General features: G+C 40.0%; 1 protein-coding gene across 1 annotated transcript; it reads left to right on the top strand.

The window, feature by feature from the left end:
* The first annotated feature begins 30,633 nt into the window (after window positions 1–30,633).
* LOC134674227 (uncharacterized) lies at window positions 30,634–131,440 on the top strand. Its single transcript, XM_063532286.1, has 18 exons — window positions 30,634–30,666; window positions 33,119–33,326; window positions 60,465–60,652; window positions 62,546–62,694; window positions 68,375–68,894; window positions 77,819–77,956; window positions 97,877–98,192; window positions 98,652–98,781; window positions 100,928–101,038; window positions 101,548–101,769; window positions 102,391–102,494; window positions 102,984–103,102; window positions 104,008–104,096; window positions 104,759–104,876; window positions 105,968–106,065; window positions 107,939–108,080; window positions 108,792–108,900; window positions 131,250–131,440. The coding sequence occupies exons 1-18, from the start codon at window positions 30,634–30,636 to the stop codon at window positions 131,438–131,440; spliced, it is 2,985 nt and encodes a 994-aa protein (XP_063388356.1).
* Window positions 131,441–144,179: the final 12,739 nt, after the last annotated feature.

Genomic DNA, 144,179 nt, shown 5'->3' with positions numbered 1-144,179 from the left:
AATTGTTTTTAAGTTCCTGTGTTTGAGCCGGCGTGGGGGATCTTATTTTTACAAGCTTTTATTTAGTTTCACCTGACCGTTGTCTGTCTGTCTGTCTGTAATCAAATCTTGCAAGTTAAATTTGATCCACTTCCCGGTTTCCAATTAAGCTGAAATTTTGCATACATACATAAGTCGGGTGACAATGCAATATTATGGTGTCATCGAGCTGATCTGATGATGGAGACCGGAGGTGGCCATAGGAACTCTGTGATAAAACAACGAAACCTAATTGTGTTTGGGGTTTTTAGAACTGTCTCGATGAGTATTAGTTGCCTGTGGAAAGAAAAGTACAGTCAGCGATAAAAGCCTGTACCAAAAATGAAATTTTTGCCAAAAACTTTTCCTCGGTCGTGGTAAGCCTGTCCTATGCTTGTATCAGAAGCATGTGATTCTCTGTACAAACGTATAAGCTCCCATTAAAAAGTCGTTATTACGTTTTGATAAAGTTTAAGAATTGTCAGTGTCGTTAATTTTTTTTTTTATTTATTTAGAAATTTAATTCAGGCAACAAGGCCCATATTACAAATACCTTACAGACTAACATACATAATGTATTTTATAAACTTAAAACTAAACACTATTTAGTCGACAAAACGGCGTGGCTCCGTTGCATCGGCTGCTCTTGTGTCGGATTCGGCAGTTTGCCCCGGAACCTCCGAAACACGACACCTTTCGGCCAGAAGTCGGCGCACTCGATGGTCCCCTGCAGTGGTCGGTTAATGGCACGACGTCTTTACCTTACTTTTAACTTCAGTCTTTAAGTCTCCTCTGCGGTTTTATTCCATTTTCCAAAGCATTTCCCTGCCAATTCTTAGGTTTTCCTAGACGTTTCACCAAATTGTAGACTTTCCTCTTGTAATCTGTCAGTAATACCAAAATTTAGTACTAAAGTTAGGTATTCTTAGACAACAGCCTATAAATCTTGAGTCGCGGCCCCATTCCGCATCGTAACGGCGAATCAATTTCATTATTCAGTGAAGCCGATATGGGCAGGGTCAATTTGAGTCGATGGATGCTGGCCAGCCCGTTTGTTTTTGAAATATACTCGACAAGCTCCTGGGCTATAACAGCTAAAATTGAAGTTCGCAAATTGCGGGGATTTTTCTGTCACTCTAATTACGCCTTCGTTAGAGTAAAAGAGAAAGATCCCCGCAATTTGCGAATTTCGGTTTTCGCGGTAGCCGCTCAGCCTGCAACTTTCACGAGTTTGTGGCGCGTATGGCCACACTGACGATTGCCACCTGACAATTTTTTGTACATTTCTGGCTCAATAAGTAGCTGTACCATCGCCCACACTGTTAACTGTACATCTGTGGACCTTATGCGTTTTGTAATAAGGTCCACCGATGGTTACAGTTATGGTAACATTCCATTTCTAACCGCAGCTGCACTACCGGTACTGAACGCGTCGCTGTCATTGTCAAGTTCCATTGTAAAATTGACAGTAGTGCAGCTGTCGTTGGAAATGGAATGTTACCTAAGGAGTGTTGCTGTTTGTACCTAGCGACAATATTAACCGTGTAATACGTTATCCGTGAAATTATCACCGTGGTGAAACAGGGGTCATCAACCGCATTCATCAAATATGTAGAAGCCAAAAAAAACATACAGCTGCCCCGTAATGTCAAATCATATCAACATAGTAGCGACAAACATGGTCTTTTGACTTAAGTACAGACAGACAGGGCAACACAAATAATCAATGAATGATGAACGAGCCTCATTACGCATTCGGATCGACGGGCTTTACATGATAAAGGTGAGGACATACTTGCGCTTTGCATTATTTTTATACCATGTTGATATTTGGTCCCAACGGGCATAACAAATCAGTTTGAACTTGGGCTTAAGCCTGATACAGACGGCCTGCATCCCGTCTGCAATTTGCATGGGAACTGCACGCCAACTGCAACGCCCCATTCATCTTTCAGTCGGGTTTAAGTCCGTCTGTCCGCCCGCCCGCCCGCCCGCCCTTATTGCGCGAGAATGAGGAAAAACATTACGGTATGCACTTTTGCAACATACCTTATGCTGAGATTGTATGCGGATGCATGTCAGTATTGTCAGTCATGTCACTTTGGTGTGCGAGTCCTGCTGTACTTCGCTATATACATACAACTCGTACAAGGTACTTACAAGGCGCTTTCTCTTTCAAATACTGGAGCACATCAGTGTGAATAGTGTGATAACCGCGTATACAGGACATTTAAGAGCGAACAGGAGTGGTCATTTCTAAAGATGCAACGGATAGTTGTTTGGCCGGATATTCGGCCTGACCATCAGCCGAATATCCGGTATCCGGCCGCCGGATATTCGGCCAGCGGAACTATACCTACATTTCGGTTTTTCAAGTGCGCATTCTGCAGGTTTGACCTGTTTCCTAGTGAACGTTCGCGCGGACTCATTTCTAGGTTCGAAATGAGTGCGCGCGTGTGCAAGTCAATGGAATTATTAAATTGTTTTAAAATAATAAACAAGTACGATTATGACCGTGTCTGTTTCTTAAATCCAATTTTGTTTACTCCGACATCAAGCAATGTTACTATCCGGTATCCGGCCGGATAGTAGGTCACTATCCGGTATCCGGCCGGATAGTAAAATAAGGGCCGGATACCGGATAGTAACCGGATATCCGGTGCATCTCTAGTCATTTCTCCATACAAACGTAGGTACTCTACTGTTTCCTCCGTGGGTTTTGATCCTAGAGCAATGATTTTGTCAATATCTGTGTCGGACCGTTTTGCTTATTAGGGTTCCGTACCCAAAGGGTAAAACGGGACCCTATTATTAGTAATAGGACGGACGCAAAGCCTTAGGGCTTTGCTGTCCGTCCGTCCGTCCGTCTGTCACCAGGCTGTATCTCACGAACCGTGATAGCTAGACAGTTGAAATTTTCACAGATGATGTATTTCTATTGCCGCTATAACAACAAATACTAAAAACAGAATAAAATAAAGATTTAAGTGGGGCTCCCATACAACAAACGTGATTTTTGACCGAAGTTAAGCAACGTCGGGCGGGGTCAGTACTTGGATGGGTGACCGTTTTATTTTTTGCCTTTTGTAGCGATGCTACGTATTTGCCTAGGATAAATACATGTTTTTCCATACAAGATAACCGGTACAACATGACTGTCGCATTTCCAACAAAATAACATACACCAGAGTATGACACTTAGGTAAAACTATAATGTACCTTATCAGCTGTAGGTTGGTTGGCATATCCTGCCTCCTGGTTAGCTGGTTTCGAAGAAACAAGTCTAAAGAGTATGCCACTTGAACGGAACTTGTCACCTAAATTGCGCGGAGGTTATTGAACCAAACCTGGCTTCATGCATATCAAAATGATCCTCCTAGTCTACCCCAACTGCTCAAATAGGTCACTTCCTAATTTAATTAGTATTTTAGAATCATTTTCGGAATTTTTATGAAACATAAATAGTGAATATGAAGGTGTGAAAAGGTTGAAATTTTGACAGGAGAACTGTCAGAGAGTAGACTATGCGTTTAGTTACCGCATCGGAAAGAAGGTATTCTGAATGAAACAAGGTAGAAAACGTACGATAAAAATATAATTATTAGTAATTATTATTAACCACTTAAAATATTACAAGTATTATTGAGCATTGATATTTTTTCGAGAGTCATATGATTTGGAAAAGGTTTAAGTTGGTTTGACGTTTGATGCGTCGATATGGATCGAAACGGAGGGCTGTGGATTTTGCTAGAATCGACAATGGATGGGAGTTGGTACTGGGGCACGCTAGCATTTATACAGTTCCTATTTGAATATCGAAATAAACCGCCTCGCCCCCTTCCGCCGCCTGCCCTGGCCGGTGGAAGATTGGGATATATGTAAAGTGCGCCGTGTGTGTGTGTGTTGTGCGCGAAAAGGGCGTAGCCCACCGAGTGCTTTCCGTGCCGCCGGCGAGCGCAAGCATGGCCGACGGTCGTGTTGCTCCGAGCGCCGTTGCGCGCTCCCTGATGTGCTGAGCGTCGTGGGGACGCTGGTTTTCACCGCAGGGCGCAGTTTCCAAGGCCTGTGTGAAGCACCTCGGGATCGCCAGGCGGCACGCAGTCCACAGGCCTTGGAAACTGCGCCCTGCGGTGAAAACCAGCGTCCCCACGACGCTCAGCACATCAGGGAGCGCGCAACGGCGCTCGGAGCAACACGACCGTCGGCCATGCTTGCGCTCGCCGGCGGCACGGAAAGCACTCGGTGGGCTACGCCCTTTTCGCGCACAACACACACACACACGGCGCACTTTACATATATCCCAATCTTCCACCGGCCAGGGCAGGCGGCGGAAGGGGGCGAGGCGGTTTATTTCGATATTCAAATAGGAACTGTATAAATGCTAGCGTGCCCCAGTACCAACTCCCATCCATTGTCGATTCTAGCAAAATCCACAGCCCTCCGTTTCGATCCATATCGACGCATCAAACGTCAAACCAACTTAAACCTTTTCCAAATCATATGACTCTCGAAAAAATATCAATGCTCAATAATACTTGTAATATTTTAAGTGGTTAATAATAATTACTAATAATTATATTTTTATCGTACGTTTTCTACCTTGTTTCATTCAGAATACCTTCTTTCCGATGCGGTAACTAAACGCATAGTCTACTCTCTGACAGTTCTCCTGTCAAAATTTCAACCTTTTCACACCTTCATATTCACTATTTATGTTTCATAAAAATTCCGAAAATGATTCTAAAATACTAATTAAATTAGGAAGTGACCTATTTGAGCAGTTGGGGTAGACTAGGAGGATCATTTTGATATGCATGAAGCCAGGTTTGGTTCAATAACCTCCGCGCAATTTAGGTGACAAGTTCCGTTCAAGTGGCATACTCTTTAGACTTGTTTCTTCGAAACCAGCTAACCAGGAGGCAGGATATGCCAACCAACCTACAGCTGATAAGGTACATTATAGTTTTACCTAAGTGTCATACTCTGGTGTATGTTATTTTGTTGGAAATGCGACAGTCATGTTGTACCGGTTATCTTGTATGGAAAAACATGTATTTATCCTAGGCAAATACGTAGCATCGCTACACTTTTTCTGCATTATGGTACGGAACCCTTCGTGCGCGAGTCCGACTCGCACTTGCCCGGTTTTTTTGATATTTTTGTTTTTTAAGGCGCTAGAGCCATACAAAAATGGCCAAAATGGCCTCATTGACTATGCCGCAATGAGAGGCGTAGTATTCAAAACAGATAATTTCATAATCATTAAGATTTCCAAATTTCGTTACAATTGCTTAAGTTTTGGAGGAGAAAACAGTCGAGTACGAAACCTCGATTTTTGAGATTTTTACGCAGGATTTTTCGCCTTGTCCTTATCGCACTAGTTTTAGGAGCCGCTTCCGTTAGCGAGACGGGTATATTTACCTAAAATATTTAAAACTCAGCTCCTGTTTCGTCTTAATCAATTCTGTATGCGGCTAATGTATACCTGGCCTAAGAAGTGCCCGCACGGTCGGAATAGTGTGTCAAAGGACAATTACCATTAAATATCCACTATTACGCGGTTGGCGCGGTGTTGTACGTAATTACACCGCTGTAACACGAGCTTACGATCGACGATCGCTATTCAGAGGGTCTACCGCGAACCACGTTCGAAGTGTTGCCTCTCTGTCGCACATGTAAATTCGTAAACAGTCTTCCAGAAAATATCAGGCTCGAGCCCAATAAAACTAAATTTAAAACAGCAATAAAGCAGCACCTATTAAAAATGCTTGGGTGACAATTGTATGCCTGTGCCTGCAAATGACACCCAAGTAAAGTAAGGTATATCTGATTATATTAGTTAAGTGTATGATGTTAGTTTTTATATTTTACATTGATTACGTATGTAAGTAATTATATCAGAGACTCGCACCTGCTGACAAACTGTGTAAACAGTTTTGCAGGGAACTGAATCAGATTGTAAGGTTATTTCTTGTATTAATAATAGTAATAAATAAATAATAAAAAGTACGTAAGTGTGACTGGGAGGCAACACGTCGAACGTGGTTCGCGGTAGGGTATCAGGCATGCTTTACCAAATACGGGAGTAGCAATACTAACAATAACGTTTGGCTGCGGGTATACAACTAGTACACTACACTGTACTAATGAGGTTCAATCCACAGATTAAAAAAAAGTTCCAAGTGTCAGGAACAACATTAAAAATTGGCCAAGTGTGAGTCGGACTCGCGCACGAAGGGTTCCGTAGCATTGCGCAAAAAACCACGTTTTTTGTATGGGACCCCACTTAAATATTGATTATATTGTTTTTAGTATTTGCTGTTATAGCGGCAACAGAAATAATTATCTGTGAAAATTTCAACTGTCTAGCTATCACGGTTCAAGAGATACAGCCTGGTGAGAGACAGACAGACTAAAAAGTACGTAACCCCGATGGGCGAGTCCGACTCACACTTGTCCGGTTTTACCACGCAGCTTAACGTCAATATTTTTCTGTAATATCAAAAAACAAACATTTTCCACAATAGTTTTCACACAAAGCACATAACCGTCACAATATAGGATGCGTGTTATCGCATCGGGCAGTAATTGCAAGCCAGGCTGTTTGTTCACGATGAATCAATATTTTCGGCTGGCTGTATGCCGTTCGTATCTACTGGCCGGCGTCCGCAATTTTAACGATGTAGTTACCGTAGGTTTTCAATATTTGTTTTTACACATGTTCGAATGGAGACTAATAATACCAAAAAAATGCAAATGTGTCTGAAAAAATATGACAGATTATTTTCCGCTCCTGTATTTGGTTTTAATTTCATCTCGTAACCTCCACGCGTTCCTGAGATAAAGGATCTTCACAGACAGACGGACCAAAGAGATCCTATAAGGGTTCCGTTTTTTCCTTTGAAGGGACGGAATTCTACAAATGGAAATAGATGAAAACCGGATAGAGGTGCACATTACACATAGGTACCTATGTGTAAAAAGATAAAGATAAAAGATAAAAAATAGTTTATTCAAGTAGGCATATTACAATGCGCTTATGAACGTCAAATAAACCTTTACCGGCTCCAACCGTACACCTCTGCCCCGAGAAGATTTAAATCCCCCCTCAATTGGAGGAGGGTATCCCAATATGGGACCGGCAACAAACTCGGCGGGACACATCTTTTCAAAACATTATTACATCTTATAATTAACATGCATTACGAGTAATTAAGAAAAATACAATTTAAATTACTATAGAATTCATGCAATTATGCTCAGTGAGTACATAACTTTATAGAATTTGATATAAAAAATAAACATATATGTACATGAAATCACAAATACGTAGCTCTTTCAGAAAACATATCAAATCTTACAAAAGGAAAAGAAATTAAAATCAATAAAAGAAATGAGAATACATATTATATGAATCTGACTGATTGTTATGAGATGCTTTCATACAATTTGATGTGCTTTCTTACCTGAGCTGAGTCACCTTTAACTCTACACATAATAAAAGTAAATTATGCTTATCACGTTTTATTTGGATAAAAGCGGACACGTAGCCATGATATCATAGTCACGTTTCAAATATACAAGTCCCTGGTCTATTAGCAACACCACGCCTTCTACTTACTTTACAATTTATACCACTATCATAAATGTCATAATCATGTCCAGTGTCATTACGCCGAAGTATTTTCTTCACGCTAAACGTTTGTACAGGTCACGTTAAAGGTCTGTAAACTTTATTACAATGTAATAAGATTCAAAATTGTAAAGAAGTAAATATCCGTGACGGCCGACGTACACGTAATGTGCCAAAGTCATGCCCATTCGCCATTTCGGAAGGTGTGTCTAATCTGTAACGTCAATTCGTGCTTTTAGTTGTACCTACTTGCGTAATGAGAGACGAATACTAAACAGTACAGTTTGGCGTACAATCTTAAGCCTAATACCAGGCGTGGCTCACTCCGCGATTTCGTCGCTTTGCTACAGGTAGCTAAAAGTCCATGCGTTCGACCCCAATTTTGGGGTTTGCCATAAGCCGCGCGTGGCGCTGTCGCCACCTAGCGGTCATATCTGTGCTGATCGTGACAGACGCGTTTTGTTAGAGAGTGAGTCTTCTGTACCTAGTACTATTATTTCTTCTGTGCTAATACATAGATCACGGTTCCAGCTCTCTGCTTACACACGCCGTTTGTAATGTATGGAATTTTATAGCGACTGTCACATAGCTTGCGTTGCGTGCCCTGCAAATAATGACTATTGGCCTTTATTCGCAGAGTGCGTCTCTTATGGTTATCTTCGATATCAACGTCGTGACTTAAGCGCTCATTATTGGTAATCTTTGCGGACGAGATAACCGGTATCTTACATACTTTATATATTCATTTTTGCATTTTAATGAGCTTAATCATTAATCGATTTAATAGTTAGTACGTACACCGCATTCATTATTTCATGTACATAGTATCATCAACAGCGATTACGAGTTTAATCCTAGGTACAGAATCCAAAGATCGCACATTTATCAGTATTTTTTTAGCTTTCGTGCTATCTTACTTCTGCTTCGTCCTTAAAATTAGGGGAATCTTGGTTTATTTTTGTAAGTAGACAATACAAGTATGTGTCGTGTTGTGACCAATTTTTAAGCTAAACATTCTATGAGAAGACACTAATTTTAATTTTGAAATAGAGCATTCACTTGTATGAGCATTCTCGCGAACAGAAGAATGTAACTAGCGTTCGTCGAACAATTTGTCGAATCTTAAGAACTGCGAATGCTCGATGATCTTCTCGAGTGAATGCTCAAGTCTATCAGCACTTGCGTAGACGAACAAAATTCCCATTTGTGTTTTGTTTTTACAAACTTCTATGGAAAAATGTTATCTCGTAATAAACACATGTAATGTAATTACTGACAATTGACGCACCAATTTCAATTTGCACGCTCGCTATCGCCTTTGCCGCGTTTACTACCACGAGTAAATATATGTACGCAAGATTGGCACCAATACATTTAGCAAATATTTGCCGACCCCAATCATATTAGGGAGCAATGCCGAATTTGTAAAGGCTAATTATGTTGTAAATCAAAATCAAAATATACTTTATTCATGTAGGCCTAGCAACAAGCTCTTATGAATCGTAATTAATCTTAGGGTCGGTTGCACCGAACTGTTCGTATCGTTAAAGAGTTCGCTAAATTTTTATGTATGGAAAGTTTCATAGGAAAGCGCCGGGGCGCGCCGGCTGACGTTGATCAGTCTGTCAAATGTGGTTGGTGCAACTGGCCCTTAATCTAATTATCAGAGCAATTTATTGATGTTAATATTATTCCATAATAAAATTGGATTATTATACATGTCAAATTTAACACTAAGAATTTCACAAAAGGATCATCAAACATTAAAAAAAAATTGTATAAAAAAAATACCAGTCTAGAATTTCTAGAATAAAATCTAAATGTCAAAAAAAAGCATAAGTAACAAACAAGTAGATAATATTACATCGGAATATCCATTTCCTCATCAACAATCAAATATACCTAATAAATAAATAATCATTTCGAATAACAATTAATCCCACGTTGTATTATCATTCATGTAGTCCTGTGTGGTATAATAAGCTTTGGAAATAAGTTTACGCTTTACATAATTCTTAAATTTATTAATAGATAATTCAGTAATATGGTTTGGAAGTTTATTATAAAATCTTACACAATTACCCATGAATGATTTTTTAATTTTATGGAGCCGAGTGAAGGGCACTGCGAGCTTATGTTTATTTCTAGTATTAATATTATGGATTTCACAATTTTTCCTAAAATTTACAATATTTTTATGTACATACAGAATATTCTCATAAATGTATTGACAGTGCACAGTCATTATGTCAATTTCCTTAAATTTATCTCTAAGTGAGTCTCTATGGTTCATTTTGTATATTGCTCGAATAGCCCTCTTCTGCAGAACAAAAATGGTATTTATCTCTGAAGCACCGCCCCACAGTAAAATACCATATGCCATAATGCTATGGAAGTAACTAAAATATACTAATCGAGCTGTAATAGTACAGTATAGCCATCAGATATATCGGAGCGGCCAAGGTGTTCACAATATCTGAACACGCACTCTAACGCCCTGACAATAGAGGCGTCTTCAGATATTTGTGAGCGCCTTAGCCACTCCGATATATCTGATGGCGAATGGCGATTGTACAACATGCACAATAGTATTAGCGGATGAAATAAAACGTATCTGCCACCCTGAGTCACTTTTTCAAATAGAGGTAATATCATATCTTCATATTTCTACAGTTGGTGTTCAAAAGTAAGTCTTGACCTAAATGATCTACATAGTATAGACATAGACACATACCTGTTTGAGAGAATGGTAGATACTTTTGACGCGTAGTCTGATCCGCTACTTTTGATGCTACTCATGTTACTCGTATTATGATGTTAGTATAAATGCCATCGTTGTTTCTACTTTCGCTAATGTTGCCTCAAGGCGTGATGAACGATAATATTTGTGCGTTTGTTTGAGAAAACGTTTTCGGGAATATGAACAAATATTGTGTTTATGTCTGCGATAACATACGCTAATCGCGATAAATAGGCGCCGGCAATGTATTATCATAGAACAATACTGGCCTAGATCTTCTAATGAATGCTTGTAGCCGAACTAGCAGAGGTATGCGGCTAGAGAATGGTCTGTATGGCGACACTGAGTTTGTATGGCAACACTCACAGAAAAATCATCACCAGGAATTAAAAAACAGTTCTGTACGGGGGAAAAAAAATTAAGTTTAGTAATAATTATGGATGTTTCACTATTTCTGTAAAGTTTATTTATTTCTACAAACAGCTCAGTAATCCTAAATCTAATTTCAACAAAAAGATTATAGAAATTGCAAGAACTAATTGAAATTGCAAAAGTCAATTTGTTCCTATTAGTTGACTCTCGTTGTCCCCGGATTAAGTTTATTTTTGTAATTCTAAGTGTGTTTTTGTTGTAAGAGCCGGGAATTCCCGGTTCCGGTACTGTATTTGTACAGAAAACCAGTACCGGGAGCACTCCCTATGTGCGGCGTGCGACTGCCAAACACGAGCTCATGAGTTCTATACCAGAGTCATACCAACGAGGGAAACGTTTAGTTAAGGCTTATACCTATAATACGGTAATATGCAGATGAAATAACAGCAAAACTTTGACCGGCAAAGACGTCAACTGACGCGCACGGTTACATTGTAATATAGACCTTCACGCATTTTTCACGCACCTTTACGATGGCCCGTTATTTTTAAAGACAGATCTAGACACGCGGCAGCGTGTCAAGCCAAGTTCAAGCAAAGGAACTGGCTAGCCAGCGCCAAGTGTAATATTACACGAACCACTTGGTGCCACTTTTGACCCTTCTATAACTCAAAACATCTTTAACGTAAACACATAAAACTACGTGTGTTTAATTATATCCATAAGGACATCTAGAAGCCCAAATTTCATGAAGCTAGCTCAAACGGTTATAAAGATATGAAGGTCAAAAAGTCGTAAATTTTAAGACTGACTGACATACCTATAGTACCTAAACCTAACCTACTTCCAGATGACCTAGAAGGATGAAATTTGGAATCCAGCTCAGTTATTGTGTGAAAGCGTAGGAAAAAATCTAAAAATTAAAAAAAGTTATAAAATAGGGGGGGTCCCCATACAAAAAAACCATTTTTTATTGTGACTGACATATAAGTACCTAAACCTAACCTACTTCCAGATGACCTAGAAGGATGAAATTTGGAATCCAGCTCGGTTATTGTGTGTAAGCGTAGGAAAAAATCTAAAAACAAAAAAAAGTTAATAAATAGGGGGGGTTCCCATACAAATTTCTTTTTTATTGTGACTGGCATATAGTACCTAAACCTAACCTACTTCCAAATGATCTAGAAGGATGAAATTTGGAATCCAGCTCGGTAATTGTGTGTAAGCGTAGGAAAAAATCTAAAAATAAAAAAAGTTAATAATAGGGGGGGGTCCCCATACAAAAAACCTGTAATACGCGCTAAACAACCGGCCAACGGTGTGTCGTTGGCGGCGCGCGGCACCACATAATTAATACAAAGAACAGAAGTAAAAAACATGCAGCGGAAACACAAGAAAAAACATTAAATCTCAATACCTGCCTAGTTTTCTTTACAAAAAGTATTGATATCCCATCAAAAACATAAATGTAAAAAAGGAGAGCCAAGTTCAATACAAAAATTATGCTTGGCTGTGGGGTTCGCCGCAAAAAGAATGGAGATTTAAATGAGTACCAAGTTCTATGCAAAATCCAAATATGTATTTATAGGAACAAAATAACATTATATACAAGTATTAAACTCTATTTATTTGCTTTATTGGATACCTATAACAATTGCTGTTATTTAAAAAAAATGTGAGATCTTAAAGTAGGTTAGATTTGGCTTGGCCAGTTTTTATCAGAATTACAAAATATATATGTTGAATAACTTTATAAAATGATTGATGTAATGAAAACTGGCCAAGTCAAATCTAACCTGCTTTAAGATCTCGCATTTTTTTTAAATAACAGCAATTGTTATAGGTATCCAATAAAGCAAAGAAATAGAGTTTAATACTTGTTTATAATGTTATTTTGTTCCTATAAATACATATTTGGATTTTGCATAGAACTTGGTACTCATTTAAATCTCCATTCTTTTTGCGGCGAACCCCACAGCCAAGCATAATTTTTGTATTGAACTTGGCTCTCCTTTTTTACATTTATGTTTTTGATGGGATTACCAGTTCGTTGGACGACGCAAAAGGTGACAGTTCTCAGCAACTGACAGGCAGATATCGTCCGGCGAACTGGTAACCGGTGGGACGGCGTAGCGTTCAAAGGAACCATTGGTAGAAATGGTGGATCCTATGCCTTTGAAATAAGCTGTACGCAGGCTTTAGCGCTTTCACTAGCTGGCGGGGGTGCTATTGTAGGTAAAATCCGTCGCACGCTAGCGTTGCCACAGAATAAATAATAGTACTAAGTACAGAAGACTCACTCTCTAACAAAACGCGTCTGTTACGATCAGCGCAGATATGGCCGCTAGGTGGCGACAGCGCCACGCGCGGCTTATGGCAAACCCCAAAATTGGGGCCGAACGGATGTACTTTTAGCTAGCAAAGCGACGAAATCGCGGAGTGAGACACGCCTGGCGTTGCTCATTCTATTTTTCGTTAATCCGGGCCTACTGTGAACCACGTTCGACATGTTGCCTTTCTGTCGCACTTGTAAATTCGTACGTAAGTGTGACAGGGAGGCAACACGTTGAACGTGATTCGCAGTAGGCCCTCTGTTCACCCGCTCCGTGCAACCGCGCCCCTATTAATAGTGGACGCTCATATATACGAATCGTCAGCTAAAGGCTCCGTCACACAGGCGCTTTTACAGGCTTACATATAAAACGCTCACGCCCCGACCGGAAAACGCGCCTGTGTGACGGAACCTTAACACTGTCGACGATGGAACTTGTATCCCGTTTGCTATCGTCTGAATGAACGGCCTTTTGAGTGAAGATGCATCGTTAACTATGCACTATTATCGTTAACATTTAACCTGTGCAGCGATTGCATATCTCTCGTCTTGACCTTAATGAGACCAATGCACTCCTCGCGCGACCCTCTTATCGTGCTATTGTTAACAAGTATAGTTAAAAGAAACTTTAAAAAAATTGCCTGTTAATTAAACTTGACTATTATCATTGTTTGGTTGATTACATATATGTTGTGTAAAGTCTTACGCCCTTATTCATAAACACGGTACAAGCCCCAATTAGCTAATAATCGTTTGTCTTAATCTGTCATTTAAACTTATACATAATGTAAGAAAGGGATTAAACATAAATTAACTAATTGAATTAACGAATTCAAACAAGGGGCACTATTAATAAATAACTGCTACGGTATAATTATGTCACTTTCATGACTGAGACTTCTAGTCAAATAAAAAGTCAAGTATTATGCTACATGTTTATATAGTTATTTGTTTTACAAGGGGGCAAAGTTGTTGTTTAACCGCTCGTGCTAATATTGATAGCCGAGCAAGCGAAAGATTCCAATTGAACCACGAGCGTAGCGAGTCTAGGAATCTTGAGCGTTGCGAGGGTTTCAAAGCACGAGGGTTAAACAAAATTTGCCCCCGAGTGAAACACAAAATTTTTCACCACACCAACCCGAAACAAATATTAAATGTAAAATATCAAACAAAATCAAACCGAATCAAATCCAAATGAATGTTATTAAATATTTATCATCCAAAATCATCAATTAAAAGTCAATTCTAGCAGCAAACATGAGAAAACAACTCAAAATTTGCATTTGATTACTTTGCCTCACATGTGAATAAAATGCAACTTTGCTATCGGTTTTTGAAGTGCAAAGTAAGCCTTTCCGAGCTGGTGTGGTGAAAAATGCTTTGTTTATTGGCTTTTGTTTTCATTAAACATGAAGTTAATATTGCAAGAACCTTTCTGTAAACACACAGGAGGAGCAACAATAACAAGAACTTAATTATATGTACATAAAATTATCTCGACCGAGCGCTAGTAAACAAAAAAAAAACAATTTTACGATCGTGACATTTTTATTGGTCGATCAAATTTATCGCGACCGAGTTTGCTCTTTATTTATGTCCTTCGTACATAACATAAATTTATGAACGTGTCTTCCACGTGTATTATGTATCACACGGTGTGACATTAATTTGTCGTTTTTTAAGAACTTTATTTTAGTTTGCGCTGTAATTTAGTGGGGTATGGTTGTAAATGCTCTGTTGAGTAATTTGCATCTTACTTTCATATAAAGGCTCATCTCGAAAACGCTGTATTCAAAAGCAATCTTAAGTTTATATCAACAAGGTTGAGAATACTGTAGTTATTTTAAGATACGATACTGGATTATTAAGAGGTACGACGATTTTAAAAGCGACTCTATGCGGGAAGTGCTTTAGATTTAGATCTTCATCGTTAAACCTGGAACAAATATTTGTAAACAGTATGCTGTTGACCTCTCTCTTAATATCCCATTGGCTTTACATCAAGTATTTTGTTTACACACATCTTTCATATAAAGCTTCTGTTATTCATCACCGTTTGATACGTTGGAGAAGTGTTCTCTCACCTTTATCCCGATTTCATCCTTGATCTATTGCTTTAGAATCTGAGGCCCGCTTTCAGGCAATTATTTCTCGCTTCGCACGATCTTCGGTAACCTGTGCTCTGTTGTAAAACCATGTGTGAGAGCACGAAAGAATGGTTGGGCTAGACTTAACTATTATTATTTGTCAATGGCCTTTGATACCGATTCCACAGGTTGTAAACTGGTTTATGAGGCCTAGCCAGAAAAATTAGGTGCTTATATTCAAGAGACTATCGTAAAATCGTCTAGTTTAGTAGTCCTTATTAGGATTTGTTAATTATTATTAGCGATGAATTTTGGGTTAGAAATTGATAGATTATTAGAAGTGCAAGTGTGTTGATCAAAACAATTGTTTGGCTCTGATTCACGCAAATCAAATAACTCCAATATTAATTATTCGCTGTATTTAAACTGGATGTGTAATAAAATGTAAATCCATACACAGTATTGCAAAAGGATTTACCCAAAACCCATATTGATCATATTGACCGTCCAGTTTCGCGGAAACCTTTTAATTATGCAAATATTTTAATTAAGTCCTGCATTAAATTAAAATAACGGAACGTTAAAATTTTGTACGTCGACCCAAATTTAAACGAAAACTACGCAGGCCTGCGCTGTGATTGGGTATTGATTTATTTTAGACAATGTTTTAACATTCTGTATATATTGAATGAAGCAATATTTGCTCTGTCGGATTGATTCTATGTTGTAGTTCGGTTATTTGAGATTTGATTGGAACCGGCATGTTTGTTGGAATGTATTTCGACTATTCAGCGCTTAGGGCTGTATAAGCTGAAGTTTATATTGGAAAACCTGTCTGAAGTTTGAATGCTCGTGATTGCATATTTATACAAAATAGTGCCTAAGTTTTTAGACTGAGGACGCGTAGATTGGAAGTCTGCTCCGTATATGTATTTCGTTCTTTTAAGAAAAACTCCATGGCACTTATGATCCCGGCTCATTCTCAGACATTGCCACGTTTTCTTCCCACAGACATTTTTTTCTTATAACTAATATAATTAGTTGGGTTTGCCAGAACATGTTTCAGATCTGTAACAATATATGAACTTACACCCTCGTTTGTTTTTGATTAAAACCATATCACTATAGATTAGTTTATACAAAACTTGCGTCACCTAATAACCTTAAAATTAAATGCATGTGTAATAATCAATGCTAACTACGTAGTTTAACTACACGTTTATGCACCTGCATAGCTGCGATACTCCACATATTAGAACGTGCATGCCACCCGCACATGTGGCCTGTTCGTCGCATGACACATGACATTGTTTTTAAATGGTAGGCATAATCCAATACCTACATTTTACAAATGAATGAATGTAAGATAAATTGAGGATATGAGGAGTGATTTTAACGTGACTTATTACTTATCACTGTAGAAATATCACTTGCAATTCGTTCGTTGTTCAATTGTTGACAATTGGTTTAAAATACAATACCTAAGATTGATAGATATATTCATCAAAAGCTCCGTCACACAGGCGCGTTTTGCGGGCGGCGCGTGAGCGGGGCGCGCCACTTTCACATATTAAATCGCTCACGCCAGTCACGCCCCGCCCGAAAAACGCGCCTGTGTGACGGACCCTTAACGCCACATATTCGTCCATGTTCCACTGTGATTGATAATCGATACTTGGAAATTCTAAAACAGGATCATTAATAAAGTACACCCAGCTGCAAAAGTGCATACCCACTTTACGAGCTCGCTGTACGTCCGTTTGACAATCGCTATTGATTATCTCGGGGAAGTCTTATGTTATTCTGTCAAAGTAAGTTAAAACGCTTTAATTTAAAGGGCGGAGACCGGCGTGGCTCTTACAACCCCTATCTTCTTCTTTCTCTTTGCCTTATTCCCATTTTATGGGGTCAGTTCGATTACTATATCATAATTTTTCTTTGTTTAAGGCTGACGATATAATCACAGCGTATAAACCTATCTAATGCGGAGTCATCCAAGACTCGTCAAACTTACCAGTGCAATATTGCAGCGACTGTCGCGTACAAGAAGTCTAAAGCACATTTCTCCGAAGTTTAAACCGTCGTAAAGCACAAATGCCGCAGCTTACCGAGAAAATCAATTCCAGGAGCAAGCTCGGGAATAGGTCGCCACTGAAAATACAGTAAAACCGCACTAACAGTTTTATATGGCTCTTTTAATAGTTACTCTCGTGCACACTGTCGACTTATTTAATGGTACTTTAGAGTTCACACTATTAGCGCGTCACGCTTGTGACGAAAGGATTTCACCAATATTCTTTCAGAAGAAAAACACAACGGGACTTCGGTGGATTTCGGGTGCTAGGTAACTTTAAAATTTTCGTTGCTAATATAATATTGTTACAAGATTCTACGTTCTCTAATTGTTTGAGCGTGTACCTGGCTTCTGTCCGCTCTCCTGCCAAGATATGTTACGGTGTTCTTAACGTAGACGGTCTACAGACCAGATGACATTTGAAATTAATATTTACGTCGACTACTCTCAACAGCAACGAAAACGTGTAACTTTGTTCGATAAATACTAATTAAAGTGGCATATTTTATTGTTCCTGAGAATACTGAGTATAACTTTTTGCCGTGTAGGTAGCGATTTGTTTGAGAGAATTGAACTTACGACTTACGTGGAAAATTGGTCCTAAGTTCTATGAGGCATAAAAGTAGTGTCGTACCTAAAATTGTACTTAGTTTGGCACTTAACATATTATCTGTTGACACTAAATAATACTAGTTTCTTGTTATAAATGCCTTTTAGAGCCTAACTTGACATTTTCTTAGGTATTATGTGTTTAGGTAATTGGCAGCCGGAAAGCCATCCAAGTGAAACTCTGCCTTTGCGTAGGCTCACGGGTTTATGATTTCGGCACTCCCCTTTCAAAAAATTATTTAGCAATATTATGGCTTTACTCCAAAAATTTCAACAGAACATGAGGAAATTACTCGTTTCGAGTGGGAAGACTGAATGGCTTTCCCCCGGCATTGCAACGGTTTCGCTACGGTTGCCAAATAACTTTGTTCTGGGCTAGAGGATTTCGCAAAATTCCGACCAACAGGGGGTAAAAAACGTTTCTGTGCACGCGGCCAACTTTACAGGGTTGTGCTTCCGATCGCTTGCCGATTTAATCGTGCAAGATCACCGTTTAAAAAGCTACGTATAGTATTGCTGATCTTGAGGTCTCGTTAGAGTGGAGCTTGAAAACTCTATGTTTACGCAAGCAATGGGAATACGTTGCCAGGTAACGGTGAAATATGGGATTGTTTTCCAAATTTTGCGTGGTAGTTTATGGATTTAGTTTGTGTGGCGTACATGCATACAGTAAAAACAACCGATTTAGGGTTAACGTAGTCTTTTGTATAAAATATAAAAAAAAGTTTGAGTAGGTATTGAAATTCTGTACACGTCACGTTACAATCAATTATAAAAAAATGAATAGAAGCAAGCTGACTGAAAATCCATTGACTCGTGGATATCTATCGATAACATGAAACGATATAATAGGTCAGGCAACGAATGCTCAAAAAAAGTTGTAGAGTGAAATGCTTTATTTAATTTAAATTCATTTTGTGTATGTGGCCATGTCGCTAAGATGCATAGTTTCTGAGATAAAATCGTCAAACCGAAAAATGGGACATCAAACCCCCGGCTTATGAGCGCTTGGACTAATAAATAAATATGAAAGTATCTAAAAGCCTTCAGTTCGCTCTCTTCTAGATAAAAGAAATGTGAAATTATACAAAGCTTTCAGTTCCGCAATAACTGTAGCACAAAGTCGTTTAATTGTTTAATTTACAAGCACGAATTACCTCAAAGGAACGTTTCAATTTGCAGGCACCATTCAACTTTCCGTTACAGACACAAAATGAATGCCAAGATCTAATGAAATGCACCGTTTACATGACGGGACATCAAATACTGCACCTTATGCCGCCATAAACGAATCGAAAATCAACTGGAAATGTTACCTTCGCTAACAGAAAAAGGAAAATAAACATTCATTGGACATTAATAACTCAAACCGTTCCGAATCGACATCCCCCGTCAAATAATACACAAGCACTCCCCCGCCGGGTGGCCCCTCCTAAACCCCCCTTTTATCCAAAACGACGAGAGGCTTCGTCCAATATTATTTCTGTCAATACCCATTTAATGCTGTAGAGTGTAGGTTATAATGTATGTTGTTTTTAGCCTACTTGGGTAGGAAACGAAATATTAACAACGTATGCAGAATTGTTTTTGCTGCTTGTCTTTTTTCTGCGGATACCTGAAATTATTTCACTGCATTGCGCTGTTTAAAATGTTCGTAAACGAGATTGCGAGCTTCAAATAAAGTGAGATTTCATTACAATTTTAGGTACTGAGAAATGTGTACAATTTTTCAAGAAAAAACTCCAGGAATTCTTATTTTTTGTGTCTGTCAGTTGACGGTCCTTGTAAACTGGAACTTGGGTTACTTAATCTCTTTGAAATGGCGGCCAAGGTCCAACTAGCGGCCCGTTAAGTTGTGGGTTGACCAAGACTTATGTAAGTATTTGTTTTAACACCCACACATATGACAGGCTTCCAGGACCCTTTACGAACGACTCTCTTTTATGTTTAGAATTGAATGTTACGTAATATAAAAATAAAGAGTCGATAGGTAGTGTGATTCTTTGATGGTAACTCCCTACAGACCTTCCCTCCCTGCGGACATTCTACTAACAAACGAGTTTTAGGATAGAAGGAACGAGAAAAATTAAGGATTTCAGAAACATTGAAAGGCCTGATAACTCAATTCAAAAACTTCGATTCTTAGAATAGGTACTAGTCTACACGAACAGATAGAGGGAGCGAAAGATACCGGTGTTGACACGCTATCAGTTTATCACTATGCAAATTGACCGTGTTCTGAATGCTCCAATACAATAGATCACGTGGGCGACTCATTAAAATCTCGTAAACACGAACTAGACCCGACCGGTTTCGCTTTCGACGGCCGTCTGTCACACCGCGCCGACATCGACACCTAGTCTCGAGACCTCGATAATGAGAGCACATGGGTGCGAACGGAAAAGCACGATATTTAATTCTGGTTTTAACTCCGAGACTACCGGTTTCGTATTTGTCGGGCGCAGAGTACGCAAGGCTTTATCTCTGTTCGTGACGATTTATGTGACGGAGCGCATCGACGCAGACGAGAAATGCAAGACGCTTTGGTCTAGTTTAGAGTCTCGGAAACTTGACGAACTAAATACGGGGCCGGTTTCGTTTTCGATAGATGCCACAGACACATAATCGCCTATGCAGAATATCTCACCGAGCGTCGATCTTTAGTAGATTTTGATTTTACTTAGGAGATGGCGATATTTGGAATCGTGGTTTGTGCATTACCTATAGACGCATGAAACGTTTTTGACAAGTTTTGTTGTTTTATTGTGTCTTTAGTGTGACTTCGTTGTGTAATTATTTAATGTTTATTAATAGAATATATGCCTGTATTTTTGCATTTGACACGCAATTTCAATTCGGTGTTATAAAATCCATACAAGCTGTAAAATATGCGTTGAATGCGATAAAACTTGTATAATTGATTTATTCTGTAATTGGATAAGGCTGGTTTACTGCTTTGTAATGTTAAGTATTCTTATATCTTTACAACCGATCCGTTTCTTTGATTTATTTGACATATATTGTCTTATTTGTTCTCTTAGTTTTGATACCATCTCGCTATTGGCATTTACGAAGCATGTGTGTCAATTTTTTTACTAATCAGTAAGTAAATTAAGATTCGTTACACAACAAGTACCTTTTTGGTTGACCGTACGTATTATTAATTCTTGTTTAAGACTGCGGATGATTGTATTCGAAAGTTAATGACCTATAAATTACCTAGCGTCGCTTTGAAATATAACCAACCCACATAACAATTACCAGTACATACATCTCGTTTCTATTTGCCTTAACAAGTCAACATGACATACAGAAATCACGCAACAAACGAGGTTAATTTAGGGGCTTGAACCATTAGATGCTCTTAACAATAACTAACCATACATGTCCCGTACATGTACATGTATCTGACATAGGGCACAAAGGCTGAGCAATTAGTGCCCGCACGACACGTTGCGTAACTTGTGCCGCCAGCGTCAAATATATGTATACAAGTTTCGCCTTATTGCAAGCGGATATGGTGCAGAACTGTAAACATATCTTTGACGGCCGACAGTGCGTATGCGTATTATGACTATGTACACAGTGTTTGGTGTAAGTGGCCGGGTGTTGTGGGGTAACAGGGGAATTGATTTTGGCTAAGTCTGGTTTCGATCTTTGAAAAGCGAAATATTTTGGATAGTGTCATAATGGCTGTATTGCTATCTCTTGCTGCCCAGAGGCCTATAAATTCTCCCTTTCCAATTCTTATCTGAATCAGTATTTTGGCAAATCAAAATTGGATTGCATTAGCAAGTTTTGATGTCTGAGCGGCTAGAGGCTATGACATGTTAAGAACGCAAGAGCAGTCGTAGGGGTTTAAATAATCGCATAATGCAAGATTATTTGGGGTATTTATGACTAAAATCTTTTTCGTTGTCAATGTCAGTATGCTAGAAGCTCAATGTCACTCTTCATCTTACTCAAACATACGACGATATTAGAGACGTCACTCGACTCCCATCCGGGATTTCACTAATTTCCACACGTGCACCGCAACACGCATATTGATTGGTCTGCCTGTCCGTCGTGTCATATATATCTCTTGTATACAATATACTATAGTATACGCACCCCGGATTTGCATGAGGGAGGCTTTGTGCGTTGCATGACTTGTATGTATGTGTGTATGATGCTATTAGGCCGTACAAAGGAATAATGCGGGATTAAGCGGCGCAGACGGCATTGTCGGACGCAGTGCCGGCTAGTTGTTTTGATTCTAAATCCTTGTATAGACACGTGTATACGATTCATTGTTTTTAAGACAGAAATAAAAATGTGTAGGTTGAATCCTGGCGTCTGAAGATATACCCCTAAGTTTCCATTCTAATCTTGATTAGTCCTTTGGTGAAATCCGGTCTTAATGCCGGCTTCTTAAAAGCCTCTCGGTCGTCCTAATAAGGCTTTTTATAGTTCGTACAATTTTGCGAGCCGTGTGGTTATATAAAATTTACTTGTTCTTTTCTGTTTATTACTCTAACATCTGATATAAATGAAGCTTGACAGTTTTCTATCAACCGTCAACTACACTCTAAAAAAAATTTGGTTGGCCCTATCAATATCTTGATGGCCGTAATCAAGCATCTTGATTCCATACGAGCCTAACAAGAACTTAAACACATCAAACAAGGTAATTCTGATTGCTATTACTATTGTTAGGTAACTGAACCAATTGAGATCTTGTTCAATATTTACACGAAAAATAATTATGCTAACTAATTGATCCTAGTAAGATCAACTAAGGGCTTGATAATGAAAACAAACAAGTTAGTTTAACTAAGATGTAAATCAATGTTAACATGAAGAATTACTGTATTAACTATTTGACCCAAATAAGTTCAACTAAGAACATGATTACACCGACTTATGGCGTATTAGCCTGAACTAAGATATTGGTCAATTTGAATCTCAATTGTTTAATCATTTCAACTAAGATGTAAATCAATGTTAACATGAAGAATTACTGTATTAACTATTTGACCTAAATAAGTTCAACTAAGAACATGATTACATCGACTTATGCATCTTATTAGCCTGAACTAAGATATTGTTCAATTTGAATCTTAATTGTTTAATCATTTCAACTATGAAGCTTGTTTAGTACAATACCATTCTTGTTCAATTGTACTATGACTTACTTTGTCGCATTTACTAAAACATTTCATTCAGATCTCTAGTTTTTATACGCGCCGTGCTGAATAATGCTGGTGGTCCTCGTTATTATTCTCAAGGAATTAGTCTTAAATACTAAAATATACATTATACATTTATTTCAGATCTTTTTGGCGATCGGCTTAGACCGGTTTAGCTTTACAAACACGGGAGGAGGCGTGCTTGTGAAATGTGAAGCCATATCGGCCTAGGCCGATCCTCAAAAAGATCTGAAATAAATCTGTAATCTGTATTACCTACTTAGTATTTAAGACTAATGCCTTGAGTATAATGCGAGTACGAGGACCAGCATTTATTCAGCACGGCGCGTATAAAAACTAGCACAAAGAAAATGTATAAAATTTAAACGAATAAGTAGTAAATAAAATATAACAACAAAGAAAGGGATAAAACATAATTAAACTAAATCAAGCCCGTAGAGTTTTATAAAAAGGGGGTAAATGAATAAAACAAAAAAATATTATAATAAGATGTTATTTATTCATTTAATCATTTTGAAAGTAAACGTTTTGCATTTAAATTCACGCGCACGGATCCGTGTCTAAGCATACAAGGGGTTAACACTCGTTGGTCCAATCACGTTCACACTTGTTGGTCTATCCAAGCACACTACACTCACAGTGTCACTACGCGAGTTTGATTCGGATGTCACTGGTTGTTTTTTAGTCAAACAAATCACAAGATTCCACACATTTGACAGTTTAAAAACCCATCTTCACGATTGTATTTGTGAATTAAGGCTTCTCTTACCAATCTTGGTATATAGTCGCGTGCTGTCGAAATGACCTTGGGACTATGCAGCTCGATCCAGTGACTTATACTCGACTCAAGGTGACACTGAGCAATAGCTGACTTGTGAGCGTCGTTGTTCTTGACCGCAGCGATGTGGTCTTTAATTCTGCAGGCAATAGTGCGTTTGGTATGCCCACTGTACGAACTACCACAACTGCAATCAACTTTGTACACACCAGGTTTTTCCAGAGGAATAAGTAATTGAATGAGCTTAACGCAACTGCGTGCTACAGAGACTGACTGCTCGGTCGCACGCGCCACGAGAGGGGCGCGGGCGGGGCGGAGAGCGGGTGTACAGGCGATCCCCCTACTTATCTCTTGATTGATCGGATTAACCGATTATTTAATTTAATTATTAAGAAAATCGATTTAACAAATAATTCTTAGTAGAATGGAATATTAGTTTCGTAATCAATACAATAACTTGATCATAATGGGATTGAGTGTTTTATCTTCGTTGTTCTAAATAAATTATATGTTTAGTTGATTCAACTAGCAAATCTTATGTAAATCAACAAAGACAAAATAATCAAAAAAACTATTAAAATGTTCATACCTATTAACATATTTATCTGTTTTAATTAAATTGTTAAGGATTGAATTAACCTACGTTACATAATTATGCCAACAAGTTAATAATAGATGCAAAGTATACAATTGTTAGGATTAATAACATACCTACTTTATTAGTTCAATCACAGATACACTTATTGTTTTAAGTAATCAGCTTTCTTTGATTTATATAAGATCGTTATTGTTGTAATTAACTTAACGTCAACGAAGAGAAAACTGCTCTTAGTTGGTCTTCATTTTTTAGAGTGTACGTTATCCGGGCTTTTATTAATTATATGTAGAATATTGAGGCCTACCCCGTCCTGTCCACCACAATTTCAAGTTTATATACAATCTATAAAATAAATTCTAGTTAAAATATAATAAAATTTATAATCTCTCCACACGAGTGCTTTCATTGCTATCGTAATATGCCAAAAAGATACAGCCCGCGGACATTTCTGGCACGTACAGTCAAGTTCATAAATATGTGTACATTTTTTACCGTATTGCAATGGATTAAGGCGAAGAAATGTTCTCATATTTATGCACTCGACCGTACCAGCCAATATAGTCTAGTCTAGCGCTCTGACGTACATATAGATAGATAGTATATGTACTACTGTGTTTATAAATTCAACATTTCCAATACCTATTCTGTATATACGCTTTCAGTACTGGTATGACACATTGATTTTGTGACAAATACCGAGAAAATCAATATATCATGTACATTCTTATCGGATGTAGGTGTCTCATCTCATTGTGTTCTGATTTTAGTTGACATCGCGGATACGGATTTCGGAAAAACGAAATGTAATTAGATTACATTTGTGTGATGTGTGTTATCTAATTGTTACCGTCATCATCTTTCTTTAAGCATTCAATTATTGCATCATTCTTATACGTTACTATTCTAATGCGATCTTATTCTCAGGCAATTCTAATAGACTGATTTTTAGGGTTCCGTACCCAAAGGGTAAAACGGGACCCTATTACTAAGACTTCGCTGTCTGTCCGTCCGTCCGTCCGTCCGTCCGTCTGTCACCAGGCTGTATCTCACGAACCGTGATAGCTAGACAGTTGAAATTTTCACAGATGATGTATTTCTGTTGCCGCTATAACAACAAATACTAAAAACAGAATAAAATAAAGATTTAAATGGGGCTCCCATACAACAAACGTGATTTTTGACCAAAGTTAAGCAACGTCGGGAGTGGTCAGTACTTGGATGGGTGACTGTTTTTTTTTTTGCTTTATTTTTGTTTTTATTTTTTGCATTATGGTACAGAACCCTTCGTGCGCGAGTCCGACTCGCACTTGCCCGGTTTTTTATTTAGTTCGAAATAGTAAATTTAGTTACAAGTTTATTCAACTCCCTTAAATAAGGAATGACGTGGCGCTGACCCAGTAATATTTAATATCTTTCTAATCTGGCCCAGGCTAAGCCAATAATAACTGGAATCGATAAATTGTCACGCTAAGCCGACATTATTAGTGGTCTCGATTGCGACTGTAATCTAGGCGTAGGTGTTAAATAATGTGCTTTGTTTAAGTTAATTCAGGATATTATAATTCTTTTGACATTTAGAATATCGCGAACCGCGTACCTACGCTGTAGGTAACAATTCCCCCAATGGTTTGTAGTACGATATACATTGGGGAGATCATCATCATCATCATCATCATCATCTCAGCCATAAGACGTCCACTGCTGAACATAGGCCTCCCCCTTTGGGGGGTGAATGCCATAATCGCCACGCTTGGCAGGCGGGTTGGCGATCGCAGTCGAGTACACCGAATTTGAGGGACGCTGCTGCCCGTCTACCGGTGGTCTTGGACGTAGTTTAAGGACATACCCGGGTCCACACTCCGGGACATTGGGGAGATAGTGGACGTCTTTTAGACGGATAGGACGAGAGTGGTTTAACATAGCTACGGGCATCTTTTGGCTTTTAACTAAATGATTGGTAGCGTCAAGGGTGGTCGCTTAACTCGTGTATTAGTCTCTCGCATAACGATGTTTTGTCCTTCGTAAATTGCAGCCTAAAAGGTTCTAAACCCATTTGCTACGAACACCACTCTGGCACCTCTCCATTCCCCAATAAGGCCCGACATGGCAACAGCCAACTAACTAACCTCCCCACGCTCGTATGTGATACTTTCATTCCCAATTTTCAACCTTAACTTGTAACCATTAGAGTCGCATTTGGAAAATATTGAAGAGTTAGGATTATAGTGCGACAAGGCCGCTCATGTCCATGGTATTTCTCTAGTGGACTACGACATTATTCTACCAGTCAGTAACGTCCATCAGGGGAGTTACAGTAGCTCGAAGATACATTCGACATCTTCTAGTATAATTTCGCGTATAGTTGCCAGATCTAAGGGTCAAGTTAACACTGGTAGATATGGTTTTATTCGCTTATGCTCAGTAAGCAGTGGGAACACACTAGACACGCGATAACTGGTGCATTAGCCTAATCGCGCCGTCGCTTCGGATCTCAATTAAATATTCATTAAACGCATCGCCTCAGGGGGTTCTAGGCTACACGGGCTGATGTTTCGGTTCTAGAAAATTATGCGATAGAATAATGTGTACCTAAATAAAGATTTAACAAACGTCGCATTGAGACATTTTAAGGTGGGCATTAGTATAAGACATGAGTATTGAGGACGTTGATTTATTTAATCCCGATGCAACTAACTTCCATATCCCCAGTATGGCAATATTTTCCTGACACTTGAACTTAATATGGTTATCTCTTGTTCCAGCACCGAGGATGGAGAAGGCGAAAGCGTACATAAAGAGCTCGCTAAGCGCGTCGCGGCCGGCGTCCCCGCGCGACAAGCCCGCGGCGCCCGCTGAGGACGCCCGCGTGTGCTTCGTGTGCGGCGGCGCCGGCTTCAACGACCAGTACACCGTCCGAGTGAAGCCCGACCCTCAGGTGAGTCACGTACAGAGACTACAGAGCTTGCGGCCGGCGTCCCCGCGCGACAAGCTCGCTGCGGCCGCCGAGGACGCCCGCGTGTGCTTCGTGTGCGGCGGCGCCGGCTTCAACGACCAGTACACCGTCCGAGTGAAGCCCGACCCTCAGGTGAGTCACGTACATAGACTACGGAGCTTGCGGCCGGCGTCCCCGCGCGACAAGCTCGCTGCGCCCGCCGAGGACGCCCGCGTGTGCTTCGTGTGCGGCGGCGCCGGCTTCAACGACCAGTACACCGTCCGAGTGAAGCCCGACCCTCAGGTGAGTCACGTACAGAGACTACAGAGCTTGCGGCCGGCGTCCCCGCGCGACAAGCTCGCTGCGCCCGCCGAGGACGCCCGCGTGTGCTTCGTGTGCGGCGGCGCCGGCTTCTACGACCAGTAGACCCTCACACGAATCCCCAATATTCGTGACATATGGATCATCAACTCATGACATCAGTGAATATTACGAAACATAAACTATCAAAATAACTACGATTCGCCTTAAAAATAGTTTACTTTTCATTGGATACAAGTATACAAGAAAACTGCATACCTAACGTACTGTATGTCGAGTGTCAAGCCGACTATTTAATTAGGTTAACAGATAAAAAACAGTATAAAAGTAGTTCGTCTCATTCTGGACGTCAACCATCATAAAACAACACATCCATCAAATCTCCACCCAAACATTTTTATAAATCACTCAATCAAACCACTTGACCATTCAATGTCATCATTCCGTCGATGCAAATTACCGCCTATCGCGCAACCGGTTAAAGGCGGTTGGCTATTAGCGAGACAAGTAAAACGATTGACTTTAGACACGAGTCAATTGACACCGACGCGCGACGTGAGTTGACGACCGAGCCAAGTGTTCGGAGAAACTCGCATGCGAGTTCTCGCATCGTCTAATTCAGCCCTTTGGCTCGCTGTTATTACAGAAGAAATCCTTATAGAGACTAGGTATGTGGGAACAAAACGGAGCTTTGGCTTTTAGAACGGATTGATCAAAGAAAACAACCAAAAAGTCAAATGAATTGAAGATTGGCTGATTATATTGTCGCGGACATAATAATTAGGACGTATTTAACGCTACCTCAACATCTATCTACCCGAGCAATTGGTAATCAGACTGTTCAAACCAAGAGAACATTACAGGGTGACTGATTGTACATGTAGAAATAGCAACACTTTTAACTGTCCATCGGTGGACCGTATGCCATTTGTGATAAGGTTTATGAACTGTCAGTTAATAGTATCATCATTCTGTAGCGTCTGACCGTGCCGGAGCAAGTCGAATGTTAAAATTGGAAAAACAATTTGAAATATATCTTGTATGTAAAACAGTGAATATTTAGGTAGCGATATACTAAAACAAAACACTATCGACAAAGAGCCATCAATCGCCGTATGATTCGCAGAACACACGATCCTAACTAAACAAGAGTTCGTTATCGGCGTGTAAAAACATCGCAGGTAAACCTTCGCTACGAGGGTTGACCTTTACCGAGGTACTGACCTAAACTAACTTGGCTAAAACAATAGGTTGAACATGCTCTCGGAAGAATACAATGTTGACAGTGTTAGGATGATAAGTTTCCATTTTTGACCGAGGGAAGCGAGCCGTTTCAGTTTGGGCAAAATAAAATTGCTTTCGTATGTCCGGACGTTCTCTTCTACATGTTGTATTTCTCAACCGATTGTCATGTTTTTTTGAGCTGGTTGGATAATTATAGTTTTGGGAGATGTTGAAAAATGACGGTGCTATAGGGGTCTTAGAAGTCTACAGCTCGCTGGCCCAATATTCGGGTTCTATGTTTCACTTTTATTGAACGGAAATTTGAACATTCTCTTAGTGACATTAAGTCGAATTTCAACTATCTTGAAAATGCAACATAGAACTTTTAATATTGAGCCAGCGAGCTCGGAGTCACACTGAGAGAAAAATCATCACCAGGAATTAAAAAACAGTTCTGTACTGGGGGAGAAAATGAAGTTTTAGTAATAATTATGGACGTTTCACTATTTCTGTAAAGTTTATTTATTTCTACAAACAGCTCAGTAATCCCAAATATAATTTCAACAAACAGATAATAGAAATTGCAAGAACTAATAGAAATTACAAAAGTCAATTTGTTCCTATTAGTTAACTCTCCTTGTCCCCGGATTAAGTTTATTTTTGTAATTCTAAGTGTATTTTTGTTGTACTTTTCTCTCAGTGCACTAATCATAGAAGTAAAGGATTAGAACAAAATGTCGACGATGGTCCTTTAATATAGGTGCTTGTGTTTTCTCATTCAGAGTTTAGGCTAAATTTTAAATCTGCTTTCAAAAAGGAGGAGAATGTAATAGAAAAACATCCGCTGTGGGCTAATACTTTTCCAAACGTTTTAGGTAAAGCGTATTAAATAAAATGATAACTAAATGACGCCTGACTTTAATGAGTAACCGGCAGCGTCATGTTCACGACGTGATACGAGTCACGTAAATTGAACTCCTATAAATTCCGTGAATTTATTAATCGGGACATGCTGGCATGCATTCGACACGAGTGAAATGACATGGCGTTTACGTTTTACGCTAAACTGTGCCAGTTTGTTAAACTTTCAAGCTTAATAGGTTGAAATCAGAAGCATGTGCATGAGAGTCATGAGTCGAAATGTGATACTCGTACTGTACTAAAATTATGTATAACTACTCTGTCCCTCTCAAATTCGATAACGTTCGATTAGGGAGCATCTAGTTTGACCAATGGCCAATCCACCTTACAGAACATTTTTGGGTAACAATTTTTGAGTGTAGATATGCTTACCCCCATTTGAATGTCTGTGTATATTTCCACGGCATGCCCTGAAGTGGTATTACTGGTATTTTAAGCAGAGATTTTCCATTTTCGCCTGTTAGTGTTCGTTTACTCCGTTTGTTTAGGTACCCGATTACTATTAGGCGAGATGAAGGATTTCTTAGGTTAGTTCTCTACCATATCAACTATGTATTACGATCATATCTCCCAAGTTGTCGTTCCCATGGCAGTAGTTTAGCCTATCAGTTGTCAGTCAATAACTCAAACGCTCACGGAACTGTTCTATATGTAAAGATAATTGTGCACCGTGGGATCAATGCATCAGCGACGCCGGTTCCCAGACGAAAAACGCCATAACGTCACCTCTTCGTAGAAAGCCATTAAATTAACGCGAGGAATTTTCCCATAAAGTTTTCTCATGGCCCCTTGGATTATGATAATGGAACAGGACTTCAGGTTATCAGTGTTCCTGGTACTGTCGGTGTATTAAATACCTGCACTTATTTTGATTATCTTGGCCCTTTAGCATCTACACGGTGTAACATGAGTAAACCGAATAATTTTAACAGCGTATTCCTGATCATATTTAGAGACAAAAATGTCCTATAAACTTTTTTTATAAAACGCCTAGTTTCAGAGATAATATTAGTTTAAAAATAAACAAGTTTTTGTTGTTACATAATGTAAAAGGCCTTTTTGATGGTAATGTTGCTACTATGGGACGTAGTCTAAATATTCTTATTGATAGATGTCAAAAAGTGACAGTAACACTTTGCAAAAAGAAAGTTTTACGATAAAATAATGTAAAAATCAATTTTAAGTAACAAGTTTACCAATAACATTTATTTTATATGTACAAATACATTAAAAAAATTGAAAAAAAATACAAAAAAAAAAATTTTTTTTTGGCGAAATTGACCTAAACTCATATTAAATTTTTTCCTTCTTTTGACCTCAGAAATGCGTGGTTAAAATTATTCGGTTTCCTCATGTTACACCGTGTATAGTTGAAACGACCTAGTGGAACGCGTCAGACAGGTGTCATTGTCATATGGCGATACGTTCGACATGTCAGGTTGTTGATTTCCAATGGTTAAGTGAATTGCGTAATTAAACACGGAGAACTACACTGTGTCTTCTACTGTATCTATATTGATATTAGCTTCTTCTTATCTCATAGAAATTCACAAATTAACAAGTGCCGTTGTTTTCTTGAGAACCCTAGATTCACGCCTGTAAACGTGCAAATTTTTGCGAAACAAAGTTAAAAAATGTTTCAGTTTTCCTGCTTTGCCTCTGATGGAAAGTTTACAAATGATTCATAATTCGGCACGTTATGAGATAGCCCCGCTGTAGATGTAAAACAAGAATTCGCCATTTCGAATCCCAAATTGGACTGTGCCATTTATATGGCTGCTCGCGTAATGCTGGGTGTAGACGTGCGAGCGGATCGTGTTTCGTGTTATTTTATTTTAGCCTGCTGGGCCAATGGTTTCTTCTTTTTCCAATTGTCTCGGCTGAGTGGAGAAATGTATTGAGTACCTGTCAGTCGATAATTGCGAGTGTTTCTTATACGAATTGTAGAATTGTGAGCACATTTACTAATATGTGTAATAACGTATGCGGAGTGAAATTTGGACAAAGTTTGTATATATAAAATATAAAAACACAAAAATCTAAATAAAAAATATGTGTTGTCAATGTAAAGTCAATATATCTGTCAATCAGTTTGGTAAGTCTCATAAAGATTGGGTGTTTAATTTTGTAATTATGGTAAATCAACAAGAACGCCGTCGTCAAACAGTATGTAATTTCTATAGTAGCCATCCCCTATGGCCGAAATCAAAGGTGGTGGAACATTTTGTGCAAATGGGTGAGAGTCGAAGCACTATTTACAATATTCTGGCGTCCTTTGCCTTGAAGAAAACCACTGCTAGAAAGCCTGGTTCTGGAAACTATTCCAGCTTGAGCAAGGTTTCTGAAAGAGCTCGATTAAAGAAAATGGCGAGTCAGTATAAATGGATTAACGAAAGCTAACACGGATTTTATGTGACAATTTTGACAGTTCAATAAAAAAATCACTCGCCAGCTCTTATGAATCAGTCTATGAAGTAATTTTTAAAGCAGAAGGCATGGCCGCTCTCTTAGTATATGACAGTTAATTATTTAACACACTACTCTTCGATTTTATATACCTACTTAATTAGAACTGCTTGGTTCATCTGATAGGATTAGCATAAGATAAGGAGAAACGCAACCTCGTCATATACATTGCAAATTAGTTGCACACAGACTAATTGCCGCGTGTGACCAGTTTCTGCCCATCACATTACTGACCCGTCCGATAAAGCCGTCCGACGATTTTATGGACATAGCTTATATGACAACGGCTTCGTTTATTGGTGTACAAACCTGTCGCATGAGTCACACGGGCCGTTAGTCAACTTTTACCGCTACTGCCCTTAGTTTGACTGATACCAGCTAATGAGCTGCGTTGGGTGGTTAATTCCCCGCGAAGCGGTTTCAGCGAGATATTCAACAATTTACAGTAATTGTCGCAATTTATGCTTCAGAGTCTCAAAAGTAATTGGGTTTTTCGTAATCGTTCAGTTCTTTTGTGTAACAATCCACATAATTTTATGTTAATGCATTAATGAAGTAAAAGCGAGGTTTTTAGAGAACTAAATTTCCACCGGCTTTTCTAATTTAAGACAATGAACACCCAATTTTACGGGTCTGCAAATAATATCAACACAATACAGTTTAGATTTTTCTCTTGTGCCAGTGGAAGAACATAATTAGCGCGCATATTAACAGCAAGACAGTAGATCCGCTAGTACAAATATTCAGATAAGTGTATTGGGGTCGGTTAAAGCCTCAAACATGATTGTCCCTAACAATCTCAATCTCCACCTTTGTTACAGAGTACCGAGCCATACTTCCCATTCCTCGGCGCCCACGCGCCTCCAACCGGCTATCGGAGCGAGAGCACCGACGAGGATGGCACCGTGCGCTGCTGCTGCGTTTGCTACACCTTTCTGCGTCAGCAGTGGGAGCAGTACGACCGTGAGAACAAGCCTCATAGCCAGCGCTTCTACTGGATGAAGAGGCTCGATGGGAAACCGTTCATCGGTGAGTTATACTGTAGTACCGTCACTGGCCCGAGGAGGCACCGTCTGCTACACCTTTCTGCGCCAGCAGTGGGAGCATATGACCCCGAGAACAAACCGCATAGCCAGCGCTTCTAATGGATGAAGAGGCTCGATGGGAAACCGTTCATCGGTGAGTTATTATGTAGCACAATCAGTTGGGAGTGGAGGAGGTGGGCTAAACTTCGAGCGGAGCGGGAGAGGCCTTGGTCCAACTGTGGACCGGTACAGTACAGGCTGACAAATGATTAATTAAACTTCAGTTTCTGTTCTTGGTCTTCGACAATTCGCTGTCTTGTAACACACACTCAGATCTCTTGACTGAACTATATAATAAATTCAAGACTTTCAGGTGTTTGTTACCTTCACCGTTCTTTTGACAAATATCTTATTAGTAAAATTCCCTACCCACACAGTGCAAACACTAGGTTTTAGTGACTAGGAATTTATCGCTGCCCCAGTTCGGTCTGCCACCATAACTTGGCACGTTGTTTCATCGACGTACATATACGACTAATGTACCGGCACAGAATTTAGTACCCTACAAGCAGTCATGTGATTGTGGGCTCTGTCTAAAGCTCTCAGAGTCGTTATTTACTTACGCCGTTTTTTGACGGAAATGGGTCTTAAGATTTTTGCGGCATTAAATGTTTCGCATTGCTTAGAGCTTGCGGATTTACTTCCTAATGCCATTTTCATGAGCAACCTCGTTTGTTAAATTTAATGTTCTTATTGTGCCTATCGTTGTGCCAGTCTGTGAAGCTTTGCCAAATGTGCTGATTATGAAATGATAACATTAAACTATATTTTAAATTAGAAATGACATTACTCACATTACACACGCTGTTTGAATAGCCCTGCTTGTATGTGCGTTGAGACATAGAATTTTGAATAGTGTTTAATATATCCTAGGTATATAATATGTCACCGCTATAGTTTAAACTTTCGCACGCGATTGCCTTTTTTAGCGCATGACACGGACTTCCACAAAAAGGCACCATGTACGCATGTACCCCTATTGTCTTATTACGTTTTAGTCGGCATAATGCACGTCATCAAGCATTATGGTGGCACAATACATGTGTGTCACGGCACGAAAAACTCCTGTGTTTGATTGCGACCCATTGTTCCGGCCGCCATTGTCTGATACTAACTGTTATTTAGGCTTATTTCCTTGGCCTATAATCTTTTCTGAACTGTCGCTAAGCTATACTATAATTTTCTATGAGGTTATTTATTCTATCAATTACTTATTGTTAACTTTCTATTAGTTGTGAGGTTGTAATTTCCGTTTTCTTTTGGGAAATTACACTTTACGTCAGAACTGTTCTAGCTCCCTTACAGGCAGAGGCAAAGTGAAACAAGGTGGATGTATTTTCAATCATAGCACAAGCTTTTTCGCACCAGGCTGCTAGGATCACTGCCCTCCTTTTAGCATTCCAGTCGTGTTTCGCCCCAGCGCAACATCACTTCACCAGTTGGGCTAGGTTCTAAGTACCATCCCCCATACTGTTAACTGTCCATCAGAGGACCTTATTACAAAAGGCATAAGGTCCATCGATGGACAGTTAAGAGTGTTGCTGACTAAGGGCCAGTTGCACCAACCACATTTGACAGACTGATCAACGTCAGCCGGCGCGCCCCGCCACTTTACTATGAAACTTTTCATGCATAAAAATTTAGCGAACTCTTTAACGATACGAACAGTTTGGTGCAACCGACCCTAATTGGCAATATGAATGTTTGGTTAGCTACTTTTATGTGACTTAGAAAGTTCAAACAGCCAAACGGTTCCAAGTAGTCCCACGCAACGTTACTTTGTCATGTACCCTTAAATACTATCCTGTCATCTCAACCGTTGTTGTCATAATGATATATTTGAACTGGAATCAATGTATCCAGCGACAATAAATTCGAACGGCCGGACGCAGCGTGGGCCGAGATTGCGCGGCCCGTACAATGTTGCTGAAATATACTCGGTGATATGGCCCGCTGTATTGCCATGTGAGATGTTGATTACAAATGTTGGAGTTTTCTTCTAGGTTTGCAAAATTATATTCTATGAAAAGTTATAGAAAGTCAACAAAAAGGCGTAGTTAATTTACGGGCCTGTATATACAGATGGATGTGATACATCACATCACATCCATCGGTACGGAAATCCGCAAAATTAAAGTTAAATGTGAAGGCACACTTGGAAGACTATATAAATTGTTACAAGTGTGTAACAAGCACGGTACTACTCTAGATAAAGTACTTCATCGACAAATTAACATGACGTAGTATAAGTGTAAGAGTCCTCAGAATGCCCTTAGGATATGAGAACTGCTTATATCGCATGTACTCGTATAGTATAATTTACCTTCATCGCAATCGAAAAGAGACAACTTGTCTAAAGGTGATAGTCCATTTCCAACGACAGCTGCACGCACTACTGTTCATTTTACTATGGAAATTGACAATGACAGCGACGCGTTCAGTACCGGTAGTGCAGCTGCGGTTAGAAATGGAATGTTACCATAACCCTACATGGAATTTGGTTGGTATATCGCTGCACCTTTATCTGTCGTTGTGTTCTGCTTACAAATCTAGTTATGCCCAAAGAAAAACTCATCCTGACCTAAACTTCAGGGTTAATTTTATTACTCCCAAGTTGGGATCCGTTGCGTGTATCTATATCTCATCCCCAGCGATTGTGGGATCGAAGCTGGATTTACGATCGTCTCTATAAAACGGTTGCAACGATGTTGCTATTCCAATGGTAGTGTACACTTGTACAGTTAGCACTAGAGGTAACTAAATTGTCGATCTTTGAAAACGCTGTTCGAAAAAAAACTTTCAGACGGCGGTAGAAATTGGAAATTAACATTGGTTGCATAGATCGTCCATTTACCACCTGATCTGATGTTATACTAAGTCTATGAAGCTGTATCAAGTTTTTAGGGTTCCGTACCCAAAGGGTAAAACGGGACCCTATTACTAAGACTTCGCTGTCCGTCCGTCCGTCCGTCCGTCCGTCCGTCTGTCACCAGGCTGTATCTCACAGACAGTTGAAATTTTCACAGATTATGTATTTCTGTTGCCGCTATAACAACAAATACTAAAAACAATAAAATAAAGATTTAAATGGGGCTCCCATACAACAAACGTGATTTTTGACCAAAGTTAAGCAACGTCGGGCGGGGTCAGTACTTGGATGGGTGACCGTTTTTTTTTTTGCTTTTTTTTGTTTTTTTTTTTTGCATTGTGGTGCGGAACCCTTCGTGCGCGAGTCCGACTCGCACTTGCCCGGTTTTTTTATATTACAAAAGTTAATACCACCTCCGACAAAATATCCACTACAATCCACTAGAATCACCTAAGTGGAACTTCTAGGTTATGTACGATTATCTTATTCGATCCCCTGGGTGATCTCAGTGGACGTAAATATCCAGCACATCCCCTGGGTGATTATATCGCCTGTTTGTATCGCCGTACTACGGCTAATTCCGAACATTTCGATCATGGTACTGCTCGATTTCTGCTGACTGTACAGCTACAGACGCGAATGTACACTGTCGTGCCAATAATGTAAAACTTACTGAGATGCACTGCGTTTTTGCGAGCAACCCCCGCTGATGGAAACAGATGGCTCCGCGGACCTGATACCACTGTGCAAACGCAGTTGCGCCATACAGAGGAAGCACTGTCTGTCATGAATGGGGTGAATCTAATAAACTTTACGAGTCGAAATATAGGTGTACTCTACGTTTTACGACACAGAAAAAGTTTGACTGCTACTTACGAGTGTTTTTCATCGAAGGACATGTTTAAGTTTTATTTTATAATGATGATTGCTTCTGGTATATCCATACTCAACTTTCGCTCAACAAGAGCTTCATGAATTAAGCTCGTAGAAAGGAAGGTCGTCGTTCCACCAACGCTAGTTTTATGTCACATGTAAATGGACAAGTTTCCGAGCAATTCGGCTAAGTATAACCGAATCCAATAAGGGCGGATAATCGTATCGTTTCCGAGTCGCCTACACAACACCCTGAGCAAACTCGCCTGTGTTTAAATACGGAACAATTACGTACGCCTTTTCATTTGTAAAAGGAAATATTACGCATTTGTTGCTACAAGGTTTATTTGGGTACAGTCAAGGATAAAATTATATATCATTATGATTTTATCCTTGACTCTACCCAAATAAAATATGTATGGTAATTAGGCGTTATGTATTATCTTTTCACTCGGTTTCGGGGTACCTGAGAGAACGAAAAAGGCCTTGTAAATTTGAACTTAGTATTATACGAATTTGAGGCCAATTTAATCTTAAATTGTGACATCAAAGTAATATCTAAAGGCTCCGTCACACAGGCGCGTTTTGCGGGAGGCGCGTGAGCGCAGCGTGCCACTTTTACATATAAAATGCTCACGCCCCGCCCGGTATACCCGCCTGTGTGACGGAACCTTAAATGATGTGAGCACGTGTATTTCGCTCGCTTGTCCGTAAATGTTTTGGCGCCAGCGAGACGCACGGCGATTGGCGTCATTTATATATCGTTTTGATAACACAATATAAGTTTGAATTGGCCTCTTATCCTTATACTGAATAGCCTTCCATAGATTCACTAGTTTTTTCGATTCAACGCATTAGGCTCGCCGGCCAACAACTTCGACAAGCCTTTTTTCCTGGTTGCGCACAACGAACGATAGGACAGAAATAGAATACACGATCCCGTAATCCTACACGTCCCTGGTCTTGTCCAACATTTTCCGATATAATCCCTTCCCTTTGTGTCACTCGAGATTTAGTTCGAAGTAAGAAGCTTCGGCCCTCGAGCATCGCTGCTTTTGTCGAATAGAGTCATTTGGATTGTTCACAGGGCTCATGTGAGTTGACCGCTTTGGCCATCCAGTGTGTTTTTAAGTAAGTCTCGAGATACGATACGTACGATTGACTTTTGGCGTAGTCAGATTTCAAACTTCCAAACAGCAGTAACTTTCCATAACCGAATTGCAGCGCCAACTTCGAGCAGTTACCATGTAAATATGAAGTTTAACCACCGATATCGCGGTTTTCCTAGTACCTATGTACGGTGCGATGACAGCTAGTAAATCGCAAACTCATGCGACGAGCTCGAATCGCTCGGTCATCGAACAGAAAGAAACGAGCTGCTCGGAAGCTGATCGCCCCCTAGATTAACGCAACGTAATACACCCCTCACCCCAGGCCTGAGGGCTGTTTGACGAACATAACCTTTTTACTCCATTTTAGGGGGGAGAATTTGATCGACATGACATGAGGCTTAATAAATGAAAGAGTTAAAATAGAAAAACCAACTCTCGTATCCACTTTGCTCAGAAACAGAACTCGTTGTTTGTTTTATTTACAATTTGATCCAGTTGACCGGCCGACACACGGAGAATAAAAAAATAGAGAGTACTGTAGAGTGTGCGAAATAATTGTACTTCACTGCTCTTATATTGAAAACGCATGATTTTATTATGGATGGTTTTAAGTCCATATTGTCGAAAAGACAACCCTTTGAGCCGCACGAAACCCTTACTAACTAATCAACCGCCGGCACCAAACCTAAAAGTTGTTGACCCACCGTTTACCTACACATAAAGTTATTAAGGACTGTTCAGTTTACTAAGCGGACACTCTTACACCTCTTTTAATCGGCGAATTTAAAATCAATTGACGTACAGCTCATAACAATATAATTAACAATCCCTCATTTATCAATTGCTACATATTTGTTCCCATAATAGTCAAATATTTTTCCCGAAGGACCGAACAAATTTGGAACATAGCAAGTTAGTTCTGCAATAAGGATGCACAGGCTAGTATTCACTGCGAAAAATCGTAAATATGTACAAATTTTCCAAGTTAAACGTGAATAAAATAATTAAAACATTTGCAGAGCATCATATGCTTGAAGATTTTACAAAATCCCGGCACAGAAGCGGCCCGGCCAATCCAGAAACAAAAGTATTGTCATGCGGCTGTTAAAATCAATAAATTACTTATCGGTTCGCGAAATTTCTAAGACAGCAGGCGTTAGAGTAGGCACAGATTAAAATATAAGAAGTATGTACAATAAATGGACCCATAGAAAGAAAAAAATGGACAAAAGAATTACAGAGCAGCGAAAGCAATCGAAAAAAAGAAGCGTCAAACTGTACTACATTTTACATTAAGATAAATTTCGTAGCATTTTAATGGACAACGGAAAATGCGTAAAATGTTGCTTTAGTACGTTACCAATGGCCCTGATGCTACCATGCCGTTGTAGAAGATCATATATTCGACGAGGAGAGTAACATCAAAATTGACCAATTCATGAAGAAAGTCCTTGTCTGGCAGGCAATTGGTTCCTGTGGCCTTAAAAAGTTTGTTCTATTTTGCGACATGAACTTTGGTTGCGACATTTACAGAAAATAATGCATCTAATAACGAGTACTTTCCGTCTATCAGACGCATAATGTCACCTCTTCATTTCGGCCTGATTTGGCAAGTGCCCACTATGCTGGTCAGAAAGTGAAGCTACTGAATTTGAAAAACATTTATTTCGTTCAAAAACAAGTCAACTCATCTAATTGCCCGGAGCTCCACTCCATCGAGTGGCACTAGACCAATGTGAAGATGCACTTAAAAAAGGGTAGATGAGAAGCTAAAACATTGAAAGAATTCAAACGAATGTTGTTTACAACTTGTCAAAAAGTGTCAAAAATTGATGTGCAGGCACTTGAACGGCGCAACCGTGTAAAAGTACGAAAATCTTACCGATGTTATTATATTATACTATATTTACATTAAAATGTTTTGCGTTGGTTTCCGTTTTTATTATATTTATCTAAATAAAGCGATTCCAGAATTAAAAAAATGTAATTTATACTTTTTTGTGTGTCCGCTTAATAAAATGAACAGTCCTTACATGACGAAACTGTTTGGCCACTTCACTCTTTATTTCACTAACTAAGCGTACAGAATCCCAGGGCCGCTCTACCCTCCAAGGAACGCACAGGGCTTGTAGGTATTCCCCACAGATGTTTGATTCCCTCGCCAAATATTATTGCTAACAAAGACATAACGTTTCCAAAGAACGCTCAAAGGGATCCGCCTCAACAAAGCTTTGTCTTTTAAAACTCTCCGCTACGAATCCCAGGTGAATTTATCATTTTATTCGATGCTCTCTCATTTCTAACGCTGGTTTTATTTTTCGCGCAGTTATCGTCGGGAACTGGATTCCTGTAAGCTTTTATTGGTCGTATTTATCGTGTACATATGTTACCGATCTTAGTACTCGCTTGGACATTTTGTGTGGACAATGAATAAAACTCAGGTTCGCCTGGCAGTTTAGATATTTCATGCAATACACATAAGCTTCCATAATCGAAGAGAAATTCCAGAGACTATCTCATGATTCGTAACACAATGGTGACATAGATTCACCCATTGTATTGAGCTTCAATGTCACTAATCTCGTCAAAGTCGTAACCGTATATCCGTGGCTCTGTAGTACCATTCTGATTCTGGTAGCATTATCGGTACAATGTTATACAGCCTCGATTATCAGCACTCGAATCGTTGATAATTACGATTTGTATCTACTGTAACTACTGTAAGACGAACGTTATCTATCAAGGAATTAAAACTTATGAAATAACACGTAGTTATGTTATGTCGATATTCATATATTGTCAGGAAGTAAACAAGATGTTTTGTAGTAAACAAAGTTCTAGACTAATAGTGTTGAGCTCGACGTTGTGCAGTATTGCAGCTAGGGAATGCAAATCGGTTATTTTCGGTTATTTTTTGTATGGACATAATCGGTTATTAACCGAAACCGCGGTTATTACCATACAAAAAATAACCGATTTGCATTCCCTAATTGCAGCACGCTTCATTGCCTTAGACGATGAAGACACTTGCCAAGTTACGTTAAAATGTAACAGTAAAACATTTCTATACTTCCGTAATACTTCACCTCAGTGGTAACGCAGACGGAGCGGCGCTTAGCGAAAGACGAATCGGTCTCGTTCGTCATCCGACGCGGCACGGACGAGCGCATTTATCTTTTAAACCCCGTGATTGCCGGATTAAGACTAATATATTCGATTTGGTTTAAGTTATACGTTTTTAATCCCAGTAGGGGCGCGCGTTATCAGTACCTATTAGTCTCGTATACACGGTGTAACATAAGTAAACCGAATAATTTTAACAGCGTATTCCTGATCATATTTAGAGACAAAAATATCCTATAAACTTTTTTGAAATTCGCCTAGTTTCAGAGATATTATTAATTTAAAAAAAAAAACAAGTTTTTATTGTTACATAGTGTAAAAGGCCTTTTTGATGGTGATGTTGCTGCTATAGGACGTAGTCTAAATATCCTTATTGATAGATGTCAAAAAGTGACAAGTAACACTTTGCAAAAAGTAGGTTCTATGAAAAAAAAAAGTAAAAATCAATTTTAAGTGACAAGTTTACCAATAACATTTATTTTTTATGTACAAATACATTCAAACAAATGAAAAAACAAAACAAAAAAAATATTTTTTTGGCGAAATTCACCTTAACTCATATTACATTTTTTACTTCTTGACCTCAGAAATGCGTGGTTAAAATTATTCGGTTTCCTCATGTTACACCGTGTATTATTTAAAGACCACAGATGATTTATCAGGAACATAGTCTAGCCAACGTCGTGGTTTACGAAACTCTTTCATACTTCCTTAGTTATGGTATTCGGGAGCTTTATTTATATACAATTCTATTTTAAACTGGCCTCAGTGTTCTGCGTCGAACGGCCATTATAAATCGGACGTCGATTTGACACGGGCATCCTCTCCGCGTTTCAAATGCCCCCTCAACGTCTGTCATTCGCGAGGTTAGGTCGTTCACACATTGTATGCGTTTTCATATGAATTTTAAGGACAAATACAAAACGAGGCAAGTGAATTATAAACTGAAGGTACAGGGGTGGCAAATCATAAGCATCCTTTCCTTGGTTTCCAAAAATGCTGATTTCTTTGCCCGAAGATGAATCCAATTTACCTACCTAGTTTTCTTAATCGTTTTCAACGTGGGTTTGAGTTTGAAGTAAATTTCTTTGCCGCGATACAAAACGAACTACGATTACCTACTACGAATCTGTGACGACGTACGTACCATCGCACTTGACGTACGCAACATTATTACTGAACTGTCTGTTTAATGTAATTATGCAGTTTGCTTACTCTGTGTGAACGACGTGTAATTGTTGGCGGCCGGTCGTAATATCCGCCCGATGGTAAAGTTCCTGTGCAATGTAGTCACATTAAACTAATATATATGCAGGATAGGTTCGTTAGGTTGCTTCAGATGCCCGAAGGGCAAACTGTCCTGAAATAAAAGCCCCGACTCTGTCGACTCAGGGAACGAGACAATGGTTTTCCTTATCATTTCATCATCTGACGGATATTACGATCGGCCGCCGGTATTCTCGTAATCATATAGAAAGATTACGCTGGACGGACCAAGTATGTAAACGACACAAAATCATATCCATTGTGCGACCGGCCTTAGAATTTTTCAGCACCTCAATGTTTAGGAAAACGTACGCGGAACACGCACGGAACAATAGGCCTTGTTATGTGTTTGATAACGTTTAAAATGCAGTATCACGTTACCGATTGGTTTGTGGCACTGTTATGACAGGCGAGCGCTTGAGTTTGCATTTTTTCTCCTTGTAAATATTTATGATGTTGTATTTTTGAGAATTCAGGATTATGGATCGGTTATTTAATACAAGCGTACATACCAACTCGGTATATTTCCACGCCCTCCCTGTTTTCATTAAATTCGTATGCGTTGATGCCAACATTACCGGACATAACTTGGACATAATTAATCAATCGAATGCTTAACCACGCCCTTTGGTCTGAAATAACCGCAAAAATTTTAATTTTGTGCAGAACGTGTTAGTTCATTGACTTCCTTAAAGGTTCTTAAGCCGATATAATGTTATTTTCGCGGTTAACCCAATGCTTTCTAATCATATGAATAATTAATACTTAAAGTTGTTTTGGGTCTCTTTATAATCTTGACTGCCGTAAAATTAGTTAACAATGCATTTAAAAAGTAACAAGTCATTTAAAATTCCTAATCTCAATGCCGCGAATTTTCACGCGTCTAGTTTGCATGTGCTTGACTTTAGTTTCAAACAATGAGAGGGTCGAGGATCACGACATTCGCGACATAAGAGGTGACTTTTCAATTTACGTGTGGTGTGTAGGTAGCTAAAGTCAAGGGTGAGATTCCGGAAGTGTAGGTATATTTTATTGATGAACATCTGTAATGATTTTTATGAAGAGTCATCAGCATCACTGGCCACGTGAAAATTTTGGGATTGCAGTTGATACGCCTAATGCAGTGCATTTCAGAGGCTTTTAGTCCAATTGGACTTATAGTTGCGCAAAATAGTATGTGGCGCTCCGATCTTAAGATATGCTATGTAGGTGATAGATAGAATACTCATTATTGGCACACCTCAGTAAAAAGATACAAAAGAAAAGCATAGTGATGTAGGTATATTGTCGAAAATTCTATTTTTGATACGAGATTTTATCGCTGACTGTATTTTTCTTTCAACATGCAACATAATACTCATCGAGACAATTCTAACGAACCCAAACAAAATTAGGTTGCGTTGTTTTATGACAGGGTTTCTATGGCCACCTCCTGTGTCCATCATCAGCATCAGATAAGCTCGATGGTACCGTAATATTGCAATGTCACTTAACTTACATATGTATGTGAAGTTTCAGCTCAATAATGAAAAGTGGGTCTAATTTAGCTTGCAGGATTTGACCCGAACGTACTTACATACACTTTACAAGTTAAATAAAAGCTTATAAAGTGGAATTTCTATATTATACTTCTTGAAATAGTCCTAATACTACTCCTAATATCATTTTCAGAGAATCCCGCGAAGTGACTACTTGACTAGACGTCTTTCTTTACCCAATAAAGCCTGCAAAGAGATTTCCATATTTCATTAAAACTAGACAGGTTTCCTGTGACCTTATTTTCACATTCAAATCACCTTTATTATTTAGACTTCCAAGTAAATATTTATATCTCCACGTAAGAATAAGCTAAGATGACATACATGTGTGTGTTTTTACTGAAACCGTTGACAAAGCGACCTATTGATGTTAGAATTTAGTAAAACATTTATTTGTGTGATTCTCATTCAAAAATTGAACAATAGATCACAGTTCTTTGTCGACTATAGGTACTCGCCAGACTAGCATGTTATGCTTTAAATTTGTTATAATACAAATGTGACGTCCCACGGTCAAAGGTACCTTATGGCGGGTATGGAGTTATGCATACCCCAGTAATCTACAATAAATAAGCTATCGATAACACAAAAGATCAACCTCCTAAGTTGCGTAGTTACAGAGATATGATTTTTTGAAAATAATGTTGTGAATTGAGCAACTTTACGATAGAGAAGTTTTAAGTTTAGCCGCCTAAAATAGTACATTTCGATGCTAGTGCGGAAGGTATGTCATTACTTCACGAGTAACGAGATATCTTGCCACGAGCCGCAGGCGAGTGGCAAGACTCGGGACGAGTGAAGAATGACATTTCCGCACGTGTATCGAACGACGTTTTTTAATACAGTTGCGAAAAAATAAGAAAAACATTGTTAATCGTACACTAAACAAAAGTGGTAACAGTGACAGCTCGGTTAGACGTCGTCTTTAAGTATATTATATCTATGGGCGTTTGGCAGCTATTCCGTTCCATTCAGTCAACTTATTAAGAACGGAATTTTCAATATTGAATATTAAAAAATAAACGTGTTATAATGATGAAGAGGTAAGTAATTAAATATGAAATATGTAATATTTTTCGTATTCTTACATTAACGGTAGGTTTTTATGCTGATTACGACGTTTAAAGGAAACTAATATTAACACTCATCAATAAGTAGTCGTGAATTGGAACAAGTATAAATTTAAAAAAATTGGAAAAGTAAAAAGCACTAGTTCGAGATAACCAACTTTCCGCACGCTAAACAGCTACGTAAAGTAGCACTTTTTGAGCAACTGTATTAAAAAACTATGTTCCTGAAGTAAGTTACATAGGTGACTACAAATAATAATACCTTATATATCTGAGATTAAAAAAATGTTGCGACTTGTTCTGTAATGCAAATAGAAACCTTTGATATCGACTGATTTATATGTATACTAACCAATCTCTTGAAAATAAAGTTTTATTTCATTTTCACGATTGATTGCAATGAGCTCTCAAGATTTAAATTTTATCTATTAGAAAACGGCACTGAGAGACAGTTTAAGCAAAAAACAATACCGATTTAGAGGTAAAAATTTATTTTTTAACTTTTTCATATAAAATCAGAAAATTTAATATTTTTACTTTTAATGTAACACACAATCAATTTTTCTGAGCACATAGGAAAGAAATTCTGTCATTCAAATGAAATAAATCCTAAAACCCCAACTAAATACTATATTTAACCCCTTATGCCACTTTAAACTTACATAACAATAACAGTATTTGCTCCATACATTTACGAAAAGGTACCTTATGGAAATAAATCTCATAATACATCACTACAAAACATCAATCACATTGAAGTTTATCTTTTATGAATAGAAAATATTAATTTACATTAAACTGCCACAAATTTAATTAGTTCTTCGTCATAATAATCTTAAAAAAGACCAATAATTTGTATGTAATGAAAAGGTACCTTGTGGTTAAGTTACATGATGAGGCATGATGATGATGGAACAGTTAGGATAAACTAATAATATTTTGGGGTAAAGATGGTATAAATCGTCTATTTCTTATCAATAATATATTTTGTTTGCCATTGAAGACAAGCGGCATTGAGGTTCAATGACCTCAGATATTCCATAAGGTAATGCGTCGGGTATTGGCATTTTTCAGCAAACCAATGGCTGATTTATTGCATGCGACCAAACCAAATGAAGATTATTCTAGTTAAGAAAGACTTAACGAGAGTAACTTTGGTATAATAGCAGGCTACTTGGATTTGTAATGTCGGTCGATGTACGGTTATAATATATGCTAGGCGCCCCAACCAGAACTGAAATTATCAAATTAGTTTTGCGGAATGCTAATACAGTTCTCTACCAAACTTCTTTTCCCGTATTGACTAGTTATTTTGGGAATTTTCAACCTTTTTTCCATAAGGTACCTTTTGTACTAAACTCTGAGACGACATTACTAGGCTTATAACTAACTTATAACAAAAATAAAAACAGGTAAACAAACGTTACGCATTAAGGTTTCAGATCACACAATAAAAAAAATTTGAGCATTTTTTCACCTCTTTACAAAACATTTCATATCTCCGAAACTAGAAACCCTCATAAGGTACCTTTTCCCGTGGAACGTCACAAATATGTGATTTGGAGTGGATCAGCGAGTTGGTGAAAGAATAAAGATACAAGACGCAAGAGGCAGTGGACTAAGGCCAACCACAATTAACAGACTGATCAACGTCAATCAGCAGAGAACTATGAAACTTTTCATACAATACAATCTAACGAACGCTAAAACGGTGATAGACGGCTTTGGTGCCCTAAAGTATTACCTATCCTTTAAATTAAAATCCTCTACAATAAGGTGTCAGTATTTCTGCGTAGGTATATTTGCCGTTATAGCTTCAGAGTAAATTACAAAATCTCTTGCGACTACTTTGTAACAAAGATGGAAAATATCAAGTAGCTTTTTCCGAGATACATCGATCATTTTAATGTTGAGTTTTTGTTATACTCCATTAGCATCCAGCTGCGATCCCTCGTCGCTTATTGCCATGCGCATAATCGCTCAGGAGAGTAGAAAGATATGTCTCACCTTCAAAATAAGAATTTCAGAGCAAATTTTAGTTGGTAAACTGTCTGACCTCTGTCCTGAATAAATAATAATAATGATAAAGCATCTGTGACTCTCACTACTCGGACAAATCTAATGAATCATACTTGTTCATTGGCTTGAAAGCATAGCGTAGGTTTGGCAAAAGCGATTTCCATTCAAGTATCACAGGATGGCAGAAGATGATTCCAATCTGTTACCAAGCAACTGCAAGCCGGCATACGTACTTTATCAGATGAATATAATAGTTGAAGCCAGAGTCCCACTTCGCATGTTTCAGTTCGTCTAGCGCTTGAATATGCAAGAGCGATAGGGAGGCGTATAACGAAACTTGGATTTTCGTGGTAGAGCCTTTGGTTCTATTGCGCTAGGCAATGAGAACGCGCCGCTAGGTCAGTTCTGCGCGTCACTCGCGCGCAGATCGGGGGCACCGGGTCAGATGTTATAACAGCGCACGGCCTCGACCGGCGAAAGTGGTTAGTAGACGAACAGCTGACTCCGTAGCTGTCACACCCACCAGTCACTGGTGTTACTACAAACTTAAAGCCCTGACGGCTGAGAAGGGAAAGATCTTTGAAGGGGCCTACTAAGTGTTAACAGTGGTTGCTATTCGGTTCGGTTGGTTCGGGCGCGTTCGAATCGTAACTGCTCCTAGTAGTCGAGAATGCGTCACGCGAATCCATAGAGAGGGGAAACCGTGAATCCGGTCCATAAGTTTCACTAAAGACCTTTTTTGGCTGGCACAGATCCTCAAACGTTCTGTAGCTCAAACGGCTTGAAGGATTATGACGTGTGTGATCCTATAAAAGTAAGTTGTGATAACCGTAAATAACTATTTACAATAATATTTCGCAGGGGTATAAAGATCTCGCAAGTTTAGTAGAACTTGACCTAAAGTAACGTAACAATTGTGTGAATAATTCTCGCAAGACGGCTTTGACCCACTTCTCGTTATCGGTTCGGCGGTGCGGTGCATGCTCGCGTAGATTCGGCAACGCAATAAACACTGACAGAAGAATTAATGAACTATACTATTCAGGGTGATAAAAAACATCTGAATACTTGAATTTCCTACGTGTAGCATGACTTCGACTGCCTTTCATATCACAAGTCCCGCGAGACTAGGGCATGCTCCCGGGAATTCCCGGTTCTCATATTCCCGGGAATTCCCGGGAATTTTATAGTGTCAAAAGAACCGGTACTGAAGACCCGGCACCGGTACTTCCCGGTTCTCATCATATTATAGGGTATTTATTCCCATTTCAATAGAAGTAATGTTTTAGTACTTTAGCTCGGGACATTATATAACATTTAATAATGGTGCTATGAAACGGGGGACCCATATAAACCGACAAACTAACCCAGTAAAGTAGGCATTAGTGGCATTAGTGCAGGCAGGCCGTGCCGTCATATAGTGCTGTATCGACTACGCTACGGCCGTGTGGCTCGTCCCAGGCGGAGGCAATGTGTGCCGGTTAATTTCGTATACGCGTATCTTTTGTTAGCCTGGTTGAGTGTCCCACTGCTAAGCAAAGGCCTCCCCTCGTTTCCTCCACTCGACCTTGTTTTTTGTAGTTTCCCGCCAATCCGGATAAAATGCGTCCAAGTCGTCCCGCCATCTCCTTTTCGGTCTGCCTGCACTACGGCCAGCACCATCTATGGTGTTCCGTGGGTCCCACTCCGTAACCATTTTGGCCCACCTTTCAGGGTGCATGCGGCAGACATGTCCAGCCCAGTCCCACTTAAGCTTAGCGGTCTTGACACCTACATCTACAACTCGAGTTCTGAAGCGCAGAACCGTGTTTCTGATTCTATCAGTCCTGCGAACACCCAGTATACTGCGCTCCATCGCTCGTTGGGAAACCTTGAGTTTGGACTTTAAAGCCTCAGTCAATGACCATGTCTGAGCACCATAGGTTAGGATAGGCAGGATACACATGTCGATGAGTTTGCGCTTGAGACACAGGGGATGGTCACCCTTCAGTAGCGCCTTCATGGACTCTGGTCATGAGCTCTTCCAGGCGTTGTCAATACGTCTATTGACCTCTATGGTTTGCCTGTTTTCAAAGGAGGTTATCTGGCCCAAGTACTTAAATGTACTCATCAACATACTGTATATCCTGCCCATCTACCGTGACCCCGTGTTTTGCTCCATTGGGCATCATTTATATGAAAATAAGTCATTCATAAAGATTGTACGCTAAGAGAAACAATTTCTTAAAAGTAATCAAAAGATGACTTGAGAACCGGGAAGAACCGGGAATCCCGGTTCCGGCCATGCAAAGAACCGGGAAATGAAATTCTTGGTACCGGGACCGGTACTGCATGCCCTACGCGAGACAGCATTTTCCGTCTTAAGATACATATGAGTAGGTACCGTGAGGTAGATCTCACGAGCGACTTGACGCGGCTGCTGACAATAAGACTGCTACTCGTGATCAGATAATTGTGAGCGCCGTGTCCACTCCGTATTATATCATGGCCACCTGCTCAAAGTAAATATAAATCGCTATCTGATAACATTTTGCTATTTTGATCAAATTACTAAAGTAATCGTTGACACAGTTATCTTCTGCCGTGGAAGGGATCCAATAAATAGATTCGTTTAGGCAATATCCAATTACAGCTCGAAAGTCTATCAACTGGATAAGATTAAGTCGTATATTGGAGGTTGACTCTAACAACTTTAATGAAAGCTTTATTGCTCGTAAACTTATTCCATTCTGTAAACAATAAAGTAATAAACAATGTCTATTATATTATTCTGAAAGTAATATCCATTAGTGAAATGTCTACGGCGATGTTTAAGTAATCCCTGCCTGAAGCAATGTCATATTATCTAAATCTTTTCATATATGTTCACCAAATATAGCAATATTTGTCGAAAAGAGAGATTCGCTACGCCTACAATATTCCCGTACGCTTCAGGCTTATATGTTATTTAGAAGAATTGTGATTATTTATACCCATTCTAAGTTCTAACGCATAATTGATATGTATGATATCCAGTTCAAAACTTTTAAATTACGTTATTTCTACCTCCTAAATAGATTTAATCAATCTAGGAAGTCATGGGTTAGAAATACTGCCAAATGAATAAATCTCATGACACCGAGGAGGTCTCAGAGCCCCATTACATGTACACCCCTTTACAACTCTTTGATGTTATTAATAGCGACGCAACACACGCTGGCCTGGCTTTCCTGTCCTTTCGATCTATACACTTCTTCGGGTTGTTATTTCTGTTCCAGTTCAGGTGAACCAGTTAAGCGTAAGCTTTAGCTCCGAAACAATTAAACTTAATCGGAGATCACTCTTAAATTGATTCTGCGAAGGCGAGAGCTCGCGTGTGTTAGGTGTGTGATTAAGAGCGCTATTACATTTCGGGGTTGAGCGAGTTTAGGTATTTTACGCGCTGCGGCAGGCCGTGCGAGCTCAGTATGCCGATCCCTTCTACCACACTCGCACTACAATGATGGATTAAACATTCTTGATCCTTCGCGAAGCATATTGAAATCAACCATAACAACACTAACTGTACTTAACTTTTAAAGTCCTAAAACTTATTTGGTAGGTACAAAAATACTAAATGCAGTCCAAATGTACATAGGGGCTGTTCATAAATTACGTCATCTATTTTTGACGGTATTTGACCCCCCCCCCCCCCCCCAACCCTCAAATCATCCAAAAATCATGCTTCGGATGACTCTGTTTCCTTCTACGTCATGCTACCATCATCCGATGTCCAGACCCCCCCCCCCCTTCTCCCATTTGAAATGACGTAATTTATGAATAGCCCCATACTCGTACTTTTGAAGGTATATTACTCGAAAGAAATTATAGGTACTCGCTTATTTACATGTTTCGTCATTGCATTTGGTACCTATAGGTTGTAAAGTTTGTATCAACGAGGGTTTAAAAACGAACTGGTATTGAGGATCTGATGATAATGATGATGATTAAGGTGGTCACGGATACCAATCATCCATGTAGTAACATGATTAGGCTCGTTTGATTCGTCTCAACAAGATCTTTGACACTGAAGATACACAGGGCCTGATGATGGAGCTGGAAGGTCGCCACGGGTACCAGTCTATCATGTAACTAAACAACTTCGTGTTTGGGCTCGTTTGATTCGTCTCAACAAGATCTTTGACACAAGACAGTACTCCGGGTCTGATGATGGAGCTGGAAGGTGGTCACCATTACCAATCAACCATGCAACTAAACCACATCGTGTTTAGGCTCGTTTGATTCATCTCAACAAGATCTTTGACACTAGGTGATACTCAGAGTCTGATGATGGAGCTGGAAGGTGGTCACCGGCACCAATCAACCATGCAACTAAACCACTTCGTGTTTGGGCTCGTTTGATTCGTCTCAACAAGATCTTTGACACAAGACAGTACTTAGGGTCTGATGATGGAGCTGGAAGGTGGTCACCATTACCAATCAACCATGCAACTAAACCACATCGTGTTTAGGCTCGTTTGATTCGTCTCAACAAGATCTTTGACACTAGGTGATACTCAGGGTCTGATGATGGAGCTGAAAGGTGGTCACCGGTACTAGACATGTGCGCCGCGCCGCCGCCGCTGACGATTTTTTCACGCCGCCGCCGCCGATAAATTTGACCGGCGTATAATCGGCGTGGGAAATTTTGATACCTAACGTATCTAATTGCATTTTGCGTAGTGAGTAGATAGTATCAGACATATAATTTGAAGAAATGAAGATCCTTATGCTTTTTCGCTTATTATTTGCCAGTGAACCAAATTAGCATCATTTTTGTCGTTGCGGTGTTAGCTGTGATAACGATTTAGCGTTAATTTAAACAAAATCTAGTCTCTGGATCTCAGGTTATTATTTGATATTTTATCGCACAGCATTTTTGTAGAACGCATTTTGTTTTAGTCTCTTGATTGTCAATTTAATCAGTGAACTAAAGTCAAGATAATTGCAGGTTCATATCCTAGGACATAAAAATGCTATTTTCTTCTTAGAATCTCCAGCCAGCTTTCACTTCGATAATAATTGCGTATTTTATGATTTCGCGTGTGATGCTGGTGACACGCATAAGGGTCATCAACTAATCATGTGATAGATATGGTTTGATTTATTTGTCACATAATACAGGGTGAAATATAATTCACTGGCCAAATTGAAACACCCAAAAGAACACGAAAAAATATTAAACACGTGTTTTTTCTTTTAATACCGCTCAGTACATTTTTTTCGAAATAACTCATCATCAAGTTGTTCTAAAAACCTCGTACGTTATGGTGAACCGACAACTACCCACTACACCCGCTTCTCTCTTATCAGTTAAGGTCATTGACACCCCGCCCCTCCCGCTGTTTGCAATCGCGTCACCAATTATGAACCCTATTGCAGCGAGAAGACGCTTACCTACTTTAACGGGCTTTCCTTCATACTTTAACGGGCTTAGAACCGTCAAAATGCAAAGGCAACCCATTTTTAATCTAATATGTTATTTCTGACTAATGATTATTAACAAAACGTCCGTGGCTTAAAAACAATGAGTAAAAACTTGATCAGGAATCTTTGCATTCGGACGTATTTAAAAAATTGAATCAACTTACATTTGATTAAAAATCGACGCAATTAACGAAAGTCCCACGAGATGGTACTCTTGGATTCAATCCTTGTCTGCGAAGGCGTGGAACTGATTCCATTTCGTATAATCTTTGTGCACCACGTAAACACTCACCACTTAATAAATAACACCGTACCATTTCGTAATATTCCCGGTTCGAAAACATTTTTTTAAACCTTAGTACGCGCGCGATTATTATTTTAAGGTTAGCGAGTGACGAGTGACTAATCATTTATGCTTACCGTTATGTTTAGCGCGGAATGGTTTAGACTACCCTCGAAATTGATAAACCTGCCTACCATCGCCAACACTAACTGGGTGGACCGTATTGCAACGACTATAAGGTTTAGTGAAGGTCAGATAAGGGTTTTGCTGATGTTGTTGTTAAAACCTACTATTAGGTTTGTTTACATTTGTGGTAATAGGGTGACCACGATTCGTGGAAAATATTTAAAAATTGAAAAATGAAAATGTAAAAAAAATGTACTCTTTTTTTTTGCTAAATAGATTCATTAAGTGTAACCTAGTGCCGGGAATGAATATGGCCAGTGATTTAAATTTCACCCTGTATATAATTTCATTTCATTTTAAAACAATCAACACACGATCAATTCTTAGTCATTTTATCTTGATTATCGGCTTATTTTACTTTACAATATATATTTCAATCAAAATTATAAAAGTCAGGTTAAGCAATTATACTTACAGGAACTTAAATCACCAAGGATCATCACTAAGCTACCAGTAAAGAAAACAAAGTAGACCTTAATATTCCGTAAAACTCTTTTATGAAATACAAATTAGCCTAATAAAAAGTTTCTCAAGCGATTTTACGTTCGAGGGCTCGTCTATCAAATCTTTGGGTAGTCGCTCGCAGTATGTAGGTCTGAAGACACGCGGGTTTTCCCCTACAAGTGCCGTGCGACACGGGACACTTCAAAATCATTCTGTTGAGCGAATCAACCTGGCAGAGACGTTTACTTTCGAAAACAATGACATCTTTATTCTAACATACATTTCTGATAAACTTCAGTTCAGACAAATGTAGGTAAAGTAGTTATCATTATTTCGTAAAAAAATCTAGGTGAGGTGACAGCGGCTGGGAAAAGTTAATATAGATTTACGACTTAACTTATAAATAATTATTTGTGTTTTATTTGTATTCCGCTTACGAAGTCACATCATTATACTGCCTAAAATGTAGCGTTTTAAAGTACCTATCTATATATATATATATATTATTTTTATGTTAATATTTAAACATACCGTTGGTAACCGTCAGGTTAGTAAGAAATGGTTGCCAAATGCCAAGTGACGTGATGGGATATAATTTTCGACAACAATTTAGAAAACACACATAATATGCTCTGGATAGCTTATTAAATACTCAGAAGACTTTATTGTAGAGTTTCTACAGCCACGTTCTCATGTTGTATCAAAAATTATGCCACGCCAATTTCGCGCCGATCACGCCGCCGCCGCCGGTCAAAAAATCATCGAACGCCGCCGCCGATGATTTTGCCATCGGCGCACATCTCTAACCGGTACCAATCAACCATGCAACTAAACCACTTCGTGTTTAGGCTCGTTTGATTCGTCTCAACAAGATCTTTGACACTAGGTGATAAACCAAACACGAAGCCCAAACACGTAGCCCAAACATGAAGTGGTTCAGTTACGTGATAGACTGGTACCCGTCGCCACCTTCGAGCTCCATCATCAGACCCTAAGTACTGTCTTGTGTCAAAGATCTTGTTGAGACGAATCAAACGAGCCCAAACACGAAGTGGTTTAGTTGCATGGTTGATTGGTACCGGTGACCACATTCCGGCTCCATCATCAGACCTTGAGTACCATCCTGTGTCAAAGATCTTGTTGAGACGAATCAAACGAGCCCAAACACGAAGTGGTTTAGTTGCATAGTTGATTGGTACCGGTGACAACCTTCCTGCTCCATCATCAGACCCTGAGTACTATCTTGTGTCAAAGATCTTGTTGAGACGAATAAAACGAGCCTAAACACGAAGTGGTTTAGTTGCATGGTTGATTGGTACTGGTGACCACCTTCCGGCTCCATCATCAGACCCTGAGTACTATCTTAAGCCAAAGATCTTGTTGAGCCGAATCAAACGAGCCCAAACACGAAGTGGTTTAGTTGCATGGTTGATTGGTATCGGTGACCACCTTCAGTCTCCATCATCAGACCTAGAGTATTATCTTGTGTAAAAGATCTTGTTGAGACGAATAAAACGAGCCTAAACACGAAGTGGTTTAGTTGCATGGTTGATTGGTACTGGTGCCCACCTTCCGGCTCCATCATCAGACCCTGAGTACTATCTTAAGTCAAAGATCTTGTTGAGCCGAATCAAACGAGCCCAAACACGAAGTGGTTTAGTTGCATGGTTGATTGGTACCGGTGACCACCTTCCGGCTCCATCATCAGACCCTGAGTACTATCTTGTGTCAAAGATCTTGTTGAGACGAATCAAACGAGCCCAAACACGAAGTGGTTTAGTTGCATAGTTGATTGGTACCGGTGACCACCTTCCTGCTCCATCATCAGACCCTGAGTACTATCTTGTGTCAAAGATCTTGTTGAGACGAATAAAACGAGCCTAAACACGAAGTGGTTTAGTTGCAAGGTTGATTGGTACTGGTGACCACCTTCCGGCTCCATCATCAGACCCTGAGTACTATCTTAAGCCAAAGATCTTGTTGAGCCGAATCAAACGAGCCCAAACACGAAGTGGTTTAGTTGCATGGTTGATTGGTACCGGTGACCACCTTCCGTCTCCATCATCAGACCTTGAGTATTATCTTGTGTAAAAGATCTTGTTGAGACGAATAAAACGAGCCTAAGCACGAAGTGGTTTAGATGCATGGTTGATTGGTACTGGTGACCACCTTCCGGCTCCATCATCAGACCCTGAGTACTATCTTAAGTCAAAGATCTTGTTGAGACGAATAAAACGAGCCTAAACACGAAGTGGTTTAGTTGCATGGTTGATTGGTACTGGTGACCACCTTCCGGCTCCATCATCAGACCCTGAGTACTATCTTAAGCCAAAGATCTTGTTGAGCCGAATCAAACGAGCCCAAACACGAAGTGGTTTAGTTGCATGGTTGATTGGTACCGGTGACCACCTTCCGTCTCCATCATCAGACCTTGAGTATTATCTTGTGTAAAAGATCTTGTTGAGACGAATAAAACGAGCCTAAACACGAAGTGGTTTAGTTGCATGGTTGATTGGTACTGGTGACCACCTTCCGGCTCCATCATCAGACCCTGAGTACTATCTTAAGTCAAAGATCTTGTTGAGCCGAATCAAACGAGCCCAAACACGAAGTGGTTTAGTTGCATGGTTGATTGGTACCGGTGACCACCTTCCGGCTCCATCATCAGACCCTGAGTACTATCTTGTGTCAAAGATCTTGTTGAGACGAATAAAACGAGCCTAAACACGAAGTGGTTTAGTTGCATGGTTGATTGGTACTGGTGACCACCTTCCGGCTCCATCATCAGACCCTGAGTAGTATCTTAAGTCAAAGATCTTGTTGAGCCGACTCAAACGAACCCAAACACGAAGTGGTTTAGTTGCATGGTTGATTGGTACCGGTGACCACCTTCCGGCTCCATCATCAGACCCTGAGTACTATCTTGTGTCAAACATCTTGTTGAGATGAACAAAACGAGCCTAAACACGAAGTGGTTTAGTTGCATGGTTGATTGGTACCGGTGACAACTTTCCGGCTCCATCATCAGACCCTGAGTACTATCTTGAGTCAAAATTAATACATATAGAATGTCAGGTCGTTTCAAATATTTTTAATCCTGTCCGGTAGTTTATTAAACTGTACCATTATAAATTATAATACTATAAAAACAGTGCTAGGATCAAAGTCTCTCGTTGCGGTTTACACGCACACAGTATCGTTTTACACGGCGCCCGCCGCACACAATGATAAAAAATCTCGTCGTCGCCGTTGAAAATGTGCGGAGCCGACCGACACACGTCCTGCCTCTACAAGCTCTGCCGCGGCACTGAGCTAGCGCAGCGCGCGTCATCGGTAATATAGAGTAGTTTTCAAAAAATTGCCAAAAAATTATAGTAGAATTTCATAAACACTAATGTATACCAATAGTATAAGCAAACGTTGCAGATTGCTTGAGTATGAAAAGGACTTCGATATTAAGTAGATTTTCGTAGGAATTGACACTTGTTTCGGAGAGAAAATTGAGTTCGTTTTACTTTGATTTTCTCTTTCTCAAAGGTATGTAGGAAAAATATCGTTTGATATGCCTAAAGTACAGGGTATTAGTAATACAAAATAGCCAGGTTTAGCAGAGTAAACTTCTTAACATTTCCAAATAAGAGCTTGCCGTTCAGTGCTTCACGGGGTTTTTCGGAAACGACCATCAGAAAAAAATTCATTACTAATTTAATAAGTCCTTTTTCTAATATTTACAACGATATTTAAAAAGATAAGAAGACGCTTTTACTGGAACAAGTACTCATTGTTTCTAATAATGAGCTCAAAGTCCTGAATTTCGTCGACTAGTATCATCAATTTTGCATTATTTCGACTTTTCTTGTAAGAGCGCTCTTAAACTACACAGTCAGGTTTATCCTTGTTAATAAAAGATATGTGCGTAAACGAAACTTTTGATACCTTACGCCTTTCTAAATCTAGCGCGGTCCAGTGTTGATATTTAGCAACAGCCGTTTTATGTGGATATCGGAAACGCTTTGATGGATCAGCTAAACAGGACGGGAGACGTGATTTAAGTGGGGCTAATGCACCGACAATGATCTAGAGACTGGTTCAAATTGAATTATTGGTCATGCACCGACGGCAAGGCGTTCACCCCCACACCTTGAGAGCTCGGTTTTAGAGAGATTTTCTCCAGCTGTGGAATGAACTCCGTGCCAAGCTTTTCGCTAAGGACTAATGGCTATGATAACTTTACCATCAGGCAGCGCGTACGCTCATGTGCCACCAACTTGGTACAACAATGCAAACATTTTCACAAAGTATGTCTATGTCGTGCATCGATAGCGACTTGACATTGCCCTGGTTAAAATACTGAAATTTAAACAGAAGTCCTAAGACATTGCGCACAATCGGTCGTTATATTAAGACAGATCACCCCAATATCCAGCAGAGTTCACTATACATAAGGGTCCCCCCACATCTGTCGTCTTTCGAGCGTCGGCGTCTGTCGGCGCCGGTCCAGCGCTATGGAAAATGACGTCGCTGCGCAGTTGCGTCGACGCTGCGTCGACGTTCCGTCGACGTCGGCCATAGAATTGTAGACGCCGACGCTCGAAAGACGCCAGATGTGGGGGGGGGGGGGCTATGTCGTGCATCCATAGCGACTTGACATTTCCCTGGTTAAAATACTGAAATTTAAACAGAAGTCCTAAGACATTGCACATAAATCGGTCGTTATATTAAGACAGATCACCCCAATATCCAGCAGAGTTCACTATACATAAGTTTGAGTAAGCAATACTTGCGTCAGTTAAACAGAAGCTCAGAGGCCCTGAGACAGTGAATACATCTAAGACATTAATTTACATGCGCATAATCGAACGAATGCCGGCTGGCATTACATCACGACTGGCCCAGCGAATCCAACTCTGATCACCCCTATATTTAGTGTTCGCAGTTTTTGATTTCGTCGTTTTTAGGGTTCCGTACCCAAAGGGTAAAACGGGACCCTATTACTAAGACTTCGCTGTCCGTCCGTCCGTCCGTCCGTCCGTCTGTCTGTCACCAGGCTGTATCTCACGAACCGTGATAGCTAGACAGTTGAAATTTTCACAGATTATGTATTTCTGTTGCCGCTATAACAACAAATACTAAAAACAGAATAAAATAAAGATTTAAATGGGGCTCCCATACAACAAACGTGATTTTTGACCGAAGTTAAGCAACGTTGGGCGGGGTCAGTACTTGGATGGGTGACCGTTTTTTTTGCTTTTTTTTGTTTTTTTTTTTTGCATTGTGGTGCGGAACCCTTCGTGCGCGCGTCCGACTCGCACTTGCCCGGTTTTTATTCTCCGATAGATACTATCTCAGTACTCGTATTATCGCAAGAGTGAAAAATTGTAGTGCGTACTTGTCAATGTTTAAGAGATCCTATTGATCCATACGCTGTGCCTCGTTTTATTGAAATTTTAAACAATGGAAATCTCAGTAAGGTTTAAGGCCTGTGCACACCGGCTTGCGTGTGCGTGACGTGTACGTGCGCGTGCGCTAAAATGTTGGACCCGCACACGCACACGTCACGCTAGCGGTGTGCCGTCTCTCATAAAGATCTGTATACTACAACGTCGCACGCGCACGTGTAAGTCACGCACACACAGCCGGTGTGCAGAGGCCTTTATTATTTGCTTTCATTACAAAATAGATTAATGCCAATTCCAAAGACAGACCCCGGTATAAAGGGGCCCACTGATTAACAGTCCGCCGGATCGGCCTGTCAGTTGTTCGGAACTGTCAAAATTTTGTTCTAACTGACAGGCCGATACCGTCCGGCGGACTGTTAATCAGTGGGCCGCTTAAGACAGCAAATTTCTGTTTAATTTTAACTAACTAACAAACTCATGTCAAAATGACTGATAGGGACCGGTTACCTATCAACGGCAGTTTAGATTTGACAGAGGTTTATGATTAAATAATACTATTAATCAAAGCATCTCCCGATAAAAACTAGATGAGGAACGAGGTCAATCCACGCCAGATTACATGTAATAATTGATCATTGTATCAATAACCCACTGTATCCTAACCGGTTGCTCGGCATCTGGGTCGCCTTACATCACTTTAACCCGGTGAACTCGAGAGCCGGCGTTGCCTCCGCAAGAATTAAATGAGTCACGCGCTAGTCTGCGGCGGGGTTTTTCGAAACGTAGGCATTCCTAAGGTTTATCTGCCTCTCTATCGTTCGAATATGCAAGAGTGATAAAGAGGCATAACGAAATTTCCCTTTGACTCGCGGAGATAAGCGCTATCGCTGATATTTGCTCATAACTTTATATCATTAGGATTTGCCTTGTTAGCGTTATAGATAAAATGTAACCTTCGATATGCAATCTGCTAAGTTTTTTTTGATTACGGATGAAAACAATTGATTCAAAATCGCGTAAAATTTAGGCGGATGTACATAAATTGGGTGACAGTGCAACAACGCTACGTCATTGAGTTTGTGCTCTGATGATTGTTGTTTGGAGAAAATAAAACTCAACCAAAACAGATGGTTAGAGACGTATGTGATTCGAACGTCTAATGGCCTTGTCGACGTTAAACAAATAAAAAATTATTCCCTTTTGTCTCAATGCCTGTCTATTGTCTAATACGAGATACCTACGCGTATGACCTATCACCCCGTCTAGCGTCTCAAACTACCTAGCTTAGACGCTCAACAGCTCCGTGTTAACAACTATTCACAACAAATCTAGACTGGAGACAGACATGACACTGACCTAACCTGCCATTTAGAGTATTTTCTTTATGATGTAAGTACATATTTAACTTTGTTCGTATGATGATACAATCTCTCAACCGAACTATCTCTATTCCAGGTGCGGACATGTCCTTCCAGGGCGAGTATGCAGCGTCCGTGCTAGGGCTGGGCGGGGACGCAGCTCGCGAAGAACCGGCGGCGTCCCCGCGACCCGCGTCACGGGCGCTCTACCCCCCTGATGCCCCCGCGCCTCCGCCCGTACCCGCGCACCGCCCGGACAACGCGGACCCCAAGTTTAACAACAACGTGAGTATTAGTTCCTATGCTATCTATCTATCTGCTAAGATCTATGCTAGAGCTAAGCGGAGACGCCGTTCGCGAGGAGCTGGCAGCATTCGCGCGCCTTACCCTCGTGGTGCTTTCCTGCTGACGACCACGGCCGCGCACCGTCCAGACAATGCGGACCCCAAGTTTAACTACAACTTGAGTACTGGCCGAAGCACACCGCTTGCGTGTACAGCACGGCTCGCTTTGCAGTACATAAATACTCGTCAAAATGCGACCTGCAACACAAGCGATGTACTACGTAAAGAGCCGGATGTGCTGCATACGCATCCAGTGTTCAGCCAGCCCCTAAAGTTATACAGAGCGAGCCGCTCGGCGTCAGAGCAAATGTCGTTTTATTTTATCCACTATTTGTAGCGGATTTTACAGACATCAGTAGAAAGTAACTAAGCCGAATAAGACAAAGTATTCAGGGCTGAACACTAAAGTTGTCTTCACTTTATTGTAAACTCGCCCGCTTAGCAACTTCTAGCATTAATTATAACACATTAGGTACATGTCACGGAAAGTTGTAGTGTTCAAAGAGGCCAATAATCGAATAGCGTTACGACTATAATAACTCCTTAGCCACTCAAATCCGGCACCAGACTGATTCTGAAACAGATTTACGACTCTCCGCTCGTATAAATCAGCTGTACTGCTCGTATATTATGTATAGTCCGGAACACATTGTTGGAGTCGTAATATACGATGTCGCTTGACGACTGCCCTGTCAAAACGGTGCCTACATTCGAGTACAGCTGCAGACATTTAAAACCCTTCAGGTTTGTATACAGGAGGGTTATTCTTCTAGTTTCAAGTTTGATGTTCATTGTGAAGCATTCGCAAGCTGCACTGAAAATGTGTATGTAAATATCTAGGATTGGTATGCCACATTTCAAGGTTGTTGCATTACAAGGCACATTGTTCACGAAGTGTAGTTTCATAGTTGTTGAGATGAGATACAGCCTAACTAAACATTTCCTAGTTGAGAGTGCCTTTTGTCACGATTTAAGACAGCAGTTAGGCGCGGCTTTGGAGGTCTGAAATCGCAGGTCGCCAATCTATTACCCAAGTTGCCGAATGAATTGGCAAGGCCTATTCTTGGATCGCTATAGCCACTATAACTCCAATAGTATAGCAGGTATACAGGAGCAAATTCCTAGGAAATCCACGCACACTGAAGGAGACCGAACCTGAAGACCTTGCTAGGTTTCGTGGAGGACGTGGGGTGGTTAGAGTAGGACTACCTCGTTTCACGCAGAAGAGGCACAGTGGATGTCGAATTGCGGAAAATGCCAAGTAAAACTAACTCCATTCCCGGACGCTTGTTTGAAAACAACTGATTACAGGCATGGCTCGCTCCGCGATCTAGTCGCTTTGCTACAGGTAGCTAAAAGTACATCCGTTCCACACCATTTTTGGTGGCTAGCCATAAGCCGCGCGTGGCGCTCTCGCCACCTAGCGGACGTATGTGTCCTGATCGTAACAGACGCGCTTTGTTAGAGAGTGAGTCTTCTGTACCTATGACAAAAAAGAATAGATAGTATAGAGGGTGTATAGAGGGGAGTGTCATTGTGAAGTTTGTAGTCACAGTAAATTTACTGCCATCTATCGACACACGACTAAAACTCAAAATGAAAACGTAGAAAATTATCAAATTGATCCATGTTCATTCATTCATATCTATGTGTTAAAATTGTTAAATATGAAACGGTGTCGTCATGCCATCTAGCCGATAATAGGCTAAAGGTGTGTGCGGCATCTATCCGAGAATGACTTTTTCTTGATTTCCGAGGCCTTAGACTTTATTCATCTTATACGAAGTTACATATGTCTTTGATTCTGTGCTGATAATTAGTCTGTATGTTCCAGCAACGGTTCCCCGGCAACAACGCGACGACGAACGGCACGACGGAGGAGGAGGGCGTGCTGGACCTGCGCGCGCGCGACCCCTCCGTCATCTCCGTCGGCTCGCAGCACTCCGGCGCCTCCGAGACCGCGGGCTACCTCGACGCCGTGCGGTAACTACTCATAACTTGCTGTATGATTATACAGTGTGTGTCTGACCACGGGGCTTTAAATCCAGGGCTCGGTTCTACTCGCTAAACTGAGCTACTTTTACTATGGGGCCAACCCTCAAATCCCGAATATTTTTTTTACTTCTTCATACATTTTGGCTGATCAGATGTCGATGTTTTCTATGGAAAAGCCAAAAATTTTTCCCCGATTTGAGGGTTGGTCCCATTGTAAAAGTAGCTCAGTTTAGCGAGTAAAATGAAGCCCTGGATTTAAAGCCCCATGATCAGACACACCATGTATTAAGCATAAGAGCCCAAACGGGGCTCGGCTTAAAAAGTCCAAGTAAAACAAAAAAAACCGGGCAAGTGCGAGTCGGACTCACGCACGAAGGGTTCCGTACCATAAAGCAAAAAAAAAAACGGAAAAAAATGCAAAAAGAAAACGGTCACCCATCCAAGTACTGACCACGCCCGACGTTGCTTAACTTTGGTCAAAAATCAAGTTTCCAGTATGGGAGCCCCACTTAAATCTTTATTTTATTCTGTTTTTAGTATTTGTTGTTATAGCGGCAACAGAAATACATCATTTGTGAAAATTTCAACTGTCTAGCTATCACGGTTCGTGAGATACAGCCTGGTGACAGACAGACGGACAGACGGACGGACGGACAGCGAAGTCTTAGTAATAGGGTCCCGTTTTACCCTTTGGGTACGGAACCCTAAAAAAGAGGGGCAATTACTGCAATGTTCTGCCGCCAGAGTGCAGCACTCCTCTAGTAAACCATAGAGTAACTTTTACATACTGTGCCATAAACTGTTTTTTGACAAGTTTTCACAGACAATAAAATATGACTTTGAGGCTGCAAGGCGGTTTCTTAACAAAAGCCTGCCGGGAAACGCGAAAATCGACATTTAGTTATCTGCCTCTTTATCGCTCGAATATGCAAGAGTAATTAATAGAGAGGTTAGATAACGAAATTTCGATTTTCTTGTTTCGCCGTAGACCCCCAGATTGTGACGGATAGTGGTAGTGGCGCCTCCTACGCACAGTTTCGCGTAATATTCCCTGCAAACATTCTGCTTTCTCAGATCGATAATGCACCGACCTTATCCTTGAACTGCAGGTTAACGCTTTGTCCACCAAAGACATCAACTGACGCGCGCGGCTACGGCCTAATATCAACCTTCGTGCATTCACGAAGTTCACGATGACGCGCCGCGCACGTTAGGAGTAGTTTGAGTTCAATTAGCTACTTTCCTACTAGTCAAATCAGCTTCTTTTTTAGAACTGTCAAAACGATTTGCTAATATGGAATTTATATGAAAACGTGTGTAGTGACGTCACGGTGAACTCAGCTACTTTTAATATTTCAATCCGATTTATTAAATAGAAATTGTGGTTAAAAAGAACTGCTATCTATGCTTATCTAATAATTATTTGGTGTGTTATTTCGTGCACAGTGTGAAATAATTTATTTTAAGTAGAGGAAAGTACCCAATTGTTTAATGGTCCATCACACTTAAGCTGAACAAAATGTATACGCGTTACTCTAATAATGTGGTTATTAAACCACAGAAAATAAATCTCGATCTCGATGAAAAAAAGGTTTCAGAAGGCACTGCTTTTTCTAATCACTTGGATAATAGAATTTCTAAAAAGCGAATATATTAAGAGATTTAGTAGGGGAGGGATGCGGTCGGATTGTCATCACCCCCGCTGTAAGGACCACGATCGCTTTGCAAGTGTGACGACAAGAAAAAGAGAAGTAGATGTACGGCCTACCTTTATAGTTTTGCTGTACGCGACCACCACCTCAGGGTTCAGTAGACATATGATAGAGTCTTGGAATAACACTGATAGACCGGGAGATAGTGACACATTTTACTGGGTCATTTGTACCAGTATGGCGGTTCGTCAGGGGTCTAAGTACGTAATGAACGAAATAAAAATGATGGTCATAGCGCTGGTACTGGCGGCCCAATCGCGTGGGCGTTAGTCGAACGTGTCGGATAAAATACGAGTGTCGAACAATTTGTTCCACAAAAATCCTCGTATTATTCGATAGTCCATAAAAAAGAAGTAGACGGTAGCGTAATGCCATACTTCTCCGGTGTGACTTACAGCCCGCCATACTGAGGCGAACACATTAATTAAAAAAAAACAATTCAATCATTTGTGCCAAGCTAATTTTTGCACAGGTGATCATCGTCGAGCAGCCATTCATGGACATCACCATGCCATACTTTTCGGATGGTTCCAAATGGCCGCCATACCGCCGCAAAGGAGTTAACTTTTTTTTATTGCTAAACGATTTGTACCATCTTGTAATTTTTTTTCAAGACTTTCTGTGTGATCATAAATGGAAATCTCATAATGCCATACCTGTAGGAGGTGGCAAATGTGTACAATTTTTTTTTTTTATTTCAATATTTTCTACCCTTTTTCCCCCTATTAGAAGTATGGCAAATATAATAATGGTCACATTGCATCATATAATTTCCAAAAATCCAAATGCCATACTGGTACAAATCGTCAAAAAATTGTTTTTTTGTTTTAAGTCTTGGCTTAAGTCTCACAGTCGTCCGCCCCGTAGTTATAATCTGAAATATTTTTTTTAGGTATAATTGTATCCAAACAAACAGAATATGATGATGCCATGCTGTAAAAAATTATTTTACGTATACATAGTCGTATTTTTGAAACGTGTCGATTAAATAAGTTTTTCAAGTATGGCAGCACTTTTTCCCCCTACTATAAGTATGCCAATTGTCGCAGTATGTCGCGGTATGGTCGCAGTTCTAACCTAACCTAACCCACTTTTCTGGCAACAGTTTGTTTTCGTGGGGTCGCAGATCTAACTTAACCTAACCCACTTTTCTAGCAACAGTTTTTTTATTGGGCTCCGCATCTGCTCCGGCGCTACGGGCATAGCAGCCCCTTCGCCCTTGCGTAGCAAAGCGCAGGCGCTAATGCTATGTGCCATTCTGCTAAATGTAGCTTATGACAGATGCGTTTTAGATCATACAAGTTATACCAAATAGAAAGAATCGAAATACGTTTTCTGCGATGTAAATATTCGCCTAAATCCTATTATGCTAAACAGATTATGCAAATCACATTTCGGACATTTAAACAAACGCAAAATAAAATTATTCGTATTAAAAGTCGGCCAAAATAATAGTAGTCTATTTAAGATTCGGACTTGCAAACATTCGGCCTATTGCATATTATACAAACTGAAGTTTTCTGCAAATTTAACATTCGTCGAAATACATTTCTGCGAAATAGGTTATGCCAGATGCGTTTCGGGTCACGGAAGTTATGCCAAATAGACGGAACCCCCGAATTCCGAATATTGTATCTCTTTGAACTGCGGTCTTTTGACATATAAACATCGATAGCGAGTTATTCCAAGACGTTATCAAATTGCACAACGGGACTTAATCGCGTATTTAAGTTTTAAGATTTACCCGATCTCTCCGATCACATCGCCACGGATCGGTTTTGTGATTTCTCCGAGACCACGGGGACAACGCCGTCCTCGAAACGTCGGAAAAAAATCTTAAAACTTAAATACGCGATTAAGTCCCGTTGTGCAGTTTGATAGTGTTTAATAATCGTGAAAGTTTAAATCATAGACCGGGAGATAGTGACACATTTTACGGGTCATTTGTACCAGTATGGCGGTTCGTCAGGGGTCTAAGCATGTAATGAAGGAAAGAAAAATGATGGTCATAACGCTGGTACCGGCGGCCCAATCGCGTGGGCGTTAGTCGAACGTGTCGGATAAAATACGAGTGTCGAACGATTTGTTCCACAAAAATCCTCGTATTTTCCGATAGTCCATAAAAAAGAAGTAGGCGGTAGCGTAATGCCATACTTCTCCGGTGTGACTTACAGCCCGCCATACTGAGGCGAACACATTAATTTAAAAAAAACAATTCAACCATTTGTGCCAAGCTAATTTTTGCACAGGTGATTATCGTCGAGCAGCCATTCATGGACATCACCATGCCATACTCTTCGGACGGTTCCAAATGGCCGCCATACCGCCGCAATGGAGTTAATTTTTATTTTTTTGCTAAACGATTTGTACCAGTACTGCATTTAAATTTTTGGAAAGTATTTGATAAAATGTGACCGTTATTATAATTGCCATGGGTTCCGTCTATTTGGCATAACTTCCGTGACCCGAAACGCATCTGGCATAACCTATTTCGCAGAAATGTATTTCGACGAATGTTAAATTTGCAGAAAACTTCAGTTTGTATAATATGCAATAGGCCGAATGTTTGCAAGTCCGAATCTTAAATAGACTACTATTATTTTGGCCGACTTTTAATACGAATAATTTTATTTTGCGTTTGTTTAAATGTCCGAAATGTGATTTGCATAATCTGTTTAGCATAATAGGATTTAGGCGAATATTTACATCGCAGAAAACGTATTTCGATTCTTTCTATTTGGTATAACTTGTATGATCTAAAACGCATCTGTCATAAGCTACATTTAGCAGAATGGCACATAGCATTAGCGCCTGCGCTTTGCTACGCAAGGGCGAAGGGGCTGCTATGCCCGTAGCGCCGGAGCAGATGCGGAGCCCAATAAAAAAACTGTTGCTAGAAAAGTGGGTTAGGTTAAGTTAGATCTGCGACCCCACGAAAACAAACTGTTGCCAGAAAAGTGGGTTAGGTTAGGTTAGAACTGCGACCCCACGAAAACAAACTGTTGCCAGAAAAGTGGGTTAGGTTAGGTTAGAACTGCGACCCCACGAAAACAAACTGTTGCCAGAAAAGTGGGTAAGGTTAGGTTAGAACTGCGACCCCACGAAAACCAACTGTTGCCAGAAAAGTGGGTTAGGTTAGGTTAGAACTGCGACCCCACGAAAACAAACTGTTGCCAGAAAAGTGGGTTAGGTTACGTTAGAACTGCGACCCCACGAAAACAAACTGTTGCTAGAAAAGTGGGTTAGGTTAGGTTAGAACTGCGACCCCACGAAAATAAAATGTTGCCAAAAAAGTGGGTTAGGTTAGGTTAGAACTGCGACCCCACGAAACCAAACTGTTGCCAGAAAAGTGGGTTAGGTTAGGTTAGAACTGCGACCCCCAAGAAAACGAACTGTTGCCAGAAAAGTGGGTTAGGTTAAGTTAGAACTGCGACCCCATGAAAACAAACTGTTATTATTCGGCGAAATGAAATTATGAGAAATAATAGTTGCGAGTTGCGAAACATTCGGCGAATTAATTTCAGCCAAAAAATATTGGGCCTACAACATATATGATTCTCGCAAGTATGCAAAACATTTCTATGCCATAAGATTTTATGCTTGTAGTACATTATGCTTAATGGCGAATTATGCTAAAATAATTTATTCCAAATAAAATTATGCGAAATTAAACAGATACCAGGTCTGGATTCGGACATTAAAATTATGCCAAAAGACACTTCGATCAATAAAAATTATGCGTAGAGCACGTATGCGCAACAATCCAGTACCAAGTGAGTTTATGCTAACAGTATATTATGCCTAAAGTTATTATGCACAATAGAATTATTACAAAAAAAAATATGCCAAAGATAGGGGAACCGGAATTCGGTCTCTAGTCACAAAACCTGTTAGGGTGTTCCATTCTACCGATATATCGATGCTTCGATTGCTTACGTTATCATACCATGTTCCAGATCAACCGTGTCCGTGTACTCCGGCAACTCCAACTCCAGTTCCGACCGCGACATCCTAGACCTTTCCATGCCGGACAAGAACTCCATGACGGAGGTGTGCTACGTGTGCGGCGACGAATACAAGCGCGGGACGCTCTGTAACCTACACACTAAGGAGCCGAAGGACAAAAACGTAAGTCCACTTTGCTGTAGCCGAGTACGGACAACTAAAATATGTAAGTTGCTAACTGACGACCTGTCGATGCCGGACAAGAACTCCAGGACGGAGGTGTGCTACGTGTGCGGCGACGAATACAAGCGCGGGACGCTCTGTAACCTACACACTAAGGAGCCGAAGGACAAAAACGTAAGTCCACTTTGCTGTAGCCGAGTACGGACAACTAAAATATGTAAGTTGCTAACTGACGATCTGTCGATGCCGGACAAGAACTCCATGACGGAGGTGTGCTACGTGTGCGGCGACGAATACAAGCGCGGGACGCTCTGTAATCTACACACTAAAGGGCCGAAGGACAAAAACGTAAGTAACTGTCACACAGATTTATTACTAAGGGTGGTATTTTGTCTCACATTTTGGTTAATGAGAGAGTGTGACTCAATGATATTGGACCAAGATATTGGACAGATAAAATACCACCCTAAAGTATGGCCGCAGAGATCGAGTAATTACATACACTCCCCCAACAATATTTCACAACAGGTTACTCAAAAAATGTCGAGTCCGGCGTTACGAAACTCACATGACGTTCAAACTCTATGTAGTTCCGCCGCTACTCAGTAGATGGCACTAACCGTCTCTCTTGTGTTGTTTCATATTACGAGTACAGTGAAACCTGGTTAATTGGCACCTGCATAAATGGAAAACCTCAATAATTGCAACCAAAAGTCCGGTCCCGGTCCCTTGAGACCAAAAGGCCTCTATAATTGAAATTTTGGAACCTCTATAATTGCAATTTAGATTTTAGTGGTTTTCGTAATTTTGCCTCTGTAATTGATCACATTGCAACTAAGACCTCTATAATTGACACTGTGTTAAAAAATCCGTAATAATTGCTCTTTTTTTTACCTCTATTATTGAAACGAGTCTTAATTATTACCTCTGTAATTGAAATAATGCAGTTGTAGACAGCAGGAACAATATTTTAATAGCAACGATCATTTTATTTATATCTTCATCCAGAATTCAATTTATTTATTGGGTATCTATCACAGCCTATAGTAGGTGAAATAGTTTTGTTAAAATCAAAAACAAAGTATGCTTTTCACATTCTAATAAAACTTTCTTCTACTTTTAATTCAATGGAATTTTTAAACCCAAATGAAAATAAAAAAATAAAGAAAATAAAGTAGTAATTAATGTAGTGTAAAAGTGCAAGTATTGACAGAAGCTATATATAGCTTTTTTATAGACTAGAAACCCAGAACGTAAGCGTGTAAATCTATACTTTCAATGGTTATTTGCACCTCTATAAAAGAAATTTGTCAGAACGCAACCTCTATTAATGAAAACCTCTATAATTGACACAACGATTTTTTTGAACCTCGTTAATTGACACGACCTGCTTAAATGAAAAACCTGGTTAATTGACAAAAAATGGCCGGTCCCTTGAGATTGCAATTATCCAGGTTCCACTGTAAATATAAATCGCTATTATTTCTCTCAATTAAAGACAATGTTGCAACATGCACTCGTGATAACTCCAGATTACCTTTTTAATTAGTTTTATACTCGTCGACTTTAATTCTTGAATTTCTTTGGGTACTTTTAATGTATGGGCTCTCAACTCAACTATAATATTCATTACGATACAGTTTAGTCAACTATAATGAAATTGACCAATCACAGCCGCGGTCAAGAGGACGAAACAAAACCATAGCTCAAATTAATTATTTATTTTAGGTTGTATTGTCGGAACAATTGCTTCATAAGTCAGAAACGCACATGTGACACCCTTAATATAGGAACATCCATAGACTACGAAAACCGCTTAGCGTTACTTGTTAGTCTACATAGGCTACTGCACGGCTAAAATCGAGAAAAAAACTGTTTAAAAATTGAATTTAGCCAGGAGCAAGTACCAGGGCCTCATGTGTTACGAGAAGGCGACCTGAATATATTCACGTGAGCAGTTCAGGCGTGCGCCTTTCAACCCGGACTTCGCAAGGTCAGAACCTGGCTCCTATCATAGAGTAACTTATACATATGGTGCCTAAAACTGTTTTTTGACAGACAATAAAATATGACATTGATGCATCAAGGCGTTTTGTTAACAAGGGGCTATCGGGAAACGCGAAAATCGACATTTAGTTATCTGCCTCTTTATCGCTCGAATATGCAAGAGTGATAGAGAGGTTAGATAACGAAATTTCGATTTTCTTGTTTCGCGGTAGACCCCCACATTGTGACGGATACTGGTAGTGGCGCCTCAGAGTTTCGCGTAATATTCCCTATTTCACACAAATCCTGTGTATGTGGTCGTTAATATTTTCTATATATGGTGCAACTATCAATATATCCGTACTATATTTAGACCTCACGTGTTTTATCTTAGCCTGTCACAGAAACTAGTATAATCGCCCGGATCTATCGCTAATAACCGATTCGCGTGGCAGATTATATGATGCTTCAATCGGTGTTACTGATCTGTATTATCCACATAGCTGGCATGTTGTAAATCTTACAGCGAAGATATAAGGTCACTCTGCAAAGATGCTGCACTTAACAGCACGTTGCATAGTCTAGTTTATTAACAATGTCTTCAAACATGTTGCATATACACATTTATACGAATCGGTTAACGTTAAATAGCTCTGGCAGCTTTCCATTAGAAATCTCACACCCTTAGACCCTTAGAGCATTTAATAACTGGAGTCGCCTTTAAGAGCTTACCCCTCTGCCGAAAAATTTGCACGATTGTGCAAACTTTTGTAAGGACTGACATGGCTATTTGTACGTTACGTACCAATCATCTAGAAATAGCAATACATTTGACGCCCCCTCCACCGCAAAAATCCGCAGACTGTTTCGTAAAGAAAATGACAACGATGACATCTCCAGTTACTAAATGCTCTAAGCTCTTAGAGGATATAACCAACGGAGACGCTGTCTATAATTTTCGGTACAAAATAGTCTGCCGTTTTTTGCGGGGGAGGGGCACATCAAGTGTATACGTAACGTCAACATAGCCATGTCATGTGTTTGACATATGGTCGACCATTGGCCGCCTTTTTTCGACAGAGGGGAACACCTGTTAATGACCACTCCGTTGGTTATATTCTCTAAGTCTAAGCTCAAACCACATACATTTTTAGTCAAAAAGTTCAAATATACTAAACTCCATTTTATATTTCCAAATTCCTCAAGCTGAATAAACTGTGTGCTTAGGTATTCATAATAAAAACTGTACTGTCGGCAATCACAAAGTCACAACAAGAAGTCACAACAAAAAAAAAATTGCCTTTTAAATAAAACCATCCTCCGCCTAAATAAAGTAGAATTCACAAAAACGCAGTTACATATGTAGGCCAAGCAATAAGAAGTTATAGAGGGAAATGCTAGGAACACAATTTTTGACTCCGTAGCTTTGTTTGGACTAGGTAGGAGGTGAACATATCAAAAGTCCCCGGTCGTAGCCCCGGTGCTGGGGGGTAGAGGGGGGAAAGAAGGTCTCATTTTTCGGTTTTTCACTTATATCTTGGAAACTTTGCGTCTTAGCGACATGGCTACTAAGACAAACCAAAAGCTGATAAAATTTGTTACAAGTTTTATTCTGTCAAGTTTTTCGATATCTTGAATAGTTTTTGAGATATCCGCTCTTGAAAGTTTATTTAGGGCTTTAAATTTTATCTTGATATCTACATTAATGAAGCTCTTAGGCCGTGTTTGGTATCATTTTCGTATAAATCGGGGGTGCTGAATTCATTTTTGGTATCACATTGACACCATTCCTAAGAAAAAACATATAAACTTTAAAAAAATACCTTTTTTTTAAATTCCTCTTCACGCTTAAACCGCTCAACCGATTTAATTGAAATTTGGTATACAGATATTTCGAGTCCCAAGACAGGACATAAGATACTTTTTATCTCAATAATCATTCTTTAAAGTTGTGAAATGGAGTATGGGGGGAATTCAACTTCGTCGACAAAACTGAATTCCTGAGGTTAATACTGCTTAAAGGTAAGGTTTGAAGTCATGTTTGGTATCATTTTCATCTAAATCACAGATGTATACCATCCTAAATTTCATCTAAACCGGTTCAGCGGTTATTGACTCCCCATACAAACTTCCACCCCACTTTTCACACCCTTAAAAGATGTTTTTGTTATAAAAACTATCTTATGTCCTGTTTTGAGACTGAAACTATTTCTATACCAAATTTCAATGAAATTGGTTCAGCGGTTTAAGCGTGAAGAGGGATTTAAAAAAATATGTTTTTTTTTTAATTTTGGTTTTACTTCGAAATAGTGTCAATGTGATACCATAAATGAATTCAGCACCCTCGATTTATACGAAAATGATACCAAACATGGCCTAACAGCTTCACTGACGTAGATATCAAGATAAAATTAAAATCCCTAAATAAACTTTCAAGAGCGGTTATTTAAAAAACTATTCACGATATCGAAAAACTTGACTGGATAAAACTTGTACCTAATTTTATCAGCTTTCGGTTTGTCTTAGTAGTCATGTTGCTAAGACGCAAAGTTTCCAAGATATCAATGAAAAACCGAAAAATTCGACCTTCTTACCCCTCTCTACCCCCCAGCACCGGGGCTACAGCCGGGGACTTTTGATATGTTCACCTCCTAACTAGTCCAAACAAAGTTACGGAGTCAAAAATTGTGTTCCTAGCATTTCCCTCTACAACGTTTTTTGAGCATTCATTTCCTGACCTAATGAGTGTAGTGACGCATCGTGTTTGCGTATAAACATCAAACTATATGCACAAAATACACCTTATCTCGATGCAATAGAGTCCACAAACGCTCAACTAGTCGCGATCTCCTGTGACCAGTTAGAGCCAGTCGCAACTAAGGTTTACAACTGATAGTGATAAGCGTACAACCGGATACTACTTTTGTGCAGGATAGGAAATGCTTATTCAGGAGGTTGAGGAGGTGGAACAGCGAACTATTGGGTCTATAATGGGGTTTTATTTTAGGCGGAAGGCAAGACAATGTTGTTTTTATGACATTTATTCAACCTGTTGGCAATTGACCCATGAGACGTGAAAAATATAATAAATGCGGGATGGATGAAATGGCGACAGGTCTCTGGAACAACTTGCGATCCACTAAGGCCCCTTAAACTTAAGGGGAAAATATACAGAACGATCGTGAGACCGTAGAGACGTAATGTATGGATCAGAATGCTGGGCGACGAAAGTAGCGGATGAAAGAAGAGTGCATGCAGCGGAAATGAGAATGCTGAGATGGATGTGTGGAGTGACGAGAAAGGATCGGATTAAGAATGAGTATATAAGAGGAAGTTTGAAAATAGCCCCAGTAACGGAGAAAATGAGGAGAACATAGGTAGGTTAGCGTGGCATGTGGCATGGGCATGTAATGAGGAGGGATGAATGCCATATAGGCAAAAGAATGTTAGGGATGAATGTTGATGGACGGAGAGGGTATGGTAGATCCAAAAAACGATGGATGGATTGTGTGAAAGAGGATATGAGAAAGAAAGGAGTGAGTGCTGAGGACACGAAAGACAGAGGAGACTGGAAGAAAGAAACATGTTGTGCCGACCCCACATAATGTGGGATATGGGCAGGGGAAAGAAGAAGACAATAAGTTAAACGCTCCTTTGTCATTAAGTCTATTTAAGACAGAAATAAAGCCATAATTTGCTATATTTTATACTTTCATGCCAAACATCATGAAGATTCTGCGTTACAGCTCTATTAGCGAGTAGGATATATCTGTGTTTATTATGTCTAGAAGAAAACATGTTTATTTCATTTCATTTGTGCGACGTTTCGCTAAAAATTTACTCGTAAATTTCATACTGCAAATATCCGGTAACATATTGTATCTAATTATTTTATTTACTATTACTTATTTGGCAAGTAGTATCTCACACTCTAACCACTCAATATTTGCTATCGCACAAACACGAATTTCGCAACCTTACGTGATGTATTTATGAATTTGATCATAATTTGAAGTAATGTTCGACTAGACTTGATCACGATTCAATGTGAACTCTCGTCTTATGTAATAAGGTTCATTTTAGAAAATCATCAGTAATTGTTTGTCATCACCGTATACCATAGAATGAGTAGTAAGGAAGTCTCACTTTTGTGCCTGTAAGATTATCTTTGTAAGACTCACAATTATAAGGCTACGTTTCCACCAGAGATGTGCGAGCATGCGTATAGTGAGGAATATGTTTGTTAAGAACTTTTCATTGTCTAATAGATTTAAGATAGATCTAGTGAGATTTTTTTATTCACTATATTCAACTTCGGACGATATCCTACTTTTCTCTTCATTTCCCTATTCTCGTTTAGCGTGTAGTAATTCTATTGGTTCACACATCCCTGGCTAATACGAATCATCGCATGTGTCTGGAGGAAACTCAGCCTAAGGGCTGATTTAGACGGCGCGCGAACTCGCATGCGATTTTAGTTACATTACGGACTGTTGGTTACATCCAATTCAACCGACCGATCAAAACCTGCAATGGTATGAAACTCGCATGCGAGTTCTCGCGTCGTCTAAATTAGTCTTAAGACGGCACTCACGGCACTTTCTCTGAACATGCCTTAATAAAACTACTTATACGTACTAAGAATAGCACTATTAACGGACCATAGACCTAATACCGTTGCAATAAAGTCTACGAATGATCAGTTATTTCTGTCAACGATAATACAGTCCATATGTGGCGGGCTATCAGTCACATGAGTGAACCTTACGACCCGCAGACATATCGGATGGATATCGGCTGCCCTCCGACCCTAGTGTTTGCGACGGACAAACAGGGCCCTGCAGGTCAAATGTCATGTATATTGCTGATATAAAGGATTGGATACTTATAGAAATAAAGCAGGAAAATCGATTTGAGTATACTCAGTGATATAATAATTAATCTACTACTCGTTTATAGATATGGCATACCCAGTCACTTGTTGTGTACATGCTGGATTGTGCACTGACACTAAAAAAAGCCAGAAAATCAAATCTGTAGGCAAATTAATCAAATGGTGTATCTGTCGGCGGCCGATCGTAAGATCAGGCAGATCGTAATGTTCCTGTGTATTGTTTTGAGGATAATCACATTAAACCAATATATAGGTAAGATAGGTTCGTTAGGTTGCTTCAGATGGCCGAGGGCAAACTGCCCAGAAATAGTAGCCTCGCGTAGCGGGGCTCCGTCGACTCGGGGAACGAGTCAAAGATTTTCACGTTTCACGATATGCCTAGGAATTTCACGATATCCCTGATATTACGATCGGCCGCCGACATATCAATCAAATAGAGAATCTATTTTTATTGCGGTAGTAGTACTAGTGGTAGTAATCACTTTATTGTACACAACGCAGGTTTATATAATATGTATTTACAGAAATAACGGTACAAAGGCGAACTTATCCCTGTAATTGTACTCTTCCAGCTAATCTTCGAGTAAATGAGGGGAGAATTGAAATTAGATAGACAAACTTACGGAATGCACAATAATAGAATGGAAGAGATCCCTTAAAATTTAAGGCTTAAAGGTATAAATTTGCCTTTGTATTAATGACGAATGTCATTTTTCCTGTTTTGTTTTGATTTTTGTACAATAAAGTGTTTTGCTACTACTACTACATTGCATTGCAGTTTTGTGTAGTTTGGTGTTTTGATTTTCCATTGTTATAGTTTTGCGTAACTTTGGAAATACTGCACTATATTATTTCTAAACTTGCTAGTCATAGTTCACACAACTCTGTACAGTCACCTGCAATAGTATGTTACACAACGAAGGCCGCAAAAATATATGACACCATCTTATTTGTAGAGCCATAAGAGCGTGTCACATATTTTTACGGCCTTCGAATAGTAACATATTATTGCAGGTGACTGTACATCACAATATAATATATGGTGATGTTTCTCTCGGTAGCAAGATGACAAGCGCTGCGCCGTTTCTCGTTATCCAAAGGTCACGGTTTTCTGATCAATCCGGCTAATTGGACAAATTAATTTAACAAGATATCTAGATCGACTTAGTTAGCGTCAGTAAAGCTTTGGTACGATACCGGTAACTTTTAACCTAAGTGTTATCAGTGTAACCCCGTGATTGTAACTGTTATTAAAAATGTACGATAAAATCTAACTATGAAGACACGTGTAACTTTTTTAGCACTAGCCGGATGTTATTTGCTTCTGTTCATATTTGTGTTATTACTCTTTGAGTTGTGCAAATTTGCTCTTATTTGTAAGAAAAGTAAATGACGGTAACTAATACTGCCTATCCTATGCCATAAATTTGTGTTTTGTACAATAAAGGGTTTGTACATACATACATACTAATTCGATGAAAATTTAAATGCAGGTACTGTTAAAGAGCCTTATTGCTACGAGATAAGATCTACCAACAATTTTGTGCGTTGCTATTAGTATAAGAAACATTGTCGATTTTGCACACATAACTAATGCATGAAAAACGCCGTTAGGTACCTATAGTATTTCGCGCGATATCTGTCAATTATGTTAACACATTCGTCATTGTATAGTACGACACGCCTCCGCCAATACGGTATCCTCAAATTAGCATAAAGTAATGCCCCAGACACGAAAAACTAGTGATTTCGCGACCGTACGTATGTGAAGAACAAATCCTCGACACTAAGGGTACGGTCTCATTGGAGCGCTCGGTTCGTTTTTGTAGTGGAATAAGCTTTCAAGGAATTTGAGTGGCCACGCTTTCATTTGTTTAACGTCGCACACCGTCTATTACGTTCATTGAGCATTTTTAATTTACGTGATCGTTAATCTACATTCGACTTCAGAAGTGGGCCGCGTTTGTTTTAGCCGAGACTCAGTTTGCAGTTTGTTTTAGCCGAGAGGCATGGAACGCACGCCTCGGTCTTGCACGATTGATGCTGACCGCCATATTTTTACTAATAGCGTGCGCTTCGTGGCTGAAGTGTTAGCGTCAGGGGATTTTAAATTCATTGTCAGGTTGCCAAGCCCATGCTGAAAACTAGTGATAACCACGATTATATCCATATTGCTGGAGGGCCACTGAACGCACGCTCTGTGCGTGCACGATCGACGCAGACGTCGACCGTCGTACATTCCTTTTAACCAATGTATGGTGATCGAATTCAGCGTCGAGCGTGTGTTTATGGTATAGAATGTCAGGGGTTTTCAAACAAATAAATTATTGAATGCTTAATTTTTTACTCGAAACTAGAATATATTATATAACATTTGATATTATAATTCCAGAACAAGCAGCCATACTTCCCGATCTTCGGCGAGCAGCACCCGCGGCCGCCGCGCTCGCGGCCCAAGGACGCGCTCGGCACCGTGCGCGCCTGCGCCGCCTGCCACCACCACCTGCTGCAGCAGTGGAGCGGCTACCAGGTCAGTACTACAGATATATACTTCTTATGATGTAGGAGGCAAACTAGCAGACGAATCCACGAATTACCATCGCTCGTGATGGGTACCCGCATCACCAGAGAGGTGGTAAGGCATGGACTGTGCGTGGCCGGCTCCGGCCTTTGAGATGGAAGTATGCTCTTTACTTGAAAGTTTGAAGGTCTTACTGGTCCGGAAATACCGTAGGCGACAGTTCATTCCACAGTAGCTGTGCGAGGCAGGAAGTTTCTGGAGCACAAAGCTGAAAGTTAAAGAATTACATGTTACATCCTTCACGCTTGACGCGTAACGGCTCAAGTACAACATTACGAGCGGCTTTTTTGTGAGCAAGACGTCTACTGTAAGGACACGCAAATGTTGATCGCATCTTCAATTTTAGTATGCAACCGGGCGTGATCGTTAACACTGAACTGCTGACTTACCTACTGTATGGTATGACTTGACTACGCGCCGCCATGGTTGCAGTCGCAAGTTATCGCAATTGTTTGTCGCTACAGCGCAATGTAGTGCCATACCGCTATACAGATGTAGTGCATAATTGTCTTCCATCGTATTTTCTCGGAAACGTTCGTATTTATCGTGCTAGTTCAGTCAATGTCAGTCATTTTTGTGCCGAGACTAACCGAAATAGCAAGACACGTTCGTATGTTTCCGTGAAAATACGATGGACAATAATTATTCATTGCATCTACTTTTTAGCTAGCAGCTAGGGTTGTTAACATGGTTCGACATCCAGTTATAACACACGCAGTGCTGAGGTTCTTGCTAATTACTTCTGCCTGATTGATACGCACCCCGCTTCTGGGGCCACGCCAATGACATACTGAGGCCATACATAATGAGGCCATAAATACTGCGTTACCCTACTACAGTACCCACAAGTAGTAAGGATAGTTTCACAGAAACGTAAAATTAAATTGGCTTTCTTGCATCTTGTTTTACTATAATTTAAATATCGGTGAGTAATATGTCAACAAAATTAATGATTCATGTTGCATCATACTCATATGATAACTGCCTACCTATTTGTAGAATATCTGTCCTATTAATAATTGTCACAACATTACCATGTTTATTATTTGATTAACTAATCGTTTGTTACTTTCCTTTGAAAACATTTCTATCATAACTGTATATTAATTATACAATATAATATTATGATCACATGTAATGTCTGATTTATTAGCTTTTAGTCAGTGAAATGACACACCACTATATCGGTGGCGTTTTTAGTGTTCCGTGCATAACTTTGTTCACGGAACACTTATGGGATCACTTTGGTCTCGTTTTTCTCAGAGACCGTTTGACGTAGATACCTAAAATTTGGAACAGTATTGGAACTAATATTTTTGATAAAGTTTCGCCATACAAAGGTGTTATCGCAAAGGTGTTAATTGGAACGTAATCCTGTTTTAGTAATCACGCACTGATAGCAGTTCTCTTTATTCCACACCCAAAATTCCTCTAATCAATACATTAATTCGATTCGGTTTAAACTAGACCTTGCCGGTTCTAACATACGGTACTATTTACACTAAATAATTATAATACATAACTTGGCGTTAAAACTAAATCAATCCGATTCGTTGCAGTTTCGACCTTATGCCACCGTGTTATGTCTGAATTAGGAAGTAATTAGCCATGTTACTTGTGTCTATTTGAATTGACTTACGGTTTCGTTTACAATTAATTTTCAACTTAATGTCTTAGAGATTAGAATTCATTTTTAATCGATACATGAAATTCCCAATATAATTCAAAAGAGGACGGACTGCGTGCTAGTCACGTATCTAACTAATGAGCTTCTTACGTCACTACTATATCTGTAGATATAATGGAATGGGCGTATATGTCACCCCGGGGGCATCGGCCCATACTACAATTATTAACCTTAAATTTATACCCGCAAGGTATATTTTCGTATGTGTCATGTTATTAATAGTTTATCTAAGAGTCGTCTGGGGTCGATTTGTGTAAGGGCAGGATCAGTGTTAACTGTCCCGATACTGTTTATTAATGTTTTGAACTTTGATAACGGGTTATCGACTTTATATTTACGCATATAAGACTTCAAGTTGAATGGGAGGGCTTAATTAGCTTGTTTTTGTTTGTTTTTAAATTGTGTCGATCAATAAGGTCTTAATCAATTATTCATGTTATTTATAGAAAAGTGTACCTATTGGAAAAACTAAAAGGAAAAAGGGCCCTTTCGTCTATTAGGTACAGAAGATTTAAGGTGTAACACCGGAGAAACTCGAAAATAGAATACCAATTAATTTGCCCATAAAAACATAGTTATTTTTTACTAAGATTTAATTCCCTTCTGAGAGCCCTATGGAAGCCATTTCTGTTTAATTATCTCTTTAGTCAATAGTTGTACTTACAGTTTGCCAAATACCTTTAATATTAAATACCTTTAATGCTTCGAATAGGTATTTGGAGTAATTATTTATCATTATGGCAGCAATAATGCAACGCGCGTGCAACGCACGATAATAATATACAAGAAATGATCATCCACCTCTATTTATACTCAAATATCGACTCGCCCCGTCATGTTTTCGTCCTATTTGGTATTATGAATAGATTACATTTATTTATAAAACCATTGAATAATATTACTGATACATAAAGAATAAATTATGTTGATGTCATATAATAAGACATTTAAATACCAAACGGCTACTATTTTATGGTAAAACGATTGAATACGTCTACTTTTTATTACTTACTATTTATAAGCGAGGTTAAGCATAAAATGTTTAATTACCTATATATTTTAATATGAATGTGTAAATAAAGCAGTTTTATAACAGAATCTCTAAGGTTCGTTGTTATCGTATAAATCTAGAAACTTAACCAACTGAATAAAAAGTCCGCGAATAACCCTGCCTGCTATAAGAGTTGTTAATGAATCGATAAAACTGAAAAGTGCCACGCCTACACATTACCACACATTCGATAATACCGAATCTAAACATCTCAAAATCCAAATAAAAGCGCAAATAACATCAACGCGTTGTTTGCTTCGCCATTAACCGCGTCTGACCTACAATACTTGCGCCTAATTCATAGCAAAACTTCAATAAAAATCTAATATAAACGTCACTAAGTCCCGCTTCCACACATCTAGCTACCAAAGAAGTCGATACGTTTTCGTTACGATTGCGCGTGAGTCTCAGAGTAAGGCGCCTGTGAGTGCGCAGCGCACAGTCGCGCGTGCAACGCACGATAATAATATACAAGAAATGATCATCCACCTCTATTTATACTCAAATATCGACTCGCCCCGTCATGTTTTCGTCCTATTTGGTATTATGAATAGATTACATTTATTTATAAAACCATTGAATAATATTACTGATACATAAAGAATAAATTATGTTGATGTCATATAATAAGACATTTAAATACCAAACGGCTACTATTTTATGGTAAAACGATTGAATACGTCTACTTTTTATTACTTACTATTTATAAGCGAGGTTAAGCATAAAATGTTTAATTACCTATATATTTTAATATGAATGTGTAAATAAAGCAGTTTTATAACAGAATCTCTAAGGTTCGTTGTTATCGTATAAATCTAGAAACTTAACCAACTGAATAAAAAGTCCGCGAATAACCCTGCCTGCTATAAGAGTTGTTAATGAATCGATAAAACTGAAAAGTGCCACGCCTACACATTACCACACATTCGATAATACCGAATCTAAACATCTCAAAATCCAAATAAAAGCGCAAATAACATCAACGCGTTGTTTGCTTCGCCATTAACCGCGTCTGACCTACAATACTTGCGCCTAATTCATAGCAAAACTTCAATAAAAATCTAATATAAACGTCACTAAGTCCCGCTTCCACACATCTAGCTACCAAAGAAGTCGATACGTTTTCGTTACGATTGCGCGTGAGTCTCAGAGTAAGGCGCCTGTGAGTGCGCAGCGCACAGTCGCTTGCGCAGATGAGGTTGACGCACGCGTCGCCGCTTGAACGTTTGAGCCGAGTAAGTGATCCGTAAATCGCTTTTTTAATGGCCCTAAAAAGTCAAGCTATCGAGTACAAAACCTTTAAAAAAATTGAAAGTATTTTTGCGAGAGTTTTTTAGTTAGAGTGTAATTATTTTTCTTTAATTTTGTCTCGAGATAGAGTTAGACCAAGAAAAGTCTACAGCGATTTTGATAGTCCACTCAGTGCAACTGTTATTTTAAACGTCAGACTTCTATGAAATTATGACGTATAAATAATACTTGCACCGCGTGGGCTATCAAAATCGCTGCAGACTTTTCTCGGTCTGACTTTAGAAACTTTTTAATTCAAACAATTTCTCCTATAGATTGTTTTTTTTTTCACTCAATGATAGATCGCTTTCGGGCCTTCGGATAGCGCGTGTGATACAGCAATCACTATTACCGATAACGATAACTCAAGTCAGTGTCACCAAAATATTCAACGAGTGATCATGTGCAGTGTCAATAATGTGGTACAACGGGAAATTCATGGTACCGATGCTCAGTGAGGTATACCTTAGTGTGTAAGTGTAGTGTTGTGTGTAGTGTGTAACGTGGTTCTGGTTTTGAGGCAGGTCGGGAAGAGGAATGGAGAGGTGATGTGCGGGAAACAGGACAAAAGTTGTGATGGCCAGGTACTTGTTTTGTAATGTTAATAAGATTAATGTGGGGAAGACCGGCATGTACAGTCGCCATCAGATATATCAATCATCGTCAAGGCGCTCACAAATATCTGAACACGCCTCTATTGTCAAGGCGTTGGAGTGCGTGTTCAGATATTGTGAACACCTTGGCCGCTCCGATATATCTGATGGCGACTGTACAATGTTTGGTTGGGAAGACCGTCGTAGGGCAAGAACTCTCGTACCATCGCATACACTGTTAACTGTCCATAGGTAAACCTTATTACAAAAGGCATAAGGTCCACAGGTGGACAGTTAAGAGTTCTGTTTGTACAGATGCCGGCAAACATCATGAAGTTGTGACTTTGCCTGTAAATTCGTTTAATCCTGTCATTATTTTCGTGACAGAGATGGAAAGTACAGGGTTACACAATTGTACTGTGTTTCCATATCTGTCGCGAAAATAATGATATGATTAAACGAACTTACAGGCAAGGTCACTTGTTCAAGAAGTTTGCAGTCAGTTTGAAGCCACAAATGCGTATTGGATTAGCAATTAAAAAATATCTAGGTAATGATGATTAAATGCTAATGAAGACGTAAGTAGGTAGGTAGAAACCGAACGCGACCTGGGTCACTAGAGCCACCTTCCCCCCTCTTTTTAGGATTCCGTACCCAAAGGGTAAAACGGGACCCTATTACTAAGACTTCGCTGTCCGTCCGTCCGTCCGTCCATCCGTCCGTCCGTCCGTCTGTCACCAGGCTGTATCTCACGAACCGTGATAGCTAGACAGTTGAAATTTTCACAGATGATGTATTTCTGTTGCCGCTATAACAACAAATACTAAAAACAGAATAAAATAAAGATTTAAATGGGGCTCCCATACAACAAACGTGATTTTTGACCAAAGTTAAGCAACGTCGGGAGTGGTCAGTACTTGGATGGGTGACCGTTTTTGTTTGCTTTTTTTTTGTTTTTTTTTTTGCATTATGGTACGGAACCCTTCGTGTGCGAGTCCGACTCGCACTTGCCCGGTTTTTTGGGGGTAGCCAAGAGTTAATCTTATGGCATTATCAGCTGCACGATCCAAGGTACAAGCGGCGTCACCTGAGACAATAGTGCTTAACTACTCCTACATAGTCCATACATTTCGACGCTTACTACCCTGATGACTGACCTACTGATTGCATGGGATTTATTTGTATGATGATACAGATATTTGTTCCTGAGTCATGGTTGTTTTCTATGTATTTAAGTACATATTTATATATTATATATATCGTTGTCTGAGTACCCACAACACAAGCCTTCTTGAGCTTACCGTGGGGCTTAGTCAATTTGTGTAAAAAAAAATGCCCTATAATATTTATTTATTTTATTTAAAACAAAACCTGTCAGACTGTAATTTTTTCCTCATTCGAAATGTAACATAATTTATCAGTTTTCAATAATTTCTACGCGTGTACGTAATTATAGGTATTTCTCTGATTATACCTATTGTAACTTTATTAAGATATTTTGGTATCGATACTTTTGTTGGCAATTAAGATATTGTAACACCCGTGATAATGATTGTTTTCGTTTAAACTTACGTCATGGTGACGTGCATTTATTGTCAAAATTTATTTACCCAAAATGTTTGCAGCCTTCTAAAACCAGACGATTAGGTACTTAGCGAGGCATTAGCAATCGTTTTATGTCAACAAACTATTGTTGCCCTCAGCCACAGAATAAATAATAGTACTAGGTACAGAAGACTCACTCTCTAACAAAACGCGTCTGTCACGATCAGCACAGATATGGCCGTTAGGTGGCGACAGCGCCACGCGCGCTTTATGGCAAACCCCAAAATTGGGGTCGAACGGATGTACTTTTAGCTACCTGTAGCAAAGCGACGAAATCGCGGAGTGAGCCACGCCTGCCTCAGCTTAGATGTTACTTAGACTTGATATTTCAATACGTTATGTGTCTAAAACATCACTTTTGATGTAATTGACGTGATTCATACACCATTATTTTAAAACAACTACACTCATGTCAATTATATTTGATTGGATTTATTCGTATTATTTTTAAAAAATTCCTCGTTTTCTCCTGATAACACAGAAAATAGTTTTCATTCAATTAAATCAATCTAGTCTTTTACAAAGAGATATCGATAAATTGAGGATTTCCTCCAATAGGACCTTTGAATACAAAGGTTATAAACAATCGGCACCCTACCACAGAATAAATAATAGTACTAGGTACAGAAGACTCACTCTCTAACAAAACGCGTCTGTCACGATCAGCACAGATATGGCCGCTAGGTGGCGACAGCGCTACGCGCGGCTTATGGCTTTCCCCAAAATTGGGATCGAACGGATGTACTTTTAGCTACCTGTAGCAAAGCGACGAAATCGCGGAGTGAGCCACGCCTGACCTAACAGACATACCGCTTATAACGACTAACCCCCTTATTCATAAACGTTTCCTAAAGTTGACAAGCCGATAATAATCGTTTGTCCCTTTCCGACGTATTGGTATGATGGAAAGGGACAAACTATTATTATCGGCTTGTTAACTTTAGTAAACGTTTATGAATAAGGGGGTAAACCTATACGAGCCTATTCAGGCTCATGAGTGTACTCAGGTGGGCTGTGTGACGTAAACGCCACAATACTGCAATGTTCTGCCGCCAGAGTGCAGCACTAATTTGTTTAGTAAACCATAGAGTAACTTAAACATATATACTAGGACCTAAACAGTTTTTTGACAAGTGTTCACTATGACATCGATGCATCAAGGCGGTTTCTTTACAGGTGGCCTCCCGCGAAAATCGAAATTTATTTATCTGCCTCTATCGATCGAATAGGCAAGAGTGATAGAGAGGTAGAAACCGAACTTTCGATTGTCGTGTTTCACGGTAGGCCATGTGATTGGCCTAGTGACGCCCTCTACGCAGAGTTTTGCGTAATATTCCCTATTGTTTCTACACCGTCTGCCCTCTGTTTACTTAAGCTATCAGTAGTACCAAATAGTTATCGATCTTGGAAGACGTGTAAAGTCTAATGGCCCCTCTACACGATGGGCCAACGCCGGCCATTCCAAGGGACGCATTTATGCGTTAGAGGGAGCAAGTGATATTGCTATCTCATTCTACCGCATGGCTGCGTCCCTTGGAGTGGCCTTCGTTGGCGCATCGTGTAGAGGAGCCATAATACAACAATCGACACCCAACAGACATACCGTTAATATCGACTAAACCTTACGAGACTTTTCAGACCGTGTGGGTGTATTCAGGTGGCCCCTGTGACGCAAACGCCACTATTGTTTCTACACCGTCTGCCCCAATATTTACCTACGTTATAGTACCAAAGAGTTATTGAGACTGAGTTTGGTAGCCGAAATGATGGCGCTTTACGGCGATGTTTTGTGGTAATTATGAATTGTAATACGTCAACTTTTGAATACCAGAGTACCGCATAATGGCGTGTAGCGCCATCTATCGCCAGCTGTCAAAATCGGGGGCACTATATTTTCTTAGACCTCTTCCATGATCAATAACTCTTTGGTAGCACCATCCTCCACATTTATTGGACAATTCTATATAACGTTAAACAAAGCGGTTAAAATTGAAGGATAATGCGGTTGACGTACCATTGCCACTTCTCATAATCCCGTACCTTCACACGCATAATATTAGTATCGTTTCTCTGAACCCAGATATTACTCTCTTACTGACTTTTAGTGTGATTCACAGAGGTGTGTCTGTTCTACAATTAGGGTTCTCAGGCCCTAATCTTTAAAAGCCAGACTTGGCGCCAAAATTGCCTGATATTCCGCCCGAGTTGTATGTCGGTTACCCAACTGTTGATGTCTCATGTACAATAGAAATCAGTCTATAGTATACGTAATCTACAACACAGATCAGCTGCTATCTTAGTGACCCGCTGATATCGTGTCAGGATGTTACATGTTATTTATGTATGTTTAGGTATATCCGTATTAAATGATAACACTCGATAATAATATAAATACCTACGATTATAATCGTTTCAGAGTTCTTAAGTTAGATAACGACTTGGGTTCTAGAAGAAAGATTAGTAGTTATATAGTATCATCGATCAGTATTATGAGTGATAAGAAATGAAGAAATACCAATCGTGAAATTGGACGTAATGTAACTGAAGCTATTGAGATTTACGAAATGTGAGATTATACGCGATAACATTACATTACAATTAGTCTGATTAATACAATAATTGAGATAAAAGTATTACAGTGAGAATGATGTCGGATAACGCGATCCAAAGTACATTCGAATTTGTCATGTTATCAAATTTGAATGTTATTATTTTTATTTTTATTACTGTGTGCTTAGAACATTTTTATAAACATATCTAACAATACCTATATAATCATTCCCATATCAGTCGTGTAATTTTCCGTCACAAATTAATAGATTGCAATGACTCTTCTGCAAGACAGTTGACGGTCAGTTATAATCCGAAATTAATAGATTGCAATGACTTTTCTGCAAGACAGTTGACGGTCAGTTATAATCCGAAATTAATAGATTGCAATGACTCTTCTGCAAGACAGTTGACGGTCAGTTATAATCCGAAATTAATAGATTGCAATGACTTTTCTGCAAGACAGTTGACGGTCAGTTATAATCCGACCAACCATTGCCTATAATATTTGAAGAGTTCAATCGATTTCTTCAGAATCCCATCATCATTCTTACGTGATGACAAAGAAACCAGCAGTAAAGTATGAGTAACCCCTGGTTTATAGATGAATTGTTTACTAGTAGATTACACGATAACCACTCGTGCCTCCCTGAATTCCCTGATTATAAAGAAAAATAAAAGACGAAAATAGTGCCATAAAAATAGATGATTGTCCCAATATGACCTCAGCCCGAGTGCATTGTCCGTCAAAGTATCCACATAAATGTCTTTAATGACAATAAACATTAAATATTGTACATGATTATTGATTACAGTAAGTCTCCGGTTCAAGCTATCGCGAGTCAAAGGTCCGAACTATATTTTTATTATTCGCTCCGTACTTAGATCATGGGTTTATTCCATATCATGTTGTGATAACTCTCGAGTCTCGATCAATTGCATGGCGGGATAATATGTCTAAAATAACAAAAGTTTTTATCTAAAAATCAGTTTAGATAGGTACCAGTTTTATGAAGTGACTACTTATTGTCGTTTAGACAATAATATTCTGTTCAATAAATAAACGATTTTTCTCAAAAATGGACGGCAAAGTCGACTATGCCGTCTAAAAAATAGGTCGCGAAGCGCGGAGTTTATGGTCAGTCAAAATTTAAAAAGTTAAAAACATTGCAGTCTCGATTTTGGGACTGCAATGTTGCATACAAATTATATTATTTGTCGAGTTCCAAACTTTTTAAAAGTTCAAATGGCCATATCAAATGAAGGCACAGGCCCATTAAACAGCCAAACAGATGATTAGTACCGCGACTATTTAGTTGTCTCAAATAGGTTGGCGTATTTTCGGCAGAAAAATACACTTCTATTTTTTTATTAAAAAAATAAAAAGGCGGCAAGGGCTTTCCTCTGTGAAAATATATACGTAAGAACGTTGCTTTTGTAAAATGTTTCTATGATATTTATGTTTCTTGCACCATTTTTGAGAAAAGCACTATATATGACTCGGCTGGAAGGCTACTTGCTGGCTTCGGATTCAATTAAACGGACTCCCAAGGTCGTCCGTTTAAAACGAATCCTCAGCCTGCAAGTAGCTACTTCCGAGCCTCGACAATAATGTACTATTGAATAGCCTAAATTTTAGGCCCTAAAACCCCGTACTGCCACCTTCGGTCTTCGTATCGCGTTGCGTTGCGTTCGTATTGCGTTGAGTTATCTTTTCTTCTTTATTTTTAAACGTGTTTTGAGCCAATATTTACTCGAAATTATCTCGGAACAACGGTCAAATATACAAAACATTTCTTGTAACGGACGTCATAAAGGTCAAGTTAGCTCGAATCTACAATCATCTAGTTACTACCCGTGCAGACGTGCGTAATAGTGCGTCCGATTGCGATTTCGTTCATTTTTCCGATGCCCTCATGATCTTTAAATTCAAATGTTATCGCCAAGTTTTATATAAACAATGACCATTTCTTGGGTAATCATATCTTTAACTGGATCAAACCGAATCACCAACAAATTACACATTAACTCAAATCATTTGAACTTTTAACATTCATAATAAACTTTGCGTGTTCTGTAACATTTTGTATCTTTCTAACAAATATAAATTTTGAAAAAAACGGGTAACCGGTCATCAAAGGCTTGTTCGATTTATCACGCGTTTATGGATAGCGTAATCGTCATCAAATTCGTCAGAAAATGGTATCTTGCTCAACAAACTGCACAAAAACCTCTCGTATAAAACTACAAATATGATTGTCAAATATTGTAGCGCTTCGTTATGCAAGATAATTCTTCGGGTGACAAGTAAAAGTCAGTAAGTAACACAATTGAAATTATTGGACAATAAACCGTGTTACAAGTGTAATAAAGTGCATTGTTACTTTAATTTTTTGATAGTACTTAGTGACTTTTGCTTGTCACCCGACGATATTACTGCAAGTGTCAGTACAAACACGAATATATCACAGGACTACAGATTTCTAAAGTTTTGACTCTTGATCTTATACTTTAGACACTGGTATTTTGGCGTTGAAACTAGCTTTTTTGCCGGCGTGGCTTTCAATGTCAGCGAAAGATGACGTGTATATGGCAGTTTATTTCATCAGCTTTTTTAATTATTTGTTTAATTTTAAATGGTTCCTTTCCATTTATAGATAAACCCAAGCGTCGATCGCTGGATATCGGCAGAGAGCAAAGTATCGTATTATTCGTATTATTGATAACATCTAAAAATGTGCGAGTATGTATCGCAATACTCGCACATTTTTAGGTAAGAAAAGTGTGTTGCAATCCTCAGGATTCAGGAAGGGTTCTCAATGTTTTCATAAGGCTGGCGGCCTGCCCGTTATGAATTAAATGTTAATTAATCTAAAATCTACAAAGAATACGATAAGTTTCCATCAAAAGCATTTTAAGAATATCTCGCACTTGTGTAAATATTCTCAAATAACTTTACTAATAAAATAGGTACTCTCCTTCATTAAATAGCATCTCGTGAAATAATTTTATAATCGACGGAGTTTGAGACTATTTAACATTATTGTACTTTTATTAGTGCATACAAACTTAATACGTAGAAACAAAATAATACCATACCTAAAACATAATTAAATAACTAACCTACAAAACTTAAAAACTAAATCTAAATCTAAAAATAATTTGGCCAAGCCCGAGATAGCTCGAGGCATTTAGTGTTCCGTACGGCTACCATCAGTTTGGCATTAACATAAACGACGAGTGAACGTAATTTACTTCCTATAGGTATATCTCTTTCGCACTAATATGTCAGTACGAGCGAGATGCATAGAAAGTAAATTACGTTCACGCCCACGGTAGCGTTTATGTCAATGCCAAACTGATGGTAGCCGTACCGCTCGCATCGTTACATTTTACAGAGGTTGTTTGCCTGTTTTTAATAGGATACCGTATTCAACTACACACACAGAACAATAGTACAAAGTGTCTAAGTGCGAAGGCCGAATGCCGAGCTTTAGCAAAATGTCATCGCTTAAGCACAAAGCAATAGTACAAGTGTCTAAATGTGAAGGCCAAAGGCCGACCTCCGCGTAGCCCGAAGGCCCGAAGCATCCAGGATGTCAGTGCTTTAACACAGAACAATAGTACAAGTGTCTAAATGCGAAAGCCGAAGGCCAAGCTCCGCGTAGGGCCGAAGGCCCGAAGCGTCCAGGATGTTAGTACTTAAACACAGAACAATAGTATAAGTATCTAAATGCGAAGGCCGAAGGCCGAGCTCCGCGTAGGGCCGAAGGCCCGAAGCGTCCAGGCTGTCAGTTCTGTGTTTAACCACTGACATCTTGCAGGCATCGGGCCTTCGGCCCTACGCGGAGCTCGGCCTCCGGCCTTCGCATTTAGACACTTGTATTAATTACCTGTGTTTAGAACTGACCTCCTGGATGATTCGGGCTTTCGGCCCAATGCGACTTCAGCCTTTGGATCTTGCAACTTAGACACTTGTACTTTAAAATACTTGGAAAAGTTACGGGAGGCGCGCGTCTGTCGGACGCTTCGGATCTTCGAATCGCTCCTTCGGCCTTTGCATTTAGTTAGATTCTTGTACTATTGCTTTGTGTTTGAATACCGAAGTCGAGCATCTCGCGAATGCTTGATGTATTATAATAATTTAGAGTAAGGCCAAGCGCGCACCACGATTTTTTGTCCTGCGATAATTTTGTCGCAGAAATGCAACGTATGTGTTTATATGTTAGTGCGCGCATATGCGACAAAAAAATCGCAGCGATTTTAAAATTGTGATTTGTCACATTTTTCCGCGATTGTTCGCGACGTGATTGTCGCAAAGTGAATTGTAGCATGCGGAGTTGTATGGCCCCGCGCGCACTATGATAATAAAATCGCACCCCGGCCGGACCTCAGTCGGCATTTCGCTCTCCAAACCAAATGTTGACCATTTAATTATGGAAATAGACGGGGATCACCTTTGTGTTATAAATGCTCAAAGTCATACAGCAATCGCATATTAAAGACACGTTTCATGACAAGCGACTGGTACGAAATCCATCTTGAGAATGAACAAATCGTCGACTTTTTCATCGCAGTGCGCGCAGTGAATTTTCTGCGATATATTACAGCGCGATTCTAAAATCGTGTCGCAAAAATTAAAATCGTGGTGCGCGCTTGGCCTATAATACCTTAAATGTATACTCCTTCAATTTGAATTTAGAACTCATTATTATTTTTTATTTGATTTTGTTTCTAGTTCTATGCCATATTATATAGACTTTAATATTATTTAGAACTGCTAAAAAACAAGATCGGCTTACTTTAAATATTTCGTCAATTTTACCTTTGTTTCTAAAAACTGTGATATTTAACTGTCATATACTATTAATGTCTTCCAAAATTATTTTCTCGTAACAGGACTGAGGGGCTACCGCGAAAACCGAAATTCGCAATTTGCGGGGATCTTTCTCTTTTACTCCAATGAAGGCGTAATTAGAGTGACAGAGAAAAATGCTCGCAATTTGCGAACTTCTATTTTCGCGGTTATAGCCCTGAATCTTGTTGCTCACCGATCCGTTCAAAAATATACATAAGTACTGATTTTTTATTTTTTTATTATTATGAATGGGCTTACTCATGGCCACAGACTAGCCGAGGCGTAGACGTGGCCTACGATGGAGCGAATATACGAGCCCCGATGCAAATGATTTCGTCTAGTTCCGCGCAACAATTTTGTTTATTTTAATAAATTTTACACATGAACATATAATGACCCAGTAATGGGAACCATAATAGCAATGTTTAATGTAGTTTATTCTGATCGTATAATAAAATTGCATGAGACTTTTATTGCTAAAATAAAGGACTTTTCAAAAACGTTGTTCAAATCATATTGTCCCCTCTTACAGCACTGCTGCATGCATGGGCTCGAAACAAAATTGTCAGTACATTGGCAGAGCCCTATTGCTTTCCCTGGTATAGCCCTTTTCACATATGTTGTAATCCTACCCGTAAAAAAAAATATAAAAAATCATTATTTTTTTTCTTTCAGTACAAACGGTATTTCTTGTATTTGGATTTAGTTATTGCAGAGTATTACCATATAAAATTAAATTACATTAGTATAAGTATTAAATATTAGTAATTTTTAAACAAAAACATTATTTTTGAACAAACGCGAGAACCTCAAAAAATGGGGTCACCTGACGAAAACATATGCATCGGGGCTCGTAATTATACAATTAATACAGAAATGTAATGGTACTTAATGAAAAGGAATATTGTGTATATTGTTTCGACGAATCAGATACTCTCAATAAAATCTATACATGAGGCCAAAGCTGTTCATAAATATTAAATGACTTTATTATCTCTATACGCCTTACTAACTCTATTTCTCCTATTGTGGAAAAAAAAAACACAACGACAGTCAAGAACGGAATTCTTAATTTGAATTTTTCAGAATTTTGAGATGCCTAATCCATTGGTTGGAAAGCTCGTTCGAAATTCAAACTTACTTGCAATATAATAAGGTCGTATTTTGTAGATCCCTCTCATACTTATAGTAGCCATTGAGATAAAATTAAATATCCCACAAAAATAGGCAAGCAGAATTAAACTTTGTGTCAAAGACATAAGTCATAAATTTCAATGCCAAAGTTTTAACTAAGGATGTTTCTCGCCTAATATGAATTGACCAGTGTAAGCATCAGTTAGCTAGCCCTAAGCAACCAAAGGTCAAGCTGCAGTTGAAAAACTAATAAAGATAAAGTTAAGCTGATAATTTTCCCGCCGTCTCCATGCTTCTTTAAGTTGGGTATCGACTGGTCAGCTGCCTGTTAGCTATAGTTTTCGCGAAAATCGCCAGGACAGAGGTGAAATTTTTTGTATGAAAACTTGCAACTTTAAATGCATTTTTTGACGAAACTATTGCAGTCTAAAATGAAGTCAAAATCAGTCCATCGACTCAATTTTTTGCAAGCTTTCTAATGGTACCCCACACGATTCTTACAAATGAAAAAAGTTTCAGCCTACCCCTCTCAACCCCCTAAATTTCCCCCTTTAATAAGAAATAAGCAGTTTTGACTTATTTACAATATGAGTGGTGGTAATTGCTATAACTGTTCCAAATTTTAGGTATCTATGTCAAACGGTCTCTGAGAAAAACGTATTTAACTGATTTGCAAGACCGAAGTGATCCCATAAGTGTTCCGTAAACAAAGTTTTGTACGGAACACTAATAAATAAAACTAATCTATATATAAATAATTACAAACTATGTTCAGCAGTGGACGTCTTATGGCTGAGATGATCCTGCGGAATGGTGTCGTAGATGCTGGTAGCATTTCCCCGCTGTATCGCAATACTTATTATTTGGGCGAGGAAGCTGCCAGCTCTACGATCACCAGTGGCGTCTGATATCCTATTGTACTTACATATAATTTTAAACTAGTGTCCGACCGAAACATGTTTTTTTGCCGAAACCGAAACCGAAACCGAATGTTCGGCTTTGGCTCTAGTTTCGGCCGAAACCGAAACCGAAACTTTTGTAGACTTGATAAAATCGTTGAAAAATGTCATAAAACCGCTTTTATACACATATTATGGGGCTGTCAACACCGAATGTCCTTGAAATTGATGTTACTTAAGCAGTTTTTTTTAAGAAAATTACTAAGACCAAGATAATTCTGCAACGATTTTGATAACACACGCAGTGCAAGTGTTATTTTAAACGTCAAAACTTCTATGAAATTTATGACGTATCAATAACATTTTCACTAGTTGCACTGCGTATCAAAATCATTGCAGAATTTTCTTGGTCTAACTCTATTCAGTCACCAGTCAAGCTAACATGTAGATACAGGGTCAACCAAAACACCAACCAAAAACGCGAGCGCAGCGGATGCGAAATATTTTGTTAACAATATCGCAAGGCCAGGTACCGATCTTCACCTGGGCTTAAAAGTCCGAAGTGCCCCAGTGAGGCGAACTTTCATGCGAAGTCAAAGCCGTGCTTCAGGCTTCAGGATAAGTAGTTGAGCACAGACTCCAACCAATGTCCATTGTATTAAAAAGCGAGACCGCAGTTTCGTCGACGTTCGACGAAGCAAAAGTTTTTCGGAACTTATTTACCTACGAAATATCATTTGATATTTACTATTTGCTTTTCGGTGAAGGAAAAACATCGCGAGGAAGCCGGACTAGTCCCGATAAGGTCTAGTTAACACTCTGGGTTTGAAGGTCAGTCTGATGGCAGTCGGTTTCGTAAAAACTAGTGCCTACACCAATTTTTGGGATTAGTTGTCTATTGCACCCCAGGCTCCCATTCCCATTGCCACGGCTCGGCAAAAATTCCGGGATTACGCGAGGAAGATGATGAGTTTTCTTATTATTCTCTTGCTCAGGGCCCAGTAACATGCGACAGTGCTATCTCATTCACTCCGATACAATTAGACAGTGTGCGCGTTATAAGTATTGACAGCCTCTTGAGACTGCGTCGGCCTTCCAGCGGCGCCCTCATTAGTGGAATTGTGTTTTATAATAAACCAATTAATTTCTGTACCTATACATGAATCAGTATATGTAGATATTAATATTGTTGTCCTACTTATTCCCCAACTTTTGGTCTTTGTCCGAAGTACCATTTCGTAAGTTTCGGCCCGGCCGAAAGGTTCGGCCGTTTTTTGGCCGAAACCGAAACTACAGCCGAAACATGATTTTTTGGCTGAAACTGGCCGAAACCGAAACCGAAACCGAACCTTCGGTCGGACACTATTTTAAACTAACTTTTTCTCAGCTGCACTTCATAAACATATTTGTCTATATTTAGGATTTTAATTTCAGTAACTCGATTCTATACACAACTTTGGCCAGACATAACAAGTAGGTAGTAATTGTCTGTGATACCTACAGATGTCATTATATGATTAAAGATAACATAATCGTTTTATTATGACCAATTATCAGGAGGCGTGTTTCGAAATACCTAAACCCGTTATCGTCGGTTCCTTGTCTTGGCTAAACAAATACCTACTGCAGCCACGAAAATGTGTTATACAAACATTGACAAGCTTCATACGGATATGAAGCGATTATAATGTTGTTATAGTGAAAATGAGTCAATATTCATTCGTGTTACAAGTGTTGTACGCTTGATAACATTTTCGTACAAAAATGTTGTATAGAGTTTTGAAAAATAACAGAAAGAACCAGTGTCATTTTATTGAATAGAACATTTTAGAATCTAGATAAATTATGCAAATTTGAAAGCAGGAATTTCGTTGTAACTTGACTTTCGTTGTAACTTTTGCAACGGATCGTTGCAAAGCTTGATTATTTTCGTTAATTCTGCAGTTGTACAGTCACCTGCAATATGTTACACCACCAAGACCGCAAACATATTTGACACGATCCCAGATAACTATTAGTCGAGTCGTAAGAGTGTGTCATATATTTTTGCGGCCTTTGAAGTGCAACATATACACTACACTACTACACACACTACACACACACTACACTACTATACACTACTACACACTATACACTACTATACACTACACACACACACTACACACTATATACTACACTACTATAGGTGACTGTACACGAAATCCAACTCAATGAAAGAATATTTAATGTGAGTCTGACTTAAGACTTAAGTCGTTTACGTGCGGACCGTACGCCGCAGTGGGCCACCTACAGCATTAAATCGGGCTCCTTTATGCAGGCCTTATCACGTCAACTTGTATCCGCGGGTCAAATAATCCGCAGGGCAAATAATACGCTTCTAATAATAGGTACCTACAGCCGGGGTTATCCGGGGTATCGGGGGGTCGCCGGGCTATCGCGGGGCCAAGCACATGGCCTGACGCGTAGTGTGGTAGGACGCACATGTACATAGGTATACAGATTATACTGTATGTGTTGGAATAAAGTATTAACGTAAGGACAAGGACAATAAGCACGAATAATTTCGTACATTGACCCTCAGTTTCCCATCTCTATCGCATGCTCGTAATTATATTGCTGACCTGTTCGCACAGTGACATTGACCGCCGGCATCATAGATCCGCCGATCCATTCACGAACTGATTCGTATACAGTATTCGAATTGATTACTCCATTACTCACGACATGGACTGTCAATTGCAGGCGTGTCTGTTAGCTGACGGGTGCACGGAGCGTGCACAGAATAAATAATAGTACTAGGTACAGAAGATTCACTCTCTAACAAAACGCGTTTGTTACTGTTAGGACAGATATGACCGCTAGGTGGCGACAGCGCCACGCGCGGCTTATAGCTAGCCACCAAAATAGGTGTGGGACGGATGTAGTTGTAGCTACCTGTTGCAAAGCGACGAAAACGCGGAGTGAGCCACTCCTGACGCGGGTGCTATTGTAGGTAAAATACGTCGCAAGCGTCCGCGCCAGTTAGCGTTGCTCATACAGTTTTTCGTCAATTCGCTCACCCGCTCTGTGCAACCGCGCCGGCTAGGGGTCGCCCTTAGAGGTCTCTGATCAAATTTTGTTATGAAACCTGATATTTTTAAACGACTGCCCCAAAAAAGCATTATTATTTAGGAAGTTAGGATGTTTGCTATATTTAAATATTTATTTCGAATAGTTGTTTATTTTGTTTATCTTTTAGTAACTATCAAGAATTGATTAGATATATTAATCGGCTTAGCTGGCACTAAACCGATTTATGCAAGATTGTCCTCTGAAATTTATTATTTACTAGATATGCTCTAAAATATTTAGAGCCCTCTCTATCAATATTACGCTATCTAAAGTAGAGTCCATTACGATATCTACAGTTGCATCAATCACTAGTACGATAATCACGTCAATAGTTTAAAAGTACAGATAAATTTGATACCTACTGGAAATCTTTATGACATTGACATAAGTTTGAATTTGGTCTGACCTCGGACATAGTTTTGACTGTGCCCGTTATCTCTAGCATACCGGTCAGTCGTGATCGTTCCGACCACATGACACGGCAATAATCGGCGGCGACGCTTATCTAATCGATTATTTGTACATTTAATTACTGGGTATTAGCGATACGACCCTAATCGGTTTATCTTAACATGTGCCAATTTTTAGCAATTTCAATTATACTACTCATGGTTAAACCAATTGCATGTAGCATTTCGTACACATTAATGTTTATTCTTTGTTACGTTTATTGTATTGAGAGATTCACCTTAAAGTGCCAAAGTTGCTAAAAGTAAAAAAGTTTAAAGCCAGCTATATGCTTTTGGTCTTCGTGCGATACAAAAGTCGTCTACATCGAATTATGGCTATAGGTTATATGTATTACTATACCTTATAAAACAAAGCCCCCGCGGCGTCTGTCTGTGTGTTTGTATGTTTGTTCGCGATAAACTCAAAAACTACTAAACGGATTTTCATGCTTGAGGAAGTTTTAGGTGTATAATTTGTTAACCGGGTCGCTAGTTAAGTATATGTATGACTACTTCCAGTTGTCTGGAAGGAAGCGAAATCGTATTTTACTTTAGCTCAGACCTTACTCAGTTACTAGACCTAAACAACAATATTTGTGAAACATTTCAATATTAACCTAACCTCGACCTCTCTTGTTACAGATGCGCGGCGTCGCGGCGAACGAGCGAGTGTACACCCTCCGCACCCGCCCCCCCTCGCTCCTCCCGCCCTCCCCGCTCAGCCTCGCCAGCTCCGGCGACAAGTCGCTCGCCGCCAACACGCACTCGCCGTCGCTCGAGCGCCCCGCCAGCCAGCCCGCCACCACTGCCTCCTTCGTCTGCTACGTGTGCGGAGTCTCCGCCCCCTCGTCGCAGCTCAGGCTGGTGTACTGCTGTGCGAACCCGGAGCGCGAGCCGTATTACCCATTCATAACGTCGCTCAAGCCGCATCCTGAAGCCAGTCCTATTAGTCCACAGGGTGAGTTGTGAGGTCCTGGTAGCTGAAATTTAATACCTTGCTGGCAGAAATGTCTTAAGGCCAAGCTTGCTTGTATAGCCAGCAGCAGAAGTTGCTAAGCGAGCGAGGTGTTAAAAATGATCTTGACGCGACTTTATTGCTAAGAGAATAAGAGCAGGCGTGGCTCACTCCTCGATTTCGTCGCTTTGCTACAGGTAGCCAAAAGTACATCCGTTCCACACCAATTTTGGTGGCTAGCCATAAGCCGCGCGTGGCGCTGTCGCCACCTAGCGGCCATATCTGTCCTGATCGTAACAGACGCGTTTTGTTAGAGAGTGAGTCTTCTGTACCTAGTGCTATTATTTATTCTGTGACTGTAGCAAATCTTAGTATGTAGTAGTCTAATTTCGGTTGCATCGTTTTCTTTCGGTATTTTGTTTCGAACGTTTGAAAGACGCTTGTCTGTTTGTTATGTTACAGGTATGGTGCAAATCTGCGCGTCGTGTTACAAAAGCATCCCCCACAAATACCCCTCGTACGGCGAGCCGGAGCCGCTCGTCAACGCCAACCACGCGCACAACAACAACAATGCGCACGCCAACAACATTAGGTATGATGTTACTTAGCATTAGACAGGTCCACACAGAACGAGGTTTTTACAGTAACCTGCAAAAATATGTTACACAACGTAGGCCGCAAAAATATCTAACACGATTTTATTTGTAGAGCTATAAGAGCATGTCACATATTTTTGCGGACTCAAAGAGTAGCATATTATTGCAGGTTACTGTACAGCCGTGCCTCGTCCGAGGTAATGCGGCCGTTCGTGTTTGCCTCGGCCGAGGCACGTCTACACGGACCGAGTTACTTCGCACGGCAATTCTCTCGCGAGGCTTATTGTTCTGTGTGGGACTCAGCTTATTAATATTTAGGATAAAGCTTCCTATTCGCGGCATCGCTCCAGAAAATGTTGAATAAGCCAAACAAATAGAATTTGTTTTTTGGAGCTAGTAACAATTTGGCCTTTCACGATGTAATTTAAACATAAAATTCCGCCTCGATGTTGGAGACAGAGTTTGTTAGGGAATGTTTATTATGATTCCGAGTAACTATTACCTACATGTGATGAAGTTAATAATAGATAGCTGTTATCAATTATTATACCTTCGTTATTCACCAGTCAATTTTTGAACCAAATAAAATTACAGGCGGTTAGTAAAAAGTAAAGAAGAAACCTTATTAATGGGCATCATCGATAAATAACTCGCGTAACACAGTAACTATCTGGCGGATTGATAACATTCTATAAAGATCAAACAATTGTTATGTCTGGCTCATACCAGCACGATCAGAAGTTAATTGGCTGGGCTATACTCATTATAAAAACGGGTCGAATATTTGCCTACACGCGGCCATTACCGGTTCACTTTTTGCGCGCTTATGATTAATTAGTTTTTAATGATTAATATACTTATATTACTTATTACAAATTTAGTATTATTAGTAATTAGTAGTCGTGTGAAATACAGCTCAGATACTTGAATGTCATTATGTAATTTGAAATTAATAAGACTGAACTTACTCATGTCACATCAAAAATTTCAAAACAGACTACTGTTTTAATAAAAAAAAATCCAGAGACCGTTTCAAAAAGACTTAAAATATACGGTATATCACCGCGTTATAAAAACTAACACTGTGTTTTGACACTGCGGTGGAACATATGGGACAAACATACCTACGTACTTTTTAGGTAATACATATATTATATATGCCGCTAAAATTATAAATTATAACCCTTTCCATAGTGGAGTAAAAAACGACCTCACTCATTATATCGCCACTAGGGCTATCTCTGTTCGAAACTAGCATTTATTACCTATTAAAATTATCATTGCAAGTATCTAGAGGTTAATTGTTAAATATATTGACAGAGGTACTGTCTTGCCCCCAGTTATCATAACTTAGAGGTGTCAGGTTATCAAAGCGAATGCATATTGCATACAAAATGAAATATGACATATCCGGTTCAGGACTTGCTTTAATGACAATTTCCACTTTGTGAAACTAATTATTGATAACTAGTATTTAGGCATAGTTAAAAAAAATATCTAAATACATTTCTAATGTTAGGAGTTAGCCTTTGGATATTTTTATTAGTAAATGTACTATATATATATTTGATAGCGAAATTTTCAGTGTTAAGGATAAGTGGATTACTTAGGGGAGTCCTGTCACGGTCGCCATGCAAGAAAATAGAAGTTAAAAGAGAATCATTGAAATAATTAAACATGAGTAAATACAAACAGATTTTTCTAAGCGTCTAGATTATACAGGGATTACAACATCACGTAATTGTGTCACCTTTTTACTCTGCCTTAAGACAGTACAGTCACCTGCAATAATATGTTACCCTTCGCAAGCCGCAAATATATACGACACGCTCTTATGGCTCTACAAATAAGATCGTGTCAGATACTTTTGCGTCCTTCGTTGTGTGTTACATTATATTCTGCCCTCCTAAGCCGAATAGCGCTATCTCAAAAACAAGTGATTATGAAAATGGAATATATGGATGGATTCTCAGTTTTAGAAACTAAATTACAAGTTAGCAATTAATTTTCTTTTGAGATAGCGCCGTTTGGCTTAGCAGGGCAGTTAAGTATTGCAGATGACTGTACATTATAAGTCATGCTGCCTATCCTCCATTAACATCGACTGTTGGTCAAACCATACTAAGTTGCGTTGGTGTGCAGGTTTAAGCCGTACGACATGAAATCGTCAAGTGCGACGAAACGGCCTGCCGCGCTGCCGCCGTCGCCACACAGCCAACTGGTCGCCGGCGAGAATGGCATGGGGCTATATAGGTCTGTACCGACATTCCTGGTCTAGCTTTCCAATCATTCATTACGTGGGACTATAGAGCGATTTGCCTTGTGGGGAAATTGCCGCGCGAAGCAGTTTAAGACGTGCCTCGCCCGGCTCATCGTAGCTGCTTGTGCGTTTGCCTCGGGCGAGGTATGTCTCCACAGACTTATATGCAATGTGCGGCAATATCCTTGCGGGGCGGCATGTTTTGTGTGAATTAACTATTATTAAACTTTGATGAAAAAGGACTCCGAAATAATGAGTTAAAGACAACAATTACTCAAGAACTCTAACCTTGTGTTTATAATTCTGGGTCTGAATCTGCGTTTCTGGTGCTGGGCCATCGAAACGTTTGTCCCAGTTTTCTCACTATATACAGTTTTTAATACTTTATCGTCCTACTCATTCTTCTGTCTGGATCACTAGCTTCTGATATAGAGAAAGAGATGATGACGGTATAGATTCAGCGGTAACAGTGCTCAAGTTAACAGTGTAATGAAATTCCCAGGTGTTACGTATGCTGCGGGCTGTTCCCGCAACAGTCGATGGAGTGGCTGTCGACGACGGCGGAGTACATGAACTCGCACGCGATGCACTTCCCGTGCCTCGCCGGCGCCGGGCCGGCGGCGGCGCGCGGCGGGCGCGTGCTGGCGTGCTCGCGCTGCGTGCGCCACCTCGCGCGCCAGTGGGAGCTCATGGACGCCGAGCGCGTGCCGCTCGAGCATCGGAGGTGAGTGCGGTGCCGACGAGCTGTGAGGTCTTTGGCAGTTCATCGGTACTTTTATCTTCTTCTTCTTCCTCGATTCGAAATGACTGAGGGTCGCGACCACATCAGTTCGTTATTTTGTGTACCGAGGCTCTCCATTCTGCACGATTTTCCGCCTTACTAATAATAGGCGCCTGTGTAGATCCCTGGCACTTTTATGTACTGGCCGGTACTTTTATAATAGGTGTCTAATGTACAAGAGTATGGCCTCAGTAGCGAATAGGCCATACACATACACATAGACCGAGCCGCCTCGCGAGGATATTGCCGCGCGAAGCAACTCGGTCTGCGAAGACGTGCCTCGGCCGAGGCATTACGGCCGCGTGTCGTTTGCTTCGCCTGAGGCATGTCTACACGCATAATGTCCAGGGAAGGGTTCGGCAGGGCATGTAGCGTAGCATCCAAGGGATTTGAGCACCGCTTAAGCCGCTCGCATTTGCTTTTAGTTTAACATGGACGCGGCGCCACATGGCCCGTCGAATACTTACATTACGGCCTGCTAGTATAAAGTTCGACGTGAGGTAAACTAATTATGAAATGTTGAAATGACCTTTGCCATAGTTAAATAGAATCATTTGTTAACAGGTACAACATCCCGTCGCCGCTGCCGAGCAACTCGTCGTTGAACGGCGAGCGAGTCATCCCCACCCCACCTTCTACTACCTCCGACAGAACCGTCGCTAGTAATAGTAAGTCTATCTATCTTTGTCATAGTTAAACACTTCATATAAGTACCTTAGTACAACGTGATAAGGTCGACTCACTTTATAAGGTATCGACTTGGGTCGTCCCATTCGTTTTCCGTCAAGTTATTAAATTAGTCCTATTCTGCTTTCGTTACGCATTCTACATTGAAAGCCATCGACGATTGTAACGAATGTAGAATGGGCGACGAAAGCAGAATAGGACTAATTTAAGAACTTGACGAAAAACGAATGGGACGATCCAAGACGATACCCTTTATAAAAAGTCAGATTGTTGATATACTTAATCTCGCATCGTTGGCCTTACTTTTCGGAGATGTGATGCTGGCTATAGACAGTACACACTTGTCTCTCGCCGATGCACTCACCCGCTCTCAGCCTGTCTCTTGGTCTCGGTGGGGGTCTCTCGATGAGTGTGTACAGTCGGCATGAAACGTGGAATAAATTAATGATAATATCTATGTTTGTTTTCAGCGTGTACATCGATATATTGTTTCCTATGCGGGCTGCACTCTGACTTTACGCTGGCGCGGATACTGTACGGGCAGCCGCAGGGCAACGCTCCCTACTTCCCCTGTCTCCTCACCCACCAGGTAACTATACTGCTACCGACATAATATGTAGTAATACTTCAAGGACTGTATAGTTCGTAGGTTTCTAATAGAACCCGACGGCTAATCCTATTGTCTATTGTTAAGTAAAACCGTTCGTGCCACATGCCACAACCACCTGCATAAAAAATACGTACTTCGGTAACTGACTGCCGGCGAGTCGAACGCTTCAGAACCAGTCTAAAATGTGTCATTGAGATGCGTAACAAAGGCGCGGTATCGGAGAGCGCACCTACACTGGTTTGTTGAGCGTTGGACTAGCCTGCGCTCAGGTGCCAAATAGAATAATTAAGACCCTTTTTTGCAGGTAAGTAGCACGTGCGGTTTTACTTAACAATAGACAATAGGATTAGCCGTCGGGCTCTATTAGAAACCTACAAAATATACATTCAAACTGGACTTCGTCGAGGCGTGAAATAGGACGAGGTTCTGAAGGCTTGACAGTTACTTTCTTCTCCTGAAAGTAGCTGTAACGTTGTAAGACAGTTGAAAACAGTTTTTGAGCTACCTTAAAGAGAATTAATCCGCAGAAATATGCAAAATTAGTGTCATTTAAAGCCATATTATCGCTCGGTTTGGCTCAGCTCAGAGTCCTACATGGAAAATCTAGAGATTTAAGGTCATTGGTCAAAAGGAAACCGACGAAATGGAATTAGATATTAGCAATACGTCTTTTGGACGAGCCTGGACTGGCGTCTGAATGCTAAAGCAAGATATCATGAATGGACGTTGTTGGTTCAGTTTGTTTAAGTTTATTTTTTTCTCAACAGATTATTTCTATTTAGCTGTTTACGTTGGCAAAATTAATCATTTGGATATATCTTCAAATAATTATTGAACGAAGTATAAACAAAATTGCTATAAATAACATGATTAATCTCTTACAGAGTCTACCAAACGCAGAACAACTACGGGAAAACGGGTCGGCGCTAGTATGCACATTCTGTTATCACTCGCTACTTAGTCAATGGAGAAGGTATGTGTATATACAGTATATAGAATTGTGTATATATCTGGATGCTGTTATAGTTAGATTGAGATATCAATATGTGTGTTTAATATGTAACTCATCTGTGAGCATTTTGAAAGAAAGAAAGAAAGAAAATACATTTATTTACGTCAAACCAACAACTTAAATTACAAATTTAATATCGAGACATAGATGTTAAATAGTTAAAACTCAGCGTAATTAATTTTGGATTAATCAACTCACAGAACTTCGAAGTGTGGTTCTTCATAGTGGCGCTTACTCACTTTTCCTTGCCAACTTGGCATAGAGTTAGCTGAGATGCATGTTTGTGAATTTTCGTCAATAGGCGGGTATACACAGAACGAACCGCCTCGGGAGGAAATTGCCGCATGAAGCAGCTCGGTCTGTGTAGACACGCCTCGGCCGCATAGCCTCGCGCGCGGCACCTCTCCACCGACCGAGCTGCTTGGCGTGGCAATTTCCTTGCGAGGCGGTGCGTTCTGTGTGAACCCGCCTAATGTATGAATGAAATCTAACTAGATATCGTGACCGCGGGAGGTAGAGGTAACTTTTCTGTCGATTTGATATCGCGACGGTATAATTTGAGTAGTTAATATAGGTTCGATTGTCCCTTCACTGTGTATTGTATCGTACATACGTTTCCGCAGGTACGAGGCGCTGGGCGGCGTGGGCGCGGACCGGCGCGTGTATAACACGCACGACTACCACTGCCACCTGTGCGGCATCAAGACGTACCGGAAACGCGTGCGCGCATTACCTATTAAGGTAGGCTATATACATACAAACAGCAACGCTCCTAACTGTACATCGGTGGACCTTATTACAAAAGGCATAAGGTCCACCGATGCGCAGTTAGGAGTGTGGGCAATGGTACCTATACTATTGAAGACACCGTAAAAGTGATTATCGCCAGTCACCGAAAGCATACGGTGACTTGGCGGTTTATGGCAGGGTCGTCATGTAAGGAAGTTAATGTATTGCTACAAATCGATAGCCTAGTTTACACTCGTACTAATTGCGTGGAAAATTTGGACTTGTAATTTAGACCTTATGTCTGTGCGCTACAATAGTTACAATACTCTTCTTCCTCGCGTTATCCCGGCATTTCGCCACGGCTCATGAGAGCCTGGGGTCCGCTTGACAACTAATCCCATGATTTGACGTAGGCACTAGTTTTTACGAAAGCGACTGCCATCTGACCTTCCAACCCAGAGGGTAAACTAGGCCTTATTGGGATTAGTCCGGTTTCCTCACGATGTTTTCCTTCACCGAAAAACGACTGGTAAATATCAAATGATATTTCGTACATAAGTTCCGAAAAACTCATTGGTACGAGCCGGGGTTTGAACCCGCGACCTCCAGATTGCAAGTCGCACGCTCTCACCGCTAGGCCATCAGCGCTACAATACTAATTACAACAATTTGACGACTGGTCTGGCCTAGTGGGTAGTGACTCTGTCTATGAAGCCGATGGTCCCGGGTTCGAATCCTGGTAAGGGCATTTATTTGTATGATGATACAGATATTTATTGTTCATGAGTCATGGTTGTTTTCTATGTATTTAAGTATTTATATATATCGTTGTCTGAGTACCCACAACACAAGCCTTCTTGAGCTTACCTTGGGGCTTAGTCAATTTGTGCAAAAAATGTCCTATAATAATATATAGTATATATATAATTTTTTTCGCTAAGTACGATTGTTAACTATGCGTTATACACATACAACTTGTTAAATACTATGTTGTTGTATAATATGATACAGTGGCACTAAAACTAAAATTTTGGCGAGATTCAGCATTGAAATGAATCTGAATACTTTTATTTTATGAATCCTAACGAACGTTTTTGTTACAGGAATTCCCATTTTTAATGCAAAGGCGGACTGAAAATTCTTTATTATTAGAAAACGGCGACTATGCCGTTGTATGTTTAGACTGTTATGAAAGTTTAAGGTGAGTTCTTGCAACTTGATACTTCAATTAATTTTTAGCGATTTATACGTAGGCTTTAAGTCCAGGATTAGTTGACATTAATATGAACTCGTAACGTGATCAGACCTGTCATGTAACATTGTACAGTCGACGCCATAGACATGTTTACACTTTTGCACCTTACTCCTTTGTAATAAGGCGAAAAGTGTAAACATATCTTTGATGCCGATTGTACGTACAGTATCCAAGTACCAAATGGTCTTTACCGAAAACGGAGTAAACATAGCATATATGTACACTTTAAACTATCAGAACGCTCCTGGCACGGAGCGACTGAACGCGGCAATTATTAAATACGCCGCGCGTTGCACGTCTACCGCACGCAGAAAGTCCGTAGATTCAGAGCCCGAGGAGGCGGAGAGATTGCATTTGAATTTAAAGGCAAAGGCACAAGCGGACCATTCCACGGGATGTCCCGTACAAACGCATATTATTTTCTGTTTTGCGTCTTTTTTTTTCGGCATTTAAAGCAGGCGATTCTTTTTCTGTGCATATATTTCACCATTTGTCATAGAAAAGTCAATCATATTTTATGTATTTAGTTATTAGAGTTATTACATCATATGTAGTAATTATTAAAATGTTTAGAGTAAGTAATATGCATGTTGTGTTCGCCTGTAATTGGTGGCGCAATCATAATTGAATAGTCTCTTTCTCTTCCTTCCTTGCCGTATCCGGCAATGGCGACCCCATCAACAATTCTTATCCGGATTATGAAATGCCCTTATGTGGCTCGCAAAACCAAACTTTGTCTTGAAGATGCGGTCACACGATGCGCAATGGAGTTGTCCAGTCGAGTTGCGGGTGTATGTGTAGGAGGGCTTAGGTCGCGTCTTGCGGATATGACGCTTAGCATCCAGGTCTTCCAGACGCTGCTGCTCAAATTGAGCTACTTTCTTATGAACTCTAGAACGCCCTTCCGATCTTTGTAATGCAATGCCCTCCCAGCAGTCAGTCGGTATCCCGCAAGCGACGAGGTGGCGTTTGAGAACGTCTTTATGTCGCAGGTACTGGCCCCCCTGCTTCCGCTTTCCACAAGAGAGCTCTGAGTAGAAAACTGCTTTGGGCAGTCTCTCATTCTCCATACGCACGACATGGCCACACCACCTTAGCTGATGCTTCATGACCAGTGCTTCAATACCAGGCATCTCGACGCGACGTAAAACTTCCGTATTCGGTACCTTGTCTTGCCACTTTATACGTAGAATTGAGCGCAGACAACGTAGGTGGAAGGTGTCCAGTTTTTTCATGTCTGATTTATAGCTGCACCACGTTTCTGAGGCATAAAGCAGAGTGGGTATGATGATAGCTTTGTAAACCATAATTTTTGTGGACAGCTTCAAATCGTGCACACACGGTTGCTGAGCTTGCCAAATGCAGCAGCTGCATTGGCTATGCGTGATGGTATTTCAGACGCTAAGGTATTGTCATTGCGGAGTTGGCTTCCTAAGTACCTGAAACGTGGCACTTCTTCAAGAGCTTTGTTATCCAGATTGATACTGGAGTATTCCATGTGACAACCCCTAGGTGGTTGTACAAGAATTTGCGTTTTTGCCGCACTTATCACCAAACCAAACTTACAGCATTAATTGAATAGTACGCAAGTGTGTTAGTGCATAAGTTGTTGTTGCCACTGTTGGTGAACCTTAATAATAAAAAAAAAAAGGAAACTCTTATACCTGCAATCTTCAGAAAATTCGCGTTTGTACGGGACAAACGGTAGACAATTTCATGTAATGCTCCAAGCGGGGGTTAGAAGCTTCCTCAGCCCTCGGGTTTCCAATAGTGTATTGCAAACTCAGTTGCTTTTATTCGAAACTGGTAATATTTGTAGAACACAAGCGCAAGACTACGAGCGGCGGGGCGTGCCGGTGGACAAGCGCGAGTACAACTGGCTGCAGCAGCCGCCGCCGCCCGAGGACAGCGCCGACGTCACCATCGCCAGGCTGCCCTCCGGCGACCGCTCCGACAAGCTGGTAACACTTGCACACTCTTACACTACCCCTTGCACAAACTCCTGTACAAACTCTGTTGGCACAACATAACATAAGTAGTCGTACGAAGACCGGTTGACGACACATGACGTCACACACATACGTCACGGCTCCCCGTTCCGCGTACCTACATTAGACTGCACCTTATAGCCGAAGCGGCTACACATATTTTTATTGATATCAAAAACCTAAACGTTACTTGTACCTAGCTATTAAGTTCTTCTTTACCACAAGAGCTAAAATTGAGGAGTACATCGAACACTTTCATACGTCGATACGTTGAGCAACTAGTCGTACGGCTTACGTACGGCACGTCGACAGAACTGATCGAAGCACCATACACTTCGACAATTCGCGACAGTTGACCGTGTCCATCCGGCTGCCAATGTATACTCTGGCTAGTTAACATTGTCAATAGAAAAAGGTTCGTAATTCAAAATTTGTATAAGGAATCGATCCTTCACGCTTTCATTGTTCAAATTTAGCGCCTTTTTCTACGAACAAAGCTGGCTTACCAGACTATAGTACAGATATATTTTATACATGGCTCTAGATATCTATACCAGAATAGAATGGATTAGACCGGGGACATCAAGTGGCTTTGTCGTTTTTTGACGACACCTTACAGTGCAAACTTGTACAAGCTTGCTACATTAACAAACTATATAGTATTGACTTATGTTTGTTGTACAGATGTCGCATCAGTCGCTGGTGGTGTCGCGCGGCGCCAAGCGGAATAGCCCCAAGCAACCCACGCCGCTGCCCGACCGACGGCCGCCGCCCAAACCCGACAAGGATCAAGGTTAGTTTACCTCAGGGTTTCTTAAACCATTTTCACAATTTAAACTATTCCACGGACCCCTGTTTTATTGGGAACGTGCGAAGTCGGTGGCGCTGCTCGTCACAAACACAGGTAATCTTATGAAATGTCCGACATTAGTACTAGCGGCAGCCGCTTGAACTAATTTTACTCCATAAGATTTAACGTAGAAATTCCGACAAAATGAGGGCAGCACCAGTCGTGCACATAGCGAATATGATCCTTATTTATTTTTTAAAATTTACAATTAGGTCTCGTCATGTTTACTACCAGATTTATTAATAAGTATGTTTACAATAAGAAAGTGACCTACTGCGGATAAACATGCTACCCCACTTTAAGCAACCCTGCTTTACATTGAACCAATCACCGTGAGGGGCAGAACATACGCAATGAGACAAAATTAAAAACACGTTTTAACATTCCTGACAACATTACAAAAAGAACCTACGCAATTTGGTCGGGTTATTTGTTACCCACCATAAACCATACTAAATTACCTAACCGGCCAAGTGCGAGTCGAACTCGCGCACGGAGGGTTCCGGATCTATGAAAATTTCAACTGTTTAGCTATCACGGTTCATGAGTGTAACTAATGCTCAGGCTGTAGCCTGGTGACTAGGGTTTGCATGACGGATCCGAAATGTATGGGAAGATCCGTGGATCCGGATCCAGATCCGGATAATTTCATACATTTCGGATCCGGATTGCAAACCCTACTGGTGACAAACAGACAGACAGACATACGGACGGACAGCGGATTCTTAGTAATAGGGTCCCGTTTTTACCCTTTGGGTGCGGAACCCTAAAAAACGGTATTTAATCAATGTAAAAGCAGAACTCTGAACATTCCTTAGCATCTCAATCCAATATACCCTATAGTGTCAATACTCTCCCGGGTTACACTCGCGAGTTATTAGCGTCGCAGTCCCCGAGTTATAAGCGCTCATTTTTCAGCGGGGGTAACCACCTGTGGAGGGCTAAGTGCCTCCCAAGACGTGGCCAAAGAAGAGGCATGTTGCAAACGTGCTCGGTTACTGCCTAAGGGCACGGTGCCTCAGTGAGGGAGATAGTTACTCTCTTTGAGATTAATAGATGGAGCCATAGGTACTTTCGAGGAGGAAGAAAGAATCTTATTGCAGATTTATCTGGTTACTCACCATATTCACCATAAGGCAATTTATTACACAATGATTTATTCTCCCGAGCCGATATTCATTTGACGAAAGACAAATTGACTAAGCGAACGAGAATTAGGGAGCCTAATTGATTTTCTTGTGACAGGTCAATCGGTAATGTATACATATTACGGCCACTTTACTTTAGTCTGACAATTAGACCCATCCAGAATAGGGCATATGATACAAAAAAATAGAATTGATTTGATTAAGGCACGATTAAGGGCCAGTTGCACCAACCACATTTGACGTCAGCCGGCGCGCCCCGATGCTTTACTATGAAACTTTCCATACATAAAAATTTAGCGAACTCTTTAACGATACGAACGGTTTCGTGCAACCGACCCTAAGTCATTAAGGGTCGTAATAGATGAATTCGCTCTATGCTCTACCTAGAGCATAATAAGCAACTTAGTGCCGCTTACACGCGACTTTAATCTCAATTTTACGAGCATAACAAATGATGTATACTTTTACCATAGCCTCGTAAGACCAAAGTCAATTTTTGCGCTTTTGAATTTGGATTTTTCTTTTATTGTCAATTTGTACTTGTACAAGTACGCGGGGACTTACGAGGATAGTGTCGCTTCTGCGTTCCCTCATCTCCCGCCCCCACGGGGTAACTCGATACCGGCGTAAGTGCAGTGCGGTATCCGTGTCGCCCCCGCGGAAACCCTACTCGCCCGCAAATGGCCGTGCGAGCCTATTGATTGGACTAAAGGCGTGTTTGCCGTTTGTAACCTTAACCACTGTGTGCGAGGGAATCTTAGTGTGTTTTAGGACGATTAGGGGCTATTATTAACAATGGAGGGATTTGGCGTCGTGATTTGTAGTTATTAGTGGCTCTGTGACCTGTATACCTCGCGAGTCTGTCTTTGTATGCTGAATAAATGTATGGTTTTGCCTTTTGAAACTTTTTAAATAACTATAGAGTTAGAAAATCATATAATTATTGAGCGCTGGTGGCCTAGTGGTAAGAGCGTGCGACTTGCAATCCGGAGGTCGCGGGTTCAAACCCCGGCTCGTACCAATGAGTTTTTCGGAACTTATGTACGAAATATCATTTGATATTTCGCTTTTCGGTGAAGGAAAACATCGTGAGGAAACCTGCATACATCTGCGAAGAAATTCAAAGGTGTATGTGAAGTCCTCAATCCGCATTGGGCTAGCGTGGGGACTATAGCCCAAGCCCTCTCGCGCTCGAGAGGAGGCCTGTGCCCAGCCTATATACGTCCCACTGGACGTATATAGGCTGAGATGATGATGATGATAATTATTGAATCTGGTCACGAATTTTTTTCATGGATCTGAAAAATGACTATCTACATCCGGACGACATACGAAAGTATTTTTGCCCAAGCTGAAACGAAGATCTTTGGTTTGTCTCGGTCAATAAATACGAAATTCTTGTACATAGTTCTATTTGATACGAATAAGACACAATTTCTACATTTAGTCCATGCATTTTGACTTTGGCTTCGGCCCGAACAAAATTAGCTTGTTTGCACCCACGGCTCACTTAGAAAGACTGGGGTACGCTCGGCAACCTAATCCCAAGAATAGAACAGCACCAGTTTTAAGCGATTGTCATATGACCTTCCAACCTAGAGGCCGTATTGAGATTAAAAGTAGGCCGTATTGAGAGTTCGGTTCCCTCACGACGTTTTCCTTCACCGAAAAGCGATTGGTAAATATCAAATATCTCGTACATCATATTAATCATATAATCATATTTTATCTTCCTAGAAACTCATTGGAAGGAGCCGGATTATAAACACAAAGCATCTTCAATTTGCGAATCTATTTCGCTTCATATTATTAGGTACAGTAAGCAGCAGAAGTTGCTAAGCGGGCGAGGTGTTCTTGCTGAAAATAATCTTGACGTCACTTTATTAAGTATTAAGAGAGTATGAGCGTGTCAAGGTACTTTTGATCACCTCACCCGCTTAGCAACTTCTGCTGCTGACTGTACATAGATTCCACGAAACCAATAACAGGATATGAAGCGCCCAGTTCGCCAAACAATCCTAAAGCTCCAATATCGAATAACAATTTGAACTCCGATACAGATTCAATCGAACATTGCTTTTTGCGAATCAAATTTAATATTTATACACCGAAATCAAATATGCAAAATGCCATTCTAGCCCGTAACGATCGTTGATTAACAATGTATAAAAACAAACTTTGTTCATACCGCTTTAGGGTCTAGTTTTGCGTGTCGCGTGAATAGTTGTTGTGACGTTTGGGAGCCGGCGGACAGATTTGATGAGAGGATGCGAGTATCTGAATGTATCGCGTTTCGCTACATATTGGTGCGGATCGATTGTGATTATATGCGCGAGTTGGGAGAGACTAGCGATTTGATAAACGACTTTGTGAACATTTTGATGTCGTCACTATCGACCTAAATACACATTAATTTAAAAGAGAAAGAGATAGATATTTATGGAGCATCGAATAGGTATTTTTTATGGCTCCTCTACACGATGGCCCAGCGCCAGCCACTCCAAGGGACGCAGCCATGCGGTAGAATGAGATAGCAATATCACTTGCTCCCTCTAACGCATAAATGCGTCCCTTGGAGTGGCCGGCGCTGGCCCATCGTGTAGAGGAGCCATTAGAGATCTTACGTCGTTCTAATTTCTGGTAAAGTGGGAAATATTAGTATTAACCCTAACAGTTATTGATTGCTGAATAAAACATGCTTTAAATTACTTTTCTCAAACATGCAATGAAATATTGATGTTATGTTCCTTATAATAGGCTGCGAAGTATGACGTTTCAGGTGCGGCTAGGACAAGAGGTCGTTAATGGAATTTCATACAAATCTTGCAGGCCTAGGCCGGCAAAGTCCTCTTTTTTAATTTTCATTTCACAGATATTTGTGACACAGCATCGTGGCATTCATCCATTAAAAAAAATAGAGGCTGTATTTGCTTTATGGTTCGTAATGACACTGCCACTACGCCTATAAAAAAAAAAAACAATGTTTGCTATAATTTGCAGTTTTATTTGTATAAAATCAACATGAACTTAATAAATAATACATTATTAATCAAATTCTATAATTTTAAATTATAAATTTAACTACACAAATAAAAACATTTAAAATATTTCATCTAAACGTTAGCGGTAAAAAGGTCTACTCAAACACGCGTAGTTATTTTTTTAAAATTGTTATGGAGGTAAAGTTGAAAAATTTTCATTCTGTTTTATTGGATTTATGGTGCGTTGTTGATTTTTTTACTTTAATATGAGTTCCGACGAAATAATGATATTAATATTAATTGTAATCGTAGGTGTTAGAATTGGCAGCGTAAGCAGAATTGATTTTAAATAACTTGCTGCCTCTGCCGCCAAGTCAAAGATGAAGTATGTATATGGTTGCTTATGGCAATTTTATTATTTGAGAAACTAAGAAAAATGGCTTACAGTTTATTAGAAACAGTTTTGTGGCATATTTTAAATGAATGTTACTGCAAATTCGTCAACACTGGAAATTATACTTATTTACTCCATGCATAAAGCAACGATGTATGTGAAACATGATATCAACATGAAAGACTATGTAAACTTATGTGACGAAAACGACAGTCAGACGGATACAAGGCGAAAAAATCAAAGATACATGAAAATATACGGGTAGTAAAAATACACGACTCGTGTAAAACATACGCGTGATAATGATATAGGTACGTGTTGGTTATATTTTGGGTGTAGTTTACTTTTAGTTTTTTCTATAAAAAATAAAACTTGGGTTTCGTGGATTTTTTATTTTATTTATTTCATTGCATGTTTGAGAAAAGCACTATACATACCTCGGCGGGAAATGGGGTTGCCCGCGCTCAGACCTATCCGGCCTCGCTTCGCTCGGCCGTCTATATGTCTTCGGCCGGCAACTCCTTTCGTCCCGGCCTTTGTAGTAATGTACTATTTCACCACACCAACTCGGAAAGCCTTACTTTGCACTTCAAAAACTGATAGCAAAGTTGCGTTTTATTCACATGTGAGGCAAAGTAATCAAATGCAAATTTTGAGTTGTTTTCTTATGTTTGCTGGTAGAATTGACTTTTAAATTACGATTTTGGATGAAAAATATTTGATAACATTCATTTGGGTGTGATTTGGTTTGATTATGTTTGATATTTGACATTTAATATTTGCTTCGGGTTGGTGTGGTGAAAAATTTTGTGTTTCACTCGGGGGCAAATTTTGTTTAACCCTCGTGCTTTGAAACCCTCGCAACGCTCAAGATTCCATTTTTCGAACCACTCGCTACGCTCGTGTTTCAATTTTGGAATCTTTCGCTTGCTCAGGTATCAATATTAGCACGAGCGGTTAAACAACAACTTTGCCCCCTTGTAAAACAAATAACTATTATGTGGCCGTAATGTTGACAAAACATTATGGTGCCGTAAAGCGCCACCTACTTAGCTGTCAAACTCAGAGGTTCGATTTAACACATCTTTTCTACCATCAATAACTCTTTGGTATAAACTCTTCTTTAACACCTTGAGTGAACCGGGAATCCAGTCGGTGGGTTATCTGTTTATCTGAGTAGCTTTCCTCTACAAAGCGGGAAAACGCTTGGATCGGCCAAGAGCGTAGCGCTACGAAAACGTTACCAGTGAATGTGTTAAATGAAATTTTAACTCGTGGCGTATCAAGAGGGGCTGTATTAAGTTGGTGGAAATGTGCCGGGTCTCAATTATTGCACTTTAAGCACAGTCCGATAATCTTTACGTTAATGGCCATATATCTAGGGTTTGCATGACGGATCCGAAATGTATGGGAAGATCCGTGGATCCGGATAATTTCATACATTTCGGATCCGGATTGCAAACCCTACATATATCGGCTGTAAACTTGCTATAATTCTATCCGCTGAAGACTGCAACAAAGACCGCGCGACGGAAACGAGTGACGCCGATGGCTACGTCCGATATCGGAATTGATTCGTGTCACAGTTTATTGTGCTCGCTTTGTGCTCCCGCCGCAACTATATTTATCATATTCATATATACGACTCGACTACGGTAGCTCCAGTTATGGCTGGCAAATTTAATGACAGGTAAAAAATAAATCTCCAAAACATCGGTGAAACGAGGGGGTTGATTTTGAAATTAATGTAGGTAGAATAGATCTGGTCAAAAAGATGGAGAGATGGCGGCAGCTTAAACGCACCACCGATAGTTTTGAAGATCAATGGGAAAGTTTTGTTGACGTACACTTTAACAAGGAAATTTTTCTTACATGTTGCAATTCTATGTATATCGATTTCATGTTGGAAACAAGCCCATTCTCTGATATCTACATTTGTAAGTATAACGGACAACATACTGCAGCTAAACCCTCATATTTAGACGATAAGTAGCTATTAAGTATTTATAATTCTATATCTAACAACCTAATCTGACCCCACATACCCCCGTATACATCCTTACGCTGTTGCTCGCTTATTTGCCACGCAACGTGGGATTATCGGAAAGCCGTTTTGCGGCGACAGTGGCTCGGACAAAGGGAGGATTGTCAAGGGATCCGTGGCGACGGGGTGAAAGCTCGGCTGATATGTCTATTGATGGGATGTTGCTTTGTTATGGCAACAACCTAATAAGTTTTCTGAACCAAGTACCTATTGAGAATGGAGAAGAAAATGCTAGTACATAGATGCATTGATACGCTGATTTCGTTCTACATTTGTCCTACCTATAGGAAATAGAGATTATGTACTTACGTGCTAAATATGTACCTAGTTTAATTATAAATGCAAGTCGGTAGGAGATTTGAAATGCAGGCCCGTTTGTAGATTAAAAACGTTCTAGATGTTATTGACTAAGATTCGTCGTTCATTTTCTGACATCGCCAGTGACAATCAACATTAAAAGGGAACAAATAATTAGCTGAGCACGAAAAGCAACTTCTTTTTTTACGGTACGACATCAGACAGAGCTACGTTAATTAAAGTCTGTCATCAAAATAACCAGACAGTCTAACGCGATACTCCTGCCCAACCCTTGCGTGCACCAGGACAATACTGTTGAAATAAGACGTATTGTTAATAAAGTTACTCTCACTTAGATCAGTATTTTAACCTTTCTGTATTAATATGACCTCACGCCTCTTAACAATGTCGCGTGATCAGAGTTCAAACGATTACTGGTTTGTGTAAGACATAGCGCACAGTAAACGACAATAGACTAGGGCAGAAATGCGCCGATTGAATGCGCTGACTTTTTCCTCGTCGCCACGGGAGCATTAATTGGCGCCCAACGTGGGGCCAGTCGCCTTTGGATTATTTCTATTCTTTGCTTTATTGTCACTGCTTTTCTGTATTTGCAGTGTAAATGTTAGAAACTAATTACATACGTTAATTTTAAATACATGTAACTGAGACTTAGCTTCTTCATTTCCGTGTAATTCAGCAATACATTCCAATACGAATGTCATTAATTACAGGTTAATTCCTATACTTAAATATCGAAATACTAATTACGGGGTACATTAATAATTTAATTAGCGATTCTACTCATAGTGTAAAACGAAATATTTAATTAATTATTGTTTATCGAGACCAATATCACCCTCCCACCCGTTTCGCTTCCAAAGCCGATGTATTTTCATTTCTACTGTTACCGTTACTACGCAACAGACATAATAATTTGACACATAACAACATTAGCGAAAACACTTTGCGGGTTCACTGGACTCTACCTTAAACACCTAATCACTTCTTCCTCGGTGTTTTAGCTGCTATCTCTCTCACGCGCCCCATCTATTCCGAGACGGTGATACGTCTTGAGATGGATACGGCGCGAGACGTAGCATACTAATGGGCCTATTTACTTAATTGCCTATTGGATTGTTACGTATGGTCGGATTTACTATGCTGCGGTAATGGGGGAATCACTTGTTTATGGAACAATAAATATTAAGAAAATGGGGTCTCGTTATTCTTGATTATATCTTTTAAGCGGGCGGAAGGGTTAACGCGTCTTTGGCTTAAAGTTCGAGACGAAATTTTCTCATTCTCTTTTCATTGGTCGTCACAATATTTCCTAAATGTGTAATGTTTGTGCATGAACTGACTTGATCAATTCAGTAAGGAATGATCTACCTCGCTTTGTCTAATTTTTTTTACGAAAACTCATTTCCCTTTACCATTTGCACGGCGTGCAACTGGCATCCAATCAAACTTTCCCAAAAAATAAAACACGTACCACAGACACGTTACTTTATGAACATCCAGCTCGCATCGCAAACACAAACAAGTAAATGGAAACCGCTAGGATATTAGTTGGGCGGCATTCGCGCCGCGTGCGACGGTGGGTAATCGAGTTTGTCGACTCTTTGTACTCGAGCTGAGCAATTGCTGGCATATTATTCCATCCGTAGCCAGTAATATTGATCCCTGAGTTCCAATACTTGTTACGGATCACGAGCCTTGCTTATACTGGCTTCTTAGTCTTGAGTGCTTGGGAGCTTCTGGAATAATTCCGCTTGCGGAATGGCAGGCGCTCGAGGGGTGAGCGGTGCTCTATTTGACGAGTGCTTGGGAGATGTTTAGCTTTTTAGTGTTGGTATTTTTAGATCATCTTGGATATATTCGTTAGAATCGGAACACACACAGTGTCATACAAATCTGGTCTACGGAAGTTAAAAGCGTCTCGCGTTTATAAAGGTCATGCGGTGCGCTCTGGTTAGGTTAGATTTTGGTTTATCAATTTCTGAATATTTTTTATTTTTTTATTTTATTTAGTAATTAAAACTTAAATATATCATTACAGGTTTTACCTAATGCGATAGATAAGCGACAAACCAATAATCAGAGTTATTGTCAATATAAATAAATCATATCATATTTGCTTTGGGGTCCAGGTTCATTTCTTGTATTGAGTGCATAACTCATCATGGATTTTTAACAGACACTTGAACCCTTGTATGCGCAACCCTGGGTGTCCTCCTGTAGAGGACGTGTCCGGACTAGTTTAGCTGCACTCGCGTCGTAAAACTTATAGACGGGACGTGCCAACAGATTTTATTAAACCAATTCCCACTGAGAGGTGCAAGTTTTGTCTTTTATGTTTGCACTACAATTTCTCGTACCTCGAAAGTTTTATTTCAAATATTCAGTTTGCAGAAAACATTACGGTATACTAGTTGTAGTTGGTAAGCATTTATATTAGTAACAGTCCGTGGAAGGGACGCTCGATAGGGCCGAAAAGTTTTCTGTTAAACGACCACACGGTTTAAAACAGCGTGGATAAACTTCCCAATAAAATCGGTTTCAGGATTCTACACCATCTGGCAATGGAGTCTATTGCGTGAGAAAGGCAAAACACTAATTTCGGCGATTATAGTAGAAAGGGGTCCCATGCCCAGTAGTGCGTTTTAGTGGTCTGATCATTGTTGCTCAAACCTCCCAACAGGTTTAGGATCATTCATTACTCGATCATCTGGTAGTCATTGTTAATCCACTAGGAAGGCGAGCATACAAATTATTGTGGCGATCTGGCGATCATAGGAGAGAGGGGTGATTAAGCGCAGCATATTTTGAGTGTGCTGATTATTATCAATCTTATCTCAATGATACAAGCATGATATATATCGACAGTTCACACGATATCATCCTAAAAGTGTATCTGAACACATCGCTCCCTAACAAGAGCAACAAAGCTCGAGCAGCGAGGGTAGCCTCGCATGTTTTCCATCCCTTTGTGCTGGAGGGCTCTCGGCTGCGATACCACTCCGCCGCCCTTTGTCTTGCGACGGTGACGAGTAAGCAAAGTCGAGACGAGACAACGTGTAGGGCTGGCACTGATATTTAGATACAGTGACGTTGTTTGACTTCAATCATAAGAATATTGAAGCTTAGAAGTCTATTATCATGGAGCTGATATGTTAAATAGTGTAGCCAAAATATAAGTAATTTCATCTTTGTAGCATTTGTAAAAATAGAAAGGGCAATCAACGCACTATAAAAACTGAGTCAAAATAGTTAAGTTATAATGACTTTATTTTGATTGTGATTACCCATCCTCACTGTCGAGGTTAGTCTATGTATTCTCTACGAGTAGTATTTTGGCCTGAATAACCGCAGAGTTGTTAGTAATTTAATAAACTAAGTCACCGGAGTCCTGATATAAAGCTTACCAATTCTCGAAGTACTTTATAACATCTCTGAATGCAGTCATTCAATAAGGAAGCTATTAAAACTTAAGGATCCATTGACGTTATTGCATTATTTTGAAGTAATCATAACCTGAATGTAAATTATTTCCTTTCCATTTACATTTACCCCAAGCAATGACACGGTCCCACGTTTGGGCGCCAACTATAACCCCTTTGACTTTGTCGCCCGCCATCGCGATCGCGCGCCCTGTGCAACAAGCTCTGCAGCCCGCACTGCGCATGCTCGGGTCGGAGTGCTATTTGTCGGCGGCTCACACCCTGCCGACTGGCACAAGTGGGGAGACTGGGGCGGTTTGGCTTTTGCGGGGAATTAATATGATTACGGATGGTGTCGATAGTGCGATCGGGTGAAGGGTGAAGTATTGAGTCAGGAATGCGTGGAGGAACCGATCGTTCAAAATCGTAGCCGCGAGCAATCAAATAGTGTTACCGACGAAAGAGCAGGCGTAATCACACAACACTAGCCTTAGTGTTGTGTGATTACGCCTGCACCATTCCACTAATTCGGGGTTAACCGGTGAAACCTGGAGTTACCATGGTAACCAATACAATTTGACACAAGGTTTACGGTTTAACTGCTTAACCCCGGGATAGTGGGATGGTGCAAGTGGGCCTAAGATACATATGTGATATGTGACATACTGGGCAATGAGTATCACCGATTTTTTGTAAAGAAATCAGATAGGGAGACTACTTTTCAAATAGAATTTTTCGTAACGTTCACTGTTTTTATGTAACCTAATCTAACCTCAACCTCAGTTACTCAAAAAAATATTAACACCAATTTAGCCACAAATTGGTAGTATAGCTGATGGGCGGCGAGCATTTTCATTTAATTTCTGTAATATCTTGCTTGAATCACATGCGTGATTACAATTCTCCCCTGTCGTCTGTTTCTTATTAGCATTCGTCACTTGTTTAGCATACCCCACATGTACTTGTATCGTTGCTGGGACACCCCCCCGTTGTTTATTTTTACCTCCCCCCGCGAACATATTGTCCCCGGCGCCGAGCTTTAAATAATCGGTCGCCACTACACGGCATTTTCTATTTAGGAGCGTGAAATATGGCTACGTGATAGTGGTAAGATAAGAGTCTAATATAGCGTGGTTATAAGTTATAAGTAATAACAAATTCTCATTTGTTGAAGGGCAAATTTGTACTAGCTAACGCGTTAGAAACTTATCTACAGTCAGTGATTGGATTTCATATTGAAATGAGGTGCATTAGGACTTGGAATCCAGTCGTCTTGCGTAGGTACCGGGTGCCGTCGAATGTCATCAGGTCTGGTCGACTTCATTCGTTTGGTCTCTTATCGCCGTGTGCAATCTGCCTCTAGGTTATACCAGTCGAACTAAGGACAGGCACGCTCGACTGCCTCGCTACGGATCGCCGTCCGGCCTGCGGCGACCCGATTGGTCGATGTACAGTACACTGCAGAGATAACTGACTATTTCCATACCTGGTTATATTGCCGCTGCCCGACAATCTAATAACAAAACACCGCCAACATAAAAAAGCACGTAATCACAATGAAATGAAGTAATCATGTTCACACACCCCCACTTGTCAGTTGTCAAATTGGTCTCGCTCGGTATTCCTGCCACGCCCGCGTCACGTGTTTACGGCGTCGAATCGGCAACGAACCAACTGTTGTCGCCGCTTACAGAGCACTCGGCCCTGGAACGAGTAAATCATCCCGAACAGTGATTTCGCGACACATAAATATACATATTTTACATTAGGGCACAGAATAAATAATAGTAATAGGTACAGAAGGCTCACTCTCTAACAAAACGCGTCTGTTACGATCAGCACAGATATGGCCGCTAGGTGGCGACAGCGCCACGCGCGGCTTATGGCAAACCCCAAAATTGGGATCGAACGGATGGAGTTTTAGCTACCTGTGGCAAAGCGACGAAATCGCGGAGTGAGCCACGCCTGATTAGGGTGGTTCAAAAAACCTTCTTTTTTGACGGGGCACGACTAGCACGAAGCTTTTTTTTATTTGCACCATTGTAATCGTCTCTTTGTAATCTCAAAACGAGGTAGTGGCGTTAAGGCGGGCTTCCACCAGTGGTGGCTAAAGCATTTTTGTACTGAATGCAGTCATTCAATAAATGCCGCACAGTGCCGTACACTGGTAGAATCTCGCCTTTAGCATAGACATAGTATTTTATACAATAAGGGAGGTATGGACAAAAATGTTAATAAGATCATCACACTTTATTAAAATTGTAAACTAGGGGGGTTTACAATTTTAATAAACTGTGATGAAAACATTGTTCATTTTTTTCGTAGAATAAATATATTCTGGTTGCCGAGGCGCTGTGCTCTAACCGTCTGTAATATCCGAGCACTCGCGCTGTTTGTGTGTTGTGTGATCGAGATTGTTCCGACGGCTGAAACTCCAAGTTTCTACGCGACAACGTCGGTGGCATTTGTTACGGGCACACGAGAAAATATGCTGCCATTATTTTTGGAATATTGATATTACGGGACTTTGCTTTGGTTTACGTTGAAAAGCTACTGGACCGGTTTTATTGAAACGGTGCAAGTTTTATTTACTTAAATTCCCTAGAGCGCGACATAAAGTAGTAGAATTTAAATAAAATGAAAAAAATCCATACTAAATTGTTGCCATGTTTAAGCATTTTACGTTAAAAATGTGACAGTAACGTAGGAAGTGGCGCCCTCATTTGTTTTCTACAATTTCGTGTGGAACTATAAATAAGTTAAGTCAATTAACTCGAGTTAAAATAGGACATAAATGACGAAACTATAGGGGTTTTAGCTATTTTGGGTTCGGAAGCCTAAAAAGATTGCCACAATCTGAATCAACAGTTTCGCATAAATATGTGAACTTGCATACATAATTAATGACATATGTATTTTACATTCACCTATAAAATGTTGGAAGCTCTAATAATGTCAGTACAGTCAGCCAAACTATTAGGTTTGCACCCTTGCATACAAATTTGTATGCAGGTTTGATTAGCTAATAGTTTTACTGAAAGTATTTTCAAGAAGTAAAGTTTAATGACGTGATGACACACTATAAGAAATCTATTACGTACTTACATCCGTGTCGAATAACGAAGCTTCTTTTTAAAATCGGTTAACAAAACGAACGAGATTAATGACCAGTTATTTGCTTCCTATGCTCTGCGTCTACAAACATCTGAGATGCTCGTACATATCCCCACACGATACGGAGCTCATAAGCCCAACGGAAAAGGAGAAACCTCACAAAGCCCTCGGTAAACAGGAGCCGACTCCGCCAAATCCCCTTTTATTGTTTCGAGCAAGGTACGTGTATGACGCTTATCGAGTCGGAAGCTCTCTAACCAGTGTGACTAACCTCAAGCTTAGAATGCGAAGTTATCGGGGTCGGCAAACCACGGCTCGCAAGCCGCATGCGGCTCTTTGGAGGTACAATTGCAGCATTTTAAGCCGTCCGTAGAGCGCGGATCCGCGTACGAGGAAAATATTAGAAAAAATAAGGTATCGTCTTGGGTCGTCCCATTCGTTTTTCGTCAAGTTCTTAAATTAGTCCTATTCTGCTTTCGTCACTCATTCTACATTGAAAGCCACCACCGATTGTTACGAATGTAGAATGAGTGACGAAAGCTGAATAGGACTAATTTAAGAACTTGACGAAAAACGAATGGGACGACCCAAGACGATACCAAAAATAATCATGGCACACGAGAGGTTAAGTCGCCCATAAATTTAAGCCTCTTAAGTTCTTAAAATCAGCTCTTTGACCTCGAATTTCTACTGCAGTTGGCTCTTCTTCTCAAAAGTTTGCCGACTTCTGACGTACCACGCTTGTGATATTTCGAGCGCCTTATAGAATAACAGCTTTAATCACAACATATTGTCGTTACGCCTCTATGTAGCATTAGCGATATATGCGGGGAAAACTGCTACAAGCTACGTCGTAGCGCATGAGGCGTTGCAAAGCGTTTATGTATAAGGCCATTAAGGTGGTTGTAAATCTGGTGGGCCGTTCCCGCATGGCTTTCACACTGACACAACGCGTGAGGCGTACCATGTAATTCACGTGAACAGTAGACGAATCTCTAACAAACAGTAAACGAGCCTTTAACGTTCAGGCACGTTTGCCAGATGTGGACCATACCGCCACATACAAATCATCATGCCGTAACTAATCCGACGCTGCCAAGCTACCAGCAATTTACCTACCTTCTCGTTATCATTGCCCTCGCACGCCGCTATTACCCCACCCCTCGATACAGACGTATGTGCAGTCCATTCTCAAATGTACTTGCTCCATACAGTTAACAAGCTACCCCCTACGCCCCACTACGCCGCCATATCAACCGTATGCATAGATTATCTTTCGCAAGATGGAACACTCGAGTTCGCCATCAGACGAACCTCTGGATTAATTTAGTGTTGATGAATTTAACATAGAGAGTCATAGATCTGACTAAAATAAGGCGACGCATATATGTACTATTCGCACACTTAATAAAATTCCTACTTTGACGAATCTAAAATAATTCGCGGATCGTTCAGTAGCTATCTACGCCTTTATTTGATGCAGCCTATGTTTATCCTTTTATTTCAATTTAACTTAAATAATTAGTTGACATTCGCGAGATAAAAAAAAACATAATTATACCATGTTTATCAAAACCGAATTTTCTTTGGGCGGTAACATAAACACAATTTTCACGTTGTTATACTTTCAGGCTAAATCGAACGTACACTGACATCAGAATAGTTATTTGTTTTACAAGGGGGCAAAGTTGTTGTTTAACCGCTCGTGCTAATATTGATACCCGACCAAGCAAAAGCAAAAAACGGAATCTTGAGCGTTGCGAGGGTTTCAAAGCACGAGGGTTAAACAAAATTTGCCCCCGAGTGAAACACAAAATTTTTCACTAATCTCTCTCAAATATTAAATGTAAAATATCAAACAAAATCAAACCAAATCAAATCCAAATTAATGTTATTAAATATTTATCATCCAAAATAATCATTTAAAAGTCAATTCCACCAGCAAACATAAGAAAACAACTCAAAATTTGCATTTGATTACTTTGCCTCACATGTGAATAAAATGCAACTTTGCTATCAGTTTTTGAAATGCAAAGTAAGCCATTCCGAGCTGGTGTGGTGAAAAGATATTTTAATCATGGTTCGTTATCGTGCACTTCGCTCGTACTTGTCCGTACATGAATTTGCACGGGCGAGACGCACGATAGCTAGATAACATGTCAGTGTACCTACGTTCGAATTGACTTGTAATAAATAGTGAGCCCGAGTTTTCGAGTAAGATCTAGCGGGAGCCAGTCTATGGAGTGTATGCAAGGCGTGAAACGAAGGGCTGCGCTAATGGATTAACGATTTACTCTCCGGAAAATGGTTTACGTTTTTTCTCAATTTGTTCCTGATTTTATAGGCATGCGAAGTCAGCGTTTAAAATTCAAAGGATTCTCTGTTCAAAAAACATTTAGGTGCAGTCTACACTCTACAGGGCCTGCAAATTTTTATGGATTTGCAGGAATAAGAGTTTATTTTTCTTATAGGAATAAAATAATCAGAAATAAGGTCACCCCTACGTTTAGTGGTACCTGGATTGTCAAACCTTGTAGCTGATGTAATGTAGTGTCAGGTGGCGTAGTGCCATCAACTTCAGCTCTCAAGTTTGCAGCAACATTATTCTGCATTACTTTAGCATCGACAAATTTAATGCTAGTAACAACGCTGTGGCAACCATGAGTAATCTGCTGCTATATCCACACTTCGCTCCATTAGCTTAGTGCCACCAGCGCAGAGAGACCCGCGCATCATTAGTCCACGGTGACAAGTTGTTACAACGTATATGTACCTACCACAAGTAGCACAGCTGGTACTTTAGGTGTTTTCGTTAATTTAAAATCCGGCTTGATATCATGAGGCTAGATTATGTTCAAATTATGCATTACTTTACAAAGGTTTGGTTTGAAAAGTTCTCGGTGATTCTCACAACATTGGAGGACAGTCTTTCGTTCGTTTTGTACACTACATAACTTTCCAAAATTATTTTAGAAATACCTACTATTCTGCTTACGAGCTCAATTTGATTTACGTATCAAATTTGGATTGTTTATAATTTTATTTGGCAAACAATTTCCGTTCATATTTGTCCGTTTCCTGTTCAAAAATTCCTCAACATTTACTCGAAATACGAAATAGTACCGCGACAGTCCCGCCACTCACCGCCCTTAGCATTTACCCTGCCAACTAAGTATGTATTGTAAGTACGCGCCGCACTGGCAGCTCTCTCTTAAATGGATGTGTCATGCAAACGTTGAAATACAACCCCGCAACTAATGCACCATTAATAGCCGTCCTCCCTGCGTAATAAGAGTGGTTTTGGCTCGGGCTGGTGGCAAAGGAATCGGAATTGCTATCAAGACGTTATTGCCGTGCTACCCCCTTTTTACGGGCGCTTAACCCCCGGGTCCTGCGTGTAGTGCTCGGATTCGTTTCCACTGTCAATGACGGGACGACAAACGATAATAATATAAACTAAAACAAAAACCGAGGTAATTTGTTGATCGACTTAGACTAAGATTCCCCTACTGCTGGACAAAGTCATCTCCAAACATCTTGGTGATTTTCCGTGCTCGGTTGTCTTCCGATGCGTATTTGCCAAACTAGATCCTTTCTGCCTCAGTGACTATCAATCAGTCTTTAGCTTAATGAAGTATGTTGTTCAAAGGAGCTTTAAAACATTGTCATATAGCGACTTATGTCTGTCAGTCGAGTCCCGTCCCGTGTCGTCCCAAACCTCGTTCCCCGACTCGCCCAGAGCGCAGGCGCGGCGGCAATGCGGCCGAGGGGCGCGGGCCACTGTTGCCGCCAAGATTATGCGGCGCTATTCTCGGTACACCTATACCCTCCACAGTACACCCCTGTAGGGAGGAACAGCGCAAGTCACGCGTAAATGCAGAGAGTTTATTCCAGCGAAATGATATACATGGAAGTATTCTGTCCGCTCAATTATGACCCAACGCAAACTACCCCGCGATAGGCGGTACTTACAAACTGCTCATTTGGCAATCTCAGTACGCGACAGAGATGACAGTCAGTGACAAATGGCTAAATTGATTTATAAAAACAACGTTTTGTGTAATTAAAAATATATTCATGTGTCGTGAAGTGGTGCAGAAGTTATTTTAGTTAATACCAAGGACAGTGGAATCACTTTTCACTTGTAGTAAACAGATAACTTCAGTAAAATTTGGAAAAAACATGACGATTTGTTTTCAATACTACCGTGCTAAGCTAAAACGTAACAACTGCATACGACTTTCATAACAACATACGACTTTTTAAATTGCGAGGATAATAGGGATGGTGTTATGCCAAATGAAGTAGACTATTTTATTAACTTGTGTTTGGTTTAGGTATTTTCTATATAATTGTAAATAAATTACTTCTTACAGATTTGTATTTTCCTTTTTTATTTCATGAGATGGAGCTATAAAAAAACTACCTAGTTATTTCAAATTAATAATCAAATTTGGTTATTGCCATTTTACATTACTTTCCATTCAGATTCCCACAAGATGCTATTCGCAGAGAACTATGGAAAAAAGCGTCCAATTAGAGAGACATGAAATTGAGTGGATGCCTGGCAAGATATCTAGAATATGTTCTATTCATGAGATATAACCCGTGAGATAATCATACCCGGTCTCCTATATGTAGATACATTTTTCCTATCATGCTTTCACTGAATTAATTTAACAAATGCACACAGAAAAGAGCGGCAAATTCAGAAAATGTAAGCGCGCGAACGGCTGTGGTCCCATACAAAATTTTCATTTTGCACCTTTTTCTACAGACAAACTTGCTTGACGGGCTATATACATATAAAATATTCTGAACTGAAAGTGGGGATTTATTGTGACTCCGCCTGTTCAAATATTTTTGACCCGATTCTTGTACCTATGTAAATTTTGCAGACTGTATAGCCAGTCCGATTTCTAAGATCAAGTTCGCCATACATTTACTGTGGCGTACTTGATCTTAGAAAAACGGACAGACTATACCTGAACGTGACTTCGCACTGCCATACAGATATATAATAAAATATACAAAATACTTATTATAGCGGAATACATTTATACAACAATGATATATTTACTTATGTTGAGTTAGTCTGTCATGTCATAACAACATTTTAACTAGTTATCTTTTAATCTGCATTAAATTATTATACGTGAATTATTTGACTGGTTCTTCACTGTATGGCATAAACCTATCCCTGTCCAAGTCATATTCTAATCAAATATGAACCGCGAACTCTAAGCGGCCAGTACGTACAGCAATAAGGTTATTAGCGGATTAATGTCGCTGATTGGTAGTTATTGACATTATATGCATTTCATTTACACTTAGCTATGTACCATTAGAGTAATAAAGATGACTCTTATTTTGTTTACCAGCTTTGATTACAGGCTCTGTAAACGCGTCGTCCTATTTGAATGTAGGCGTAATTGTGTGTGTGTGCTAATTTGGCCCGAGAATTTGAACGGTAATGTTCCTAAAGGCGGTTTCCATACTAAATATATGCGTTCACTGGTTTATTCCCTCTTCAAACTCTTCTGCTATCATCGTAGAAGAAACGTTGTAAGCGTATACGCAATCTTGCAAACATGGCTCTCTTTTGACAACGATGTAGAACGCGGCTAAAAGTGGAGAAATATCGCAACTTTCTAGGGAATGCCTGGAACTTCTCGCGGTTTTCCCAGTTGTTTCCTTTTCAAACTTGTCGTGTATAAAAAATATTAATTTAAAAGTAGCGTGTGACATTGTCGTGTATAAAAAATAATAATGTTTTATATAAAAATAATATTGTTGTGTATGAGAAATAATAAGGTTTTTAAAATGTTTAAATAATTAATGGGAGTGATGCCTCGGATAAGATCCGCAGTAAAACATTGGACTATTGGAGTACAAGGGTCCTCTTGTTATTCTAACCTGGTTAATGGGAACTTGGTAGGATATTGAAAAGATAAAACCAAATATATGACATGCAATTTAATACACTTCGCTAACTACTTACAATGCACTCCGCTTTAGGGCGGGCGCTACTCAAAATACAATCGGTTTTTATAAACCGTTGGCGGTTATGGGGTGACACCATAGTAAACCTTAATCTACGGTCGCGAGACGGACGAGACGCGGAGTTTTGGCCAAAACCTAAAACGAAAGTCTAGTGCACTCACGGATACCGGGTGTAGCTTTCATCCTGGAACTTAGCGTAGCAGACAGATCGACGTAGATCAGCGGCGGGCGTTCATCGAGCCCCAGCTGTGACAAGCTAAGGCGAGAACAAGCCGCGGCGCTTGGAGTTTCACGGGAAGGACCCGCGTGAAGACACCTTGGAGTCGTCGGACGGCAGCATAGCCATCCGACACACGGCCTGCAGGTCGAGGCCGCGTCCTACGGCGTAGAAGCAGCGTCAGCATGACGCTCAGCAAAATCGGGGACGCGCAACAGCGCGCCTGGGAACACGATCACCAACCGTGCTCATGTCCATCGGCGACACGGGACGCACTAAGTAAATCACGCGCACAATTCACGCACAGCGATATACGCACTTTACAAATCGGTCTCCCACCAGCCGGACCAGGCGGCGGAAGGAGACGAGGCAATTCCTCTTAATCTTTAATTAGAAACCATCTACATCCTAGCATATTCCCATTCCAAGTCTAAGTGTAGTGACAGTGACAGTTCGAAATCTTCCCCTACCGGACACGTTGCGTTTCGATTCACATCAACACATTAAACGTCAAACCAACTTAAATCTTTTCTAAATCAAATGGTTCTCGAAAAATATCAATGCTCATTAATACTTGTAATATTTTAAGTGGTTAATAATAATTACTAATAATTATATTTTTATCGTACGTTTCTACTTTGTTTCCTTTGGAATATATCCTTGCTTATGCCTGAACAAAACGCCTATATTCTTAGCTGTCACCGGGCTGTCACGCTTACGACTACCCAACGAAAGTCTTTTTTATGTTTTTATATAATTTCATAAATGATTCTAAAATACAAATTAAATTAGGATGTGACCTACTTGGGCAGTTAGGATATATCACGAGGATCATTTTGATATACGTGAAGCCAGGTTTGGTTCAACAACCTCTACACAATCTGGGTGACAAGTTCCGTTCGAGTGGCATACTCTTTGGACTTGTTTCTTCGAAACCAGTTAGCCAGGAGGCAGTATATGCTAATCAACCTGCAGCTGAGAAGGTACATTACAGTTTTACATAAGTGTCATACTCTGGTGTATGTTATTCTGTTGGAAATGCGACATTAATGTTGTATAGGTCACGTTGTATGAAAAAGTATGTATTTAGTATAGGAAATTATGTAGCATCGCTACAAACTCAGCCAGCATTATTGTGGATAGGAAAACTGCCTAACGTCAGAACAGTCTTGCAGATACTGCTCTCTCTTGGCAAACCAACTAAACGTAAAAGGAGAAATGTCGTAAATGACAAGAGTGCTTGGAAGTTATCTCTTTAATGATCATCCGACATCCGACATCTTCCCTTTTGCGCCTTATCCCATTGTAATAAAACAGAAAATGTTTATATCTTTAACGTCTACAGTACACGTGAGGCGGGCGTTGATTAGGGGTGTGAAACGCGACGCCAGACGAGGAATGCGAAATGTGCTAAACGGAATGAACTTCGGTTATGGTGGTATGGGCTTGCGAATTTGCCAGACCGAAGGGATCGAATTACGAATTATATTTGGAATGCGATGGAAGGAACCATTTTCCTTACAAGTTTGTTTTATCGATGCTGCGAAGATAAAAAAATATATCAAGAAAAATCCCAGTTAATCTCATCCGAAAAGGTTTCCTTATTTCCACGCAATTTTTCATCTCAACAGACAAGAAATTAGCTTTTTATCTTTCCATCTTGAAGCTACGGAAATAAGAAGTTTGGAATAAAGTATCCGATGAGGCTACATTTCTTCTGAAGGAAAAACTTGAGCAATTTTTTTGCATAATAGAAAATATCTTCTCGTCGAGTTAATAAAGCCGGGAGAGGAGCGAACAGGTTGAAATACGAGGGGTCGCGGTCGGGCTTATTTAATGCGGGTCATTTTCCGCTGCGGAGTCCACCAGAGGCCTTGATTCTCGCATGTGCTTTTAATGTAGCAAAATGATATCAAAAACGCATTGATTTGCTGCGCCTATTCTCTTTATGTGTGCAAGCGCGAAACCTATAAGCCTCTTTCGTTCTCTTAGTTCATGTCATGATCAAGGATGGAAGACTGTATGATAGGCTTCACAAGCTTCTGTCTTTTGCATCATTCACAAACCAGTAGTACCGTTTAGATGAATTCTTTATAGTTGATCCGTGTATCATAAATTTGGAGCATTGTCAATTGTCATCGTTTTCACCATCTCGCCAACCCCTTCCGCGTGAATTGGTATTGAACTTTCTTTTCTGAATAAGGCCCGTAGTCCGCTGCGGCTGGAATTCACTTCACCGGTTTAGGGATAGAGCTTTAACTCATCCGAGGATACCTTCGGGCCATTTTTCCCCGTTCGTTTTGGACGATGGCTTAGACTGGCTGAAGCAGAAATATGAGGCTTGGATTTGATTGACCTTAATTTGTGAAGAGATTCGTAGAAAATTTAGAGCAATATTTTCGTTCGTGGCTAAAACTAGATTTAGATTTTGATCATCCTGGATTTATGACTTGACCACATTAATGCCACTTATGCAAATAGAGTAACCCCCATTTCGCTGTAACAATAACAACAAAACGATCATATCACTTGAAACTACTTGGAACCGTCTCTTTATAAAAATACATTTTAACTGGAAATATCTTCAAAGAATCAACAGAACAAATGGATCGCTCGCTGACCTATTTCTGACTTTAACAATATATTTCCAGTTGGGAAGCGGACCAGCTTTGCGAGCAATCCTCTTATCTGTTATGACTTCCTGTTCTTGCTGGTGTCGCTCCAGAGTACACTCGACTTCGTACAGCTTAGTGCTGTATATCATTCAGGTGTCCACAACTGTTCTTATGTTAGATTCTTCTACTTTGAAATATTTAAAGAACGGATAAAGGATACAGTCTAAAGAAAAATACGCTCGACATCATGATCTTGGTGATAACCTGATGACTGACGCTCGGTCATTTGAAAACGACAATGAGAAATGACTATGGTCATGGTGATACTCTTTGGATGCTATTCAAATTTTTGGTGACGAAACAAGTAAAAACTTAAATTTTCTGTTTTATGAAACCGACTTCAATACTATTGTAAATTGAAAGTGCAAACCTCCTGAATGTTTTCATTTCTGGCAGAAGCAAGAACGAAAACTGTTAGTCCAGCAATGGAGACCCCATAAAAGCATTCGCTTAAGCTTCTGCCACCGGGTCGGGGGTAAGCCGCGCTCCGCCAACCGGAAAATTCCCCGCTGACGAGCTTGTCCACGTCACTGATTGCGTTATTTACATATCTGTCGTAAAACTGGGGGGAAATTTCACTTGTGTTATTGACTGCGACAATATGGCCCCTTTTATAAAATATATTTCGACACCAAAATGTATGATGCTCAAATTATACAACGCGCACAACTGATTTGATACCCTTCCGAGACCCTTCTGAGATATGTACTATATTCCAGAACTTATTTTGAACTTTTATTGAATAACAAAGTTCCAAATCGAAAAACATTTAAAACAAATGCTTATGTGTCTCAGGAGAATACAATGGGCATGTTATAAGGGTGTCTAAAATTTTGTAGAATGTGGACCCTTCAGAGGGAAGACGTATCTGCAAAGAACATATTAATGGTCTTCCGTCTTCCTTATGTAACTCTGAATTCAAATTTAATGGTGAGCTCGAAGTTTCCTCGTTATATTCCTTTCTGAATCAAGTGCAATAAAGAAACAAAGTAAACATTATAAGTCGATCGGCAGTAACTTCGAACCACTTCAGGCAACTAAGTAGTTTGTAAATCGACGAGACGAGCAAGCTCTTGATGAAGAGCTTGCCAATATGCAGTGTTTAAAAGTTGCAAGTGAAAAGTTCAACCGCGCCTAAGTTTTGTATATGGAAATAGCGAGCTTAATGTAAGGTAGATGCATAGTCTCTAAGGCTTACGTGCCGGCATTATCTACAGTACCTACTCTTATATTTGAACGGTGGAACTAGTTGCTCGTTCGAAAGGAAATACGTTGTAACCATGCTAATGGCATCTTGATTATAATATCAGTACTTTTACAATAGCTACAAAGATTTTTAAATATCTGGTCCCTAATGCATAAAAAATCAAATTAACTGAACTTTTGATAAACAATACAACTGTCTCGTGGACAAAAGTTGTTACCGTCTAAATTGCTACCGCAAGGTAGCACCGCACTGATATTTATATTTAAATGGAATTTGTATTAGATTAGTATAAAATTTTCGGTTCAGCTGCAACCCCTGACACCAAACTATAAACTTTCGTGTCAAAATCTGAATACGCCCCCGGAACCGTCAGTGTCAGCGCCAACGCGATAAAACCCAAGAAGGCTGGATAAATAATTTATTTAAAGGCAACACAGTTGGCAACGGGCGTCGGAATTATTCACGGCGGCCACACTGACGGCCTGCATGCTAACTGCTGCCTCCCTCTAGTGCTGCACCCTTATCGATACTTTTTCTTAAGGTGCAAGACGTGGGTGACGTCATTACCAACCATAATGGAATTGGGCGAGACAGTTGCCAGGCAGAGTGATGGCAGGTGGATTGGCAGCCGCTTATGGATGAAAAAGCGTCTGTTAGCTCTAGCCCAGCTACGGAATAAGTAGTGGGCAACTGAAGGCTGCTACATCGGCGTTGTTCATTTTAATTTTTTAACTGCTGCCTTACACTGGAACTGGTGGAAATTTTTACTTGTTCTGTCTGTGTTAATTGTCACCGCTTTTATTGGCCTTGATGATTATCGAAACAATTACCACATCGCGGTAGCGAACGACGTTGTTGCCTCTCTGTCGCACTTGTAAATTCGTACGTAAATATGACAGGGAGGCAACACGTATAACGTGGTTCGCTGTAGGCCCTCAGATGTGGTCACTCTGATAGTCAAGCTGAAAAGCGGATATACGTACCTCACCACTTCATCATTGATTATTGTCTGTACCCCATCTCTAGCGAAGTTAATATTCTCGCAATTTATTCATTGCGATTGTATCGATAAGCCGCCGCCGCCTGTAAGGTGGGGGCGCAAAGTTTCCTGGTGATTAGCTGACGTAGCGTACAGCCAAGCTCGACTCGTCAAATAGTGATGAACAGACGACATATCGAATAGCTAGTTCAGAGACACGCAATATGCGAATTATAGTAGCGTAATTTTTAGTAGTCTTAATCCGTCACATTAGGTGTTTAGGTGCGATTAAGGTACTGATTTCAGTGCCATTCTGTACTTCCAATAACAACATTCCTAGCGGGTTTCATGTTGGTTCTCATGTGACAAGAAACGAAAATCAAATTATTTACGCTACAATACAATCAATACATCCTCCAAACAATTTTGTAGTGTAATCATAAAAAAACTACATAGTTTATCTCAATGTTTTATTTTTAAATGATTTTTCATCAAACAGAGAGTCACAGGTCAGAGGAACCAACCAATAGTTTTGTTTGACAAATAAATCCTTTTAAAAGGCAATATGTATCCTACGTACCTACCTAAAAGGGGTGATTGCAACAGAACTGACATTTGACGGGCAAAGTGGCTTGATTGGCAATATGGACATTCCCGGAATTTCGGTGCTCTTTTACCAGCAAGCTTTCAGCGATTTGTGGGGTGAATCGATTCCGGTTACTGTCTGAAGTGATCGATCGGCGATGTAACAAATGACTGTGGCACGGAATATACTGTGCCATTCAATGCATTAAAAATAACACTGTTGGAAGATTTAATCTTGCTATGATTTCGGTGTCCGGTACTTTCCAATGGCTATACATTATATCACATTACACCAGATCCCTATTTGTTACGAAAATTTGCTAAATTCTGTATAAATCTCAAAATTCACAGTTAAGACTTGGCCTGTAATCTTTACCATGGGTTGTGGAGACGCGACAACTGTCGCGGTGGTGAGGGTACTTTTATGAAACTGTAGTTTAGCTACAAAATAATGCCTCTATTTTCATTAAGTATATTTATATTGTTAGGATCCTATAATCGAACTAGCGCAGTAATATCTTAATAGGTTCAAGCGTGCTGTCACACCCTAATCACGCCGTGGTTATCGGCCGCTACTACACACACGCTGTATCACCGGACAATGCCTTTCTAAATTAGCTTTTGTCGATACAGTGGACACATCCTTTAGAAATTCCTTTGGTAGTAATAATGAAATTTGTGGTATATCGTTCTATTTCGATCAAACGCTGCTAAAGAATTTTCTAAAGGAGACTCGGATCTTTATGCGGAGCATATTAACCTTTTTGGTTTAAAATTTCTGATTGAAAGCATAACATAAGTACATATTAAATGTCACATGCGCGATAAATATAAACTGTACTAACTTCCCTATTCGTCTTCGTCGTAACTTCATGACTGAGAGTTGTGACCGCCATAAGTCGCTTTTTCTGGGATTGCTCTCCAACCTGGCCGATCTTCTGCCTTCCGCATAGAGCCCTGGAACTTGACGCGTGTGACTGCCTCAATGGCATCAAACCAGCGTGTGGGTATTCTGCCTCTGCCTCTTCTGCCCTCAACCTGGCCACCGATCATCAACCTTTTGTGTTGTGCTTGATGTTTCTGTTTTTCCCTATTTTCCCCAGCCGATTGACAGCTGATTTGGCCATTTGCCCACGCCTGATCACTTCCTTATCGCAGTCCCCGTTATTACAAACTAGTGACCCCAGGTAAACAAATTCAGGAATTTGTGTGCAGGCACCGCATCCAGATCACGCAGTTCGTAAGTCCTCTGCATCTGGTCCGCTCGGTCTACAAACAAAGTTTGGTCTTGCTCCGATTGATGAGAAGTCCATATTCTGCGCTGACATCCTCGATCCAGCGCAATAACTCCGAGAGTTCGGCTTCATTCGTGCCAATAATGGTGGTAACTTTCCTATTATATGTTATCAATCAAAATCACGTCAATATTGATTGCAATCTAGAGTGATTACTGATTGCACGGATACGTCACCGTATGGCCAGACCCGGATTTCAGTGTTATCGACGCGAGAGTACAGACACCAGTGGCGGTGTCCCTGTCACTTAACCGTCCCAATAATATACGAGTACAGTCACTATTATCAACTTATGATTACTATCTCGAGTGGTCGCACTCGGGTGTAGTGTAGTGTGACTCCGAGCCAAGTTGCTACGAGCTGCATGTCTACCGAAGCGATGTACTCATCACATCATCACATCACAGTGTGTAGACACATGGTGATGTGAAGGTAGAGTGACAGCACTCTGCCTACGCCGTCCCAATAATATACGGTCGCTATATCAACGTATGATTGCTATCTCGAGTGGTCGCACTCGGGTGTGGAGTGTGACTCCGAGCCAAGTTGCTACGAGTTGCATACCTAGGGAAGCGATAGACCCGTCATAATGTTAATGTACCTTTGTGTTGTTAGAAAGAGAGTAGAACAGTGGTGATGCGTCCGTTACTCTACAGGCTCCCAATAATGTACAGTCGCTATATCAACGTATGATTGCTATCTCGAGTGGTCGCACTCGGTTGTAGTGTGACTCCGAGCCAAGTCGCTACGAGTCACGTGCCTAGCGAAACGATAGACCCGTCATGTTCGAGTATCTTTGTGTCGGTAGAATTAGTAGAACAGTGGCAATATATCTGTCATTTTACGCGCTCTCAATAATATACAGTCGTTATATCAACGTATGATTGCAATCTAGAGTGGTCGCATACGGGTGCAGTGTAGAGTGCGACTCCGAGCCAAGTGGAATGTCCTGCGAAACGATAGATCTGGCAGGTTGATTTTATTGTCAATGCTCTTTTCGTATGAACCTGTACCTTAGAACTATGAAATAGTTGTCTTTCGGTAAATCAGTATGCTGTGATTACAATCTTGAGGTGTAGGCAGCTGTTGAAATATGACTTCCTGAGATAACTTGCAATGGTATGATTCGAAATCATTTTGAAGTCGTCAGAATAAAACTTGTCGTCATAGCATTAGATACACTTTGGTGAGGAGTAAACTTTTTTTTCGATAATTAGTCGCTTAACATATATGTTTTTAAGTCCACCATTAAGAATGAACGTTTTTTGTTACAGGTAAGCTACAGCACTCAATATTCACTGAATCATCTAACTGTAAGTACTTATTCATCGACATAAATCTTGTCAGCTCTAGTATCGCGTAGGTCTGCGCACCCCCAGCGCGCATGCGTCCACCGCAGTGGTTAGTAGGTTTAACAGGCATGCACTACACTAGAGATATGTCGGGGTATACCGGGTACGAATCAGCCGGCTAGTGATGCGACACGCCTTTATCGATGTCGATATTATAAATTAGAATTATTTGAGGATTAATATCTCTGAGTTTTGGTTACTTTCAGGATATTACCATTAAAATATGGCCTTGTTTAAAAATCGGTGAATGCTTAATTTTGTTCGTAGCAAGATAAACGTACTAGGGCTCAAAATAGGGTCCAATAGTAGATACCCTGTGGGGTAATTGCACAAAAGATCCCTATGGGTCGAAGTGTATCCGCAAGGGCCCCCGAAAACAATAAGATAAGATACCCTGTCACCATTGCTAATGATGTAAGTGTAAACATGACATCCCTACTAGGAGAGTGACGAGCACTCTCTACAAAAATCTAAAAGGTTTATTGAGGCAAAAAACATTAAGATGCAGTCAAAATTGCACCTTACATGAAAAAAATTACGGTGGTCCCCAGGCCTAGTTAGGCAACTAGGCCGAGCCTCTTGGGAACCATAGAGAGTCCTTAAGTATTCAAATTTATGTTACACTGTTTATGTCTATAGTGTAATACTGGTACCACAGTTAAACAATTGTGCCATCATTCATTGGTTAAATCAGTTAAATGTTACCAAGTTGAAATTTAAGACAGAATCTAACTTTTAATCTATTTTATCTCATCTCTCAGTTCTCAACCCAATAATTCTCGAGTTCGATAGCGCAAAATGGAATCGTATATTCTAGGTAGCCATTGGGAGTGCACAGACCGAGCTTATATTGGATCGGCCGAATGCAGCCGGCTATGACATGGCTTACCTAATCGTATACCTAGCTATCCGGCGTATTGACACTACGGGTCGGCTATTCTGTACGTCTAGCTACCGTACAGCCACCACACGGGATTGTTATGCCATTTAGGGTTCTTGCTAAATTGGAAATTCTATAGCGTAAGTATCGAACAACCAATTTAGCTAGGACCCTGAATGGCGCAACAGTCGCGGATCGTGAGGTATAGAGATTTGGATAACTGGACCGTGTGGGTCTCGCTTCAATAACATAGCTAGAATACATGAATAAATTATGAAAGGGTGTATTGATGTATGTACTCTCAACATGTCATCCTATCCAATTTTCGTGGGTCGACTGCTATTAGATCAAAATGATGATTTATTGATGGCCATTAATGTCATCATGTCGAATCTCGAATAAAAGATTGTTCATGCAATTTCATATAGCGACTTATACACTGTGACCATGACCACTGACCAACCAAACTTCCGAGGGTCCAATGTCACCCTGACCTTAGTCACACGGTCGAAAATTAGCAACGTCACATTGGTCAAAAACCTTATATCCGACCGTATATAGTCAGACCAAGAAAAGTCTGCAGCGGATTTGATAGGCCACGCAGTGCAAGTATTATATAAACGTCAAATTTCTATGAAATCATGACTTATAAATAACACTGATACTGCGAGGGCTATCAAAATCGCTGCAGGCTTTTCGTGGCTTAACTCTAGTAAGCGTTTAAGATTCAATGCCACCCAACTCACAAAACACTGCGTAAACGCAACGTCAATAATACAAGATCGGGTGTGACGTGTACTATAATTTGACGCGTTCATTTCTCCTCGCCTGATTTTATACGATGCGATAGAGTGAGTGGCGGTCGATGCAGAATTGCAGACTTAATCAAGTTATGTTGCACTCCGCCGCGGTGAATCTCATTTTTAATGCGGATGAAACCAAGCAAATAAAATTACTGGGAAATTTCTCTGCAATATTTTATAAATTTTCATTTAGATGCTTTTGTAAACTACTCGTGTTAGTAACAACACTACCTATTTATGTCTTTTAGGATTACTTTGTGGATAGGCTCACAAAATAGTGCCAACTTTTAGGTACTTTTCGTTGCGTATTTGTTTTTCTTGGTATTCATAAGCTCATCTCTTCATCAGTCATCATCTCTAACTAGATAATCGTGAAATTTTTTCAGTTGATTTTACCAGCCATTATCTATTTCCACAAACAAAATTTTCCTTATACCTACTCCGGTGTTCTCTACTTGTATATTTAGCCATCACCCACATCACCTCGGCTCGCCATCACCGGTCGATATAAGCATGTTTTTCTCTATTTGTCGACTCGGCCCCGCCTGACCTCCCGCCACTCGTGCTCACACCAAACGTGCGCTAATTGATGGAGGACTAAACATTTTGTATACATACATACATACATACATCACTGGCTCAGTGACCCAAAGAGGATCTTGGCCTCTGACACAAGAGAGCGCCATTCTGCCCTATTCTGCGCCACTTCACGCCAGTATAACAACAAACATAAACGTAAACATTTTGTATAACGATTACTATTCCCTAGTATAACTTTACCTCGAGGTAATCAATTATATGCTCTAGGAATAACTTCCTTAACTTGATTGGGGAGGCTCTATGAAATAAACAAAATTTCCCTTGCTTGAAAACAGTAACGATTTTGACGTTGAAAATAGCGCAGCAAATGCTATCCCATTCCGTTACCATTATTCATTCATAAGTTAACATCGATATCATCGTCGACACAATACTGATACACACAACAATATCGATATCCTGTACCACAATACTGAGCCTTGAAGCACTGGCCTGAGGCGAGTGCTCTGCAAGTGGTGAAGCAGTCTCGCTTTCATGGATCGTTAGCCCCTGGCATGGAAATGAGAGCACGTGAAACATTCTAACAACTTCTGTTGAATTCTTGTGCTGCCCGGTGATGCTCGAGGTTCAGGCGCTGACCTTACTCGTACCATGTCGAGTAGCTGAGATGTCCCTTCAAAGTGATCATATCTACAAAACATTCCATTGGAAAGTGGAAGACCCTGGCACAGTCATATTCCAGTACAGTAGAACCCGGTTAATACGATCACGTTTAAAACGATTTCCCGCATAATACGCCATGTTACGCCGGTCCCTGCAATTTTAGGCCTATTTTCATACATTTTTTCACGGTTAATACGACTCGCGTCCCGCTTAATACGCCATCTAAAATTCCCGTTACGAACTATCTGCCCGTTTGTGTTATTGTCATAACCATCGTACGGTAGTATTGTTATGCAATACGCCGTTAGTCAACATTTTTTTATGTGTTTATGACCTACCTTAGGTTTTGTGTTTTGTCTTTAATATCTTTTGTCGGGTCCTTGTCGGCGTGAGAATGCTATGCCATCTGCTTGACGGTTATGGACCACGGAGTGCAAGCTATCGCTCCCAGATTTTTATTTGCAGTTAGTTACTCCACGACTTGAGCCTATTGTTAGTGTACCTAATCTAGATTATTTAATCGCGTGTGAACCTGTACACTTAGATATCATTCGCTCATTATCACCGCTGCGGTGTTTGTACATGAAATAATACTAGTTTTTATTTCACGTTTAATACGATTTCCCGTTTAAGACGCGTATTTTGCTAGGTCCCCTCAGAATCGTCTTAAGCGGGTTCTACTGTAGTTATAAGCTACATCAGAAGTGATCAGACTCCTAAAAGTCCTCTGGTTACATTTTCTCCGAGCATGACGATTCTTTCTACATTCGGCGCTAAGGATTTTTTTATAAAAAACCTTTACGACATAAGATGACGTACTCTTTTAATCCAATAGCTGGTAGAAATTAGCTTTTGTTAAGCCCAATTCTGCCAGCCTGCTATCAACCTTGCCGCAACGCGACATTTCTTTAAACAAATTTGACGACTGGTCTGGTCTAGTGGGTAGTGACCCTGCCTGCGAAGCCGATGGTCCTGGGTTCGAATCCCAGTAAGGGCATTTATTTGTATGATGATAAAGATATTTGTTCCTGAGTCATGGGTCTTTTCTATGTATTTAAGTATTTGTGTATTATATAATATATCGTTGTCTGAGTACCCACAACACAAGCCTTCTTGAGCTTACCGTGGGGCTTAGTCAATCTGTGTAAGAATGTCCTATAATATTTATTTATTTATAATGCACTACAGTTCTGTTTCACACTAACCGTCTACCATTAGTCGTAAATTCATTTCATTAGTGCCACATGTCAATGATGGCTCTATTTATAAGTGAGGTATAACGCGCGAGACCGCCAGCTGCTTACCATCACCGCTTGGGATATTATTTATTTAGAATCGATGGTTCTTCGTATTTTCTAACGGACATTTATACGTGTCGTGTACACTGATGAAGATGGATTATTTTTGTCTTTTTCTTCACGATTTCTTAAATGTAAATTTTGTTGGTCAAAGCTTTGCCTAGCCGGGTGTAGCTTTCAAGAGATCTTCCTCAGTGCACTTCGTTAAGCACAAACACTGTCTTATGTGTATTGTTGTTTGGAGGGTTTCCACACTCGCAGTGTATCACCTTGTCGCCTAATTCCCCATCTCAGGAGGTTATCTTATTGACCGTCCAACTCTCGTCCTAAGTCTTTCTATTAGTCTGTGATTGCATTTTAAGAACTCTAACATACTTCGATTCTAGCATATTCGTATATGAATTCTTCAATTTTCTTTTATTGATACTAAATACAGAGACACTATATTTTTTCTTATTATATGACTTTTATTTCAGTTTACTAAATATAGAGATTTTAATATGATGCAGTGCGGTAAATGCGCAGTGCACTGAAATTCCTATCTGACATTTAGATCTTTGGTAATGTAACGTATGGTTATATCGATGAAAAATATAAATGGTTCAAATTCTTTCAACGTTTCTTGATTCCGTACCGTCGACTACACAACTCAAAACTTTATTATGCAAATAGTCATCCACTTCCGTTCCACGCGAATATTTGTAAAAGTCTGAATTGAATACTAGTGCTGCGAAAAATAATAGTGAAGAGAAATTGACCAAAAACTATCTCTTACTATTATTATGTATTTTTTGTTTTTACTTATTCCCTGAACCCTACAAAAAGTTCCTAAACTCACTCGACACTTTTTCCCGATTTTCCACTGGATTGTTAAAACAGGCTTTAAGTGTACCGTCGGTGGCGAGAGGGGGGGGGGGGATGCAAATGCAAGCGTAATCGCGTCGCCAATGCACGTCCTCGGGCCAAATCTCATTTTTATTAGGGAAGTAATGTGGAAAGAGTGGAAATGACACTGTACCGTCGACTTCCGACCCCTACCAGCATATACAGGTGTCTGTAACCTCTGCTATAAGAATATCAACCCTATGATTGTACATTTTAGGCTCAATTTAGATCGGCATATGTGTTATATTTTGACGCATGCGCGCCAATCACAGACGCTTGTATATTCAGTGGGCTCCGCGCGCCGTTCGGAACGGACGTGTGTCGCCGCGATATGTCGCCGGACTAGTGATGTTGCATCGAAACATCGATGGTTATTAAATATGTAATAGTGATGTGAGTGTTTTATCGTGGCTCATTCATTCGTTCATCTGTATGGATAGTTATATTTGGCGCGCGAGTGTTGATTGACTGTTTGTGAATGTGGATATAAAAGTGTCATCTGCTCTTTGATATTAATACAGACGTGAATCAAAATAATTATTACCTAATATTTGGGGTAATTTCGTTAATTTATGTATGTATGTATGTATGTATGTATGTATGTATGTATTTACTTTATTGTACATAGAAATATAAACACGAGAAACACAGTTACAGAGTCAATTAAATACAACAAAGGCGAACCTATCCCTGAATTTATCTTTAGGTAAGCTGAATATTCTCCCATGTGTTCCTCTAAACATCACGTGCACCAAACATCAATTTGTTAGTAACAACGTGTCAACGTTCTGTTGGCAAGCTTGTTACATGTCCCACAGTCAAGCTTTGTCTGTCTGCCACTGAATCGCTAATGTACATTTCAAGAAACCCCAAAAGTCCATTTAAAACGCGAAAGAGTAATAAAACTCAAGTTTTAAAGCCATAATCTCATTAGCGCCACAAATACACCGGCACATTAGCCCCCTCCACAAACGTCTCAATTGACCCCCGTGCTCCCGCGAGACTGCTATGCCATTCTAAACACATACAAAGCTAAACACCGACCAGTTTAAGTAAGAACACCATTAAAGAAATCTCGAGGTCTCACTTATACTGGTTGCCTCGAGGCGCTACGCTCGGTAAGCGCTCAGAATCACAACACTCCTCTGCTTCATACATATACTGTCATGTTTTAGTAAGACTGTTTAGTTACTTACGACGTTAAGTGTGTGAGTGTGGGTAGGATCTACTCCCTGTTTGTAAATACGGTTCCGGCGGATTAGACGGATTTGGATGTTCAGTGGATTTTGTCCCGCGACTATGTCTGCATGGATCTCTACATATTATTCCGACAATATGCTCGTTGGGTTTCCTCTTGTTGAATGAGTAAGAAAATGACACGATTATGATGTTTGGTAAAGTAAATAGAACAATAAAACCGGACAAGTGCGAGTCGGATTCGCCCACCGAGGGTTCCGTACTTTTTAGTATTTGTTGTTATAGCGGCAACAGAAATACATCATCTGTAAAAATTTCAACTGTTTAGCTATCACGGTTCCTGAGATACAGCCTGGTGACAGACGGACGGACAGCGGAGTCTTAGTAATAGGGTCCCGTTTTATCCTTTGGGTACGGAACCCTAAAAACTAGGTATTCAAAAGCGATGTTCACGCCACGGCTTGACGACGACGCCACTTTAACAATTCAAAATGCAAGACTCTCTTAGAAAAGAGCCATAGAGGTAGAGGCAAACCTTAATGGAGATTTCAAAGACATCAAGGCCCATGAGTACAAGCTAAGCTTAACGATACCTATATGGACAAAAATAAAGTCCCTTAAGAAGGAACCTTTTTCCGTGCCGCGTCATATCGTCTCCCGATAGTTGAGTACTTACTGAGTCTACTAGGACCTACCGCGAACACAGATATTGCGGGCATCTTTCTCTTTTACTTCAATTAAGGCTTAATTGGAGTGACAGAGAAATATACCCGCAATTTGCGAACTTCGGTGTTCGCGGTAAGCTTTCTGATGAAACGCGACGCGACACCGCCGCGCCTGTTGCGTTTTTTTTAACCGTTTCCATTAAAACTGAAACTGCAAAAGTTTATACTTGAAATAGTTCCTTTAACTTCAACCGCATTTAAACTAGTGATACTAGGATTGGCGGGAGACTACAAAAGACAGGGTTGAGTGGAGGAAGTGAGGGGAGGCCTTTGCCCAGCAGTGGGACACTTAATCAGGCTAACAAAAAAAAAAACTAGGATTGTATGCCTCCAGGTAATCTCTATACCCTTAACTTTGAAGAACGCTTTAAAAGATTTTACGCTTTAAATCACCGACTAATTTCATAAAGGCCGATAAATTTATTTCCTCCATTCGTTAAAATCCCTCTAGATTAGTAATGCCAAATAAATAGGCAGACATGATAAACATGACGCCG

Source organism: Cydia fagiglandana, chromosome 19 (assembly GCF_963556715.1).
Source record: "Cydia fagiglandana chromosome 19, ilCydFagi1.1, whole genome shotgun sequence".
NCBI classification, from domain to species: domain Eukaryota; kingdom Metazoa; phylum Arthropoda; class Insecta; order Lepidoptera; family Tortricidae; genus Cydia; species Cydia fagiglandana.
This window is presented reverse-complemented; position numbering and strand designations above follow the sequence as displayed.

What these genes read in the sequence shown, in the direction of transcription:
- LOC134674227 (XM_063532286.1), top strand. Translation starts at nt 30,634, where the DNA reads ATGGAACAGGACTTCAGGTTATCAGTGTTCCTG. An exon ending in CGATGGGAAACCGTTCATCG is followed by an intron (nt 33,327 to 60,464) that starts GTGAGTTATACT and finishes TCTCTATTCCAG; the next exon opens with GTGCGGACATGTCCTTCCAG. An exon ending in GTGCCGCTCGAGCATCGGAG is followed by an intron (nt 101,770 to 102,390) that starts GTGAGTGCGGTG and finishes ATTTGTTAACAG; the next exon opens with GTACAACATCCCGTCGCCGC.